Source organism: Plecotus auritus (genome assembly GCF_963455305.1).
Source record: "Plecotus auritus genome assembly, chromosome: 10".
Lineage (NCBI taxonomy): Eukaryota > Metazoa > Chordata > Mammalia > Chiroptera > Vespertilionidae > Plecotus > Plecotus auritus.
Window position 1 is genome coordinate 8,709,762 of NC_137785.1, and position 144,179 is coordinate 8,853,940.

Here is a 144,179-nt window from a genome sequence, read left to right on the forward strand (position 1 = left end):
GCAGGCCGACGCTCTATCCACTGAGCCAAACCGGTTTCGGCCCCATTGAATCTTTTAAAAAAGTATTACTCCTTTGGGAATGCCGTGTCATAAATTATTATTGAAAGTAGGTCCAATCATCATGCTACTGAGAAATCTCAATAGTAAATGGGGTCTTTGTAATGGTACTAGATGTATTATTGAAAGATTGCAACCTAACATAATTGAAGCTGAAGTATTAACAGGATCTGTGAAGGAGAGGTTTTTCTGATTCCAGGAATTGATTTGTCCCCATCTGACACTAGCCTCAATGTTAGAGTAGGTTTAATCAATTTATCAGTCATTGTTTTTTTATCAATATTGTTTTTATATCATGTTTTTGTTCTTGTTACATTCTGTCTTTGTTATTATATCATATTGTTATTGTTTATTTAATGATCAATATCTATATTATTTTCATTATTAGTACTATATTAGTACACTTTACTAATTTTCTTTCAACTCTGACACTTCTATTATAGAGAAAGGGTGAACAGCAGTATCAAAATATTTCTTCTAATTAATTTCCTTTCAACGGGCACAAATTCGTGCACCAGGCCACTAGTTTTTAAATAAAGAATGATTGACCAAACAAAATATTATCTAGAGCCCTAACTGGTTTGGCTCAGCGGATAGAGCGTCGACCTGCAGACTCAAGAGTCCCAGGTTCTATTCCGGTCAAGGGCATGTACCTTGGTTGCAGGCACATACCTAGTGGGGAGTGAGCAGGAGGCAGCTGATCGATGTTTCTCTCTTATCGATGTTTCCAACTCTCTATCCCTCTCCCGTCCTCACTGTACAAAATCAATTAAAAAAAAACATTAAAAAACCCCCACATTATCTAGGCCCTAGCCAGTTTGGCTCAGTGGATAGAGTGTCAGCCTGTAGACTGAAGGTTCCCTGGTTTGATTCCAGCCAAGGCCATGTGCCCAGGTTGAGGGCTTGATCCCCAGTAGAGGGGGTACAGGAGGCTGCCAATCAGTGATTCTCTCTCATCATTCATGTTTCTATTTCTCTCTCCCTCTTCCTTCCTCTCTGAAATCAATAAAGATTTTACATATATATATAATCTAGGATACCGGTTGCCAAACTTTCGGACTCACGGACAACCAGTGGTTTGTGGACCATTAGTTGGAGACCGCTGCTCTATGATGTGGAGCATGTGAATACCCAACACACTGGTGAAAAAACGTCAAAAGGTAAAATCAGCTTATTTTTATTTTGAAGGAATAGTTTATTGATTTTTAAAATACATATTCATTAACTTCATAAAGGAAAGGAGAGATATAAACACCAATCATGAGAGAGAATCACTGATTGGCTGCCTCCTGCACCCTCCGCATTGGATTTGAACCGGCAACTCGGGAATGTAACCTGTCCTGGAATCGACCCATAACGACTGGCTTTATAGATCAAAGCTCAATGACTGAGCCATGCCAGACGGGCAATTTTATTAATTTTTGGAGAGACCAGAAGGGTGAGGGAGAGAAACACAATGCAAGAGGGCATCATAGACAAGCCACCTCCTGCACACCCCATTCTGGAAAGCTAGCCCACAACCCAGACACACGCCAAGCAATTCAACCAGCAATCCTGTACATGGGATCACACAGAACCAACTGAACCACAACATCCATGATGATATATTCAATTTAGACCACAATATGCTAGTTTTTTAAAATTTAAACATTCAAATACTCAACGACTCAGATTATTCAGTCAATTTTTGACAAAGGTAAATAAAATTTATAACCACATAAAGAATTATACAGAAATGTTTATACCAAATTTATTACAAATAACCAAATATTCATAAAAATGGATAAGCTATTGGTGATATATTCAAAGACAAGAATATTTATCAGAAAAAAAGATGAGTTAATATATCTTTAATGAAACTCTAAGTATTTATGAGACATAAATTAAAGCAAAAAATATTTAGAAAAAGTAAAGTTCTCCATTAAAATGAAATGTAAATCAATGGTTATTCGGAAAGCTGTGAAGAACAAGGATAGATTGAAAAAGGTCATGAAGCAATTATACAGTGACAGATATAGTCAGTATTATGACTATAATGATGATTTCAGTTTCATGCACACATGAAATTTACGAAATACTACCTAAAATTTTATTTTATTCACTATAGCTTGTAAAAATGGTTGAAAATTTAAAAATGTATAAGTTCAAATATATTGGAAAAATAGGTTTGGCAAATCTATATTCAATCCACCTTCTTATGCCTCTGGTAGAGAGTTTCGCCTCAGTGATAGAAAATTAAGAAACAATGAAGAACTTTCACCCAAATCAACAAGAATGCTGGCTGGGTCACATCCCTGGACTACAGACACCCTATGCCTTTGTCCTTCCTTTTCTGCCAGGCTCTGAAGTGAACATCTGAGTGGATACAGGAAGCCACAAAACCTCTTGATTATATTCAATGACAATGACTGTGTCCACAGAAGATAAACATGTGTGGAGTCCCTCAGATCTGTGTACACACTGTTCCTGTGGACGTTTTGTCAAAATTATTTCTGGGTGCAAGTTTCAATGAAGACGATTCCATCTAATGGGTTGCAGTCAAGTCCAACAACAATTAGTTCAGTGGTCCTATAACCAGTGACCATCACCCATAGAACTGAAGTCATTAGGGCACATGGCCCTGTGCAAGACCTGGGCAGGAGGTTTCCTTCAAATGTCTTAGCATCCCTTGAAAACAAGAAAAAAATTCACGCTGCTCCCAGTCATGCTTGAGGTTGTCACAGCTATCCCCTCTTTGGAGTGATATCTGTTTCTCAAAGCATCCATCTTCACATGAGGACTAGAGTCCACAGTGTGTCCTAGGAAAATTATGGGCAGCAATGTAAATTTGGCAAAAAATGCTGAGCTAATTTCTCCACCAGTCTTCCCCAAGGGCAAAAATGTTTGAGACGACATAAAACTTTTTCACATCATCATGCTTGGAGAGGCCATATCTCCTTATAAACTAACCCCTGCAGTCAATAGAACACCCAAAATTAAAGAAGTCTTAGGAAAAAGCCTAATGTAGGTGATTAAATGTATGAGATATAATTCAGACTGAGACTTCACATATTTTCTTAAACATTTGTTAAGTCCTAATTAAGAAACATTTCCTACACATCTAAGAAATTTTTCACATTTCGACCCTTTGTGCACAGTGAATTTACAAATTTGGCAGAGAGATAACTCACATTAATTGCACTCATAATGGCTTTCTCCAGTGTGAACTCTCTCATGATATTGAAGACTATTGCTACTTCTAAAATATTTCCCACATTCACTGCATTTATAAGGCTTTTCTCCAGTGTGAATTCTCTGATGATATTGAAGGTGAGCGCTAGCGGTAAAAGATTTCCCACATTCACTACATTTGTAAGGCTTTTCTCCAGTGTGAATTCTCTGATGTTTATGAAGGTTAGAGTTAATTGTAAAACATTTTCCACATTCTCTGCATTTGTAAGGCTTTTCTCCAGTGTGAACTCTCTGATGAGTACGAAGGGCAGTAAACCAGGTAAAAGATTTCCCACATTCACTGCATTTGTAAGCCTTTTCTCCTGTATGAACTCCCTGATGACTACGAAGGTGGGTCTTAGTGGTAAAAGATTTCCCACATTCACTGCATTTATAAGGCTTTTCTCCAGTGTGAATTCTCTGATGTTTATGAAGGTTAGAGTTAATTGTAAAACATTTTCCACATTCACTGCATTTATAAGGCTTTTCTCCAGTGTGATTTCTCTCATGGTGATGAAGAGAAGTATCCCAGGTAAAAGATTTCCCACATTCACTGCATTTATAAGGTTTTTCTCCAGTGTGAACTCTCTGATGATATTGGAAACCAGTGGTAGTTTTAAACGACTTTCCACATTCACTGCATTTATAAAAATTTTCTCCCGTGTGTGTTCTCATATGATGACGAAGGTTTCTCCTACAAGTAAAAGTTTTCCCACATTCCCTGCATTGATAAGGCGTTTCTCCTGTGTGAATTCTCTGATGATATTGGAAACCAATGCTCCTTACAAAAGACTTACCACATTCATTGAATTTATAAGGCTTTTCTCCTGTATGAACGCTGTCATGATTATGAAGGTGAGAGTTAGTTGTAAATGATTTTCCACATTCACTACATTGATAAGGCGTTTCTCCTGTGTGAACTCTCTGATGACTACGAAGGTTGGACTTAGTGGTAAAAGATTTCTCACATTCATTGCATTTATAAGGCTTTTCTCCAGTGTGAACTCTCTGATGAATACGAAGGTGGGTGTTATTGGTAAAAGATTTCCCACATTCATTGCATTGATAAGGCTTTTCTCCTGTGTGAATTCTCTGATGATATTGGAGACCACCGGCTTGTGTAAAAGTTTTCCCACATTCACTGCATTGATAAGGTTTTTCTCCTGTATGAATTCTTTGATGATTATGAAGGTGATAATTAGTTGTAAATGATTTTCCACATTCACTGCATTTGTAAGGTTTTTCTCCTGTATGAACTCTCTGATGATTATGAAGATTAGAGTTAGTTGTAAAAGATTTCCCACATTCACTGCAGTGATAAGGTCTTGCTCCAGTGTGCACTCTCTGATGATATTGGTGACCATTGCTACTTGTAAAACATTTTCCACATTCACTGCATTTATAAAGGTTTTCTCCTGTATGAATTCTCTGATGATTGTGTAGGCGAGAATTAGTTGTAAAAGATTTCCCACATGGAGAGCACACAAAACACCTACTTCCAACATGGACACCCTTTTCCTGAATTAACATGTGGGTGCAACTAATGTCTTCCTTACATTCTTTACTGTTGCAATAATTTTTTCTCCTTTGAAATGTCATCCCACGTGTCAAAATAGCATTTGGATTATCCCTGGTCTGAGTAGCCTTTAGGTGGAGATGTCCTGACTTGGTAAGAACACCGTGTCCAACCTCCCCACATGGGAAATGATTCTGGGACACAATGAAATTGCAGCTGTTTCCAAGAGAGTTCCTTTCCACACCTCTCATGAAAGTCTTCTCTCTCACATGCTGTTGGTGAAATACTGCACTGAAATAAAACTGTTTTGCACATGCCCCACACCTCAACAGTATCTGTCCATGTTGTGTTCCCTGCAGCTCCATAACTTGGAAAATATTTCCCAAGACGAGCCCACAACTCTCACAGGGGTGGCTCTTCTGGGAAGACAAGGCTACCTTGGGATTCCTTGCCTGTGACACTCTTACAGAAACCTTCTGTTCTGTTGGTGCCTCCACATTCTCTGCTCCACAGCAGCAACCTGTACAAAAGGAAATGCTGGTGAGGTACATGTTACCCTTATAAAAACAGAATATTTTCACCACAAATGTATATTTGTCATGACTAGGCATGCTTCCATAGAAAGATTTTCAAGGTGAGTGAGTGAGACACTGAGGAAATTCCTGTTATAAATAACGTGGCCCCAAATCAGTTGATGAAGAAAATCTCACCAAGAGAGGGACAGAAGCACAAAGAAGAGAGGAAGGCTCTACTCATTGTTCTTACGCAGACGGCTTCCTTTAGGACCTGACATTCTGACCATGGGAGTCTGTGTAGAATAATTTAAAGCTGCTCAAAAGCCATTAGAGCAAAGGATATACAATGTCAATACAATAACACGTGTGCACTCCAAGGTGCTGCAGGCATGGACCCACGTTGGAGTGTAGTAAAGAGAGACCTGTGAAAGAGGCAGAGGTGTAAAGTCCAGAGAGGTTAAGGTTATCCGTGAGCTGGGAATCTGAGTAGAAATGATCACAATTAGAACTGAGTAGTGGGCAAAGTATCAACAACAAGCACAAATAAGCAAAACTGGGTGAGGAATGGGCAACTGTAATAAAACACTGGGTTTCTAGCTATGAATGTAATCAAGGCCAGCCGTGAATTCCTCCCCAATGACCTTTCACCAAGGTAAAACCGCCTGTGGGACCACTGTGTCATTCATAAAGTTTTGTTTCTTCTATGATACACAAATGATTCTTCCACTTAAATCCCATTTGAGCCATTGCATGGGATAAATGATGCAAATCTTCAAAGAAAAACAGAAAAGTTGGGTGGTCAACACTGTGATAGAACAACAAAGGACAAATGAGATCACAGACAAAAGACCTATGTGAGTGACATCAGCAACATGGCAGAATCAGAGATATGAGCATCTCCCTCCACCCCAGTGTAAGTAGACAGCTATCCATGAACAAAGCCCTCATAGGAAATGGAGATAAGAGTACCTTGAAGACAAACAGTATTAAAGACACAATAAAGGAGAACTGTACAGGACGGATGACTGAAAAAGACTGGGTGAAAAAACACATTTGAAGATACCTACAGTCAAAAAAAGGTTAGCCCTAACCGGTTTGGCTCAGTGGATAGAGCGTCGGCCTGCGGACTCAAGGGTCCCAGGTTTGATTCTGGTCAACAGCATGTACCTTGGTTGTGGGCACATTGCCAGTAGGGGTGTGCAGGAGGCAGCTGATTGATGTTTCTAATCTCTCTCCCTCTCCCTTCCTCTCTGTAAAAAATCAATAACATATATTTCTTTAAAAATGTCAGAGTTACCTCCAGCAGCCACTGTTCTTCTGCTATCATTGACCCTCGTGGCCTGTTCTTCAAAAAATACTAGAAATTCTTGTGTTTAAAATCCACAGCATGCCTTGGCCAAAATGGCTCAGTTGGTTGGAGCATTGTCCTGTGTACCAAAGCGTCAAGGATTCAATTCCCAGGCAAGGCACATATCAGTATGTTGGTTCCATTTCCAGTCAGCTTGTGTGCGGACAGGAGCCGATTGATGTTTCTCCCTTACACTGATATCTCTCTCTCTCTCTCTCTCTCTCTCTCTCTCTCTCTCTCTTCCCCAATCTCTCTTCCTCTCTATCTTAAACCAATAATAAATAAATAGATAAGAATATCAAGATTGCCCTAACTGGTTTGGTTTGGCTCAGTGGATAGAGCATTGGCCTGCGGACTGAAAAGTCCCAGGTTCGATTCTGGTCAAGGCCATGTACCTTGGTTGCGGGCACATCCCCAGTAGGAGGTGTGCAGGAGGCGGCTGATCGATGTTTCTCTCTCTCATCAATGATTCTACCTCTCTATCCCTCTCCCTTCCTCTCTGTAAAAAATCATTAAAATATATTTTTTTAAAAAATCAAGATAGCCAAACACAAAACAGAACGCAAAAAACCCAAAGACAAAGTAAATAAAAAGAAAACCTATCAAAAATCATGTATTAAGTTCAGAAAATGCATTTCTAAGAGGACATTTTATAGGGAAAAATGCCTACATTACAAAAACAGATCTCAAAAAATCTAACCTGCCATCTCAGGAATCTAGAAACAAAACAAGTAAACCCAAAGGTTGCAAAGGAAGGAAACAAATATTTGAACAAGCATCAATAAAGGAGAGATAAGACAAAGTGAAAGAATACCTAACAGGTACTTTTCAAAAAATACAACAATTGGCAAACCTTGAACTAGACTACAGTAAAAACCAAAAACAAACAAACAAAAACAAGCCTCAACCAAATGAAAAAACAAATGAAAGATAAGACGTTACACCTGACACTATGAACCACAAAGCATCATAAGAGATGTTGATGTTAGGAGATGACATGACCGTCCATAGAGTAATTTGTCAAGATCCCATATGAGCTTCTGAAATTAATAAACAAATTCAGAGCCCTGGCCAGGTAGCTCACTTGTTGAGTGTGTGGTCCTGATGCAACATAGTTGTGGGTTTGATCCCCCATCCGGGCACATGTAGGGGACAGCCAATAAATGCTTAGATGGGTAGAACAGCAGATCAATGTTTCCCTCTCTTTCTCTGTCTCCCTTCCTGTCTCTAAAATCAATAAATAGAGGCTGCCCAGTACGGATCACTGATTGCGCATTGACCCATGACCTAGGAGATCACAATTCCCTTTCTTGTCAGAGGACACGCACAGGTTGCCAGCCCAATCTTCGGGGGGGGGGGGGGGGGGGAGGTGCAGGAAGCAGCTGATCAATGACTCTCTCTTATTATTCATGTTGAGGCATAGTAGCATTCATCTGGGGTAAAGACTGCTGTTTAAATTTTAACCCTGCTATTCTGGCTTCTGTAATTATTTGCTTGCTAAACTAATAGAGAAGTTATTTTGATCTCTTGAACTTATATAAATGAACCCAATCGATTGTATACAACATTGATTGTGGTCTTTCAGAAGACATTCTTCTGCACCTGGGAACCAGAACAGCAAATTTGCTTTAATTGCTTCAATGGCTCCAGAAAATGTTTTCCGTTGACTCAGTGGCTCCAAGACCCAAAACTATAATTAATCTTTGTAGATAACTAACTTGCTCAATTTAGCTTCTGTAACAAACTGCTTTCGCAAACCAGTTCCTCATTCTAAACCTAGGGATGTAATTGCTGCCTTTGTGATTTTTTGCCTTTATAAGCCTACTGTTATTTCCATTTGGGGATGCGAGATTTGGAGTGTTAAGGCCCCCAGGTAGCCGCAGGCTTTTAAATAAATGACTCCTTAATTCGACTCCTTGGGTGTCCTTTGTGAAATTCACGGGGAACGCTACAACAATGTTTCTATCGCTCTCGTTCTCTTCCTCTCTGAAATCAATAAAATATCTTTTAAAAATGAATAAACAAATAATTTAAACAATAAATAGCCCAGGCCCGTGTCAGTCAGTGCTGAGAGTGCCTGCCTGTACACTGGAAGGTCATGGGTTCAATCCCAGTAAGGGGCAGGTACGTGGGTTTCAGATTCAATCCCCCCTCTTAGTGGGGACACATGTGGGAGGCAACCAATTGATGTTTCTCTCTCTCTCTCTCTCCCCCCTCCCTCTCTCTCTCCTCTCTCTGCCTCTCCTCTATCTCCCTTTCCCTTACTCTCTCTCTCTAAGAAAAAAACATCAATGGAAAAAATATTCTCACTATTCAGGTGAAGATAAAAGAAGAATAAAGAATTGAATTCAGAAAAGTTACTGGAGAAGAGATCCAAGATGGCAGTATAGGCAAAGGCCTATACTCGCTGCCTCCCACAACCACATGAAAATTACAACCAAAACACAGAACAACCATCAGCCAGAAATGCTGGAAAGCTGGCTGAATGGAAGAGTTACGACTAGAGAAGTAAAGAAGAAAGCACACTGAGACTAATAGGAGGTAAACAGGTACAGCAGGTGCTGGTGCTGTACCCATGTGGGCCACTTTTCTAATTGGTAGGGAGATAGTCTCTGCAGAGGTCACCTGGAGGAGCAAGGGGTCCAAGTCCCAGAGGTGGGAAAAGAAGTCCCTACTGACTGTAAGAACTATGGCTGTAAACACCAGTGCAGTTTGGGGTTCAAATTGGAAAGGAAGAAGTAAAACTATCGTTATTCACAGATGACATGATATTGTACATAGAAAACCCTAAAGACTCCATCAAAAAAGTACTAAAGCTCTGACCGGTTTGGCTCAGTGGATAGAATGTCGGCCTGTGGAATGAGGGGTCGCAGATTGGATTCCGGTCAAAGGCATGAGCCTTGGTTGCGGGCACATCCCCAGTAGGGGGCATGGAGGAGGCAGCTGATTGATGCTTTTCTCTCCTCGATGTTTCTAACTCTCTATCCCTCTCCATTCCTCTCTGTAAAAAAAAATAAAATAAAATATATTTTTTAAAAAAGTACTAAATATAATAAATGCATTCTGCAATGTAACAGCATACAAAATTAACAACCAGAAATCTATGGCTCTTTTATCCACCAACAATGAACTCACAGAAAGACTAACAAACACAATCCGATCTACCATTGCAACAAAAATATTAGGATACCTAGGAGTAAACTTAACTAAGGAGGTCAAAGGCCTGTACTCGAAATCTACAGGAAGTTGAAAAAAGGGACAGAAGAAGACATAAACAAATGGAAGAATATACCATGTTCATGGATTGGTAGAATCAACATCATTAAAATGTCCACACTACCCAAAGCAATCTATAGAGTCCATGCAATCCCCATTAAGATGCCAACGGCATATTTCACAGACCTATAATAAATTCTCCAAAAATTCAAATGGAATAAAAGAAAAAAAAAAACACCCACAAAACTAAGAGCCACAGCAATGTTGAGAAAGAAGAACAAAGTTGGAGGGATCACTATACCAGATACCAACCGATAGTACAAAAATGCCTGGTACTGGCACAACAACAGACATATAGAACAATGCAACAGAACACACAACCCAGACATCGGCCCAAGCCATTACGCTCAATATTTGACAGAGGAGGCAACGGCATACAATGGAGTCAAGACCGTCTCTTCAATAAATGGTGTGAAAATTGGATACATGCATAAAAAGAAACTAGACCACCAACTTATTCCATACACAAAAATAGACTAAAAATGGATAAAGGACTTAAATGTAAGAGTGGAAAACATAAAAATCTTAGAAGAATCCACAGGCAGCAAAATATCACACATATGTCGTAACAATATCTTTACCAACACAGCTCCAAGGGCAATAAAAACTGAGAAAAAAATAAACAAATGGCACTACATCAAAATAAAAAGCTTCTGCACAGCAAAACAAACCATCAACAAAACAAAAAGAAAGCCCACTGCATGGGAGAACATATTTGCCAATGTTATATCAGATACAGGTTTACTCTCCAAAATTTACAGGGAACTCATACATCTTATCAAAAGGAAGATAAACAATCCAATAAATAAATGGAGAAAGGACCTAAAAGACACTTGTTTTTTTTAAATATTTTATTGATTTCTTACAGAGAGGAAAGGGAGGGGATAGATAGTTAGAAACATCGATGAGAGAGAAACATCGATCAGCTGCCTCCTGCACACCTCCCATTGGGGATGTGCCTGCAACCCAGGTACATGCCCTTAACCGGAATCGAACCCGGGACCCTTCAGTCCGCAGGCCGACGCTCTATCCACTGAGACAAACCGGTCAGGGCAAAAAAAAAGACACTTTTTTAAAGAGGACACAGAGAAGGTCAAGAGACATATGAAAACATGCTCAAAGTCACTAATCATCTGAGAGATGCAAATCAAAAAGACAATGAGATACCATCTCACACCTGTCAGGATGGCTATCATCAACAAATCGACAACCAAGTGCTTGAGAAGATGTGGAGAAAAAGGGACCCTTGTGTAGGGCAGGTGAGAATGCAGACTGGTGCAGACACAGTGGAAAATAGTATGAAGTTTCCTCAAAAAAATAAAAATGGGCCCTAACCAGTTTGGCTCAGTGGATCAAGTGTCCGCCTGCAGACTCAAGGGTCCCAGGTTCGATTCCGGTCAAGGGCATGTACCTTGGTTGCGGGCACATCCCCAGTGGGGAGTCTGCAGGAGACAGCTGATCGATGTTTCTAACTCTCTATCCCTCTCCCTTCCTACCTGTGAAAAAATCAATAATATATATTTTTTTAAAAATTAAAAATGGCCAAAACCGGTTTGGCTCAGTGGATAGAGCGTCAGCCTGCGGACTGAAAGGTCCCAGGTTCGATTCCGGTCAAGGGCATGTAACTTGGTTGTGGGCACATCCCCAGTAGGAGGTGTGCAAGAGGCAGCTGATCGATGTTTCTCTCTCATCGATGTTTCTGACTATCCCTCTTCCTTCCTCTCTGTAAAAAATCAATTAAATATATTTTTTTAAAAAAATTAAAAATGGAACTCCCATTTGACCCAGTAATCCCACTTCTAGGAATATACTCCAAGAAATCAGAAACACCAATCAGAAAGGACATATACACCCCTATCTTCATAGCAGCACAATTACGATAGCTAAGATTTGGAAAAAGCTTAAGTGCCCATCAGCAGATTAGTGAATTAAAAAACTGTGGTACTTCTACACAATGGAATACTATGCTGCTGAAAAAAAGGAACTCTTACCATTTGCAACAGCATGGACGGACCTAGAGAGCATTATGCTAAGCGAAACAGCCAGTCAGAGAAAGATAAATACCACATGATCTCACTCGTTTGTGGTCAATGATGGAAAGAGGAGACATATGTAATACAATATATAATACTTTAAAAAATAAAAAAAAATTAAAAAGAAATACTTGAAAATATCCATAGTAGGTAATGCAATCTACAGATTAAATGCAATCCCGAGAGTAATTCCTATGGCATTTTACAAAGAAATGAAAAGAGAAACTTGAAATGTATGGAAGTAAAAAACTCAAATGGCAAAAACAATTGTGAGCGAGAACAAAGCTGGTGGCATCACACTTCCTGACTGGAATTTATTACCAAGAGAAAGCAAGCAAACGGTGTGTTGCTGGAGAAACACAGACACATACATCAACAGAACAGAACAGAACACACAGAAATAAACCCAGGCACATCCTTTCAAGTAATCTCTGACAAAGCTGCAAGACACAGAAGAAGGGAAAGATAGTTTCTGCAATGAATGGTGCTGCTGAAATCAATACTCACATGTAAACACAACAATACTGGACACCACTGATAAAATGTAACTCAACCTGCAGGACAGAATTGAATGTCGGCGCTGAAACTTAAAACTCCTCAGGACTGCCCTGGCCGGTTTGGCTCAGTGGATACAGCGTCAGCCTGCAGACTGAAGGGTCCCAGGTTCGATTCCGGTCAGGGGCATGTACCTTGGTTGCGGGCACATCCCCAGTGGGGGGTGTGCAGGAGGCAGCTGATTGATGTTTCTCTCTCATTGATGTTTTTAACTCTCTATCTCTCTCCCTTCCTCTCTGTAAAAAATCAATAAAATATATTAAAATAAAACAACAAAAATCAAAAAACAAAGAAAACTCCTCAGGACAACCTGGAGAAAAAGTTTTGGAGATTTGTTTTGGACAGGATGTTCTGAATGTGACACCAACCACCAGACAAAATAGAAAAAAGAACTAGTCCAGATTGCAACAAATAAAGAAAAAAGATTCTTTTTTTTTTTTTTAAATATATTTTTTATTGATTTTTTTACAGCGAGGAAGGGAGAGGGATAGAGAGCTAGAAACATCGATGAGAGAGAAACATCGATCAGCTGCCTCCTGCACACCCCCTACTGGGGACGTGCCCGCAACCAAGGTACATGCCCTTGACCGGAACCGAACCTGGGACCTTTCAGTCCGCAGGCTGACGCTCTATCCACTGAGCCAAACCAGTTTTGGCAAGAAAAAAAGATTCTTCACAGCACAACAGCAATAAACAAAATGAAATCTAGAGGATCGGAGAAAATACTCACAAATCATATGAAGGAATCACTTGGAGATACTGTGCATTCGGTTTTGATCAGCACAATAAAGAGAATACTGCGATATAAACAGAAATTCACACAAATGGATGGGAGTTCCCCGGGAATAATAAAGGTATGTTAATACTGTACTGCAGGCTAATAACAATGCAATGACTATCTAAAAGGCAAACTCTATAGAATTTCATTAAAAATACTTTATTTCTAAGCACGAGTAACAAGCATCTGAGCTTCTTAGAAAAATGGTGGCACTAGACATGCTGAACGCAGGGTTGCCAAAAACATGGACTTTGTAGAAAAGCAGGTGTTGGGGAGCAATATCTGCATCTCCAAAGCACAATTAAGCACGTGCAACAATATGTGTTCCTGTATGTCATAAGCAATATATAATATGTACAAGGTCGTCAAAAGAATCTTTAACCAAAAAATACAGTTAATAAACAGGATAAGAAAGTAGAAACAATTCTTCAAAAACTATGTACAAACGACCAGCAGGAATATAGAAAACTAGAGGCCAAGTGCACAAAATTCGTGCGCTGGGGTGGGAGGGGGGGTCCCTCAGCCCAGCCTGCCCCCTCTTAGTCTGGGAGTCCTCAGGGGATGTCCTACTGATGGCTTAGGGGAGCGGGAGCAGGCCTAAGCCGCAGTATGGCCTCCCTCTGCGGGAGGTGACCGGCGGGCCAATTGGGATGGCGAAGGCAGTTTGCGGCCGGCCCCACCCCCAATTGCGCTACCGCCATTGGTGGCCTCCCACTGTGGGAGGCGACCAGGTGGGTGATCAGGGGATGACGCCAGTCCCCATCGCCCTGCCGCCACTGGAGGCTGCCACCCCCACCACCCTATTGCCATCCCCTCCCTCTGCCCGCGGACATACACCTAGGCTGGCCTGGCGACACCTGCTCACTGGCCCTGCCCCACTGACCAGCTGTTCTGCAGTTCGGTCGATGTGCATATTACACTTTTATTATGTGGGATGCTTTCCTCACTAATCAAGGTGGAATCCCTTAGGCCAGTGGTCGGCAAACTGCAGCTCACGAGCCACATGCGGCTCTTTGGCCCCTTGAGTTTTCATTTTTATTTTATTTTTTAAATATATTTTATTGATTGTTCACGGAGAGGAGAGGAAGAAATAGAGAGCTAGAAACATTGATGGGAGAGAAACATCGATCAGCTGCCTCCTGCACACCTCCTACTGAGGATGTGCCCGCAACCCAGGTCCATGCCCTTGACAGGAATGGAACCCGAGACCTTTCAGTCCGCAGGCCGATGCTCTATCCACTGAGCCAAACCGGTTAGAGCAGCCCCTTGAGTTTTTAGCAAAGGCCAGCTTAGGAATACCCTAATTAAGTTAATAACGATGTACATACCTATATAGTTCAAGTTTAAAAAAATTTGGCTCTCAAAAGAAATTTCGCCCTGACCGGTTTGGCTCAGTGAATGGAGCGTCGGCCTGCGGACTGAGGGGTCCCAGGTTCGATTCTGGTCAGGGGCATGTGCCTTGGTTGCGGCACATCCCCGATGGGGCGTGTGCGGGAGGCGGCTGATTGATGTTTCTCTCTCATCGATGTTTCTAGCTCTCTACCCTCTCCCTTCCTCTCTGTAAAAAATAAATAAAATATATTTAAAAAAAAAAAAAGAAATTTCAATTGTTGTACTGTTGATATTTGGCTCTGTTGACTAATGAGTTTGCTGAGCACTACCTCAGGCTTCCTGCAACACTACCAACCCCAAGTCCTTCCCTGTGAATGTAGTACAGAGGGGAGAATTGGGACTTCAGGAATAGAGGGAGCAGCGGAAACAGCACACAGCACACCCTGGGAGATGGGGCCTGGGAAATCCCAAAGCCAAGTCCAGGTCACTGGTGAGAGTGAGGGTCTTACCCAGCGAGGATACAAGTTCAAAGTTCTCCAGCATCACATTCAGGTACAGCTGTCTCTGACCCTCATCAAGGAGGCTCCATTCCTCCCTGGAGAAGTACAGGGCAATGTCCTCAAAGGTCACGCCAACCTGTCAGAATGGAGACGATTGACACCAGTGCTCTCTCTCTGAGAACCAGTAATTCTACTCCTTACACACCTTCCCCCCCCACTCAACCTCCTCCAGGGCACGCGGTTAGTGTGGACACCAGGCCCTAATGCCAGTGCAGGTTGCTCTCTCATCCCAGTCCCATTACTCACTGGGATTGCCCTCAGCAGAGCAGCAGGGCTAGGTGGGAAGGGTTGGGGGAGGGGAGGGTAGAGAGCAATGCCATTGAAGGTCTGGGCGATGCCTGCAGGGCCCCAGCCTTCCTGCCAAGCAATACCACCACAGTCTCCTAGATCATGCCTCCAAGTCAAAGCCAAGCCTGGGTTTATGCTTCGCCTTTAAGTCCCCACATCAGGTCCCGGGGACCATCAGCTCACACTTCCTCCAGATGTGCACACCACTGGGTAATCTTTAACCTCTTCCCATCTTCAGACCCAGGTTCACTCCCTCAGCTCTGCCCCCTTCCTGCTCCAATGCCACTGGATCTCGCTGGACTCACCCATGAACTTGGCACATGGCATGTAGAGAGTTTGTCTTCCAGCCGGGTCCAGGACCACCCTAGGCCTCTGATGGACCCCACAGCCGGGAAAGCCCCAATGAGTCTGTGACGTCCTCCCTGCAGCCTCTGATCTGTCCGCCAATCCTCACAGCCCACACCCTCAGGGGAACCTCAGATGCAGTCACCCCTGTCCTCTCTGCCCTGCACTGGCTGTGCCTCAGAAGCCACAACACTCCTCTCTCCCCTCCGCCTTCCTCACGGTCCTCCACGCAGACTGAGCTGGCGGACGTGACAGGCGCCCTCCCCAGGCTGGTGTTCGGTGTGAGGAGGCGGTGAGGGCCTGGGGGACAGGAACTAACCTCGGTGAAGCTCCCCAGCGCGGGCGCCGCCATTGCACTCTGTGGGCCGAGCCGGGCGGAAGCTGCAGGAGAAGAAGCCACTGCAGGAATGGCGGTCCCAGACCCGGTGGTGAGCGAGCTTCAATCCCACGTGTGAGCTGTGACACCACTGGTGGCTCCGACCATGGGCTGTGAGGCGGGGAACACCACTCTCCGCCTTCTCCACTGGACTCAGAGCCCAGGAACTCCTGACCGCCTGAGACAAAAATTATCAGAAGAAAAAATCCCGCCACAAGAACTACCGGTCTCGCCCTACAAAAGTGACCAAACGGAAACGCCTTCTCTGAGCCCTCATTGGCTAAGACTGGTTGCATTCCGTGCGTGGCATTGTGGGTAATGTAGTTTCTACGCTCCAAGACAAGGATCCAGTATTTCTCAGTTTACTCCAGGACTGGATTTAGGGGCGAATAGCCCAAGAACACACCAAGTATACTCAGAGTCCTCTAGCGCCTTCAGGGGAGGTGATGTCTGGGGCAAGTTTGTTTCTGAGGCACCTGCGTGGCTGGATTTGCATATATTTCTACAGGACCTGCTCTTTCTGAATGGCAGGCAGTGTTTCTTCATTCAAGACTTTTGGCTGTGTCTCCTTCAGGCCAAATGTAGCTTGCAGAGGTTGCTCAAGTCTCTAACTTGATCTAACCTGCCTCCACTGAATCCATTATACAAGGTTAATGTCAATAAACAGACACTCATACTTAAGAGCATCTGCTTCTGATTCCATCCGAAGTGTCAGCTCTGCCTGGGCTGCAGTGTGGATAAGATGGCCAAGACACATGTGAAAAATGCTCAAAGTGACTGATCACCAGAGAGATGCAAATTAAAGCAACAATTAGGTATCACCCCACCACTGTCAGAATGGCTGCCATCAACAAATCAACAAAGGACAAGTGCTGGGGAGGATGTGGAAAAAAGGAAACCCTAGTACACTGCTGGTGGGAATGCAAACTGGTACAGCCATTATGGAATCAGTTTGGAGTTTTTGCAAAAAATTTAATATCAAACTGCCATTTATTTTAGTGATTCTACTCCTAGAAATATATCCTAAGACACCTGAAACAATCACATAGATATTATGCTCCCCTCTGTTCAAAGCAAAGATCTGGAAACTGCCCAACTGCCCAACAATAGATGAGTGGATAGAAAACTGTGGTACATTTATACCATGGAATACTATGCAGCAGTAAAAATGAATAATCTCTTACCCTTTCACGCAGCATGGAAGGACCTGGAGAGCATCATGCTAAGTGAAATAACTCAGTCAGAGAAAGAGAAGTATCACTTCATCTCATTTATATATGGAATCTAATTAACAACAACAACAAAAAACACCTGATGAATAGAATGAATTCAGAGACATGGAAGCATGGAATGGAGTGCAGAATCTCAGAAGGGAAGGCGTGGGAGGGTAAAAAACAAAAGAAAGAAAAAACATCCTTCTGTGAGGATTAAGCACACACACACAACAATAAAAACAAAGTCACCTGAGACTTGACCTTTTTTTTTTTTTTTTTTTTTTTTTTTCCATTCTCTGAAAGCAATGGGAAAGCACTAGCTTGCTGTGTTCCGGATCTGCTCTAAATTTGAGTTTATAAATCTGTCTTCTCTCAGTTGTGTCCCTAGAAATACTGATACGCCTCCATGTAACTTCCTCCTGCTTCACATAAGACTATTGCTTTTGGTGTTTTTGTAAGAAATGTCCAAACCTGTGGAGGATTTTTCTCAGTTTATTTGACCCAAGACTGGGACATTGCCAGGAAGCAAAATAATAATAGACTGAGTTGGGAGAATAGCAGTTTTCCAACTTTTTTTAGACATTAGACTCAAAGGAGAAGTTATGAGGGGTTACATGATAAATTAGGAGGGAGAGTTAAGAAGGGAAATCTCTGGGATTGGATAAAAAGTAAAAAAAAAAAAAAATAGGCACCAACTTCTTTTTAACTGTTACAGAATAGTTTACACTTAATATTTAACACAATAAGAATAATAATTGGGTGCCGAAACCGGTTTGGCTCAGTGGATAGAGCGTCGGCCTGCGGACTGAAGGGTCCCAGGTTCAATTCCGGTCAGGGGCACGTACCTTGGTTGCGGGCACATCCCCAGTAGGAGGTGTGCAGGAGGCAGCTGATCGATGTTTCTAGCTCTCTATCCCTCTCCTCTCTCTTCCTCTCTGTAAAAATTAATAAAATATATTTAAAAAAATAGAATAATAATTGGGGCTCTGTGGTCTTCTGTGCTGGAGATTGTGCCCTTAGGAGTCTGTAAAACGGAAATTTCCTGACAATCCAAAAATATGTTATCCTTGATGCAATAAGACAATAGACAGGCTCAATAAGGTAAAATTTGCGTTTTGCAAAAACAAAAACAAAAACAACAAAAAACAGCCCTAACCGGTTTGGCTCAGTGGATAGAGCATCGGCCTGCGGACTCAAGGGTCCCAGGTTTGATTCTGGTCAAGGGCATGTACCCTGGTTGCGGGCACATCCCCAGTAGGGGGTGTGCAAGAGGCAACTGATCGATGTTTCTCTCTCATCGATGTTTCTAGCTCTCTGTCCCTCTCCCTTCCTCTCTGTAAAAAAATCAATAAAATATATTAAAAAAAAAAAAAAAACAGACTGGGACATAACTACCCCTGTGACTAACTTAGAAAGTTTTAACTTCAAACTATCTTATATGGTTACTTTTGGCCTCTGAGTTTGTAAAATTCACCATGCCATGCGAGGCTCCCTGAGCTTGCTAGGTTTAGTATATGCCATCATTTTTGTCCTCACCAGGGAATGAGAACCTGTGAGTTGAGGAGAAAATTCAATGAGTGGTTTACTTCCTGCCAGATCCATTGTTCAGATCCTCCTGAACATAATGCTCCCAGGATTGCTGGTATGCCTTTGTTTGGTCTCCTAGAAGTATTCACTCTTCAGGTCACTAAAGCCCTAGGTTCTAAATGTGGTACAGGTATTTGTAAGGTCAAAAAAAAAAAAGGTATTTCTGTTTCTTTGCTGTGGCCTTCCACAATTTATGAGAAGTACCAGCTTATTAAACCCCAAGATTTCTGGCTCCTCTAATTCAAACACCTTCTCTGTTCAAACTGCTGAAGAAGAAAAGTTACTTTCAAGGCTACATTCTTGCTACCCCTCCTCCCTGCTGTTGTCACACCTCAGGGATAATTCCCATGAAGGAGTCTCTAGTTAGTAGAAAGTTTCCTTCCCTCTGGCCAATCATACAAGCCTGTTTTGAACTCTGCCTAACTTTTCCTTTTTTTTTTTTTCTTTTTTTATAACTTTTTCTCTATTTATATTTTATAGGCTTGGGAAGAGTAATCATAAGACACCTATCTATACATCTGCCAGACTGTATCTAGGAAAGCAAAGTAACTGTGACTTTAAAGACAGTCTGTCATATCTACTCAACTTCAGCACAGCCCAAGGCCCCTCCGTTCCTTATCCCTACACAACAGACACTGCTGAAAAGCAGAAGCCACCCTGTATCCCTGCTCTGTACTGACTAGCAATACTTGGTCTTTTCTCTCTTGGAAAGTGAAATAAACTGCCTCTCTGCATGTCTTCTTTTAGCTGTGTATTTGTCCACAGTGCTCATCACTGGCCAAATCTAACAGTATTAACTTTATTCAATGGAGTTAAGTGGGTGAAAATGAGGGAAATGACATTGAAGAGGCAAAATAATATTTCCTTCTTTTCTAGGTTCTTTCGTTGGCCTAATAATCAAATTGATATAATATAGATTAACAAGGAAATAACCAAAATGTTATTAACATGTATACCTGCTGTATATATGAAAATATCTCACAAAATAACAGAGTAACTGGCCAAAATGGCAAACACCATCATCTGAAAAGCCATGTTCACCTACAGTAAGAAAATGTGGTATATGGAGAGTCAGTTAGGGTAGATTGTCAGGAAAAGGACAGTAAGGACCTCAGTTGTGGCCCAGTGTGCTGTGCACTGTGGTGAGGGCTTGTACCTAAAAGGACTCTGTTCCAACCCAAAGACCCAGGGTGCGGACACAGGAGACTGGGAAGGAGGATGGGGGTCAAGAACATGATCCAGGCTGCAGGGAAAACATGGTGAGAGCCACTGTCTCATTCAGCCAGTAGGGATATAGAGGACAGAGTCACATGGGCAGTGGGTCCTATGCATGAATAAGAGGTGAGCACCCATCCAATGAGACCAGGATCATGTAGGACTCCAGCATCACTTCCAAATATTAGGTCCCAAAATTCATGTTCCATTGTATCCATTCCTGCAGGATGAATATCAGTGTCACATATGAAGATCATGTGAAGGGTCAAACTAAGGCATGCAATTCCTCACAGTGGATGGGATCACTGTATAACACCCAACACGTGGGTGAAGGTGCAGAGACAAAGCCCTAAATCCCGAGGTCTCCTGTGGGTCAAACTCTGTGCTGGCATCAAAGGGGAGGCAGACAGACAGCAGCTCACTCTGAAAGAAGGTTCCCCTGGAGAATCCACTGCAGGTGAGAAATGATGACATTTCTCTGGTGAGTAGACTGGGTTTGGGGCTCAGGGGTGCCAGGTAGGTCCCCAGGAGGCGCCACTCTGCTGATTTAGCAGAATTGAACTGGGAAACTCTGGGGGCTCCTGGACCTCAGCCCAGGACCCGGCCCGCATCTGGAGAAAGTGGACGGACACTTCTGGACCTGTTGACAGAATCGGTAAGGTAGGGGCCCCTATCAGTCAGGCCGATTCCGAGGGAGTTGAAGGGGGAGCTTGATCACCTCCGTGGAAGTCATAAGGCTTCCTCAGGCAAATCAGTCAGGAATCAGGTGGACTGTTTAAACTCTGAGTAAATATCTGGTAGAAGTCAAAACTGGGACTGTCTGGTGTATGAATGTAAGTGTGAGAGTCTACGTGAAGCAAAAGCTACTTTGTGCCATCTGGCTGTACACAGGAGAGTGTTATCTCTTTCTGTTGTTTAATGTGTTTAAAGATAGGGCAAACCCCGCTTAAGGGGGAAGCCTAATTGTGTATGGTAAGGCTGATCGCTGTGACAGACTGCAGCTCTCCGAAGCAACTGTTAAGAATTCTATTCTCGCCCTAGCAAGTTGGGTTCAGTGGATAGAGCGTCGGCCTGCAGACACAAGGGTCCCTGGTTCGATTCCGGTCAAGGACATGTACCTTGGTTGTGGGCACATCCCCAGTAGGAGGTGTGCAGGAGGCAGTTGATTGATGTTCCTCTCTCATCGATGTTTCTACCTCTCTATCCCTCTCCCTTCCTCTCTGTAAAAAATCAATAAAATATATATATTTTTAAAAAGAATTCTTTTCTCAAGATCATTCTTGCTCTTTATCACGGAGGGAATTAGCCCAATTAGCTAATGAAATTTTGGTCTATGTTTGTACAGTAGAGACTTTAATTTGATCTCCCCTGATTTATGATTTTGTTATGTTAGGTTAAAAATTTTAAACTCTAAGCTTAATTTAAAGGGATAAAATCTGTAAAGGTTACAACCCAGAGAAGTTTAAACAAAGGCTTGCTGGATTAAGATTGGTGCATTTTCTCATGGCCTGTGTGGGGCAAGGGAGAGACTGCAGGATCATAATTAACTGCTTCCTGGCCTGCCTTTTTCAGCCCTTCTATCAAGCAGAGAATCATGTGGTCCCGAGACCTGTGACCTGCCTGCCCTTCCTGATGGATTTACAGTGGGTCTCTATTAGAGACAGCATCTGCTCTGACTGAGGGAGGAAGAGAGAGCTGAAAACTGCTTCGGAGTGGGTATGAGTTGGGGTAGTGGTGGTGGGATTCACTGGGTAGGGTGGAAGACTCTCACCCTGCTGAGATGGAGGAGCCCCACCGATGTCCATTTTCCCTGAAAGAATTGAGAGCCAGAATCCTTGAGGGGCTATATTAGTCAGTTAGACAGACGTGAACAGAGCAAGGACAATGGGCCAACCAGCTCTACCAAATGTAACTAAGTCGTTCCACCTCTACGTATGTGAGACAAGGGGCATAAGCAAAGGGGTTCTTACCCAAAGTCTCGGCCCCTAAAAAAAGGCTGGTAGCCTACTTATCCAAAATACTTGACCCCATTGTGTCTAGGTAGCCCGCCTGCCTCAGGGCAGTAGCAGCCATTACTATACTTGTTAAGGAAGCAGACGAAGCAGTCCGGGAGGCTGCCCTAAAACCAGTGGGGCCTCAACAGATTCTAGTGTCTCTTCCAGACCCTGACCTACCCACCTCACCAGCTTACATGGAAACCCAATCTAGAAAACCTGAAATACATAACCAATCTTTACTCAAGTTCTTACAGGCTTTGCAGTCCACCCAGGAAGCAGTCCAGAAACACATCCAATATGCTCTGCCTATACCAACTTCTGATCCGGTCCATCCCATCCAACCTGGTGACTCTATTTAGGTAAAGAAATTTGCCACCCATGGACTGACTCCCACCTGGAAAGTACCACACACTATCATCTTTTTTAAAAAATAAATCTTTATTGTTCAGATTATTACAATTGTTCTTCATTCCCCCCCCCATAGCTCCCCTCCACCTGGTTCCCATCCCATACTCTGCTCTTACCACCCCCCCCACTGTCCTCATCCATAGGTATACAATTTTTGTACAGTCTCTTCCCGCACCCCCCACACCTCTTTTCTTCTGAGAATTGTCAGTCCACTCCCTTTCCATGCCCCTGATTCTATTATATTCACCAGTTTATTCTGCTCATCAGATATTTTATTCACTTGATTTTCAGATTCACTTGTTGACAGGTATGTTTGTTGTTCATAATTTTTATCTTTACCTTTTCCTTCTTCCTCTTCTTAAAGAATACCTTTCAGCATTTCATATAATACTAGTTTGTTGGTGATGAACTTATCTGTGAAGCTCTTTATCTGATCTTCAATTCTGAATGATGTCCCCCAAACCTGAATAGGATAATCGTTTGCTGCCAGACAGCTCAGGGCATCTTAATCTACACGTTATTGCCTCCTGTTGGCCAAACACCTGGACAGCTGTAGGCTATTCCCCAATCTGACAATGTTTTTGTACCCTTCCCTTTGAAGTGTATTATTTCCACCTTGCCTTAGGACAATTTGTGTTAATAAAAAGCACGGGTTCTGAGTCAAGGAGAGTCTTTAGCTCCTTTAGCTGAAGCTCCTCTGACCCCCAATGCCTCTCAAAACTAAAAAAATTCATAAAAAAAAGGAACGCTTCATGAATTTGCATGTCATCCTTGTGCAGGGGCCATGCTAATCTTCTCTATATCGTTTCAATTTTAGTGTATGTGCTGCCGAAGCAAGCCCTCCACTGTCTTTTTGTTAAAGAAAATTGCCTCAAAAAATCAACAAATGCCAAGTGCTGGTGAGGCTGCAGAGAAAGAGGAACCCTGGTCCACTGCTGGTGGGATTGCAGAATGGTGCAGCCACTGTAGAAAACAGTATGGCGTTTCCTCAAAAAGTTAAAAATGGACTCCCATTTCATCCAGTGATCCCACTTCTAGGATATATCCCAAGAGCTCAGAAACACCAATCAGGAAGGATATATGTACAACTATGTTCATAGCAGCACAACTTACAATAGCTAAGATTTGGAAAGAGCCTAAGTGCCCATTCACAGATAAGTGGATTAGAAAACTGTGGTACATCTACACAATGGAATACTACGCTGCTGTAAAAAAGAAGCAACTTTTACCATTTGGAAGAGGATGGATGGACCTAGAGAGCATCATGCTAAGCAAAATAAGCCAGTAGGAGAAAGATAAATATCATATGATTTCATTCATTTGTGGAATATAATGAACAACATAAACTGATAAACAAAAATTGAGTCAGAGCCCTAACTGGTTTGGCTCAGTGTCTAGAGCAGGGGTGGGCAAACTTTTTGACTCGAGGGCCACAATGGGTTCTTAAACTGGACCGGAGGGCCAGAACAAAAGCATGGATGGAGTGTTTGTGTGAACTAATATAAATGCAAAGTAAAGGAGCGGAGGGGAGAACAAGAGTACCAGATAGAACAGCCGGATCCAGCCCGCGGGCCGTAGTTTGCCCAAGGCTGGTCTAGAGTGTCGGCCTGTGGACTCAAAGATCCCAAGTTCGATTCCGGTCAAGGCTATGTACCTTGGTTGCGGGCACATCCCCAGTAGGGGGTGTGCAGGAGGCAGCTGATTGATGTTTCTCTCTCATCAATGTTTCTAACTCTCTCTCCTGCTCTCTTCTTCTCTGTAAAAAATCAAAAAAATGTATTTTTAAAAAAATAGAGCCAGAGAAGAAAAAATATTCTAGCATAGAAGTAATCCTGTTATTTGCAGATTTTTAATATTTCCTACACCTTTTGTGACATCCTACTATGTTAGTTCAATTTTGGAAATATTATACTTACAATCCTTTTATTCTTAAAATATTAATTTTTACTGCATGTAATATTATTATATGTAACATCATTTTCCTTGAATAATTGGTATCTATTGCATGTAACATTATCATATTTGAAATAAATTTTCTTGAGATATTAATGTTTACTGCATGTAACACATTTAAGATCGTTTTTCTTGAAATATTAAGCAAAAATCTATATATATAAAAGCCAAGTGACCAAATAGGCAGAACGACTAGAATGACCGGTGGCTATAAAGTGCACTGCAGCAGCCAACTGCCCTCAGGCCCTCCCACCTGGCACCCTCGCCCCCAATAAGCACTCCCCACCCTGATCACCGTAGTGTGACCTTTAATAATTCTAAGTAAGTAAACACTCTCCAGCCTTCAAAGACCAGGAACTTGAATGACGAGTTATCAGGAGCATCAGTCAGGTGTCCAGGAGAGGTGCCTAGCACAACCACCATCTTCCTGTGTTCTCTCTGCACTGCTTACTACCAAAGAGGGCGGCCACATCAAACCAGGGCCTCTCTTTAGAGAGTTTGTCACCATGGAATTAACCTCATCACCTGTCTCAGAAGAGGCTTTGAAATGGAAGCTGTTAAGTGTCCCTGACACTAAAACGCCTTTGAAGATTCAACTCATCCGAAAGCCAACAGCAAACATGTATACACCCTGCAAAGATCCTTAATGTTAATAACTCACACCAGCTGGACCCGCCCATGATCGGCACCCCCCTGAAGGGCTCTGCCACACCCCAATCAGGGATGGGGCTAGCTGACCAACTGTCCGTGGCCCCTCCCCCTAGCCGGCCCCGCCTCTGATCAGGCCCTTCCACCCTGATGGGGGTGGACAACCAGATGCCACCGATGCATGAATTCGTGCACCAGGCCTCTAGTATAAATATATAAAAAAGAAAGAAAATTGCCCAAACTCATAGTACATTAGGCAGAACATATAAGATGTTTTAACAAAGATAGAGATTCAACAAATGCACTTCTGAAAAATAGCTCCCCATAAATTCCTGGAAAAAATACAATCAAACAACATTGAGGTAGAATGACTAAATTATAGAATATCTCTTTATATGTCTATATATGTAAGATACAAATATGCTAACTGTCCAACGATCTGGGTAATGACTTCCAGTATTAACACCTGATTCCTCTCCCTAGATCATAATAGTGATCCAAGTAGATATAATTATCCCCGTGTAACCAAAGTTGCCATTATATTCAGAAATGAATATGGAGAACCTCCTTTTGAAAGGGACTTGCTCATTCTTTGTAAACCAGATCCCAATAGTCCAAATGCCACTAAAATGAAACCAATCAGTATCCTGTTTCCTACATTAGATGTAATGACATATCCTATTCTTTTCCCACATTGTGAAAAAGACTGGGGAACGAATATTGCATTAAGATTCAGAGACGACAGTGTAATTGACAATAATACTAGATTCAACGAATGATGCCCAAAAGGAAAATTTTCCCTTCTATTTTCTTTTCTTTATATATATATATATTTTATTGATTTTTTACAGAGAGGAAGAGAGACGGAGAGATGGAAACATCGATGAGAGAGAAGCATCGATCAGCTGCCTCCTGCACGCCCCCTACTGGGGATGTGCCCGCAACCAAGGTACATGCCCTTGACCGGAATCAAACCCGGGACCCTTCAGTCCCCAGGCCAACGCTCTATCCACTGAGCCAAACCAGCTAGGGCCCCTTCTATTTGCTTAAAAGTATTACTCCTTCAGGAATGCCATATTATTAATTAGAATTGAAAGTAGGTACAATCACCATGCTACGGTAAATGGTACTAGATTTATTATCAAAAGATTATGACCTAATATAATCGAAGCTGAACAATTAATAGCTTCTACAGAGGTGAGGTTGTTCTGATTCAAAGAATTGATTTGTCCCCATCTGACACTGGCCTCAGTGTTAGAATAAGCTTAATCAATTTATCAGTCATTGTTGTTATCAATATTGTTTTTATATCATGTTTTTGTTCTTGTTACATTCTTTTTTTAAAAAAATATATATTTTATTGATATTTTACAGAGAGGAAGGGAGAGGGATAGAGAGCTAGAAACATCGATGAGAGAGAAACATCGATCAGCTGCCTCCTGCACACCCCCTACTGGGGATGTGCCCACAACTAAGGTACATGCCCTTGACCAGAATCGAACCTGGGACCCTTGAGTCCGCAGGCTGACGCTCTATCCACTGAGCCAAACCGGTTAGGGCTGTTCTTGTTACATTCTGTCTTTGTTGTTATATCATGTTGTTATTGTTTATTTAATGTTCAATATCTATATTATCATGTAAACTTTACTAATTTTCTTTCATCTGACACTTCTTTTATAAAAAAAAAGGGTGAACAGTGATATTAAAATATTTCTAATTAATTCCCTTTCTTTTTTTCGTCTTTTTTTAAAATTTAATAAATCTTTATTGTTCAGATTATTACAATTGTTTCTCCTTTTTCCCCCCATTGCTCCCCTCCACCCAGTTCCCACCCCACCCTTTGCCCTTACCTCCCCCAACACTGTCCTCATGCATAGGTGTACGATTTTTGTAGTCTCTTCCCGCACCCCCCCACATCCCTTTTCTTCCGAGAATTGTTAGTCCACTCACTTTCTATGCCCCTGATTCTATTATATTCACCAGTTCATTCTGTTCCTCAGATTTTTAATTCACTTGATTTTTAGGTTCACTTGTTGACAGATAAGTATTTGTTGTTCATAATTTTTATCTTTACTTTTTTCTTCTTCCTCTTCTTAAAGAATACCTTTCAGCATTTCATATAATACTGGTTTGGTGGTGATGAACTCCTTTAGCTTTTTCTTATCTGTGAAGCTCTTTATCTGACCTTCCATTGTGAATAATAGCTTTGCTGGGTAGAGTAGTCTTGGTTGTAGGTTCTTGCTATTCATCACTTTGAATATTTCTTGCCACTCCTGTCTGGCCTGCATAGTTTCTGTTGAGAAATCAGCTGACAATCGTATGGGTGCTCCCTTGTAGGTAATTAACTGTTTTTCTCTTGCTGCTTTTAATATTCTTTGTCTTTTGCTCTTGGCAGTTTAATTATGATGTGTCTTGGTGTGGTCCTCTTTGGATTCCTTTTGTTTGGGGTTCTGTGTGCTTCCTGGACTTGCAAGTCTATTTCTTTCACCAGGTGGGGGAAGTTTTCGGTCATTATTTCTTCCAATAGGTTTTCAGTATCTTGCTGTCTTCTTCTGGCACCCCCATAATTCTGATGTTGGTACGCTTGAAGTTGTCCCACAGGCTCCTTACACTATCTTCAACTTTTTGGATTCTTTTTCTTTTTTTTTGCTTTTCCGGTTGAGTGTTTTTTGCTTCTTTGTATTTCAAATCTTTGACTTGATTCTTGCGTTCCTCTAGTCTGCTGTTGGGTCTCTGTATATTTTTTATTTCAGTCAGTGTATGTTTAATTTCTAGTTGGTCCTTTTTCATATCTTCGAGGGTCTCGTTATATTTATCAGACTTTTCTAGGATATTCTTGAAGAGCCTTATAACCGTGGTTTTGGATTCTATATCCAATCATTTGTTTTCCTCCATTTCTTTCGTTTGTGATCTGCTTCTTCGTCTCCCCATTTTTCACTGCTTCCCTGAGTTGGTAGAGTAGCTTTGTGTGCTAGGTGTCCTATATGGTCCAGTGGGTCGGCCTCCCCAGTTAACCTGAGGTGGACACTCTTGGTGCACCCCTTTGTGGACTGTGGGTACAGCCTTGTTGTAGTTAAGTCTTGATTGTTGTTGGTATCCTGGGAGGAATTGACCTGCAGGCCAGTTGGCTGTGAGGATCAGCTGTGTCTACACTGGGAGATTTTCGGTGCTGGAGACAGCCTTATAGGATTAGTCTTGCCAGATTGCAAAAGTCTCTGTGCTCAGCTTGGAAGGGGTGGAGTCTCAGGGCGGGGCAGACAATCTTGGCTTCCCATCAGCCCTGCCCTTGCACTCGAGTCTCCAGACCTCTGTCTACCCTGGTTCCCAAGTTTCCACCTTACAGTCCAGATTTCCCCCGTAAGAGCGTGGGTCCCCAGGGGCTCACCTGGAACTGCGGTTCAGTGCAGTCGGAACTGGGGTTCAGTGCAGTCAGGACCTTCTGACTTCCTTCCGCTAGGGATAGCCTGTGGTAACCTCTGCAGTCAGTCTTTGTGCACACTCACGCTTCCAGACCCCTGCCGCCGGGGCTCCTCTGAGTCTCCGAGTCTCTGTGTGCCTTTCTCTCTACCAGACAGTCCAAACTCCCCCTGTATGAGTCTGAGTACACAGGGTTTCGCCCGGAACTGAGGTTCAGTGCAGTCGGAACAGGGGTTCAGTGCAGTCGGGGGCTTCTTTCCCTCTCCCGCCAGAGAAAGCCAACCAGGCACTCCGCCGCCCTTCCTCTCTGCGTGCGCATGTCTCCATACCTCAGCTCTTTGCCGCTCCTTCTCCGTGAGATTTCCTCTTTCCTTCTAGTTGTAGAATTTCCACTCAGCCAGCTTTCCTGTGGTTCTGGATGGTGTCCGTTCTATCTTTTAGTTGTAGTTTAGAAATTGTTGTGTGAGGCAGCAGTTTAGGTGCTTACCTATTCCGCCATCTTGGTTTCTCCTATAATTTCCTTTCAATGTGCATGAATTCATGCACTGGGCCTCTAGTTTTTAGATAAAGAATGATTGATCAAACAAAATATTCTCTAGGACAGCGGTTGCCATCCTTTCGGTCCTCACAGACCACCAGGAGTCCATGGACCACCAGTTGGCGACCACTGCCCTAAGATGTGGTGCTTGAAAATACCTCACACACTGGAGGAAAAATGCCAAAATGTACAACCAGTTTATTTTAAAGGAACAGTTTATTGACTTTTAAAATATATATTTATTGACTTCAGAAAGGAAGGCAGAGATAGAAGGAACAATGAGAGAGAATCATTGACTGGCTGCCTCCTGCACACCCCACACTGGGGTTTGAGTCAGCAACTTCAGAATATACCCTGACCTGGACTCGACCCATGACCACCTGGTTCATAGGTCAAAGCTCAATGACTGAGCCATGCCAGATGGGCACAAGGATTTTATTAATTTTTGGAGAGACGAGAAGGGTGAGGGAGAGAAACACAATGCAAGAGTGCAACATAGACCAGCCATTTCCTGCACCCCCCATTCCAGGAACCTAGCCCACAACGCAGGGACACGCCAAGCAATTCAACTGGCAAACCCTTCTGTACATGGAATCACACCCAACCAACTGAACCACAACATCCATGATGATCTATTCAGTTTAGACCACAATGTGCTAATCTTTTTTTTTTTAAAGAGAGGAAGGGAGAGGGATAGAGAGTTAGAAACATCAATGAGAAACATCAATCAGCTGCCTACTGCACATCCCCCATTGGGGATGTGCCCACAACCAAGGTACATGCCCTTGACTGGAATCGAACCTGGGACCCTTGAGTCCGCAGGCCGACGCTCTATCCACTGAGCTAAACCGGCTAGGGCCAATGTGCTAATCTTTGTAAATTGAAACATTCAAACACTCAACGACTCAGATTATGCACTCAATTTTTGACAAAGGTAAATAAAACATAGCTATATAAAGAATTATATAGAAATGTTGATACCAACTTTATTAGAAATAACCAAATATTCATAAAAATGGATAAGCTATTGGTGATATATTCAAAGGTAAGAATATTTATCAGGAAAAAAATGGGTTACTAATATATCTTTAATGAAACTCCAAATATTTATGAAACATAAATTAAAGCAGTAAAATACTTAGAAAAAGCAAAGTACTCTATTCAAATGGAATGTAAATCCACGGATATTGGAAAGCTGGGAAGAACGGGGACAGGTTAAAAGAGGTCATGATGCAATTACACAGTGACAGACATAGTCAGCATTATGACTGTAATGATGGTTTCAGTTTCATGCACACATGAAAATTTACAAAATACTAAACATGTATTTTACTCATTATAGCTTTCAAAAATGTTTCAAGATTTAAAAATGTGTAAATTCAAATATATTGGAAAAATAGGTTTGGCAAATCTATATTCAATCCACTTTCTTATGCCCTCTGGGCGAGAATATCACCTCAGTGACAGAAAATGTAACAAGCAATAAAGAACTTTCACCCAAACCAACAAGAATGCTGGCTGAATCACAAAAGCCCCATCTCTAAATGAGAGATACCCTTTGCCTTTATCCATCCTTTTCTGCCAGCTCAGCAATGGCTCTGAGGTGAACATCTTAGAGGGTACAGGAAGCCACAAAACCTCTTGATTATATTCAATGACAATGACTGTGTCCACAGAAGATAAACATGCCTGAAAATCCTCAGATCTGTGTACACAACACTCCTATAGTCTTTTTCTCATAAACATTTCTGGATGCACGTTTAGATGAGGAAGAGTCCATCGAATGGGCTGCAATTCCCTCCAAAACTCATTAGGTAGTGTTTCTGCAGTGAAAGGGTTTCCCCTAACAGCGATGGTTCTCACACCAGTGACCATCGCCCATGGAATTGTAGGCTAAGGGCACATGGCCCTCTGGAAGTCCTGGGCAACAGATTACCTTCAAGTGTATGGGCATCCCTTAAAAACAAGAAAAAATTCACACTGCTGGAAAACATACTTAATGTTGTCACAGCTACCCACTCTGTGGATTGATCTCTGGGTCCCAAAGCATCCATCTGCACATGAGGACTAGAGAGGCCACAGTATTTCCTAGGAAAATATGGGCAGCAATGTGAATTTGGCAACTGCTGAGCTAATTTCTGCACCATATTGTTTCCTGAAAAGCAAAGAATGTTTGAGACCCCACAAAAGTTGTTCACCTCATCATGCTTGGAGAGCCCCGATCTCCTTATAAGTTAAACCACACAGTAAATAGAACACCCAAGATTAAAGCCTTAGGAAGAAGCCTTCATTATTTTACAAAGAAGAGAGACATGAGACTGGCAATTCTTGCATTGATGACTTAGGCACTCAATAAATTCATCACTGGCATCTAGGAAAAGTGTGGTCTTGAGAATGGCAGTCCCTCTGCAATACTATGTTTTCTGGGCCAACACTAATCAGTCCTACGTGCCAACTGGTGGGAGGGAAAACAATTACCAACCAAGGGCTCAAGTATTCCTAATTTTCTTCAACAAATTAGACAACAGAGTTAGCTTTCCCTGGCACGTGAGGATGGTGATTGATGCCATCTGTAGGGGCTTTAAACATGGCTCAGATAAAATACCTTCAGCCACAGAAATATGCAATGACATAGATCTTATAAATGCGGCAACACGTCTCTGTATATTGGAAAGTGCAACATAGATACATAAGGTTCAAAAATAAAAACAAACACAATAGGAAAAACACTTAGGGTAGTGTACATAATCTGGGTGATTAAATGTATGAAATACAATTCAGACACAAGGGACTTCACAAAATTTCTTCCATGATTGCTAAGACCTAATTAAGAAACTACATTTCCTATACATCTAAGAAATTTCTCACATTTGGACTCATAACTGCAGAGTATATTTAGAAATTTGCCTGAGAGATATCTCATGTTAATTACACTCATAATGGTTTTCTCCTGTGTGAACTCTATAATGATATTGGAGACCATTGCTACTTTTGAAAGATTTCCCACATTCACCGCATTTATAAGGCTTTTCTCCAGTGTGAATTTTCTGATGACAATGAAGGTCACTGCTACTGGTAAAAGATTTCCCAAAATTCACTGCATTCATAAGGCTTTTCTCCTGTGTAAACTCTCTGATGATATGGAAACCACTGGTACATGGGAAAGTTTTTCCACATTCACTGCATTGAAAAGGCTTTTCTCCTGTGTGAACTCTGATGATATTGCAGACCAGTGCTCCTTGTAAAAGACTTACCACATTCAGTGCATTTATAAGGCTTTTCTCCTGTGTGAACTCTCTCATGATATTGGAGACCAGTGCTACTTGTAAAAGATTTCCCACATTCACTGCATTTATAAGGCTTTTCTCCTGTGTGAACTCTCTGATGATATTGCAGACCATTGCTACTTTTGAGAAATTTCCCACATTCACTGCATTTATAAGGCTTTTCTCCTGTGTGAACTTTCTGATGACGAAGAAGGCCAGTGCTCCAGGTGAAATATTTCCCACATTCACCACATTTATAAGGCTTTTCTCCAGTGTGAATTTTCTGATGACAATGAAGCGCAGTGCTACTGGTAAAAGATTTCCCACATTCACTGCATTTATAAGGCTTTTCTCCAGTGTGAATTCTCTGATGACAATGAAGGTCACTGCTACTGGTAAAAGATTTCCCACATTCACTGCATTTATAAGGCTTTTCTCCAGTGTGAACTCTTTGATGATATTGGAGACTATTAGTACATGTAAAAGTTTTCCCACATTCACTGCATTTGTAAGGCTTTTCTCCTGTGTGAACTCTCTGATGATATTGGAGACCAGTACTAAATGTAAAAGATTTACCACATTCACTGCATTGATAAGGCTTTTCACCTGTGTGAACTCTCTCATGATATTGGAGACCAGTGCTACTTGTAAAAGATTTCCCACATTCACTGCATTTATAAGGCTTTTCTCCTGTATGAACTCTCTGATGACTACGAAGGTGGGTGTTAGTGGTAAAAGATTTCCCACACTCACTGCATTTATAAGGCTTTTCTCCAGTGTGAACTCTCTGATGACTGCGAATGTGGTGGTTAGTGGTAAAAGTTTTTCCACATTCACTGCATTGATAAGGCTTTTCCCCTGTGTGAACTCTCTGATGATATTGGAGATGAATGCTACTTGTAAAAGACTTTCCACATTCAGTGCATTTGTACGGCTTTTCTCCTGTATGAATTCTCTGATGACAACTAAGGGCAGTCCTCCAGGTAAAAGACTTCCCACAGTCACTGCATTTATAAGGCTTTTCACCTGTATGAACTCTCTGATGATTATTAAAGTAAGACTTAGTTGTAAAAGATTTTCCACATTCACTGCACTCATAGGGCCTTTCTCCAGTGTGAACTCTCTTATGACAATGAAGTTCGTTGCTAGTGATAAAAGACTTCCCACATTCACTGCAGTGATAAGGCCTTTCTCCAGTGTGCACTCTCTGATGTCGACAAAGATTAGTGCTACTGGTGTAAGCTTTCCCACATTCACTACATTTATAAGGCTTTTCTCCAATGTGAACTCTCTCAAGACAATGAAGGTTACTGCTCCTGGTAAAAGATTTCCCATAGTCATTGGACTCAAAAGGCCTTTCTCCTGTGCGAACTCTCTGATCATAAAGGAGGGCACTGCTACTGCTAAAAGCTTTTCCATAGTCACTGCACTCATAAGTCCTTTCTCCAGTGTGACCTCGATGTCGATAATGAAAACTAGAAAATTTGGTAAAATATTTTCCACATTCAGAGAAAACAAAACACTGACTTCCAGCATGGACACCCTTTTCCTGAATAAACGTGTGGTTGCAATTAATGTCTTTCTTATTTTCTTTTCTGGTGTAATCATTTTTTCTCCTTTGAAATGTCATCCCTGGCGTTGAAATAGCATTTGGACTGTACTTGGTCTGGGTAGCCTTTAGGTGGAGATGTCCTGACCCAGTAAGGTCACTAGGCTCAACCTCCCCGCATGTGAAATGATTCTGCAACACACTGAAATTGCAGCTGTTTGCACGTGAGATCCTGTCCACACCTGTATTGAAAGTCTTCTCTCTCACATGCTGCTGGTGAAATTTTACACTGAAGTAAAACCGTTTTGCACATGCCCCACATCTCAACAGTATCTGTCCGTGTTGTGTCCCCTGCAGCTCAGTCAAGTGGAAAATGTTTCCCAAGACGAGTCCACAACTCTCACAGGGGTGGCTCTTCTGGGAAGACAAGGCTATCTTAGGATTCCTTGCATGTGACACTCTTACAGAAACGTTCTCTTCAGTGCGTGCCTCTACATTCTCTGCTCCACAGCAGCAACCTGTACAAAAGAAAACGAAGGTGAAATGCATGTTGCCCTTATGAAAACAGAATATCTTCACCACAAATGTTTATCTGTTATGACTAGGCATGATTCCATAGAAAGATTTTCAAGATGAGAGAGTTAGACTCTATAGAAATTGCTGTTATACGTAACGTGGCCCCAAAAGTCAGTCGATAATGAAAAACTCACTAAGAGAGGGACAGAATCACAGCATGGGATACAAAGAAGAGAGGAAGTCTCTACTCATTATTCCTGTATAAAGGGATTCCTTAGGAACTTACATGCAGGCCATGTGAGTCAGTGTAGAATAATTTAATGCTGCTCAAAGCTATAAAAATTAATTATATTAGAGCACATGATGTTCAACATCAATATAATAATACGAGTGCACTCCAAGGCGCTTCAGACATGGACGAACGTTGGACTGCAGTAAACAGAGACCTGAGAAAGAGGCAGAGGTGCAAAGTCCCGAGCGGTTAAGTTTATCTGTTGGCTGGGAATCTGAGTAGAAATTATCATTATGAGATCTGAGAAGTTGGCAAAGTATGAAGAGTAAGCACAAACTAGCATAACTGGGTGAGGAATGGGCAACTGCAACAAACACTGGGTTTCTAGCTATGAATGACCCTTCAACAAGGCAAGACTGCCTGTGGGTCCACTGTGTTATTCATGAAGTCGTGTTTCTTCTGTGATACACAAATTATTCTTCCCCTTAAATCCCATTAGAGCCGTTGCATGGGATAAATGATGCAAATCTTCAAAGGAAAACAGAACAGATGGATGGTCAACACTGTGATAGAACAACAAAGGATAAATGAGATCACAGACACAAGACCCATGGAGTGACATCAGCAAGATGGCAGGGTCAGAGAAATGAGCATCTTCGCCCATCCCAGTGTAAGTAGACAGCTATCCATGAACAAAAACCCCATAGGAAATGGGAATAAGAGTACCATGAAGAGAAACAGTATTACAAAACACAAATAAAGCAGAACTGTACAGAAAGGATGAGTGGAAAGACTGGGTGAACAAACATATTTGAAGATACCTACAGTCAGCCACTGTGCTTCTGCTATCATTGACCATAGTGGCTTCTTCAAAAAATACAGGAAATCACTGTGTTTAAAAACCACAGAATGCCTTGACCAGTGTGGCTCAGTTGTTTGGAGCATCGTCCTGTATACCAGCAGTTGAGGATTCAATTCGCAGTCAAGGCACATATCAGTATGTGGGTTCCATTTCCAGTTAGCTTGTGTGCATAGGGCAGATGATGGATGTTTCCCCCACACACTGATATTTCACTTTCTCTCCCTCTGTCCCTCTCTCTCTCTTTCTCTCTGTCTCTCTCTCTCTTCCTCTCTATCTGAAACTAATCCTATCTAATAAAAGAGTAATATGCAAATAGGCCATCAGTCCAACACACAAGATGGCTGCCCATATGTGGTCAAAGATGGCCACCCCTATGTGGACACAAGATGGCCACCACAAAATGGCCAGCAGGGGAGGGAAGTTGGGAGGGTCCAGGCCAGCAAGGGAGGGCAATTGTGGGGACCACGCCTGCAAGGGAGGGCAGTTGTGGGCAATCAGACTAGGAGGGGAGAGCAGTTGGGGGCGATCAAGCCTGCAGGCAGGGCAGTTGGGGGCGATGAAGCCTGCAGGGAAGGGCACTTAGGGGTGACCAGCCCAGCAGAGGAGGGCAGTTGAGGGCAACCAGGCCTGTAGGGAAGGGCAGTTGAGCGAGACCCAGGCCAGCAGGGGAGAGCAATTGGGGGGGACCAGGCCTGCAGAGGAGGGCAGTTAGGGGTGACCATGCCTGCAGTAGAGGGCAGATAGGGGTTATCATGCCTTCAGGGGAGGTCAGTTAGGGGTGACCACACTGGCAGGGGAGGGCAGTTAGGGGCAATCCGGCTGGCAGGGGAGCAGTGAGGCATCAATCAGGCTGGCAGGGGAGTGGTTAGGGGGTGATCAGGCTGGCAGGCAGAAGCGGTTAGGGGCAATCAGAAAGGCAGGCAGGCGAGCAGTTGGGAGCCAGCAGTCCTGGATTGTGAGAGGGATCCCAGATTGGAGAGGGTGCAGGCTGGCCTACGGGGACCCTCTCCTGCCCCGCCCCGTGCACGAATTTCGTGCACCGGGCCTCTAGTAATAAATAAATAAAAATTTCAAGGTAGCCAAACACAAAACAGAACTCAAAAAAGTCTAGAGTCAAGGTAAATAAAAAGACAACCTATCAAAAATCATGTATAAAATTCAGAAAATGCAATTCTAAGAGGAAATTTTATAGGGATAAATGCCCACATTATAAAAAAGGATCTCAAAAAACCTAACCTGCAATCTCAGGAATTTAGAAACAAAACAAGAAAGTAAACCCAAGGCTGCAAAGAAAGAACAATAAATATTTGAACAAGCATCAATAAAATTGAGCTAGACAAAATTATAGAATACCTAACGTATTTTTTGGGGGAAAAATACAAAAATTGGCAAACCTTGAACTAGACTACAGGAAAAATAAATAAACAAGCCTCAAATAAAGGAAAAAGAAATGAAAGATAAGACATTAAACCTGACACTATGAACCACAAAGCCTCATAAGAGATATTGATGTCAGGAGACAACATGACCCTCCATAGAGAAATTTGTCAAGATCCCATATGAGCTTCTGAAATTAATAAACAAATTCAGAGCCCTGGGCAGGTAGCTCAGCTGTTGAGTGTGTGGTCCCGATGCACCATGGTTGTGGGTTTGATCCCCCATCAGGGCACATGTAGGGGACAGCCAATAAATGCTTACATGGGTAGAACAACAGATCAATGTTTCCCTCTCTTTCTCTGTCTCCGTTCCTATCTCAAAAATCAGTAAATAAAGGCTACCTAGTACGGCTGAGTGATTAAGCATCTGGGAGGCAATCAATTGATATTTCTCTCTCTCTTCTGCCTCTACTCTTTCTCCCTCTCCCTTTCTCTCTCTCTCTGTTTCTAAGAAAAAAATCAATGGGAAAAATATTCTCACTATTCAGGTGAAGATAAAAAAAGAATAAAGAATTTAATTCACAAAAGCTATAGGAGAGTAGGTCCAAGATAGCGGTATAGGCAAAGGCCTGTACTTGCTGCCTCCCACAAACACATCAAAATTACAACGAAAATACAGAACAACCATCAGCCAGAATCGCTGGAAAGCTGGCTGAATGGAAGTCTTACGACTAGAGAAGTAAAGAAGACAGCACAATGAGACTGGTGGGAAGTGAGGAGGCACGGAAGGTCCTGTACCCATGAGGGCCACTTTTTAAATTGGGATGGAGGTCGTCTCTGAAGAGTTCACCTGGCGGAGGAAGGGGTCTCAGACCCACAGCTGATGCCCAGCCCAGGGTCCCAGAGCTGGGAAAAGAAGTCCCCACAGGCAGTAAGAACTAAGGGCTGTAAAAAACCAGGGCGGATTGGGTCTCTGGGACACAGAGGCTACAGGAGTCCCAGCTGCTCTTCTGACAATGTCAGCACCATGAACTGAACTTACAAACTACCGCTTCCTCTAAGCTCCAGTGCCAGGTGAGGCTTGAGCGGGGGCAGGTGGAGGGGCGTCAAGACACATAGGAGGAGAAACTGGACTGACTGGCATCAGGGCAGGAACTTGGGGGTGGCTTTATCCTAGACACAGGTGCTTGCAGCAGTCATTATACCTATTCTGGGACCTCCTGGGTGGCACGGCTCACTGGCAACCATTTCTGTTAGCTCCGCCCTGGTGATTCCCTGAGACCACACCCCATCCAATTTAAAACCCCACCCAAGCTTGGTGCAGCAGATTTTACATATGAACTAGAGGCCCGGTGCACAAAATTCGTGAACTGGGGGCGAGGGGGTCCCCTCAGGCCAGCCTGTACCCTCTCCAATCTGGGATCCCTCTCACAATCCAGGACTGCTGGCTCCCAACTGCTCGCCTGCCTGCCTTTCTGATTGCCCCTAACCGCTTCTGCCTATCAGCATGATCACCCCCTAACCATTCCCCTGCCAGCCTGATAGATGCCTAACTGCTCCCCTGCCAGCCGGATTGCCCCTAACTGCCCTCCCCTGCCAGTGTGGTCACCCCTAACTGACCTCCCCTGAAGGCATGATAACCCCTATTTGCCTAACCCTGCAGGCATGGTCACCCCTAACTGCCCTCCCCTGCAGTCCTGGTACCCCCCAACTGCCCTCCCCTGCAGGCCTGGTCCCCCCCAATTGCTTTCCCCTGCAGGCTTGGGTCTCCCTCAACTGCCCTTCCCTACAGGCATGGTCGCCCCCAAATGCCCTCCTCTGCTGGCCTGGTCACCCCTAACTGCCCTTCCCTGCAGGCTTCATCGCCCCCAATGCCCTACCCTGAAGGCCTGGTCCCCCCCAACTGCTCTCCCCTTCTGGCCTGATCGCCCACAACTGCCCTCCCTTGCCGTACTGGTCCCCCACAACTGCCCTCCCTTGCAGGCCTGGACCCTCCCAATTTCCCTCCCCTGCTGGCCACTGTGTGGCAGCCATCTTGTGTGCAAATGGGGGCGGCCATCTTTGACCACATGGGGGCAGCCATCTTGTGTGTTGGAGTGATGGCCAATTTGCATATTACTCTTTTATTAGATAGGATGGCCTATCCATGCTCAGGTTAAAATCTGTCATACAAGTTGCAGTTGGGTCAGGGAGCCCCAAACCTATCATTAAAAGGCCCAAGAACTGGCTCCAGCATTAGACTTACTTGCTTCACAGCTGGGCCTCATCATGGCACTACCAAACTCGATACAGAGAGGAGAATCTGCAGATCTCTCTGTACATCCTGCTGGGTGGCTCCAAGACGAGGCTGACTTTACATCTCCCTGGAGACACAAGAGCCAGTGTACCCAGTGGTCAGTGTCATACCATACCAGCTTACAACTCTTCACATCCATAAGCAACACACTCAATGGGCAGACTCACTGAGCAACAAAAGCCCCACTGAAGCAAGTCCTGAGTGGCAGTGAGTGCCATAGATGCTAAAAGCCTCAACAAAATTCTAGCAAATCGGATCCAGCATTACGTTAGAAAGGTCATACAGCATGATCAAATAGGATTTATTCCACGGATAAAAGGATGGTATAGTATCCACAAATCAATAAACATGATACATCACATAAACAAACTGAAAGAAAAAAATCACACCATCATATCAATTGATGCAGAAAAAGCATTTGACAAAATCCAACACCCTTTCTTGATAAAAACTGTCAGCAAAGTGAGAGTACAGAGGTCATACCTCAAAATTAAAAAAGCCCTGCCCTACCTGCTTTGGCTCAGTGGATAGAGCATCGGCCTGCAGACTGAGGGGTCCCAGGTTCGATTCCGGTCAAGGGCACATAACTGGGTTGTAAGCTTGATCCCCATTGGGGGACATGCAGGAGGCAGCCAATCAATGATTCTCTCTCATCATTGATCTTTCTATCTCTCTTTCCCTCTCCCTTCCTCTCTGAAATCAAAGATATATTAAAAAAAAAAAAAAAGCCCTATATGACAAACCTACAGCCAACATCATACTCATTGGGCAAAAACTACAACCATTTTCCTAAGAACAGGAACAAGACAGGGATGCCCACCTTCACCTCTCCTGTTTGATATAAAACTGTAAGAGCTAGCCATAGCGATCAGATAAGAAGAAGAAATGAAAGGCATCCAAATTGGAAAAGAAGCAAAACTGTCATTATTCACAGATGATATGATATTGTACCTAGAAAATCTTAAAGACTCCCTCAAAAAAGTACTAAATATATTAAATGCATTCAGCAATGTAGCGGGATACAATAGTAACACCCAGAAATCTATGGCTTTTAAAAATATATATATTTTCTTGATTTTTTTTTTTAACAGAGAGGAAGGGAGAGGGATAGAGAGTTAGAAACATCGATTAGAGAGAAACATCGATCAACTTCCTCCTGCACATACTGGGGATGTGCCCGCAACCAAGGTACATGCCCTTGACCAGAATTGAACCTGGGACCCTTCAGTCCGTAGGCCGATGCTCTATCCACTGAGCCAAACCGGTTAGGGTTCTATGGCTTTTTTATACCCCAATAATGAACTCACAGAAAGAGAAACAAACAAACAATCCTGTGTCCCATTGCAACAAAAATATTAGGATACCTAGGAGTAAACTTAACTAAGGAGGTCAAAGACCTGTACTCGGAAAACTACAGAAAGTTGAAAAAAGGGACAGAAGAAGCTATAAACAACTCCAAGAATATACCGTGTTCATGGATTGGTAGAATCAACGTAAGTAAAATGTCCATACTGCCTAAAGCAAGCTATAGATTCAATGCAATCCCCATTAAGATACCAACGGCATATTTCACAGACCTATAATACATTCTCCAAAAATTCATGTGGAATAAAAACAAAAAACGAATAGCCGCAGCAATCTTGAGAAAGAAGAACAAAGTTGTTGATATCAAAATACCAGATACCAAGCTATATTACAAAAATATCTGGTGCTGGCACAACAACAGACATACAGAACAATGCAATAGAAGAGAAAACCCAGAAATTGATCCAAGCCATTATGCTCAATATTGGACAGCGGAGACAACAGCATACAATGGAGTCAAGATAGTCTCTTCAATAAATGGTGCTGGGAAAATTGGACAGATACATGCATAAAATGAAACTAGACCACCAAATTACAACATATAGAAAAATAAACTCAAAATGTTTAAAGGACTTAAACGTAAGAGGTGAAACGATAAAAATTTTAGAAGGATCCATAGGCAGCAAAATATCAGACATATGTCCTAGCAATATCTTTACCGATATAGCTCCAAGGGCAATGCAAACTAAGGAAAAAATAAACAAATGGGACTACATCAAAATAAAAAGCTTCTGCACAGTAAATGAAACCATCAACAACAAAAAAAAAGAAAGCCCACTGAATGGAAGAACATATTTGCCAATGTAATCTCCGATAACGGTTTACTCTCCAAAATTTACAGGGAACTCATACATCTTAACCAAAGGAAGATAAAAAAGCCAATCAATAAATAGACAAAGGACCGAAAAAGACACTTTTCGAAAGGGGACATACAGAAGACCCAGAGACTATGAAAATATGCTCAAAGTCACTAATCATCTGAGAGATGCAAATCAAAACAATGAGATACCATCTCACACCTGTCAGGAGGGCTATCATCAACTATTCGACAAATGACGAGTGCTGGCGAGAATGTGGAGAAAAAGGAACCCTTGTGCAAAGCAGGTGGGAATGCAGACTGGTGCAGACACTGTGGAAAATAGTATAGAGTTTCCAAAAATATTATATATGGAACTCCCATATAAGCCAGTAATCCCACTTCTAGCAATATATCTCAAGAAATCAGAAACACCAATCAGAAAGGACATATGCACCCCTATGTTCATAGCAGCACAATTTACAATAGCTAAGATTTGGAAATAGCGTAAGTGCCCATCAGCAGATGAATGGATTATAAAACTGTGGTACATCTACACAATGGAATACTATGCTGCTGAGAAAAAGAAGGGACGCCTACTATTTGCAACAGCATGGATGGTCCTGGAGAGCATTATGCTAAGCAAAATAAGCCCGTTGGAGAAAGTTAAATATCAAATGATCTCACTCATTTGTGGTCAATGGGGGAAAGAGGAGACATATATAATACAATATATAATACTTTAAACAATAAATAATTTTTAAAAAGGAAATAGTGAAGATAGCCATAACACACAACATAATCTACAGGTTAAATGCAATCCTGAGGATAATCTTTATGGTATTTTACAAGAAATGAAAAGAGAATCTTGAAATGTATGGAATTAACAAACTCGAATAGCAAAAACAAACTTGAGCCAGAACAAAGCTGGTGGCATCACACTTTCTGACTTCAATTTATTACCAAGAGAAAGCAAGCAAACGCTGTGTTGCTAGAGAAACACAGACACATACATCAACAGAACAGAACAGAATTAAACCCAGGCACATACTTAAAATAATCTTTGACAAAGCTGTAAGACACAGAAAAAAAGGAAAGAACGTTTCTTCAATGATTGGTGCTGCTAAAAATCAATACTCACATGTAAAAACAACAATACTGGACACTGCTGATAAAATTTAACTCAACCTGCATGACAGAATTGAATGTCAGCGCTAAAACGTAAAAACTCCTCAGGACAACCTAGAGAAAAAGCTTTGGAGATTTGTTTTGGACAGGATGTTCTGAATGTGACACCAACCACCAGACAAAACAGAAAACACAAACAGTCCTCATTAGAACAAATAAAGAAAAAAAGCTTCTTCACAGCACAACAGCAATAAACAAAATGAAATGAAAGGAAATCTAGAGAATGGAAGGAAATACTCCCAAATCATATGAGGGAATCGATTGGAGAGATTGTGAATTTGACTCTAATCAGCACGATAAAGAGAATATTGCGATATAGACAGAAATTCACACAAATGGAGTTCCCAGGGAATAGTAAAGGTATGTAAATACTATACTGCAGGCAAATAATGCAATGACTCTGTCTCAAAAGGAAACTCTATATGCACATTGAGTGGCCAGATTATTAAAATCTCTTAACACATAATAATCTGGCCACTCATTGTACATCCTATGTAATAAAAGGCTAATACGTAAATTGTCCCCTCGACCAGGAGTTCAACCAGCAGGCAGGCTGGCCATCCGCCCATGTCCTCTCCCCCTGGGCAGGCTGGCCGAGCCCCACCCATGCATGAATTCATGCCCGGGCCTCTAAAATAATCTGGCCCCTAAGTGTGTATGTGTGTGTGTGTGTGTGTGTGTATACATACACACACACACACACACACACACTTAGGGGCCAGATTATTATGCGTTCAGAGATTGTAATAATCTGGCCACTCAGTGTATAACTTCATTAAAAATACTTAATTGCTAAGCACTAGTAACAAGCATCTGAACTTGCTAGAGAAATGGTGTCACTAGACCTGCTGAATGCACTGTTGACAAAAACATGGACTTTGTAGAAAAGTGGGCCTGGGAGTCCAGTATCTGAGAAGCACAATTAAGCACATGCAAATATAGGTGTTGTGTATGTAATAAGCAATCCTATCTAAGAAAGAGGTAATATGCAATTTGACCATCATGCCCCCACAAGATGGCCTCCCCCATTTGGTCACAAGATGGCCACCCCCATGTGATCACAAGATGGTTGTCACCATGTTGTCACAAGATTGCAGCAGGGGAGGGCAGTTTTAGGCAATCAGGGGAGGGCATTTGGGGGTGATAGTGCTGAAAGGGGAGGGCCGTGAAAGGGGATTGGGCCTGCAGGGTAGGGCAGTTGGGGGCTACCAGGCCAGCAGGGAAGGGCAGTTGCAGGTGACCGGGCCTGCAGGGGAGGGCAGTTGGGGGGGGACCAGGCCTGCAGGGGAGGGAAGTTGGGGGGATCGGGTTGGCAGGGGAGGGCACTTGGGGTGACCAGGCCAGCAGGGGAGCAGTCAGGCATCAATCACGCTGGCAGGGGATTGGTTAGGGGGTGATCAGGCTGGCAGGCAGAAGTGGTCAGGGGCAATAAAGCAGGCAGGCATGTGAGCAGTTGAGAGTCAGCAGTCCTGAAATGTGATAGGGATGTTCGAATGTCCACAGGGATCGAGCCTAAACCAGCAGTGGGACATCCCCTGAGGGCTCCCAGATTGGAGAGGGTGCAGGCTGGGCTGAGGGACATGCCCACCCGCACCCCCAGAGCACGAATTTCATGCACCTGGCCTCTAGTTAATATATAAAATGTGCAAGTTAATCTAAAAAATCATAAACCAAAAAATACAGGTAATAAACAGGATAAGGATGTAGAGACAATTCTTCAAAAAATATATACACATGACAAATAGGAATATGGAAAATGCTTTCCTCACTGATCAAGGTGGAATCCCTTAGGCTTCCTGCACCACTACCAACCACAAGTCCTTCCCTGTGAACTTAGTACAGCGGGGAGAATTGGGACTTCAGGAAAGAAGGGAGCAGTGGAAACAGACCCACCCTCCCATGGACACCAACTACCCAGGAAACTGGAAAATCAAGCAGAACCACAGTCTACACGGGAGGACACAGCACACCCTGGGAGATGGGGCCTGGGAAATCCCAAAGCCAAGTCCAGGTCACTGGTGAGAGTGAGGGTCTTACCCAGCGAGGATACAAGTTCAAAGTTCTCCAGCATCACATTCAGGTACAGCTGTCTCTGACCCTCATCAAGGAGGCTCCATTCCTCCCTGGAGAAGTACAGGGCAATGTCCTCAAAGGTCACGCCAACCTGTCAGAATGGAGAGAACTGAAACCAGAGCTGCCTTTCTGAGAACCCCCACTCCTACTCCTTACACATCTTCCCCCCCCCCCCTCAACCTTCTCCAGGGCACCCGGTTAGTGTGGACACCAGGCCCTAATGCCAGTGCAGGCTGCTCTCTCATCACAGTCCCATTACTCACTGGGATTGCCCTCAGCAGAGCAGCTGGGTTGGGTGGGAAGGATTGGGGGAGGGGAGGGGAGAGAGCAATGCCATTTAAGGTCTGGGCGATGCCTGCAGGGCCCCAGCCTTCCTGCCAAGCAATTCCACTGCAGTCTCCTAGATCATGCCTCCAAGACAAAGCCAAGCCTGGGTTTATGCTTCGCTTCTATGTCCCCACACCAGGTCCCGGGGACCATCAGCTCACACTTCCTCCAGATGTGCACACCACTGGGTAATGTCCAACTCCTTCCCATCTTCAGACCCAGGTTCACTCCCTCAGCTCTGCCCCCTTCCTGCTCCAATGCCACTGGGTCTCGCTGGACTCACCCATGAACTTGGCACATGGCATGTAGAGAAGCTTGTCTTCCAGCCGGGTCCAGGACCACCCCAGGCCTCTGATGGACCCCACAGACGGGAAAGCCCCAATGAGTCTGTGACGTCCTCCCTGCAGCCTCTGATCTGTCCGCCAATCCTCACAGCCCACACCCTCAGGGGAACCTCGGATGCAGTCACCCCTGTCCTCTCTGCCCTGCACTGGCTGTGCCTCAGAAGCCACAACACTCCTCTCTCCCCTCCGCCTTCCTCACGGTCCTCCACGCGGGACTGAGCTGAGGACGTGACAGGCGCCAGCACCCAGGCGGACAGGAACTCACCTCAGCGAAACTCCTCAGCGCGGGCGCCGCCATGGCACTCTGTGGGCCCAGCGGGGCGGGAGCAGCGGGAGAAGCTGCTGCCCAGGGAATGGCGGTCCCTGTCCGAGGCCTGGCGTGGGTCCACGTAGCGACTGGGAGCTTCAATCCCAAGTGTGAGCTGTGAGCACCCTGCAGGCTCCCACCATGGGCTGTGAGGCGGGGAGCACCACTGTTCTGCCTTCTCCACGGGACCCTGTGACCGGGAACTCCGGACCGCCTGAGAACACAAAACCCCGCAAGGAGGACTAGTCCCTCCCACAGAAACTGCCTTTTCTCAGCCCCATTGGCTCAGCCTGCTGTCATTCCATACATCGCCTTCTGGGTAATGTAGTTTCTAGGCTCCAGGTCCGGAATTCTGCATTTCCTCAGCTGACTCCAGGACTGGATTTAGGGTCAAATAGCCCAAGAACACACCAAGTGTACTCAGGGCCCTCCAGCGCCTTCAGGGAAGATGATTTCTAGGGCAAGTTTGTTTCTCCTGCACCTGACTGGCTGGTTTTGCATATCTTTCTTCAGGACCTGCTCTTTCTGAATGGCAGGCATTGTTTCTTCATTCAGGACATTAAGCATGTCTCTCCTTCAGGCCTCATGTAGCTGGCGAGATTGCTCAAGTGTCCAACCTGCCTCCATTGAGTCCATTATACAAAGTTAATGTCACAAAACAGACATTCATACTTAAGAGCATCTGCTTCTGATGCCATCTGACATGTCAGCTCTGCAGAGACAAAACCCTAATTCCCGAGGTCTCCTGTGGGTCAAACTCTGTGCTGGGATCTAAGGGGAGCCAGACAAACAGCAGCTCACTCTGAAAGAAGGTTCCCCTGGAGAAACCACTGCAGTTGAGAAAGGATGGCGTTCCTCCGGTGAGTGGACCAGGTTTGGGGCTCAGGGGCACCAGGTAGGACCCCGGGAGGTGCCACTCTGCTGATTTAGCAGAATTGAACTGGGAAACTCTGGGGGCTCCTGGACCTCAGCCCAGGACCCGGCCCGCATCTGGAGAAAGTGGACGGACACTTCTGGACCTGTTGACAGAATCGGTAAGGGAGGGGCCCCTAAGAGTCAGGCCCACTCCGAGTGAGATGAAGGGGGAGCTTGATCACCTCTGTGGAAGTCATATGGCTAACTCAGGCAAATCAGGAATCAGGTGGACTGTTTAAACTCTGAGTAAATATCTGGTAGAAGTCAAAACTCGGACTGTCTGGTGTATGAATGTAAGTGTGAGAGTCTGCGTGAAGCAAAAGCTACTTTGTGCCGTCTGGCTGTACACGTGAGAGTGTTAGTTATCTCTTTCTGTTGTTTAATGTGTTTAAAGATTAGCAAACCCCATTTTAGGGGGAAGCCTAATTGTGTATGGTAAGGCTGATTGCTGTGACAGACTGCAGCTCTCCCAAGCAACTGTTAAGAATTCTATTCTCGCCGAAACCAGTTTGGCTCAGTGGATAGAGCGTCAGCCTGCGGATTGAAGGGTCCCAGGTTCGATTCCGGTCAAGGGCATGTACCTTGGTTGCGGGCATATCCCCACTGGGGGGTGTGCAGGAGGCAGCTGATCGATGTTTCTCTCTCATCGATGTTTCTAACTCTCTATCCCTCTCCCTTCCTCTCTGTAAAATATCAATAAAATATATTTAAGAAAAAAAAAAGATCATTCTTGCTCTCTATCACGGAGGGAATTAGCCCACTTAGCTAATGAAATTTTGGTCTATGTTTGTACAGTAGAGGCTTTAATTTGCTCTGCCCTGATTTATGATTTTGTTATGTTAGGATAAAAATTTTAAATTCTAAGCTTAATTTTTTAAATATATATTTTACTGATTTTTTACATAGAGGAAGGGAGAGGAATAGAGAGTTAGAAACATCGATGAGAGAAGAACATCGATCAGTTGCCTCCTGCACACCTCCTATTGGGGATGTGCCCTCAACCAAGGTACATGCCCTTGACCGGAATCGAACCTGGGACCCTTCAGTCTGCAGGTCGACGCTCTATCCACTGAGCCAAACCGGTTAGGGCTAAGCTTAATTTAAAGGGATAAAATTTGTAAAGGTTACAACCCAGAGAAGTTTAAACAAAGGCTTGCTGGATTAAGATTGGTGCATTTTCTCATGGCCTGTGTGGGGCAAGGGAGAGACTGCAGGATCATAATTGACTGCTTTCTGGGCTGCCTTTTGCAGCCCTTCTATCAAGCAGAGAATCATGTGGTCCCAAGATCTGTGACCTTCCTGCCCTTCCTGATGGATTTACAGTGGGTCTTTATTAGAGACAGCATCTGCTCTGACTGAGGGAGGAAGAGAGAGCTGAAAACTGCTCCGGAGTGGGTATGAGTTGGGGTAGTGGTGGTGGGATTCACTGGGTAGGGTGGAAGACTCTCACCCTGCTGAGATGGAGGAGCCCCACCGATGTCCATTTTCCCTGAATGAATTGAGAGCCAGAATCCTTGAGGGGCTATATTAGGCAGTTAGACAGACATGAACAGAGCAAGGACAATGGGCCAACCAGCTCTACCAAATGTAACTAAGTCGTTCCACCTCTACGTATGTGAGACAAGGGGCATAAGCAAAGGGGTTCATACCCAAAGTCTCGGCCCCTAAAAAAAGGCCGGTAGCCTACTTATCCAAAATACTTGACCCCATTGTGTCTAGGTAGCCCGCCTGCCTCAGGGCAGTAGCAGCCGCTACTACACTTGTTAAGGATGCAGACGAAGCACCCCGGAAGGCTGCCTTAAAACCAGTGGGGCCTCAACAGATTCTAGTGACTCTTCCAGACCCTGATCTACCCACCTCACCAGCTTACATGGAAACCCAATCTAGAAAAGCTGAAATCCATAACCAATCTTTACTCAAGTTCTTACAGACTTTGCAGTCCACCCAGGAAGCAGTCCAGAAACACATCTGAGACGCTCTGCCTATACCAACTTCTGATCCGGTCCATCCCATCCAACCTGGTGACTCTATTTAGGTAAAGAAATTTGCCACCCATGGACTGACTCCTACCTGGAAAGTACCACACACTATCATCCTTTTTAAAAAATAAATCTTTATTATTCAGATTATTACAATTGTTCTTCTCCCCCCACCCTCATAGCTTCTCTCCACCCGGTCCCCATCCCATCCTCTGCCCTTACCCCGGCACTGTCCTCATCCATAGGTATACGATATCTATACAGTCTTTTCCCACACCCCCCACACCCCTTTACCCCGAGAATTGTGAGACCACTCCCTTTCTATGCCCCTGATTCTATTACATTCACCAGTTTATTCTGTTCATCAGATTTTTTATTCACTTGATTTTTAGATTCACTTGTTGATAGATATGTATTTGTTGTTCATAATTTTTTTATATTTACCTTTTTCTTCTTTCTCTTCTTAAAGAATACCTTTGAGCATTTCATATAATACTGGTTTGTTGGTGATGAACTTATCTGTGAAGCTCTTTATCTGACCTTCAATTCTGAATGATAGCTTTGCTAGGTAGAGTAATCTTGGTTGTAGGTTCTTGCTATTCATCACTTTGAATATTTCTTGCCACTCCCGTCTGGCCTGCATAGTTTCTGTTGAGAAATCAGCTGACAATCTTATGGGTGCTCCCTTGTAGGTAACTGTTTTTCTTTTGTTGCTTTTAATATTCTCTCTTTGTCTTTTGCTTTTGCTATTTTAATTATGATGTGTCTTGGTGTGGTCCTCTTTGGATTCCTTTTGTTTGGGGTTCTGTGCGCTTCCTGGACTTGAAAGTCTATTTCTTTCACCAGGTGGGAAAAATTTTCTGTCACTATTTCTTCAAATAGGTTTTCAGTATCTTGCTCTCTCTCTTCTTCTGGCACCCCCATAATTCGGATGTTGGTATGCTTGAAGTTGTCCCAGAGGCTCCTTACACTATGTTCATATTTTTGGATTCTTTTTTCTTTTTGCTTTTCCAGTTGGGTGTTTTTTGCTTCTTTGTATTTCAAATCTTTGACTTGATTCTTGCGATCCTCTAGTCTGCTGTTAGATCTCTGTATATTATTTTTTATTTCAGTCAGTGTATGCTTAATTTCTAGTTGGTCCTTTTTCATATCCTCAAGGGTCTAACTAAATTTATTGGCCTTTTCAAGAAAATTCTTGAAAAACCTTATAACTGTGGTTTTAATTCTATATCCAGTCGTTTGCTTTCCTCCATTTCTCTTATTTGTGATCTGTTTCTTTGTCTACGCATTTTGGCTGCTTTCCTGAGTTGATCGTGTGGCTTTTTGTGTGAGTGTCCTATATGGCCCAGTGGCTCAGCCTCTCCAGTTACCTGAGGTGGACACTCTTGGTGCACCCCTTTGTGGGCTGTGTGCACAGTCTTGTTGTCGTTTAGCCTTGATTGTTGTTGTTATCACTGGGAGGATTTGACCTCCAGGCCAATTGGCTGTGAGGATCAGCTGTGTCTATGCTGGGAGAACTTCTGTGCTGAAGACCCTTTTATGAGACAAGACTTGCTTCAGTGGGGTTTTGGTGCTCACTGAGTCTGCCCCATGAGTGTGTCCCTTATGGATCTGAAGAGTTGTAATCTGGATGGTCCCACTCTGACCCCTGGATACACTGGCTCTTGGATCTCCAAGGAGGTGCTAATTTAACCTCTGCCTGAGACCACCCAGCAGGAGCTAAGGAGAGCTCTGCAGATTCCTCTTCTTTGTTTGGGTTTTGGAGGTGCCCAGATGAGGCCCAGCTGTGAAGCAATGCAAGCTGCTATAGGGCCTTGGGCCTTCTTTTGGATGTTCTGGGTCTCACTGACTCTGCTGCAGTTTGTTAGGTAAGTTTAGAATTCAAAGGACCAGGCCAGTCATATGCAAAAGCCTCTACACTCTGCTTGAATGGGGCGGAGTCTCAGGGCGGAGCAAACAGCAATGGCTTCCCATCAGCCCTGCCCTAAGAGGTCCCTGGGTCTCAGTGTCCCACGGTAATCGCTACAAGCACCTCTGAGAGAAAGCTGCCCTCGATTCTCGCCCAGTGCCAGACTGTCCAGTTTCTCCCCGTATGAGTCTGGGTTCCCAGAGTCTCACCCGGAACTGGAGTTCAGAGTGGTCAGGAGCTTTAGTCTTCCTTCCGATCGAGAAAGCCAGCCGCGTACTCAGTTGCCATCCCTCTCCGCTCCCGCCTCTGTACCTCTGCCTTCCGCAGCTCCTGTGAGTGTCAGTGCGCTTTTCTCTTTCCTTCTGATTGTAGATTTTCCACTTAGCCAGCCTTCCTGTGGTTCTGGATGATGTCCATTTTGTCTTTTAGTTGTAGTTTTGAAATTGTTGTGCCAAGCAGCAGTTCAGGTGTTTACCTATGCCGCCATCTTGGTTTCTCCACACAATGTCATCTTGACCACCGCCCCCCCCCCCCCCGCACCCGGCAGTCAAGGTCGATGGGATCCCGACATGGCTTCATCACACCAGGCTTAAAAAGCCCAGGCAAAATATAGAGTCCAAGACCATTTGGACCCTCTAAAGATTACTCATGGCCCTCATTTCGGGCCCTTATCTTATAAACTGGCCAACTGACTTCATTCGGCAGAGAATTAATTCTATCAAACTTATGGTCCTCGGGGTCAATATAACTACCTCCCCAAAAATGACCCAAAAGAGTCAATGATTTGACTCATGTACATAAAATCAGTGGGGAATGAAGCATCCATCTTATATTTAAAAAGCTGTTGGAAAATTTAACCCTGTTATTTTGGCTTTTATAAATGTCTGCTTGATTAAATAATAAGGAAAATAAGACTGCTCCCATTCCAGAGAGGCCATGTACTGTGCCCCAGACAGAGTTTTCAGTGCTGGCACCAGGTGAGGCCTTGAGATATGGTCTCCTGGCTCTTTCCCAGCACCCAGGCCTTCTTTCTGAGCAGGTCTGGAAGACTCATTCCAAATTTGGGAGATAAAGGACTGAAAAAAAGTACAAATAGAGAAAAGTTTCCTCCAAAGTCAGGGGTCAAAATTTGAAAGACATCATTTTTCTCTGGGCCCGCATGTAATTATAATAAAATGTAACTCCCTTTCTCTAAGCGTTGCTTGGTTTTGCTCCGGTGTTCTGTAACATTAACAAGTACTCAGCTTGTTACTTTTATTGATCTTGTGAGGCCAAAGTAAGCACCATCAATCATCTGCATGTCACATTCAGCCAACTGAGATTCAGGGAGTTGTAGCGAGTCTGTTGGAGATTCCCAGATGGGGCACACCACAATGAGACCTGAGTGCCCACAGCACCTGCCTCCTGCAGCAGAGTCAGTGGCTACTTACAAGTACCATTTCTTACTAAAATGCACCCAAAGACAAAGGTGCTTGCAGTCATCGGGGGTGTAGGAAATGCCTGGCCTGGGAATGTCTCTGCAGGCAGAGGCTGGGGTACCAGGAGAGGGAGAGAGAGAGAAAGATCAATAATGAGAGAGAATCATTGATCAGGTGCCTCCTGCATGCCCCATACTAGGGAATCTACCCCAGCATGTAGGTATGTGCCGTGATTGGAAATGGAACTGTGAACTCCTGGATCATAGGTCCATGTGGATCCAGAGATCCATGCTGGCTGGGCTATCATCATTCATGTTTCTGTCTCTCTCCCTCTTCCTTGCTCTATGAAATCAATAAGAATGATTTAAAAATCAACTAAATATTTATTAAAAAGTAAAAAATATTAAAACATTATTTCAATACAAAAAAACTTTTTTTCCTAAAGCAAAAAAGGTACAAAATGAGTAAAATTCCAGTATCCATCTTTGTTGTTCCAATGTTGCAGTCAGCAGCTGTGCGTCACTGCAGGTTGCCCCAGACCAAACCAGAGAAAGTTGAACCTGCATTGACACCATTTGTCCACCATCCAGAACAGAAATATCATTGCTGAGATTACACATAAAGAACTATTGGACATTGAAATTGGAACTCAAGGAATTGTTGGCCCAGAAAGAAACTGACTGCAGGCTGATTCTTTTAGTGTCTGACAGCAATTTAAAGGGACTTGATAGAACTCTGTCCTTTCCATTGAATTTAAAAATCTTAAAACATACTTGTTAAATTTAAAAAATCAAAAAGGGTGAGATGCCGGCTGCCAATTCCAGCATGTCATAATTACAAGAGTTTTATCAAAAGGTTGATGAAGCCCTAACCAGTTTGGCTCAGTGGATAGAGCATCAGCCTGCGGACTCAAGGGTCCCAGGTTCGATTCTGGTCAAGGGCATGTACCTTGGTTGCGGACACATACCCAGTAGGAAGTGTGCAGGAGGCAGCTGGTCGATGTTTCTCTCTCATCGATGTTTCTCACTCTCTATCCCTCTCCTTTTCTCTCTGTAAAAAATCAATAAAAATATATTTAAAAAAAATTTAATGAAGCTTGGGGCTCAAAAGAGAGGATTCACATAACGTAATTACCTGTTGGAATGGCTAAATAGCATGTCCCCCAAAACTGAATAGGATAATCGTTTGCTGCCAGACAGCTCAGGGCATCTTAATCTACACGTTATTGTCTCCTGTTGGCCAAACACCTGAACAGCTGTAGGCTATTCCCCAATCTGACAATGTTTTTGTACCCTTCCCTTTGAAATGTATTATTTCCACCTTGCCTTGGGACAATTTGTGTTAATAAAAAGCATGGGTCCTGAGTCAAGGAGAGTCTTTAGCTCCTTTAGCTGAAGCTCCTCTGACCCCCAATGCCTCTCAAAACTAAAAAAAAATAATAATAATTTTTTTTTCATTAAAAAGAAAATATGGAACGCTTCTTGAATTTGCGTGTCATCCTTGCGCAGGGGACATGCTAATCTTCTCTATATCGTTTCAATTTTAGTATATATGCTGCCGAAGCAAGCACTCCACTGTCTTTTTGTTAAAGAAAATTGCCTCAAAAAATCAACAAATGCCAAATGCTGGTGAGGCTGCAGAGAAAAAGGAACCCTGGTCCACTGCTGGTGGGATTGCACACTAGTGCAGCCACTGTGGAAAACACTATGGAGTTTCCTTCAAAAGTTAAAAATGGAACTCCCATTTGATCCAGTGATCCCACTTCTAGGATATATCTCATGAAATTAGAATCACGAATCAGAAAGGATATATGTACAACTATGTTCATAGCAGCACAATTTACAACAGCTAAGATTTGGAAACAGCCTAAGTGCCCATCCGCAGATGAGTGGATTAGAAAACTGTGGTACATCTACACAATGAAATACTACGCTGCTGTAAAAAGCCAACAGCAAACGTGTATACACCCTGCAAAGATCCTTAATGTTAATAACTCACCCCAGCTGGACCCGCCCATGGCACCCCACTGAAGGGCTCTCCCACACCCCAATCAGGGATGGGGCTGGCTGGCCAATTGTCCGTGGCCCTTCCCCCTAGCCAGCCCCGCCTCTGATCAGCCCCGCCCACCCTGATGGGGGTGGACAGCTAGATGCCACCAATGCATGAATTCCTGCACCAGGCCTCTAGTATAAATATATAAAAAAGAAAGAAAATTGCCCAAACTCATAGTACATTAGGCAGAACATATAATAAGATGTTTTAACAAAGACAGAGATTCAACAAATGCACTTCTGAAAAATAGCACCCCATAAATTCCTGGAAAAAATACAATCAAACAACATTGAGGTAGAATGACAAAATTATACAATATCTCTTTATATATCTATATATGTAAGATGCAAATATACTAAATGTCCAACTATCTGGGTAATGACTTCCAGTAGTAACACCTGGCTTCCTCTCCCTAGATCATAATAGTGATCCAGTTAGATATAATTATCCCCGTGTAACTGAAGTTGCCATTATATTCAGAAATGAATATGGAGAACCTCCTTTTGAAAGGGACTTGCTCATTCTTTGTAAACCAGATCCCAATCGTCCCAATGCCACTAAAATGAAACCAATCAGTATCCTGTTTCCTACATTAGATGCAATGACATATCCTATTCTTTTCCCACATGGTGAAAAAGGCTGGGGAACGAATATTGCATTAAGACTCAGAGACGACAGTGTAATCGACAATAATACTAGATTCAATGGATGATGCCCAAAAGGAAATTTTTCCCTTCTATTTTCTTAAAAGTATTACTCCCTCAGGAATGCCATATCATAAATTAGAATTGAAAGTAGGTACAATCACCATGCTACTGTAAATGGTACTAGATTTATTATCAAAAGATTATGACCTAACATAATCGAAGCTGAAGAATTAATAGGATTGCAGAGGTGAGGTTGTTCTGATTTCAAGAATTGATTTGTCCCCATCTGACACTGGCCTTAGTGTTAGAATAAGCTTAATCAATTTATCAGTCATTGTTGTTATCAATATTGTTTTTATATCATATTTTTGTTCTTGTTACATTCCGTCTTTGTTTTTATATCATGTTGTTATTGTTTATTTAATGTTCAATATCTATATTATTTTCATGTAAACTTCACTAATTTTCTTTCATCTCTGACACTTCTATTATAAAAAAAAAAAAGGGTGAACAGTGATATTAAAATATTTCTCCTAATTAATTTCCTGTCAATGCGCATGAATTCATGTACTGGGCCCCTAGTTTTTAGATAAAGAATGATTGATCCAACAAAATATTCTCTAGGACAGCAATTGCCAACCTTTCAGTCCTCACAGACCACCAGTGGTCCATGGACCACCAGTTGGCGACCACTGCCCTAAAATGTGGTGCTTGACAATACCTCACACACTGGAGGAAAAATGCCAAAAGGTACAACCAGTTTATTTTAAAGGAATAGTTCATTAATTTTTAAAAAAGATATATTTATTGTCTTTAGAAAGGAAGGCAGAGATAGAAGCAACAATGATGAGAGAGAATCATTGACTGGCTGCCTCCTGCACACCCCACACTGGGGTTTGAGCTAGCAACTCCAGAATGTACCCTGACCTGGACTCGACCCATGACCACCTGGTTCATAGGTCAAAGCTCAATGACTGAGTCATGCCAGATGGGCACAAGGATTTTATTAATTTTTGGAGAGACGAGAAGGGTGAGGAAGAGAAACACAATGCAAGAGTGCAACATAGTCCAGCCATTTCCTGCACCCCCCATTCCAGGAAGCTAGCCCACAACCCAGGGACACGCCAAGTAATTCAACTGGCAACCCTTCTGTACTTGGGATCACACCCAAAGAACTGAACCACAACATCCATAATAATATATTCAGTTTAGACCACAATGTGCTAATCTTTGTAAATTGAAACATTCGAACACTCAATGACTCAGATTATGCACTCAATTTCTGACAAAGGTAAATAAAACATATCTATATAAAGAATTATATAGAAATGTTGATACCAACTTTATTAGAAATAACCAAATATTCAAAAAATGGATAAACTATTGGTGATATATTCAAAGGTAAGAATATTTATCAGAAAAAAATGGGTTACTAATATATCTTTAATGAAACTCCAAGTATTTATGAAATATAAATTAAAGCAGTAAAATACTTAGAAAAAGCAAAGTACTCTATTCAAATGGAATGTAAATCCACCATTATTAGGAAAGCTGTGAAGATTGGGGACAGGTTAAAAGAGGTCATGATGCAATTACACAGTGACAGATATAGTCAGCATTATGACTATAATGATGGTTTCAGTTTCATGCACACAGGAAAATTTACAAAATACTATACTAAACAGCTATTTTACTCATTATAGCTTTCAAAAATGTTTCAAGATTTAAAAATGTGTAAATTCAAATATATTGGAAAAATAGGTTTGGCAAATCTATCTGCAATCCACCTTCTTATGCCCTCTGGGCGAGAATATCGCCTCAGTGACAGAAAATGTAACAAGCAATAAAGAACTTTCACCCAAACCAACAAGAATGCTGTCTGAATCACAAAAGCCCCATCCCTAAATGAGAGACACCGTTGCCTTTATCCATCCTTTTCTGCCAGCTCACCAATGGCTCTGAGGTGAACATGTGAGAGGATATAGGAAGCCACACAACCTCTTGATTATATTCAATGACAATGACTGTGTCCACAGAAGATAAACATGCCTAGAGATCCTCACATCTGTGTACACACCGCTCCCGTAGTCTTTTTCTCAGAAACGTTCATAGATGCACGTTTAGATGAGAAAAAATCCATCTAATGGGCTGCAGTCCCCTGCAAAACTGATTAGATCAGTGTTTTTGCAGTGAAAGGGTTTCCCCTAACTTTGATGATCCTCCACCAAGTGACCATCACCCATGGAATTGTAGGCATTAGGGCACATGGCCCTCTGGAAGTCCTGGGCAAGAGATTACCTTCAAGTGTAGGACATTCCTTGAAAACAAGAAAAAATTCACACTGCTGGAAAACATACTTGATGTTGTCACAGCTACCGCCTCTATGGAGTGATCTCTGTGTCCCAAAGCATCCATCTTCACATGAGGACTAGAGAGGCCACAGTATTTCCTAGGAAAATATGGGCAGCAATGTAAACTTGGCAAACACTGCTGAGCTAATTTCTGCACCATACTGTTCCTGGAAAAGCAAAGAATGTTTGAGACCCCACAAAAGTTGTTCACCTCATCATGCCTGGAGAGCCCACATCTCCTTATAAGCTAACCCACAGAATAAATAGAATATGCAAGTATCAAGAAGCCTTAGGAAAAAGCCTTCATTATTTTACAAAGGAAAGAGACATGAGACTGGCAATTCTTGCATTGATGACTAATGCACTCAACAAATTCATCACTGTCATGTAGGGAAAGTGCGACCATGGGAATGGCAGTCCCTTTGCAACATTATGTTTTGTGCAGCCAACACGAATCAGTGCCACGTGCAAACTGGTGAGAGGGAAAACAATTAAGAAACAAGGGCTCAGCTATTCCTAATTTTCTTCAACAAATTAGCCAACAGAGTTAGCTTCCCTGGGCACATGAGGATGGTGATTGATGCCATCTGTAGGGGCCTTATAGGTGGTTCAGGTGAAATACTTTCAGCAACAGAAATGTGCAGTGACATAGACCTGGCAAGACATCTCTGTATGTTAGAAAGTGCAACAGAGCTACATATGTTTCCAACATAAAAACAAGTAAACTCAACAGCAAAAATAGTTGCGGGAACATTACATAATGTACATGATTAAATGTATGAGATATAATTCAGACTAATGAGACTTCACGTATTTTCTTATACAATTGTTAAGTCCTCATTAAGAACGACATTTCCTACATAGCAAATTTTTCACATTTGGATTCTTCTGTGCAGAGTTAATTTACAAATTAGGCTGAGAGATATCTCACATTAATTGCACTCAAAATGGCTTTTCCAGTGTGAGTTCTCTGATGATATTGAAGACCGTTGCTACTTGTAAAAGATTTCCCACATTCACTGCATTTATAATACTTTTCTCCTGTATGAACTCTCTGATGACTATGAAGGTGAGTGTTAGTAGTAAAAGATTTTCCACATTCACTGCATTGAAAAGGCCTTTCTCCAGTGTGAAAACTTTGATGATTACGGAGGCTACTGTTCCTGGTAAACGATTTCCCACATTCACTGCACTCATAAGGACTTTCTCCAGTGTGAAATCTCCGGTGAATTAGAAGGCTATCAATCCTTGTAAAGGATTTCCCACATTCACTGCATTTAAAAGGCTTTTCTCCAGTGTGAACTCTCTGATGACGACGAAGGCCAGTGCTCTTGGTAAAAGATTTCCCACATTCACTGCACTGATAAGGCCTTTCTCCAGTGTGAACTCTGTGATGATAATGGAGGCCATTGCTACTGGTAAAAGCTTTCCCACATTCACTACACTTATGAGGCCTTTCTCCAGTGTGCAAAACTTGATGATCACCTAGGCTGTTCCTACTGCTGAAAGCTTTTCCACATTCACTGCACTGGTAAGGCCTTTCTCCAGTGTGAACTCTCTGATGACGACGAAGGTCAGTGCTACTGGTAAAAGATTTCCCACATTCATTGCATTCATAAGGCCTTTCTCCACTGTGAACTCTCTGATGATAACGGAGGCCATTTCTACTGGTAAAAGCTTTCTCACATTCACTGCACTCATAAGGCTTTTCTCCACTGTGACCTCTCTGTTGATAATGAGAGCTAGAAAATTTGGTAAAATATTTTCCACATTCAGGGACCACAAAACACTGACTTCCAGCATGGACACCCTTTTCCTGAATAAACGTGTGGTTGCAGCTAATGTCATTCTTACATTCTTTTCTGGTGTAATAATTTCTTCTCCTTTGAAACGTCATCCCACATGTCGAAATAACATTTGTACTGTCCCTGGTCTGAGTAGCCGTTAGCTGGAGGTGTTCTGACCCGGTAAGGACACCCTGCCCAACCTCCCTGCATGGGAATTGATTCTGGGACACATTGAAATTGCAGCTGTTTGGAAGTGAGATCCTGTCCGCACCTCTAATGAAAGTCTCTCTCACATGCTGCTGGTGACATTTTGCACTGAAATAAAACTGTTTTGCACATGCCCCACATCTCCACAGTATCTGTGGGTGTTGTGTCCCCTGCAGATCCATCTCGTGGAGAATGTTTCCCATGACTAGCCCACAACTCTCACAGGGGTGGCTCTTCTGGGAAGACAAGGCTAACTTGGGATTCCTTGCCTGTGACACTCTTACAGAAACGTTCTGTTCAGTCGGAGCCTCCACATTCTCTTGTCCACAGCAGCAACCTGAACAAAATAAAACGCTGTTGAAGTACATGTTAACCTGATAAAAACAATATCTTCACAAGTGTTTATCTATGATGACTGGATATGATTCCACTGAATGATTTTTTAAGACGAGTAAGTTAGACTTTGAGAAAATGGATGTTATACATAACGTGGCCCCAAAGGTCAGTGGATGATGAATATCTCAGCAAGGGGGAGAGAGAAGCACAGGAGGAGACACAAAGAAGAGAGGTAGGTTCTGCTCATTGTTTCTCCACAAATGGTTTCCTTTAGGACCTTTCATGTGAGTCTGTGTAGGGTAATTTCAATGTGCTCAAACCCATAAAAATCAACTGTATTAGAGCACATGATGTTCACTGTCAATATAATAATATATGTGCACTCTCAGGCTCTGCAGGTATGGACCAACGTTGGACTGCAGTAAAGAGAGATGCGTGAAAGAGGTAGAGGTGCGAAGTTTAAAGAGGTTAAGGTTATCCATCGGTTGGGAATCCGAATACAATGATCACTATTAAAAATGAGTCCTTGCCAAAATGTCAATATTAAGCAAGAAGTAATAGAATTGGGTGAAGAGTGGGCAATGTTAACAAAACACTATTGAATAAAATGGGTTCCTAGTTATGAATGTAATAAAGCCCAGGCATGAAAACCACCCCCACAGCCCTTCACCAAGGCAAGACCTCCTCTAGGTCTATCCTGTCATTGATAAAGTCATGTTTCTTCTGTGATGCAGAAATGATTCTGCCTCTTACATCCCAGTTGAGCCATTTGTTGGGATAAATGATGCAGACCTTTTTTTTTTTTTTTTTTTTTTAATATACTTGTATTGATTTCCGAGAGGAAGGGAGAGGGATAGAGAGATAGAAACATCAATGATGAGAGAGAATCGTTGATTGACTGCCTCCTACACACCCCCTACCGAGGATCGAACCCACAACCTGGGCATATGCCCTTGACCGGAATTGAACCTGGAACCCTCGAGTCCACAGGCCAACACTCTATCCACTAAGCCAAATTGGCTAGGGCAATGCAAATCTTTTTGTAAAATATATTTTTAATGATTTCAGAGTGGAAGGGAGAGGGAGAGAGAGAGAGAAACTTCAATGATGAGAGAGAGTCATTGATTGACTGCCTCCTGCATGCCCACCACTAGGGAACGAGCCCACAACTTGAGCATATGCCCTGACTGGGAATCAAACCCGTGACCTTGTGGTTCACAGTTTGATATTCAACCAGTAAGCTAAACTGGCCAGGCAAAGATGCAAATCTTAAAAGAAATACTGAAAAGCTGGATCGTCAGCACCGTGGTAGGACAACAAAGCACAAGTGAGATCACAGGAAAAAGATCTCTGAGAGTGACATCAGCAAGATGGCAGAATCAGAGCTAAGAGAACTATTCCCCATCCCAGAGTAAGTAGACAGATATCCATGAACAAAAACCCCCCACAGAATATGGGAACAAGACTATAATGAAGACAAACAGTAATATGGAACACCAAATAAAGAAGAACTAAATAGAAAGGATGACAGAAAACTGGGTGAACAAACATATTTTAAGATAACTATCCTATCTAATAAAAGAGTAATATGCAAATTGACCATCACTCCAACACACAAGATGGCTGCTGCCAGGTGGTCAAAGATGGCTGCCCCAATGTGGATACAAGATGGCCGACACAAGATGGCCAGCAGGGGAGGGCAGTTGGGAGGGACCAGGCCTGCAAGGGAGGGCAGTTGGGGGCAATGAAGCTTGCAGGGGAGGGCAGTAGGGGTGACCAGGCCTGCAGGGGAGGGCAGTTAGGGGCAAACAGGCTGGCAGGGGAGCAGTTAGGCATCAATCAGGCTGGCAGGGGAGTGGTTAGGGGGTGATCAGGCTGGCAGGCAGAAGCAGTTAGGGGCAATCAGGAAGGCAGGCAGGCGAGCAGTTGGGAGCCAGCAGTCCTGGATTGTGAGAGGGATGTCCGACTGCCCATTTAGGCCCGATCCCAGTGGGATCGGGCCTAAATGGGCAGTCGGAATCCCTCGAGGGGTCCCAGATTGGAGAGGGTGCAGGCTAGGCTGAGGGACACCACCCCCCCCCGTGCACGAATTTCGCGCACTGGGCCTCTAGTGGTAAAATAAAAGGGTGAGAGTTACCTATAACAGCCACTGTGCTTCTGCTCTGTAGCCTGTTCTTCAAAAAACACAGGAAATTTTTGTTTTTAAAAACCACAGAATGCCCTGGGCAGTGTGGTTCAGTTTGCTGGAGCATCGTCCTGTTATCCAAGGGTCTTGGATTTGATACCCAATCAGGGCACCTATCAGTATGTGGGTTCCCTTTCCAGTCATGGTGTGGCCCCAGAAAGCAGCAGATTGATGTTTCTCACTCACACGGATGTTACTCTCTCTCTCCACCTCTCTTTCTCTCTGTGTGAAAGGAATCTATATATATAAAAGCCCAGCGACCGAATGGTGGAACCACCAGAACAACCAGTCGACCAGTCACTGTGACGTGCACTGACCACCAGGGGCAGATGCTCAATGCAGGAGTTTTCCAATGTGGTCACTGTGCTCCCAGAGCGGGAGCAGCCACTAGCAAGCCCAGGGTGAGGTCGAGTCTAAGAACCTATCAAATACCTGAGAATCCAGACTCTGGCCTGACCTCCCATGCAGGCTCTCTAAGGTGTGTTCTAGAAAGAGCGCAGCGAGCTGGTATAGGTGGATGGCAAGAGGGGACGTGACTTGGACCCCCAAGGGAGGCTGTCCTTATAGCTGAGGATCCTAAAGCAAGGCAGCTCTGAACATCCCCGATGGTGTCACTGACCTGGCCTCACACATCAAGGACATTCACCAAGTGGCTTTGGGGTGCAAAGCTCTCTGCTCCAGGACACAGAACACTCCTTTACCCCAGACATTACCCCAAAATATCAGCTCAGATTAATTTCCTCATTCAGCAGGCATTCAGAGGGTGGGTTCACAGACACTTGGCTGACTGGGATGAGCAGTCCTCCCACAGTGAGCCGATCCCCGCGGGCTACATCCTCAACCAGTGCACAAATCCGTGCACTGGGCCTCTAGTAATAAATAAATACATAAGAATTTTGCTGAAACCGGTTTGGCTCGGTGGATAGAGCGTCAACCGGTGGACTGCAAGGTCCCAGGTTTGATTCCGGTCAAGGGCATGTACCTTGGTTGCAGGCATGTCCCCAGTAGGGGGTGTGCAAGAGGCAGCTGATCAATGTTTTTCTCTCATCGATGTTTCTAACTCTCTATCCCTGTCCCTTCCTCTCTGTAAAAAATCAATAAAATATATTTAAAATAAATAAATAAATACATAAATACATAAGAATTTCAAGGTAGCCAAACACAGAACAGCACTCAATAAAGTCTAGAGACAAAGTAAATAAAAAGACAACCTACCAAAGCTTATGTATAACATTCAGAATATGTAAATCTAAGAGGACATTTTATAGGGATAAATGCCTATATTATCAGAAAACATCACAAAGAACGTAACCTGGCACCTCAGGAAACTATAAACACAACAGGGAAGTAAACCCAAAAGTTGCAAAGAAATGAAACCATAAATATTAGAATAAACATGAATAAAAGGGAGACAAAACAAAAGAAAGGAACACCTAAAAGGCATTTTTTTAAAAGATACGAAACTTTTCAAACCCTTAGCTACACTAAAAAACCAAAAATACAACAAAACAAAACAAAAACCAAGCCTCAAATAAGTTCAAAAAGAAATGAAAGAAAAGATATTACACCTGTCACTATGAAGCCAATGCACCATTAAGAGATGTTAGCAGATGACAGACATGAACCTCCATAGAGAAATTCGTCAAGATTCCAGTATAATAAGCTCCTGAAAATGATTAAAAAAAAAAAGTCAGAACTATGGACAGTGTCTTACTTAATGAGTGTGTGGTCCCTATGCACCAACGTTATAGGTTTGATTCCCCCATCAGAGCACATGCAGGGGAGAGCCAATGAATGCATAGATGTGTAGAACAGCAGATTAATGTTTCCCTCTCTCTCTTTCTCTGTTTCCCTTCCTGCCTCTAAAATCAATAAATAAAGGATGGCTAGTATGGCTCAGGGACTGAACATTAATCCATGAACTAAGAGGTCACAATTCAATTCCTTGTCAGGCTACCTTCAGAGGTGGCAGGCTCAATCACCAGTGGGGGTTGTGTAAGAGGTATGTGATCAATGACTCTCATCACTTATGTTTCTCTCTCTCTCGTCTCTTCCTCCCTGAAATTAAACATAGTAAAAATAAATAAATAATTTAAAGAATAAGTAAATAGCCCTAGCCAGTGTGGCGCACTGGGGAGAGTACCGGGTTGTGCACTGGTGGGCTAAGGGTTTGATTCCCAGTCAAGGAGAGGTACCTGGGTTGCAGGTCCGGTCCTGTTCTAATTAGGAGTACATGTGGGAGGCAACCAATCAATGTTTTTCTTTCTCTTTCTCTCTCTCTAAAAAGAAAAAAAAAATCAAGGAAAGAAGTATTTTCAGTATTCAGGTGAAGATAAAAAGAAAGAATTAAATTCAGAAAAATTATGGGATGAAAAATAAACATACAAACATTAGTATTAAACAAAAAATCTATCTAATAAGAGTAACATGCCCTAACCAGTTTGGCTCAGTGAATAGAGCGTCCACCTGTGGACTGAAGGGTCCCGGGTTCGATTCCGGTCAAGGGCATGTGCCTTGGTTGCGGGCACATCCCCACTGGGGGTCGTGCAGGAGGCAGCTGATCGATGTTTCTCTCTCATCGATGTTTCTAACTTTCTATCCCTCTCCCTTCCTCTCTGTAAAAAATCAATAAAACATATTTAAATAAAAAAAGAGTAACATGCTAATTGACCATACCTTCATGACCCCCATGAGCCAATCAGGAGTGAGTATGGAAATTAACCCAACAAAGATGGTGGGTTAATTTCCACACACAAGCACTGAGTGACTGGGGGCGGGGTGGGACGCAGGCGTTCAGCACCGCCCAGGCACTCCGGGCCTCTGGGCAGCAAGGGAAGGCAGAAAGGCACCTCTGGCCAGAGCAAAGGCGGTACTGGCAGCCAGGGGAAAGAAGGCCCATTCTTGCATGAATCTTCGTGCATCGGGCCTCTAGTACAGTTAATAAAAAGGATAAGGATGTAGAGACAATTCTTCGAAAAATAGGTACAAATGACCAACAGGAATATAGAAAACTAGAGGCCCGGTGCACAAAAATCATGAATGGGGGAAGGAGTCCCTCAGCCAGACCTGCGCACTCTCGCAATCCAGGACCGCTGGCTCCTAACGGCTTGCCTGCCTGCTTGATTGCCTCTAACTGCTGGATTACCTGCCTGATTGCCCCAACCACTCTCCCTGCCTGCTTGATCGCCCCTGATTGCCTGCCTGCCAGATGGCCCCTAACCACTCTGGCTGCCTGCCTGATTGCCCTTAACACGTTAAGCACCATATAGTGACACTATACTTTCCATCCAGAAGACAAAACAGGCTGGGCAGTTAACGTGTTAACTGCTCGCCAGCCTGCCTGATCGCCCATAATCATATGTGCCTCAGGCACAGCCATGGCAGCTTCGTCTGGAAGGATATCATTCGTCCATAAGGTCGTTTGGCTGCCCAGTTTAATTAGCACATTACACTTTTATTATTGTAGATGCATTCCTCACTAATCAAGGTGAAAACCCTTAGGCTTCCTACAACACTACCAAGTCCTTCCCTGTGAATGTAGTACAGCGGGGAGAATTGGGACTTCAGGAAAGAAGGGAGCAGCGGAAACAGACCAACCCTCCCCAGGACAGCAACTACCCAGGAAACTGGAAAATCAAGCAGAACCACAGTCTACATGGGAGGACACAGCACACCCTGGGAGATGGGGCCTGGGAAATCCCAAAGCCAAGTCCAGGTTACTGGTGAGAGTGAGGGTCTTACCCAGCGAGGATAGAAGTTCAAAGTTCTCCAGCATCACATTCAGGTACAGCTGTCTCTGACCCTCATCAAGGAGTCTCCATTCCTCCCTGGAGAAGTACAGGGCAATGTCCTCAAAGGTCACGCCAACCTGTCAGAATGGAGACAATTGAAACCAGAGCTGTCTCCCTGAGAACCCCCACTCCTACTCCTTACACACCTTCCCCCCCTCAACCTCCTCCAGGGCACCCGGTTAGTGTGGACACCAGGCCCTAATGCCAGTGCAGGCTGCTCTCTCATCACAGTCCCATTACTCACTGGGATTGCCCTCAGCAGAGCAGCTGGGTTGGGTGGGAAGGATTGGGGGAGGGGAGGGGAGGGGAGAGAGCAATGCCATTTAAGGTCTGGGCTATGACTCCAAGGCCCAGCCTTCCTGCCAAGCAATACCACTGCAGTCTCCTAGATCAGTGGTGGGCAAACAGCAGCTCCCGAGCCACATGCGGCTCTTTGGCCCCTTGAGATTTTAGCAAAGGCCAGCTTAGTCGTACCCTAATTAAGTTAATAACAATTTACCTACCTATATAGTTTAAGTTTAAAAAATTTGGCTCTCGCCGAAACCGGTTTGGCTCAGTGGATAGAGCGTCGGCCTGCGAACTGAAGGGTCCCGGGTTCGATTCCGGTCAAGGGCATGTACCTTGGTTGCGGGCACATCCCCCGTGGGAGGTGTGCAGGAGGCAGCTGATCGATGTTTCTCTCTCATCGATGTTTCTAGCTCTCTATCCCTCTCCCTTCCTCTCTGTGAAATATCAATAAAATATATTTTAAAATAAATAAATAAATAAATAAATAAATAAATAAAAAAAATAAAAATAAAAAATTTGGCTCTCAAAAGAAATTTCAATCATTGTACTGTTGATATTTGGCTCTGGTGACTAATGAGTTTGCCGATCACTATCCTAGATCATGCCTCCAAGACAAAGCCAAGCCTGGGTTTATGCTTCGCCTTTAAGTCCCCACACCAGGTCCCGGGGCCCATCAGCTCACACTTCCTCCAGATGTGCACACCACTGGGTAATCTTTAACCTCTTCCCATCTTCAGACCCAGGTTCACTCCCTCAGCTCTGCCCCCTTCCTGCTCCAATGCCACTGGATCTCGCTGGACTCCCCCATGAACTTGGCACATGGCATGGAGAGAGCTTGTCTTCCAGCCGGGTCCAGGACCACCCCAGGCCTCTGATGGACCCCACAGCCCGGAAAGCCCCAATGAGGCTGTGACGTCCTCCCTGCAGCCTCTGATCTGTCCGCCAATCCTCACAGCCCACACCCTCAGGGGAACCTCAGATGCAAGTCACCCCTGTCCTCTCTGCCCTGCACCTGCTGTGTCCTCAGAAGCCACAACACTCCTCTCTGCCCTCCGCCTTCCTCACGGTCCTCCATGCGGGGCTGAGCTGGCGGACGTGACAGCCGCCCGCACCCGGGCTGTGGTGTTCGGTGTGAGGAGACGGTGAGGGCCCGGGGGACGGACACTTACCTCAGCTGAGCTCCTCAGCGGGGGCGCCGCCATTGCACTCTGTGGGCTGAGCGGGGCGGGAGAAGCCGCCGCCCAGGGAATGGCGGTAGCGACCGGGAGCTTCAATCCCAAGTGTGAGACGGAGAAAACCACTCTCCTGCCTTCTCCACGGGACTCTGCGACCAAGAACTCCTGACCCCCTGAGACAGAACTGAGAACACAAAACCCCGTCAGGACTAGTCCCGCCCCACAGAAATGGACAAAGGAAACTGCCTTATCTGAGCCTCCATTGGCTCAGCCTGGTGACATTCCATGCATAGCCTTCTGGGTAATGTAGTTTCTAGGCTCCAAGGCCAGGATCCCGTATTTCCTCAGCTGACTCAAGGAATGGATTAGGGGGCATATAGCGCAAGAACACACCAAGTATTCTCAGGGCCCTCCAGCGCATACAGGGAAGGTGATTTCTAGGATAAATTTGTTTCTGGGGGACCCGCCTGGCTTCCTTTAGCTGCTGGTTTTGCATATCTTTCTTCAGGACCTGCTTTTCCTGAATGGCAGGCATTGTTTCTTCATTCAGGTCATTAGGCATGTGTCTCCTTCAGGCCATATGTAGCAGGGGGAAGTTGCTCAAGTCATTAACTGGCTCTAACCCGCCTCCATTGAATCCATTATACAAAGTTAATGTCACAAAACAGACACTCATACTTAAGAGCTCTACTACTGATGCCATCCGAAGTGTCAGCTCTGCCTGGGCTGCAGTGTGGATAAGATGGCCAAGAGACATGTGAAAAATGCTCAAAGTCACTGATCATCAGAGAGATGCAAATTAAAGCAACAATTAGGTATCACCCCACCACTGTCAGAATGGCTCCCATCAACAAAGGACAAGTGCTGGGGAGGATGTGGAAAAAGGGAACCCTAGTGCACTGCTGGTGGGAATGCAAACTGGTACAGACATGGAAATCAGTCTGGACTTTCCTCAAAAAATTTAACATGGAACTGCCATTTGATCTAGTGATTACACTTCTTGGAATATATCATAAGACACCTGAAACAATCAGATAAAATGTATGCACCATTAGGTTCATAGCAGCAGAATTTACAGTAGCACATATGTGGAAACAGCCCAAGTGTCCATCCATTGATGAGTGGATTAAAAAGCTGTGATACAGCCCTGGCTGGTTTGGCACAGTGGATAGAGCATCAGCCTGCAGACTGAGGGGTCCCGGGTTCGATTCTGGTCAAGGACACATGCCAGGGTTGGGGGCTCGATCCCCAGTGAGGGCATGCGGCAGGCAGCCGATCAATGATTCTCATCATTGGTGTTTCTCACTCTCCCTCTTCCTTCTTCCCTAAAATCAATAAAAAATATATATATTTTAAAAAACCTGTGGAACATTTATACCATAGAATACTATGCAGCAGTGAAAAGGAATAATTTTCACCCTTTCCCACGGCAAAGAGGGACCTGGACAGCATCATACCAAGAGAAATAAGTCAGTCAGAGAAAGACAAGTATCACTTGAGCTGACTCAAATATGGAATCTAATTAACAAAATAATAAAGTGGTGAATGGAGTGGATTCAGAGACATGGAAGCATGGAATGGAGTGCAGAATCTCAAAGAGAAGGAATGGGAGGGTAAAAAAGGAAAGAAAGAAAAAACAGCCTCTGGAGAGCTTTACACACACACACACACACACACACACACACAAAACAAAGTCACCTGAGACTTGAGCATTTCCTTCTGTTCTCTGAAAGCAATAGGAAAGCTCTCCCTTGCTTTGTTCTGAGTCTGCTCTAAATTTGTTCATAAATCTGTCTTCAGTCAGTTGAGTCCCTGGAAATGCTGATTCCCCTCCATGTAACATTTCCTGCTTCACATGAGTCAATTGCTTTTGGTGGTGTTGTAAGAAATGTCCAAACTTGAGAATTTTTCTAAGTTTATGTGACCCAAGCAGGCAACAGTGCCAGGAAGCAGAATAACAACAACAGATTGAGTTAATGCTTGGGAGAAGGACAGTTTTGCACCTTTTTTTATACATTAGACTCAAAGGAGAAGACATAAGTGGGTTACATGACATTCACTGGTGATAAATTAGCAGGACGTGGGGGAAAGCTAAGGAGGGAAATCTCTGAGAATGGATAAAAAGTAAAAAAAAAAAATAGACATAAACTTCTTTTTAAGTTTATCGATTAGGTAACAGTCAATATTTAACCTAAGAACAATAATAAATGGGGCTCTGTGATCTTCTATGTTCGGAGATGGTGCTCTTAGGAGTCTGTGAAACAGAAATGTTCCTGAAAATCCAAAGGTCTGTTATCCCAGATGCAAAAAGACGACAGGCTCAATAAGGTAAAATTTGCCCTTTGCAAAAACAAAACAAAATACAAAAAAACAGGCTAGGACATAACTACCCCTGTGACTAGCTTTTACTTGGAAAGTTTTAACTTCAAAGCATCCTATATGGTTACTTTTAGCCTCTGAGTTTGCAAGATTGGCTATGCCATGCCAGGCTCCCTGAGATTGCTAGGTTTACTGTGTGCCATCATTTTTGTCCATACTGGGGATTTAGTACCTGTGGGTTGAGGAGGAAATTCAGTGAGTGGTTTATTAACTCCGGGACCCATTGCTGATGTCCTCCTGAACACAATGCTCCCTGTATTGCTGGTGTCCCTTTATTTGGTCTCCTAGAAGGAGTCACTCTTCAGGTCAATAAAGCCTTAGGTCCTAAATGAGGTTGAGGCATTTGTAAGAAGAAGAAATTGGTATTTTTCTTTGCTGTGGCCTTCCACAATATATGAGAAGCGCCTGCTAATTAAACCCCAAGATTGTTGGCTCCTCTAATTCAATCAGCTCCTCTGTTCAGACTGCTGAGCAAGCTAAGGTACTCTCAGTGCTCCAGTCTTACACACCCCTCCTTCCTGCTGTGGTCACACCTCCGGGATATTTTGGACCAAGGGGTCTCTAGTTAGCATAAAGTTTCCTTCCCTCCGCCCCTTCAAACAAGCCCCTTTTGACCTCTTCGTTGCTGTTGCTCTAGTCATATTTTCTAGGCTTGGGAAAAATACTGATAAGACACCTCCCTAGCACATCTGGAATACTGTCTCCTGGAAAGCAAACAAACTGTAACTTTTAAAAACAGCCCCTCATAGCTACACAACTTCAGCACAGCCCAAGGGCCCTCCATTCCTGGTCCCTGAGCAACAGCCACTGCTGAAAAGCAGAAGCCACACTTCCTTCCCTGTCCTGTAGTGACTAGCAATACTTGGCCCTTTCCTCTCTTAAAAAGTGAAATAAACTTCCTCTCTGCATGGCTTCTTGTAGGTGTGAAATCTTCCACAGCCAGCATCACGGGCCAAACCCTAAGGGTATTCATTTCTTCTAAGGAGTTAAGGGGAGTGACTGGGAAAGATGAGGGCAATGACATTGTCAAGGCAAAATAATATTTCCTTCTTTTCTAGGTTCTTTAGTTGGCTTAATAATTAAACTGATACAATATAGGTTAACAGGGGAAAAGGATAAAAAAGTTATTAACATGGATACCTGCTGTATATATGGAAATGACTCAGAAAAACAGAATAACTGGCCAAAATGGCAAACACCATCATCTGAAAAACCACCTTCACCTACAGTCAGAAAATGTGGTGTGTGGAGCGTCAGTTAGGGTAGAATGTCAGGAAAGGCACAGTAAGGACCTCAGTTGTGGCCCAGTGTGCTGTGCACTGCGGTGAGGGCTTCTATTCAAAAGGACTCTGTTCCAACCCAAAGACCCAGGGTGCAGACACAGGAGACTGGGAAGACCAAGGTTTCAGAACATGATTTGAGCTGCAGAGAAAAAATGGTGAGAGCCATTGTCTCATTCAGCCAGTAGTGATATACGGGACAGAATCATGTGGGCAGTCGGTCCTATGCATGAATAAGAGGTAATCACCATTCCAATGAGACCAGGATCATGTAGGTCTCCAGCATCACTTCCAAATATTCGGTCCCCCAATTCATGTCCAACTGTATCCACTCCTGCAGGGTGAAAGTCACTGCCACATAGGAACATCATTTGAAGGGTCAAATTGAGGCAAGAAATTCATCACAGTGGATGGGATCACAGCATGACACCCAACATGTGGGCACAGGTGCAGAGACAAAACCCTAATTCCCGAGGTCTCCTGTGGGTCAAACTCTGTGCTGGGATCAAAGGGGAGGCAGACAAACAGCAGCTCACTCTGAAAGAAGGTTCCCCTGGAGAAACCACTGCAGCTGAGAAATGATGGTGTCCCCCTGAACACGGGGAGGCCAAGGGTAAGGGCTCTGAGATGTAAAGGGATTGGGAGGAAACGCATAACTGTAACCATGGAAACAGGAGCTGCAGCTGAGCCACCCTGGTCCTCATCCTGTACCTGCTCCAGTGAGGGCTGCTCATCAGTGGTAGAGACTGTGTCTGACGCTGGAGAAAATAATGGTTAAAATCCAGCCCCTGGAATCTGACACTTGTCTGTGGTGTAAACTTGGGGAGCTGACTTCATTTCCCTGATACTGATTTTTTTTTCCAGCAATTTGATATGAGTTTCTACTTGCCCAGGTTGTTGTGAGAATTAACGGAGAAAATGCTTAAAAATCTAACCCTGGAATCCTGGCAACAAGTACTCATCTTGTTACTTTTATTGATCTTGGAAGGCCAGAGTAAGCGCCATCAATCACCTGCATGTCACATTCAGCCAACTGAGATTCTAGGAGTTCCAGTGATTCTACTGGAGATTCCCAGGTGGGGCTCACCACAATGAGACCTGAGTGCCCACAGCACCTGCCTCCCTGCAGCAGTCAGTGGCTTCTTATAGGTCCCATTTCTTACTAAAATGCACCCACAGACAAAGGTGCGTGTGGGCATTGGAGAGTGAGAAGTGTCTGGCCTGGAAATGTCTCTGCAGGGAGAGGCTGGAGTTGCCAGTGGACAGGGAGACACAGAGAAAAATCAATGCTCAGAGAGAATCATTGATCAGGTGCCTCCTGTATGCCCCACACTGCGGATCTAGCCAAGGCGCAGGCATCCTGTCTGTGAATGGAACCGTGACCTCCTGGTTGATAGGTCCATGTGGAACCACTGAGGCATGCCGGCTGTGCTCTCAAAATGCATGAACGTATTTCTTCCTCTCTCTCCCTTGTTCTATGAAATCAATGAAACTGTTTTAAAAAATCAAATAAAATATTTATTATAAAGGAAAAATATTAAAACATATTACTCAAATACCCCAAAAAAAGCATTTAAGACTTCTACGGCTCACCATAAATTCTTACAAAAAATACAATCAAACAACAGTGAGGAGAATGATAAAATTACATAATATCTTTAAACTAGAGGCCCTGTGCAGGAAATTCATGCACTCAGGGGGGATCCCTCAGCCTGGCCTGTGCCCTCTTGCAGTTGGGAGCCCTCGGGGGATGTCCGACTGAAAAAGGTAAATAATGCTTATATCCACATAAAGAATTATACAGAAATGTTTGTACCAGCTTTATTAGAAATAAACAAATATTTATTAAAATGGACATGATGATGATATATTCAAAGATAGGAATATCTACCAGAGCCATAGCTGGTTTGGCTCTGGATAGAGCATAGGCCTGCAGACCAAAGGGTCCCAGGTTCTATTCCTTTCAAAGGCACATACCTTGGATGAAGACTCCTTCCCAGCCAGGCCCTGGTCACGACTGATGCAGGAGGCAACCTATCAATGTGTTTCTCTCACATCAATGTTTCTGTCTTTCACTGTCTTTTCCACTCTCCCTAAAAATAAATGGGAAAATATCCTCATGTGGATCGACAAAAACAACAAAGAGAATATCTATAAAAAAAGAGATGAGTTACTAATATATCTTTAATAAATCTCCAAGATTTTATGAAATGTAAGATAAAGCAGAAAAATACTTAGAAAAAGCAAAGTTCTCTATGAAAATGGAATGTAAATCCATGGTTTCTAGGAAAGCTGTGAAGAACAGGGACAGATTAATTGAGGTCAGGAAGCAACTACACAGTGATAGATATGGTCAGTATTATGAGTATACTCATGGTTAAAGTTTCACGCACATGTCAAAATTTATGAAACACTATCATTAACACATGCAACTTACTCATTATAGTTGTGAAAACAAATGTACATCCACCTATTTCGGAACAACAGGTTTGGCAACTCTATATTCAATCCACATTCTTATGCCCTCTGGGCGAGTCTCATCTCAGTGACAGAAAATGCAACAATGAAGAACTTTGACCCAAACCCACTGGAATGCTTAATGGGTCACAAAAGCCACATCCCTGGACAAAAGACAGCCTTTGTCTTCAGCTTTTTTTGCTGCCAGAGCACCAATGGCTCTGATGGAAACACTTGAGAAGCTACAAGAAGCCACAAAACCTCTTGATTATAATCAATAACAATGACCGCTCCACAGACGATAAACATACCTGGAGTCCCTCAGATCTGTGTACACACCGCTCCTGTAGTTTTTCCTAAAAAAAAAAAATATCTGGGTGCAGGTTTAGATGAGGACCCATTCCATCTAATGGGCAGCAGTCTGGTCCGATAACAATGAGGTCAGTGTTTCTGCAGTGAAAGGGGTTCCCCTCACTGCAAAGGTCCTCCAACCAGTGATCATCACCATGGAATTTAAACCATTAGGGCACATGGCCCTCTGCAAGACCTGGGCAGGAGGTTCCCTTCAAATGTCTCAGCATCCCTTGTAAACAAGAAAAAAAATCACGCTGCTCCCAGATACCTGAGGTTGTCACAGCTACCCCCCTCTTTGCAGTGATCTCTGTGTCTCAAAGCATCCGTCTTCACATGAGGATTAGAGTCCACAGTGTTTCCTGGAAAATTATGGGCAGCAACGTAAATTTGGCAAAAACTGCTGAGCTAATTTCTGCACCATAGTCTTCCCCCAAGGGCAAAAATGTTTGAGACCGCATACAAGTTTTTCACCTCCTCATGCTTGGAGAGCCCAGATCTCCTTAAAAATTAACCCATAGAGTCAATAGAAGACCCAACGTTAAAGAAGCCTTAGGATAACTCCTTCATTATTTTGCAGACTGGCAGTTCTCCCATTGATGATTTAGGCACTCAATAAATTCTTCATCATTAGCATCTAGGGAAAGTGTGTCTCTGGAAATGGCAGTTCTTCTCCAACATTATGTTTACTGCGGCCTACAGTAATCAGTCCTATGTGGCAACTCAAGACAGGGAAACAAGTTAGAACTAAGGGCTCAGGTATTCCTAATTTTCTTCAACAAATTAGACAACAAAGTTAGCTTTCCTGGACACATGAGGATGCTGAGTGATGCCATCTGTAGGGACCTTATAGGTGGTTCAGGTGAAATACCTTTAGCAACAGAAATACGCAGTGACATAGATCTGGCAAGACATGTCTGTATGTTGGAAAGTGAAACATAGATACATATCGTTCCAACATAAATACTAACAAACAGAACAACAAAAACAGTTGGGGGGACGTTACATAACATAGGTGATTAAATGTATGATGTATAATTCAGAATAATGAGACTTCACATATTTTCTTATACAATTGTTAAGTCCTAACTAAGAAACGACATTTCCTACACAACTAATAAATTTTTCAAATTTGGACTCATTTGTGAACAGAGAATTTACAAATTTGGCTGAAAGATATCTCACATTAATTGCACTCAGAACAGCTTTCTCCAGTGTGAGCTCTCTGATGATATTGAAGACCTTTGCTACTTCTAAAAGATTTCCCACAGTCACTGCATTTATAAGGCTTCTCTCCTGTATGAACCCTCTGATGACTACGAAGGTGGGTGCTAGTGGTAAAAGATTTTCCACATTCACTGCATTGATAAGGCTTTTCTCCAGTGTGAACTCTCTGATGACTACGAAGATTAGAGTTATTGGTAAAAGTTTTCTCACATTCACTGCATTGATAAGGCTTTTCTCCTGTATGAACTCTCTTATGATAATGAAGGTGACAGTTAGTTGTAAATGATTTTCCACATTCACTGCATTTATACGGCCTTTCTCCAGTGTGAACTTTCTGATGATTATGAAGGTTAGAGTTAGTTGTAAAAGACTTTCCACATTCACTGCACTCATAAGGCCTTTCTCCAGTGTGAACTCTCTGATGACAATGAAGTTCAGTTCTAGTGTTAAAAGACTTCCCACATTCACTGCATTGATAAGGCTTTTCTCCTGTGTGAACTCTCTGATGATATTGGAGAGTAGTGCTACTTGTAAAAGACTTTCCACATTCACTGCATTTATGAGGCTTTTCTCCAGTGTGAACTCTCTTATGATAATGAAGGTGAGAGCTAGTTGTAAAAGATTTTCCACATTCACTGCACTCATAAGGCCTTTCTCCAGTGTGAACTCTCTGATGACAATGAAGTTCAGAGCTAGTGATAAAAGACTTCCCACATTCACTGCAGTGATAAGGTCTTTCTCCAGTGTGCACTCTCTGATGATATTGGAGACCAGTGCTACCTTTAAAAGATTTTCCACACTCACTACATATATAAGGCTTTTCTCCAGTGTGAACTCTCTGATGACGACAAAGATCAGTGCATGTGGTAAAAGATTTCCCACATTCACTGCAATTATACGGCTTTTCTCCTGTATGAATTCTCTGATGACTATGAAGGTGGGCTTTAGTGGTAAAAGGCTTCCCACATTCACTGCATTTATAAGGCTTTTCTCCTGTATGAACTCTCTGATGACTACGAAGGTTGGTGTTAGTGGTAAAAGACTTTCCACATTCACTGCATTTATAAGGCTTTTCTCCAGTATGAACTCTCTGATGACTATGAAGGTGGGTCTTAGTGGTAAAAGTTTTCCCACATTCACTGCACTGATAAGGCCTTTCTCCATTGTCACCTCGCTGCTGATAATGAAAGCAAAAAAATTTAGTAACATATTTTCCACATTCAGAGCACACAAAACACCGACTTCCTGCATGGGCATCCTTTTCCGGAATAAACGTGTGGTTGCAATGAATGCCTTTCTTACAATCTTCTCTGATGTAATAATCTTTTCTCCTTTGAAGCGTCATCCCAAGTGTCGAAATAGCATTTGGACTGTCCCTGGTCTGAGTAGCCTTTAGGTGGAGATGTCCTGACCCGGTAAGGACATCCTGCCCAACCTCCTCACATGGGAAATGATTCTGAGACACAATGAAATTGCCACTGTTTGCATGTGAGATCCTGTCCACACCTGTATTGAAAGTCTTCTCTCTCACATGCTGTTGGTGAAATTTTACACTGAAGTAAAACCGTTTTGCACATGCCCCACATCTCAACAGTATCTGTCCGTGTTGTTTTCCCTGCAGCTCCATCACGTGGAAAATGTTTCCCAAGACGAGCCCACAACTCTCACAGGGGTGGCTCTTCTGGGGAGACAAGGGTACATTGGGATTCCTTTCCTGTGACACTCTTACAGAAACCTTCTGTTCAGTCGGGGCCTCCACATTCTCTGTTCCACAACAGCAACCTGAAGAAAAGGAAACATTGGTTAAGTACATGTTGACCTTATAAAAACAGAATATCTTCACCACAAATGTTTATCTATCATGACTAGGCATGATTCCACAGAAAGATTTTCAAGATGAGTGAGGTGTATTCAGAGGAAATAGCTGTTATACATAACGTGGCCCCAAAAGGCAGTCGATGATGACAATCTCACCAAGGGAGGGACAAAATCACAGGATGGGATACAAAGAAGAGAGGAAGGCTCTACTCAATGTTCTTGCACAAACGGCTTCCTCTAGGACCTTACATGCTGGCCATGTGAGTCTGTGTAGAATAATTTAAAGCTGCTCAAAGCCATAACAATTAATTGTATGAGAGCCCACGATGTTCAACGTCAATATAATAAACCATGTGCACTCCAAGGTGCTGCAGGCATGGACCAACGTTGGTTTGCAGTAAAGAGAAACCTCTGAAAGAAATAGAGGTGCAAAGTCCAGAGAGGTTAAGGTTATCTGTGGGCTGGGAATCCGAGTAGAAATGATCACTATTAGAACTGAGTAGTTGGCAAAGTATCTACAATAAGCAAAAACAAGCATAATTGGGTGAGGAATGGGCAACCGTAACAAAACACTGGGTTTCTAGCTATGAATGTAATAAAGGCCAGCCGTGAATTCCTCCCCAATAACCTTCACCAAGGCAAGACCATCTGTGGGACCACTGTGTCATTCAGAAAGTTGTGTTTCTTCTGTGATGCACAAATGATTCTTTCCCTTAAATCCCATTTGAGCCATTGCATGGGATAAATGATGCAGACCTTCAAAGAAAACCCCCACACAGAAATACCAAGGATTGTTAAAAAATACTATGAACAACTCTATTCCAAAAAATTAGACAACCTAGAGGAAAAGTACATATTCCTAGAACTACAACCTTCCAAAACTCAATCAGGAAGAATCTGAAAATCTCAACAGGCTGATAACTATGGAAGAAATTGAAGCAGTCATCAAAAAACTTCCAGCAAACAAAAGCCCGGGGCCAGACCGCTTCACAGGGGAGTTTTACCAAACATTCAAGGAAGAACTAAAACCTATCCTCTTCAGACTATTCCAAAAAATTCAAGTGGCAGGAACACTTCGAAGCTCACGTTATGAAGCCAGCATTACCCTAATATCAAAAGCAGATAAAGACAACATAATGAAAGAGAATTACAGCCAATAACCCTGATGAACATAGATGCTAAAATCCTCAACAAAATTCTAGCAAATCAGATCCAGCAGTACATCAGAAAGATCATACACCATGACCAAGTAGGATTTATCCCGGTAATGCAAGGATAGTACAATATCCACAAATCAATAAATGTGATACATCACATAAACAAATTGAGAGATAAAAATCACATACTCATATCAGTTGATTTAGAAAAAGCATTTGACAAAATCCAACACCCTTTCTTGATAAAAACTCTCAGCATGGTGGGAATAGAAATCATACCTCAACATTAATAAAAGCTTTATATGACAAACCCACAGCCAACAACATACTCAATGGGCAAAAACTAAAACCATTTTCCCTAAGAACAGGAACAAGACAGGGATGCCCACTTACACCACTCCTGTTCGACATAGCACTGGAAGTACTAGCCATTGCGATCAGACAAGAAGAAGAAATAAAAGGCATCCAAATTGGAAAAGAAGAAGTAAAACTGTCCTTATTTGCAGATGACATGATATTGTATATAAAAGACACGAAAGACTCCATCAAAAAATTAGTAGACTTAATAAATGAATTCAGCAATGTAGCAGTGTACAAAAAATAATGGCAAAAATCAATGGCATATCTATACACCAATAGTGAATTTACAGAAAGAGAGACCAAAAAAAAAAAAAAATCCCATTTATCATTACACCGAAGGAATTAACTTAACTAAGAAGGTAAAAGACCTGTACTCGGAAAGCTACAGGACACTGAAAAAGAGATAGAGGAAAACGTAAATAGATGGAAGAACATACCATGTTCATGGATTGGTAAAATCAACATCATTAAAATGTCCATACTATCCAAAGCAATCTATAGATTCAATGCATTCCCCATTAAAATACCAATGGCATATTTCACAGACCTACAACGAACTCTGCAAAAATTCATCTGGAATAAAGAAAGACCCCAAATAGCTGCAGCAATCCTGAGAAAGAAGAACAAAGTAGGTGGGATCTCAATACCAGATTTCAAGCTGTATTACAAGGCCACTGTTCTCAAAACTGTCTGGTACTGGCACAAGAACAGACATATAGGTCAATGGAATAGAATAGCAAACCCAGAAATCAACCCAAACCACTATGCTCAATTAATGTTTGACGAAGGAAGCAAGAACATATAATGGAGTCAAGACAGTCTCTTCAATAAATGGTGCTGAGAATAAAGCAAAAACAAACAAGCCTAAAAGAAATGAAAGATAAGACATTACACCTGACACTATGAACCACAAAGCATCATAAGAGATGTTGATGTTAGGAGACGAATGACCCTCCATAAAGAAATTTGGCAAGATCCCATGTGAGGGGGACCCTTTCTCCCTCCCCATGTGTGAGTCCATTCTGTGGGACTCTTCCCCCCTCCCATGTGGGAGTCTGTACTTGTTCTTCAATAAATCTCCACCTTTGCTATAAAAAAAAAAAAAAAAAAAAAAAAGGATCCGATATGTTTCTGAAATTAATAAACAGATTCAGAGCCCTGGCCAGGTAGCTCAACTGTTTGAGTGGTCCTGATGCACCACGGTTGTGGGTTTGATCCCCCATCAGGGCACATATAGGGGACAGCCAATAAATGCTTAGATGGGGAGAACAGCAGATCAATGTTTCCCTCTCTTTCTCTGTCTCCCTTCCTGTCTCTAAAATCAATAAATAAAGGCTGCCCAGTACGGCTCACTGATTGAGCATTGACTCATGAACTAAGACATCACAATTACATTCCTTGTCAGGCGACATACACAGGTTGCCGGCCCAATCTCCAGTGGGGGGCATGCAGGAAGCAGCTGATCAATGTCTCTCTCTCTCATTATTCATGTTTCTATTGCTCTCTCCTTCTCTTCTTCTTTGAAATCAATAAAATATACTTAAAGAATAAATAAATAGCCCTGGCCCGTGTCGCTCAGTGCTGAGAGTGCCTGCCTGTACACTGGAGAGTCATGGGTTCGATTCCCAGTAAGGGGCAGGTTCGTGGGTTTCAGGTTCAATCCCCCTCTTAGTGGGGGCACATGTGGAAGGAACCAGTTGATGATTCTCTCTCTCTCTCTCTCTCTCTCTCTCTCTCTCTCTCTGGCTCTCCCTTTCTCTCATTCTCTAAGGAAAAAAAAAAAATAAAATCAATGGAAAAAAATATTCTCACTATTCAGGTGACGATAAAAGAAGAATAAAGAATTGAATTCAGCCCTAACTGGTTTGGCTCAGTGGAAAGAGCGTTGGCCTGCGGACTCAAAGGTCCCAGGTTCGATTCCGGTCAAGGGCATGTACCTTGGTTGCGGGCACATACCCAGTAGGGAGTGTGCGGGAGGTGGCTGATTGATGTTTCTCTCTCATCGATGTTTCTAACTCTCTATCCCTCTCCCTTCCTCTCTGTAAAAAATCAATAATATATATATTTTTTTAAAAAATCAATAAAATATATTTTTTTTAAAAAAAGAATTGAATTCAGAAAAGTTACAGGAGAGTAGATCCAATATGGCGGGGTAGGCAAAAGCCTATACTCGCAGCCTCCACACGAAAATTACAACTAAAATACAGAGCAACCGTCAGCCAGAACCACTGGAAAGCTGGCTGAATAGAAGTCTTTATAACTAGAGAAGTTAAGAAGAAAGCACACTGAGACTGGTAGGAGGCAAAGAGGCACGGAAGGTGCTGGTCCTGTACCCACGTGGGCCATGTTTTTAATAGGGAGAAAGGTTGTCTCTGCAGAAGTCACCTGGAGGAGCAAGGGGTCCCAGTCCCACACCAGATGCCCAGCCCAGGGTCCCAGAGGTGGGAAAAGAAGTCCCTACTGGCAGTAAGAACTAAGGGTTGTAAAAAGAAGATAAACAATCCAATCAATAAATGGGCAAAGGACTTAAACAGACACTTTTTGAAAGTGGACATGCAGAAGGCCAAGAGACATATGAAAACATGCTCAAAGTCACTATAAATCCGAGAGATGCAAATCAAAACGACAATGAGGTATCATCTCACACATGTCAGGATGGCTATCATCAACTAATTAACAAGCGAAAAATGCTGGCAAGGATGTGGACAAAAAGGAACCCGTGTGCACAGCTGGTGGGAATGCAGATTTGGTACAGACACTGGAATATAGAACAGAGTTTCCACAAAAAATTAAAAATGGAACTCCCATTTGACCCAGTAATTCCACTTCTAGGAATATATCCCAAGAAATCAGAAACAGCCCTAGACGGTTTCGGCTCAGTGGATAGACTCTTGGACTGCAAATTGAAGGGTCCCAGGTTCGAATCCTGCCAAGGATACAAGCGGGGTTATGGGCTTCATGCCTAGCAGGGGATATGCAGGAGGCAGCTGATCAATGATTCTCTCTGATCATTGGTATTTCTATCTCTCTCTCCCTTTCCCTTTCTCTCTCTGAAATCAATAAAGAAATATATTAAAAAGAAGTCAGAAACACCAAACGGAAAGGATATATGCACCCCTATGTTCAGAGCAGCACAATTTACCATAGCTAAGACTTGGAAATAACCTAAGTGCCCATCAGCAGATCAGTGGATTAAAAAAATGTGGTACATCTACACAATGGAATACTACACTGCTTTAAAAGGAAGGAACTCTTACTATTTGCAACAGCATGAATGGACCTGGAGAGCATTATGCTAAGCGAAATAAGCCAGTCGGAGAAAGATAAATATCACATGAGCTCACTCATTTGTGGTCAATGGGAGAACAAGGAGACATATGTAATACAATATGTAATACTTTAAACAATAAAAATTTTTACAAAAAGAAATATGTTGAAAATATCCATAGTACACAACGCAATCTACAGATTAAATGGAATCCTTAGGATAATTCCTATGGTATTTTACAAAGAAACGAAAAGAGACTCTAGAAATGTATCGAACTAAAAAATGCAAATAGCAAAAACAATAGTGAGCAAGAACAAAGCTGATGGCATCACACTTCCTGACTTCAATTTATTACAAAGAGAAAGCGAGCAAACAGTGTGTTGCTGGGGAAACACAGACACTTAGATCAACAGAACAGAACAGAAAACACAGAAATAAACCCAGGCACATCCTTGCAAGTAATCTTTGTCAAAACTGCAAGACACAGAAGAAGGGAAAGATAGTTTCTGCAATGAATGGTGCTGCTGAAATCAATACTCACATGTAAACCCAACAATACTGGACACCACTAATCCCTTAGGTTTCCTGCAACACTACCAAGTCCTTCCCTGTGAATGTAGTACAGCGGGGAGAATTGGGACTTCAGGAAAGAAGGGAGCAGCAGAAACAGACCAACCCTCCCCAGGACAGCAACTACCCAGGAAACTGGAAAATCAAGCAGAACAACAGTCTACACGGGAGGACACAGCACACCCTGGGAGATGGGGCCTGGGAAATCCCAAAGCCAAGTCCAGGTCACTGGTGAGAGTAAGGGTCTTACCCAGCGAGGATAGAAGTTCAAAGTTCTCCAGCATCACATTCAGGTACAGCTGTCTCTCACCCTCATCAAGGAGGCTCCATTCCTCCCTGGAGAAGTACAGGGCAATGTCCTCAAAGGTCACGCCAACCTGTCAGAATGGAGACAATTGAAACCAGAGCTGTCTCTCTGAGAACCCCCACTCCTACTCCTTACACACCTTCCCCCCCTCAACCTCCTCCAGGGCACCCGGTTAGTGTGGACACCAGGCCCTAATGCCAGTGCAGGCTGCTCTCTCATCACAGTCCCATTACTCACTGGGATTGCCCTCAGCAGAGCAGCTGGGTTGGGTGGGAAGGATGGGGGGAGGGGGGGAGAGAGCAATGCCATTTAAGCTCTGGGCCATGCCTGAGGGCCCCAGTCTTTCTGCCAAGCAATTCCACTGCAGTCTCCTAGATCATGCCTCCAAGACAAAGCCAAGCCTGGGTTTATGCTTCGCTTTTATGTCCCCACACCAGGTCCCGGGGACCATCAGCTCACACTTCCTCCAGATGTGCACACCACTGGGTAATGTCCAACTCCTTCCCATGTTTAGACACCAGGTTCACTCCCTCAGCTCTGCCCCCTTCCTGCTCCAATGCCACTGGATCTCGCTGGACTCACCCATGAACTTGGCACATGGCATGTAGAGAGCTTGTCTTCCAGCCGGGTCCAGGACCACCCCAGGCCTCTGATGGACCCCACAGCCGGGAAAGCCCCAATGAGGCTGTGACGTCCTCCCTGCAGCCTCTGATCTGTCCGCCAATCCTCACAGCCCACACCCTCAGGGGAACCTCAGATGCAGTCACCCCTGTCCTCTCTGCCCTGCACTGGCTGTGTCCTCAGAAGCCACAACACTCCTCTCTCCCCTCCGCCTTCCTCACGGTCCTCCATGCGGACTGAGCTGGAGGACTGGACAGGCGCCAGCATCCGGGCGAACAGGAACTCACCTCAGCGAAGCTCCTCAGCGCGGGCGCTGCCATTGCACTCTGTGGGCTGAGCGGGGCGGGAGCGGCTGGAGCAGAAGCCGCTGCAGGAGTGGCCGTGCCTGACTAGGCCCTGTGGTGGGTCCGGGTGTTGTCTCCGAGCTTCAATCCTAAGTGTGAGCTGTGAGCACCACTGGAGGCTCCGACCATTGGCTGTGAGGCGGGGAAAGCACGCTCCAGCCTTCTGCACTGGACTCAGAGCCCAGGAAATCCTGACCGCCTGAGACTAAAACCTGTGAAGATAAAATCCCGCCAGGAGGACTAACAGTCCCGCCCTACAGAAGCGGCCTAAGGAAAATGCCTTCTCTGAACCTTCATTGGCTCAGCTTCGTGGCAATCCATCCTTAGCCTTCTGGGTAATGTAGTTTCTAAGATCCAATTCCAGGATCCCTTATTTCTCAGTTGGCTCCAGGACTGGATTTAAGAGCATAAAGCCCAAGAACACACCGAGTATACTAAGTGTCCTCTAGCGCCTTCAAGGGAGGTGATGTCTGGGGCAAATTTGTTTCTGGTGACCCTGCCTGGCTTCCTTTAGCTGCTGGTTTTGCATATCTTTCTCCCAGGACCTGCTCATTTTGAATGGTGGGCTTTGTTTCTTCATTCAAGACTTTTGGCTGTGTCTCCTTCAGGCCAACTGTAGCTGGCAGAGGTTCCTCAAGTCTCTAACTCAATCTAACCTGCCTCCATTGAATCCATTATACAAAGTTAATGTCACAAAACAGACTCTCATACCTAAGAGCATCTGCTTCTGATGCCATCCGAAGTGTCAGCTCGGCCTGGGCTGCAGTGTGGATAAGATGGACAAGAGACATGTGAAAAAAAGCTCAAAGTCACTGATCATCAGAGAGATGCAAATTAAAGCAAATATTAGGTATCACCTCACCACAGTCAGAATGGCTGCCATCAACAAAAGGCAAGTGCTGGGGAGGATGTGGGAAAAAAGGGAACCCTAGTACACTGCTGGTGGGAATGCAAACTGGTACAGCCATTATGGAAACCAGTATGGACTTTCCTCAAAAAATTTAATATGGAACTGCATTTGATCCAGTGATTCTACTTCTGGGAATATACCCTAAGAAACCTGAAACAATCAGATAGAATGTATGCACCCCTCTATTCATAGCAGCACAATTTACAATAGCAAAAATCTGGAAACAGCACAAGTGCCCATCAGTAGATGGGTGGATAGAAAACTGTGGTACATTTATACCATGGAATACTATGCAGCAGTAAAAATGAAGGCTCTCTTACCCTTTCACACAGCACGGAGGGACCTGGAGAGCATCATGCTAAGTGAAATAAGTCAGAGAAAAGAGTATCACTTCATCTCACTCTTATATGGAAATTAATTTTAAAAAACTGATGAATGGAGTGATTTCAGAGACATGGAAGCATGGAATGGAGTGCAGAATCTAGAAAGGGAAGATGGGTGAGGGTAGAAAACAAACAAACAATAAATCCTTGAGTGGTCATTAAGAGCCCGCCCGTGCGCGCGCGCGCGCGCGCGCGCGCGCGCGCACACACACACACACACACACACACACACACACACACACACAAAACAAAGTCACCTGAGCCTTGAGCATTTCCTTCTGTTCTCTGAAAGCAACAGGAAAGCTCTAGCTTGCTGGGTTTTGGGTCTGCTCTAAATTTGTGTTTACAAATCTGTCTTCTGTCACTTGTGTCCCTGGAAATGCTGATACACTTCCCCCCCCCCCCCCCTCCATGTACCTTCCTCCTGCTTCATATGAGTCACTTGCTTTTGGTGTGGCTGTAAGAAATGTCCAAACCTGTAGAGAATTTTTCTGTTTATTTGACCGAAGCCGGCGACATTGCCAGGAAAGAAATTAACAACAGACCGAGTTGGGAGAATGGCAGTTTTGCACCTTCATTATACATTAGACTCAAAGGAGAAGACATAAGTGGGTTACATGACATTCACTGATGATACATTAGGGGGGAGAGCTACGGAGGGAATTCGCTGGGATTGGATAAAAAGTGAAAAAAAAATAGACACATACTTCTTTTTAAATGTTATAGAATAGTTAACACTTAATATTTAACACAATGACAATAATAATTGGGGCTCTGTGGTCTTCTGTGCTGGGAGATTGTGCCCTTAGGAGTCCGTAAAACGGAAATTTCTCTGAAAATCAAAAGGTATGTTATCCTAAATGCAAAAAGACAGTAGACAGGCTCAATAAGGTAAAAAATTACCTTTGCAAAAACAAAACAAAACAAAAGACAAAAACAAGGCTAGGATATAGCTACACCTGTGACTCATTTTTACTTAAAAAGTTTTAACTTCAAACTATCTTATATGATTAGTTTTGGCCTCTGAGTTTGCAAGATTCACCATGCCATGCCAGGCTCCCTGAGCTTGCTAAGATTAGTATCGGCCATCATTTGTGTCCATACTGGGGGGTGAGAACCTGCGGGTTGAGGAGAAAATTCAATGAGTGGTTTATTTCCTGCCAGACCCATTGTTCACATCGTCCTTAACAGAATGACCCCATATTGCTGGTGTCCATTTATTTGGTCTCCTAGAAGTAATTGCCCTTCAGGTCAATAAAGCCTTAGGTTCTAAATGTGGTGGAGGTATTTGTAAGGACAAGAAAAAGGTCTTTCTTTTTCCTTGCTGTGGTGTTCCCCAATTTATGAGCAGCACCTGCTAATTAAACACAAAGATTCATGGTTCCTCTAGCTCAAACGACTCCTCTTAAAACCGCTGAGCAAGATTAGTTAATTTCAAGGCTACATTCTTTTTTTTAAAAAAATATATTTTATTGATTTTTTACAGAGAAGAAGGGAGAGAGAGAGTTAGAAACATCAATGAGAGAGAAACATCGATCAGCTGCCTCCTGCACACCCCCCACCGGGGATGCGCCCGCAACCAAGGCACAGGCCCCTGACCAGAGTCAAACCTGGGACCCTCCAGTCCACAGGCCGACGCTCTATCCACTGAGCCAAACCAGTCAGGGCATCAAGGCTACATTCTTGCTACCCCTCCTTCCTGCTGTGGTCACACCTCAGGGATAATTTGCACCAAGGAGAATCTAGTTAGTAGAAAGTTTCCTTCCCTCCGTTCCTTTAAACAAGCCTCATTTGAACTCTGCATAACTTTTTCTCTAGTCATATTTTTAAAAATATATTTTATTGATTTTTTACAGAGAGGAAGGGAGAGAGAGAGAGTTAGAAACATCGATGAGAGAGAAACATCAATCAGCTGCCTCCTGCACACCCCCCACTGGGGATGTGCCCGCAACCAAGGTACATGCCCTTGATTAGAATCAAACCTGGGACCCTTGAGTTCGCAGGCCGACGCTCTATCCACTGAGCCAAACCGGTTAGGGCTCTAGTCATATTTTATAGGCTTGGAAAAATACTGAGAAGTCACCTACCTATACATCTACCAGACTGTCTCCAGGAATGCAAACAAACTATAACTTTTAAAAACAACCCCTCAAGCCCTAGCTGGTTTGGCTCAGTGGATAGAGCATCGGCCTGCGGACTGAAGGGTCCCAGGTTCAATTCCGGCCAAGGGCACTTGCCTGGGTTGCGGACTCGATCCCCAGTAGGGGGTGTGCAGGAGGCAGCCAATCAGTGATTCTCTCTCATCATTGATGTTTCTTTTCTTTTCTTTTTTTTAAATATATTTTATTGATATTTTACAGAGAGGAAGGGAGTGGGATAGAGAGCTAGAAACATCGATGAGAGAGAAACATCGATCAGCCGCCTCCTGCACACCTCCCACTGGGGATGTGCCCACAACCAAGGTACATGCCCTTGACCGGAATCGAACCCGGGACCCTTCATTCCGCAGGCCAACGCTCTATCCACTGAGCCAAACCTGTTTCGGCTCATCATTGATGTTTCTATCTCTCTCTCCCTATCCCTTCCTCTCTAAAATCAATAAAAATATATTTTTAAAAAATAAAATAAAATAAAAATAACCCCTCATATGTACTGAACTTCAGCGCAGCCCAATGCCCTTCCATTTCTTGTCCCTTAAAAACAGACACTGATGAAAAGCATAAGCCACCTTTATCCCTGCCCTGCATTGGCTAGCAATACTTGGTCCTTTTTTCTCTTGGAAAGTAATATAAACATCCTCTCTTCATGTCTTCTCTTAGCTCTGAATTCTTTCACAGCCTGCATCACCGGCCAAACCTGAACAGTACTTTTTTATTCTGAGGAGTTAATTGGGGAAAAAAGAGGAAAATGACATTGTAGAGGCAAAATAATATTTCCTTCTTCTTTTCTAGGTTCTCTGGGTGGCCTAATAACTAAACTGATATAATATAGATTAACAGGAGACAAACAAACAAAAAGTTATTAACATGTATACCTCTATATACATTGAAACAACTCACAAAAACGTAGTAACTGACCAAATGGCAAACACCATCATCTGAGAAGCCACCCTCAAGTACAGTCAGAAAATGTGGTGTGTGGAGCGTCAGTTAGGGTAGATTGTCAGGAAAAGCACAGTAAGGACCTCAGTTGTGGCCCAGTATGCTGTACACTGCGGTGAGGGCTTGTACTCAAAATGACACTGTTCCAATCCAAAGACCCAGGGTGCAGACACAGGAGACTGGGAAGGAGGATGTGGGTACAGAACATGATCCGGGCTGCAGGGAAAACATGCTGAGAGCCATTGTCTCATTCAGCCAGTAGGGATATAGAGGACAGAGTCACATGGGCAGTGGGTCCTATGGATGAATAAGAGGTGAGCACCCGTCCAATGAGACCAGGATCATGTAGGACTTCAGCATTACTTCCAAATATTAGGTCCCAAAATTCATGTCCAATTGTATCCACTCCTGCAGGGTGAATGCCAGTGCCACATAGGAACATCGTTTCAAGGGTCAAACACTCAGCACAGTGGATGGGATCACAGCATGATACACAAAATGTGGGCGAATGTGCAGAGAGTCAGCCCTAATTACCGCGGACTCCTGTGGGTCAAACTCTGTGCTGGGATCAAAGGGGAGGCAGACAAACAGCAGCTCACTGTGAAAGAAGGTTCCCCTGGAGAAACCACTGCAGCTGAGAAATGATGGCGTTCCCCTGAACACGGGGAGGCCAAGGGTAAGGGCTCTGAGATGTAAAGGGAATGGGAGGAAACGCATAACTGCAACCATGGAAACAGGAGCTGCAGCTGAGCCACCCTGGTCCTCATCCTGTACCTGCTCCAGTGAGGGCTGCACATCAGGGGTAGAGACTGTGTCTGACGCTGGAGAAAATCATGGTTAAAATCCAGCCCCTTGAATCTAACACTTGTCTGTGCTGTAAATATAAGCAACTGACTTCATTTCTCAATTACTGAATTTATTCAGCATTTGATATGAATTTCCACTTGCCCAGGTTGTTGTGAGAATTAAAACAGAAAATGCTCAAAAATCCAAACCTGGAATCCTGGCAACAAGTACTCAGCTTGGTAGTTTTATTGATCTTGGAAAGCCAGAGTAAGCGCCATCAATCATCTGCATGTCACATTCAGCCAACTGAGATTCAGGGAGCTCTAGTGAGTCTGCTGGGCATTCCCAGGTGGGGTGCACCACAATGACACCTGAGTGCCCACAGCACCTGCCTCCCTGCAGCAGAGTCAGTGGCTTCTTATAGGTCCCATTTCTTACTAAAATGCACCCACAGACAAAGGTGCTTGTGGGCATTGGGGGAGTGGGAAATGCCTGGCCTGGGGATGTCTCTGCAGGGAGAGGTTGGAGTTGACAGGAGACTAAGAGAGAGAGAAAAAAAAAAATCAATGCTGAGAGTCATTGATCAGCTGCCTCCCGCATGCCCCACACTGGGGATCTAGCTGGGGCGCAGGCATCTTCCTTGACTGTGAATGGAACCGTGACCTCCTAATTCATTGGTCCAGGTGGAATCACTGAGCCATGCCATCTGTTCTCTCAACAATCATGTTTGTATTTCCCTCTCCCTCTCACTTGCTCTACGAAATCAATGAAAATGTTTTTAAAAATCAATTAAGTATTTATTATAAAGGAAAAAAATAGTAAAACATATTATTCAAATACCCAAAAAAGCATTTAAGACTTCTGAGAAAAGGCTCAACATAAATTCCTACAAAAATACAATAAAACAACAGTGAGGTGGTATGACAAAATTACAGAATATGTTTAAACTAGGGGCATGGTGCATTAAATTCTTACACTCAGGGGGGGGTCCCTCAGCCAGGCCTGTGCCCTCTCCCACTCCAGGAGCCCTCGGGGGATGTCCGACTGACAATGGTAAATAACACTTATATCCATATAAAGAATTTTACAGAAATGGTTGTACCAGCTTTATTAGAAATAATCAAATATTTATTAGAATGGACATGATGGGAAGGAAGATGGCTGCCGATGGGAAGGCAAACTGCAAGATAGTGTGTGGGTGAGAGAATGAAGGGAGAGTGTGTGGTCACATGGGGAGTGTTTGTTAGTGCGGTGAGGGACAGCTATATTCCAGGGGATTGTTGGGGATTGCTGGACGGGGTTTCTCTGACCGGGCAGCCTGCACTGCTGCTGGGATCCCTCCCAGAGCGACCGGCTCTGACGCGGAGACTGTGCTGTCTTGAAGGGGAGAGTGGATGTTGTCGGAAGTCTGAAAATCCCGGGAACCTACAATGGCACCCAGTGAACAGCTGCGAACCCGGGAACACGGGTCCCCAAGTGGCGCGAGCACACGGATTCGGACGAGCTCTGCACCAGCTCACGGAAGGGTCAGATTTCGCCTGGGATAAGGTGAGGTCTGTGGTCCAGGCAGGAGAGAGAAACGTGCACAGTGGGAGCTGGAGGATCCGGGGAAATCTGCGCCAAGAAAAGTCCACGGCCGTTGGGGCTGGCGTGATCTGCGAATGCGGAAGGGGATCGATCCACAGGGCTGCTAACAGAAGGAAACTCTAAAAGGCATCCCATAGCTGAACTGGGTGCAAAAGGGCAGCCTAAAAATTTTAACAGTGTGCTGGCTGCTTAGACCAAAGGGGGAAAAAGCTGCACAGATTTGCCCCACAGCGCTGGAGTTCGACCACTTACTCTGGCTCTTCTCTCTCTCTCTCTCTCTCTCTCTCTCTCTCTCTCTCTCTCTCTCTCTCTCTCTCTCCCCTCTTTTTTTGGTCTTTAAATCCTTGCTTTGATTCCTAAGTCCCATACATAGGATCACCCAATTGGGGCCACTCTAAGAGATTGCAGGGGGAAGTTGTTTTTGTGGAACCTGGGGATCAGAGCGGGGAGTAACAATCAGAGAACCAGCTCTGGGACAGCCCATTCCCCCAAACCGGTATTAAGTGCCACAAGGAAAACAAAATCTAAACACTAGCTAGAACCACATGATCTCACTCATTTGGGGATAATGAAAAACATTATAAACTGATGACCAAAAAAGATAGATACAGAGGCAGTAAAGCATCAAACAGACTGTCAAATTACAGCGGTAAGGTTAGGGAGAGGTGGGGGAAATAAGAGATCAACTGAAGGACTTATATGCATGTATATAAGAGTAACCAATGGATGCAAAACATTGGGGGGTGAGGGCATGTATGGGAGTGGGGTGGGGGGGGGAAATGGTAAGATATGTACACATATAATACCTTAATAAAAAAAAAAAAGGATAAAAAATAAATAAATAAACACTAGCTAGAAAGGACCTATAGACCCGGAAGTCAATCCAGAAACACTGCCACCCAGGGGCTGAATCACAAATTGACTCTTGTGTAAACACAAATAAAGGAGTATAAGAAACAAAGAAATACTGCCTGCTTGAAAATCAGGACTGTGGCCTACAACATTGAGCAGTGGAATGCAGGGAACTTCAATACTGTCCTGACTAGGAAACAGGCGTGCAAAACAAAACAGTAGAGGAAGTAAATGACCTTCACTTCTGCACATTTTTAAAAAATATATTTTATTGATTTTTTACAGAGAGGAAGGGAAAGGAATAGAGTTAGAAACGTCAATGATGTTTCTCATCATCAGCTGCCTCCTGCACACCCCCTACTGGGGATGTACCCGCAACCAAGGTACATGTCCTTGACTGGAATTGAACCTGGGACCCTTCAGTCCACAGGCCGACACTCTATCCACTGAGCCATCCAGTTAGGGCACTACTGCACATTTTTATTTATTTCTCATCTTTTACTTAAGAAACTAAAATTTTGCCCTAACTGGTTTGGCTCAGTGGATAGAGCGTCGGCCTGCGGACTGAAGGGTCCCAGGTTTGATTCCGGTCAAGGGCATGTACCTTGGTTGGGGGCACATCCCCAGTGGGGGGTGTGCAGGAGGCAGCTGATCGATGTTTCTCTCTCATCGATGTTTCTAACTCTCTATCCCTCTCCCTTCCTCTCTGTAAAAATCAATAGAATATATATTTTTAAAAAAACTAATTTTTTTCCTCACTTGATTTTACTTTTTTAATTATTACATTTTTATTTTTAATCAATATTATTACTACTACTATTTTACCTTTTTTTTAAAGTGTCATTTTTTTTTCTCTTTATTTTACTTTGGGATTAGTGTTCTACATTCTATTTTCATCTTTCCTTTAGCATCATTTTACTCTATCTCAACTTTATCTTTATGCCAACACTCTCTTCCTCATTTTTCCCCTTTTGTTGTCCTGTTTCTCTTACCCTATATTCCTGCTTTAGATTTTCCCTATTCCTTCTTTTTACCCTACTTATATATCTAATTTCAAATCCCCTGCTCCAAACCCAGACACCTCTCTCTTCTCTTTCTTCACTATCCAATTATTTTTCTCTCTCTGTCCTTTTGTTGTTGTTTGCTTGATTGTTGATTATACTGGTTTTTTTTTATGCTTGTTTGTGAGATTGTTTCGCTTTTTCTTTTTTTGTTTTGTTTTTGTTTGTGTTTTGCTTCTGTTCTCCTGCACCTCTCTTGATATTAGTTGTTGTCTGTAGTTGGCATTCATCTCCAGGTATTTGTTGCTGGCATGTGTTGGGATTGGTGGCTGTTCTATTGAAGTTTTCTCCCCATACAAATAGATTTTTCCCCTCTTCTTTTTTATTCTCTTTCTTTTCTCTCTATTTTTTTCCTTTTCCCAATTTCATTTTTGCACTCCTTTTTTTTCTCTCCTTTCAGTCTCTTCTTTTTTCTTTCTTTCTTATTCCCTAATTCTCTTTTCTCTGGTGGTCACCTTTATTTGGGGTTATTAGTATCGTGAATACATCTGTGTTCAGTGTCTTGTGCATTGTGCCTTGTTGTGTTGTGTTTTGTGCCTTTAAATCAACGCAGGAGAGAGAGAACTACATAACCAAACAACCAGAGAAGAGAGATCATGGGGAGACAAAGAAACAGCCCACATATGAAAGAAAAGCAGGCATCACCAGAAAAGGAAGTAAATGAAATGGAGGCAAGCAATCTGTCAGAGAAAGAATTCAGAGAAATGGTCATAAGGTGGCTGAAAAGAATGGAAGACACATTCAACAATATGTGTAAGAACCAAGAAGAAATGAAGAAGAATCAAGAAAAATGAAAAATGACATTGCTGCTGTAAAGAACTGAATAGAAAGCATCAAGAGTAGACTAGAAGAAGCAGAGGACTGCATCCATGAGCTAGAAGACAAGGTAGGAAAAAATACCCAAGCAGAGCAGCTTCTAGAAAAAAAAAATTGAAAAGCAGGAGGAGAGCCTAAGGGAACTTTGGGACAACATGAAACAAAACAACATCCGCATAATAGGGATTCCAGAAGGAGAGGAAACTGAGCAAGGAATAGAAAACCGGTTTGAAGAAATAATGATAGAAAACTTCCCCGATATAGGGAAGAAAAAACTTAGACAAATCCAAGAAACTCACAGAGTCCCAAACAAAATGAACCCCAAAAGACCAACCCCAAGGCACATTATAATTAAATTGGCAAACACCAACAACAAAGTAAGAATCTTAAAAGCAGCCAGAGAGAGACAGAAAGTTACCTACAAAGGATCCCCCATCAGACTAGCAACTGATTTCTCAACAGAAACTCATCAGGCCAGAAGGGAATGGAATGAAATATACAAAGTCATGCAAAGGAAGGGTCAGAATCCAAGAATACTGTACCCAGCAAGGCTATCAATCAAAATTGAAGGTGAAATCAGGAGCTTGACAGACAAAAAAGGACTAAGGGAATTTATTACCACCAAACCAGCAATGCAAGAAATGCTAAAGGGTCTGGTGTAAAAAAAAAAAAAAATAGGAAGTGAAGAAGGATCACAGGGGTAAAGAATAAAAATGGCGACAAACAAGTACCAATCAACAATAACTTTAAATGTAAATGGATGAAATGCCCCCAATCAAAACATAGGGTAACTGATTGGATAAGAAAACATGACCCATATATCTGCTGTCTACAGGAAACCCACCACAGAAAAAAAGACGCACACAGACTGAAGGTGAAGGGATGGAAAAAGGTTTTTCAGGTGAATGGAAATGAAAAAATTAAAGCTGGGGTAGCAATACTTATATCTGACAAATTAGATCTCAAAGTGAAGGACATAACAAGAGATAAGGAAGGCCACTTCATAATACTAAAGGAAGCAATCCAACAAGAAGAAATAACTCGGGTAAACATATATGCAAACAATACAGGAGCACCCAAATACATAAAAAAACTTCTGGATGATATCAAGGGATTGACAGCAATACAATCATAGTACAGGACTTTAATACCCCACTATCACCATTGGACAAATCCTCTAAACAAAAAATCAGCAAAGAAACATCAATCCTAAATGACTCACTAGATCACATGGAATTAATTGATATCTTCAGAACATTTCACCCCAAAGCCACAGAATATACATTTTTCTCAAGTGCACATGGGTCATTTTCAAAGATATACCATACATTGGGTCACAGGCAAAGTGTCTTCAAATTCAAGAAGATAGAGCCAAAACCGGTTTGGCTCAGTGGATAGAGCGTCGGCTTGTGGACTGAAAGGTCCCAGGTTCGATTCCGGTCAAGGGCATGTAACTTGGTTGCGGGCACATCCCCAGTAGGAGGTGTGCAGGAGGCAGCTGATCGATGTTTCTCTCTCATCGATGTTTCTGACTATCTATCCCTCTTCCTTCCTCTCTGTAAAAAAATCAATAAAATATATTTAAAAAAAAAAAAAAAAAAAAAAAAAAAAAAGAAGATAGAAATCTTATCAAGCATCTTCTCAGATGACAATGACATAAAACTGGAAATCAACTACAATAAAAACAATCCAAAAAAATCAAACACATGGAGACTAAATAGTATGCTATTAAAGAATGACTGGGTTACCAGAGAGATCAAAGAAGAAATAAAAAACCGCATGGCAACAAACAACAATGAAAACACAACAATCCAAATTCTATGGGACAGAGCGAAAGCAGTCTTGAGAGGGAAGTTCTCACACTGCTCCCAGACATACTTGAGGTTGTCACAGCTACCTCTTTGGAGTGATCTCTGTGTCTCAAAGCATACATCTTCACGTGAGGACTAGAGAGTCCACAGTGTTTTCTGGGAAATTAAGGCGAGCAAGTGTATAAATTTGGCAAAAACTGCTGAGCTAATTTTTGCACCACAGTCTTCCCCCAAGGGCAAAAATGTTTGAGACCGCATAAAAGTTTTTTTTTTTTTGATTGATTTTTTACAGAGAGGAAGGGAGAGGGATAGAGAGTTAGAAACATCAATCAGCTGCCTCCTGCACACTCCCTACTGGGTATGTGCCCACAACCAAGGTACATGCCCTTGACCGGAATCGAACCCGGGATCCTTGAGTCTGCAGGCTGACGCTCTATCCACTGAGCCTAACCGGTTAGGGCCGCATAAAAGTTTTTCAATCATCATGCTCTAGAGCCCAGATCTCCTTATAAACTAACCCATAGTCAATAGAACTCCCAACATTAAAGAAATCTTAGGAAAAAGCCTTCATTATTTCGCAAAGATAGAGACCTGAGACTGGCAGTTTTCCCATTGATGACTTAGGCCCTCAATAAATTCATCACTGGCATCTAGGGAAAGCATGTCCCTGAAAATGGCAGTCCCTCTGCAACATTATGTTTAATGGCACTAACAGTAATCAGTGCTATGTTGCAACTCATGACAGGGAAACAAGGAAGAACTAAGGGCTGAGGTATTCCTAATTTCCTTCAACAAATTAGACAACCGAGTTAGCTTCCCTGGGCCCATGTTGGTGAATGATGCCATCTGCAGGGACTTTATAGGTGGTTCAGGTGAAGTATCTTTAGCAACAGAAATATGCAGTGACATAGACCTGGCAAGACATGTCTGTATGTTGGTAAGTGAAACATAGATACATACGGTTCCAACATAATTACTAACAAACACAACAAAAATAGTTGGGGAGATGTTACATAATGTAGGTGATTAAATGTATGAGATATAATCAGACTGAGACTTCACAAACTTTCTTTTTTCTTTTTTTAAATATATTTTATTGATTTTTTACAGAGAGAAAGGGAGAGGGATAGAGAGCCAGAAACATAGATGAGAGAGAAACATCGATCAGCTGCCTCCTGCACAACCCCTACTGGGGATGTGCCCACAACCAAGGTACATGCCCCTGACCGGAATCAAACCTGGGACCCTTCAGTCCGCAGGCCGACGCTCTATCCACTGAGCCAAACTGGTTAGGGCCTTCACAAACTTTCTTATACAATTGTTAAGTCCTAACTAAGAAACAATATTTCTTACTAAGAAATTTCTCACATTTGGTCTCTTTTGTACAGAGCGGATTTACAAATTTTGCTGATATCCTACAATAATTGCACTCATAACGGCTTTCTCCAGTGTGACCTCTGATGATATTGAAGACCTTTGCTCCTCGAAAAAGATTTCCCACATTCACTGCATTTATAAGGCTTTTCTCCACTGTGAATGCTCTGATGATATTGGAGACCACTGCTACGTGTAAAAGACTTTCCACATTCACTGCATTTATAAGGATTTTCTCCTGTATGAACTCTCTGATGACAACAAAGGGCAGTACTCCGGGTAAATGTTTTCCCACATTCACTGCATTTATAAGGCTTTTCTCCTGTGTGAACTCTCTGATGATATTGGAGACCAATGCTACGTGTAAAAGACTTTCCACATTCACTGCATTTATAGGGATTTTCTCCTGTATGAACTCTCTGATGACAACGAAGGGCAGTGCTCCAGGTAAAAGATTTCCCACATTCACTGCATTGATACGGCTTTTCTCCTGTATGAACTCTCTGATGACTACGAAGGTAGGTGTTAGTTGTAAAAGATTTCCCACATTCACTGCATTTATAAGCCTTTTCTCCAGTGTGAACTCTCTGATGACTACGAAGGTGGGTGTTAGTGGTAAAAGATTTCCCACATTCACTGCACTCATAAGGCTTTTCTCCAGTGTGAACTCTCTGATGACTACGAAGGTGGGTGTTAGTGGTAAAAGATTTCCCACACTCACTGCATTGGTAAGGCTTTTCTCCTGTGTGAACTCTCTGATGATATTGGAGACCAATGCTACTTGAAAAAGACTTTCCACATTCACTGCATTTATAAGGCTTTTCTCCTGTATGAACTCTTTGATGACAACGAAGGGCAGTCCTCCAGGAAAAAGATTTCCCACAATCACTGCATTCATAAGGCTTCTCTCCTTTGTGAACTCTCTGATGACAACGAAGGGCAGTGCTCCAAGTAAAAGATTTCCCACAGTCACTGCATGTATACGGCTTTTCCCCTGTATGAACTCTCTGATGATTATGAAGTTGAGACTTAGTTGTAAAAGATTTTCCGCAGTCACTACACTGATAAGGCCTTTCTCCAGTGTGAACTCGCTGATGACAATGAAGTTCAGTGCTAGTGATAAAAGATTTAGCACATTCACTGCAGTGGTAAGGCCTTTCTCCAGTGTGCAGTCTCTGATGACGACAAAGTTTAGTGCTACTGCTATAAGATTTCCCACATTCACTACATTTATAAAGCTTTTCTCCAGTGTGAACTCTCTGATGACATTGAAGGTTACTACTATTGGTAAATGATTTCCCATATTCATTGTACTCATAAGGCCTTTCTCCTGTGTGAACTCTCTGATCATAATGGAGGGCACTGCTACTGGTAAAAGCTTTCCCATTTTCACTGTGCTCATAAGGCCTATTTCCAATGTGACCTTGCTGTTGATAATGATAGCTAGAAAATTTGGTAAAATATTTTCCACATTCAGAGCTCACAAAACACCGACTTCCAACATGGACATCCTTTTCCTGAATAAACGTGTGGGTGCAACTAATGTCTTTCTTATATGCTTTGCTGCTGAGATAATTTTTTCTCCTTTGAAATGACATCTCACGTGTCGAAAAAGCATTTGGACTGTCCCTGTTCTGAATAGCCTTTAGGTGGAGATTTCTTGACCCAGTAAGGACAACCTGCCCAACATCCACAGATGTGAATCGATTCTGGGACACATTGAAATTGCAGCCTTTTGCAAGTGAGATCCTATCCACAACTCTAATGGAAGTGTTCTCTCTCACATGCTGCTGTTGAAATTTTGCACTGAAGTAAAACCGTTCTGCACATGCCCCGCACCTCAACAGTATCTCTCGATGTTGTGTTCCCTGAAGCTCCATCACGTGGAAAATGTTTCCCAAGACTGGCCCACAACTCTCACAGGGGTGGCTCTTCTGGGAAGACGAGGCTAACTTGGGATTCATTGCTTGTGACAATATTACAGAAATGTTCTCTTCAGTGCATGCCTCCACATTCTCTGCTCCACAGCAGCAACCTGAAAAAAAGGAAACGCTGGTGAAGTACATGTTGATCTTATGAAAACAGAATATCTTCACCACAAATGCTTATCTGTCATGACTAGGCCTGATTCCATAGAATGATTTTCGAGACAAATGAGGTAGACTCTGAGTAAATTGCTGTTATACATAACGTAGCCCCAAAGGTCAGTCGATGAGGAAAATCTCAACAATGGAGGGACAGAAGCCCAGGATGGGATACAAAGAAGAGAGGAAGCCTCTACTCATTGTTTCTGCACAAACGGCTTCCATTAGGCCCGTACATGCTGGCCATGTGAGTCTGTGTAGAATAATTTGAAGGTGCTCAAAGCCATAAAAATGAATTACATTAGAGCACAGGATGTTCAACATCAATATAATAACATGTGTACACTCCAAGGTGCTGCCGGCATGAACCAATGTTTCAGTGCAGTAAAGAGGTAGTTGTGAAAGAGGCAGAGGGACAAAGTCCAGAGATGTTAAGGTAATCCCTGGGCTGGTATTCTGAGTAGAAATGATCACTATCAGAACTGAGGATTTGGGAAAGTATCCTATCTTATAAAAGAGTAATATGCAAATTGACCATCACTCCAAGACACAAGATGGCTGCCCCCATGGGGATACAAGATGGCCACCACAAGATAGCCTGCAGGGGAGGGCAGTTCTGGGCAGTTAGGGGTGACCAGGCCAGCAGAGGAGGGCAGTTGGGGGGGACCAGGCCTGCAGGGGAGGGTAGTTGGGGGGGAACAGGACCATAGGGGAGGACTGTTGGAGGGGACCATGACAGCAGAGGAGGGTAGCTAGGGGAGACCAGGCCAGCAGGGGAGGGCAGTTAAGGGTAACCGGGCCATCAGGGGAGGGCAGTTGGGGGCAATTGGGCCGGCCAGGAAGCAGTTAGGCATCGATCAGGCTGGCAGGGGAGTGGTTATGGGGTGATCAGGCTGGCAGGCAGAAGCGGTTAGGGGCAATCAGGCAGAGGCAGGTGAGTGGTTTGGATCCAGCAGTCCGGGATTGTGAGAGGGATGTCCGACTGACTGTTTAGGGCCGATCACAGTGGGGACCAGGCCTAAGGGGTCCCAGATTGGAGAGGGTGCAGGCTGGGCTGAGGGACAACCCCTCTCCCCCGTAAACAGGAATTTCGAGCACCGGGCCTCTAGTCAACAATAAGCAAAAACAAGCATTACTGGGTGAGGAATGAGCAATTTGTAACAAAACACTGTGTTTCTTCCTCTGAATGTAACAAAGGCCAGCCGTGAATTCCTCCCCAATGACCCTTCACCAAGGCAAGACCGCCTGTGGGACCACTGTGTCATTCATAAAGTCGTGTTTCTTCTCTGATACACAAATGATTCTTCCCCTTAAATCCCATTTGAACCATTGCATGGGATAAATGATGTAAATCTTCAAAGGAAAACAGAAAGGTAGATGGTCATCACTGTGGTAGAACAACAAATGACAAATGAGATCACAGGAAAAAGACCTATGTGAGTGACATCAGCAAGATGGCAGGATGAGAGATAAGAACATCTCCCTCCACCCCAGTGTAAGTACACAGCTATCCATGAATAAAGACCGCATAGGAAATGGGAGTTAGAGTACAATGAAGACAAACAGTATTACAGAACACAAATAAAGGAGAACTGTACAGAAAGGATGACTGGAAAGACAGGGTGAACAATCATATTTGAAGGTACCTACAGTCAAAAACAGGGGTCAGATTTATCTCCAGCAGCCACTGTGCTTCTGCTATCATTGACCCTAGTGGCTTGTTTTTCAAAAAATACTAAAAATTGTTGCGTTTAAAAACCACAGAATGGCTTGTCCAGTATGGCTCAGTTGGTTGGAGCATCGTCCTGTGTACCAAAGGGTCGAGGATTCAATTCCCAGTCAAAGCACATATCAGTATGTGGGTTCCATTTCCATTAGCTTGTGTGCAGAAGGCAGCCGATTGATGTTTCTCCCTCACACTGATGTTCCTCCCCCCCTTCTCTCTATTACTCTTTCTCCCTCCCTCCCTCCCTATCTCTCTTCCTCTATATCTGAAACCAATAATAAAAAAATAAGAATTGCAAGGTAGCCAAACACAAAACAGAACTCAAAAAAGTCTAGAGAGAAAGTCAATACAAAGACAACCTACCAAAAATCATGTATAAAATAGAGAAAATACAAATCTAAGAGTAAATTTTATAGGGATAAATGCCAACATTAAAAAAAGATCACACAGCCCTAACCGGTTTGGCTCAGTGGATAGAGCGTCAGCCTGTGGACTGAAGGGTCCCAGGTTCGATTCCGGTCAAGGGCATGTACCTTGGTTGCAGGCACATCCCCAGTAGGGGGTGTGCAGGAGGCAGCTGATCGATGCTTCTCTCTCATCGATGTTTCTAACTCTCTATCCCTCTCCCTTCCTCTCTGTAAAAATCAATAAAATATATTTAAAAAAAAAAAAAGATCACACAAAAAAATAATAACCTCCATCTCAGGAATCTAGATACAAAACAAGAAAGTAAACACAAAGGTTGCAAAGGAAGAAAACAATATATATTTCAACAAGCGACAGCATCAATAAAATTGAGACAAGACAAAATAAAAGAACACGTAACAGGTGCTTTTTTAAAAAATACAAAAATTGGCAAACCATGAGCTAGACTAAAGGAAAAAAGAAAAACGAACTAGCCTCAAATAAATGAAAAATAAAATAAAGATAAGACATTACACCTGACACTATGAATCACAAAGCATCATAATAGATGTTGATGTTAGGAGATGACATGACCCTCCATAGAGAAAGTTGTCAAGATCCCATATGAGCTTCTGAAATTAATAAACAAATGCAGAGCCCTGGCCAGGTAGCTCACTTGTTGAGTGTGTGGTCCCGATGCACCACGGTTGTGGGTTTGATTCCCCATCAGGGCACATGTAGGGAACAGCCAATAAATGCTTAGATGGGTAGAACAGCAGATCAATGTTTCCCTTTCTCTGTCTCCCTTCCTGTCTCTAAAATCAATAAATAAAGGCTTCCCAGTACGGTTCAGTGATTGAGCATCGACCAATGACCTAGGACATTACAATTCCATTCCTTGTCAGGGGACATGCACAGGTTGCCGATCCAATTTCCAGTGAGGGGTGTGCAGGAAGTAGCTGGTCAATGATGCTCTCTCTTTATTCCTTATTCTCTCTCCTCCTCTTCCTCTCCGAAATAAATAAAATATATTATAAAAATAAATAAGTAAAGAAATAATTGGAAGAATAAATAAATAGCCCTGGTCTGTGTTGTTCAGTGCTAAGAGTGCCTGCCTGTACACTGGAAGCTCATGGGTCCGATTCCCAGTAACGGGCAGGTAAGTGGGCTTCAGGTTCGATCTGCCCTCTTAGTGGGGGCACATGTGGGAAGCAAGCAATTGATATTTCTCTCACTCTCTCTGCCTCTCCTCTCTCTCCCTTTCTCTCTCTCTCTCTAAGAAAAAAAAATGGAAAATATATTCTCACTATTAAGGTGATGATAAAAGAAGAATAAAGAATTGAATTCAGAGAAGATACGGGAGTGGAGATCCAAGATGGTGGTATAGGCGAAAGCCTGTACTCACTGCCTCCCACAACAACATCAAAATTACAACTAAAATAGAGAACAACCATCAGGCAGAACCTCTGGAAAGCTGGATGAATGGAAGTGTTACGACTAGAGAAGTAAAGAAGAAAGCACACTGAGACTGGTGCAGAGGTAGAGAAGGTGCTGGTCCTGTACCCATGTGGGACACTTTGTTAATTGGGAAGGAGGTCGTCTCTGCAGAAGTCACCTGGAGGAGCAAGGGGTTCCAATCCCACAGCAGATGCCCAGCCCAGGGTCCCAGAGCTGGGGAAAAGTCCCTACTGGTAGTAAGAACTACGGGCTGTAAAAACCAGTGCGGACTGGGGCTCAGTGACACAGAGGCTGCAGGAGACACAGCTGCTCCTCTTATAATGCCAGCACCATGAACTGAACTTACAGGCCCAGCGAGGCTCAGGAAATGGGGGGCAGGGCCCAAGACACTATGAGGAGAAACCGGACTGACTGGCATGGGGGCAAGAACTCGGGGGCAGCTTTCTCGCAGACGGTGGTGCTTCCAGTGGTCATTATACCTATGCTGGGACCTCCTGGGTCGCAGGTCTGACTGGTAACCACTTCTGTTTGCTCCGCCCTGCTGATTCCCTGAGATCTCACACCATCCAATTTAAAACCCTACCCAAGCTGTGTGCAGCAGTGTTTGTATATGCATGGCCTATCCTTGCTCAGGCTAAAACCTGTCAAAGAAGTTGCCGTTGGGTCAGGAAGCCCCAAATCTGTCAATAAAAGGACCAAGAACCAACACCAGCACTAGCCTTCCTTGCTTTAAAGCAGGGCCTCATCGGGGCACTTCCAAACCCGATACAGAGAGGAGAATCTGCAGATCTCTCTGTAGATGCTGCTGGGTGGCTCCAGGCAGAGGCTGACTTTGCACCTCCCTGGAGACCCAAGAGCTAGTGTACCCAGTTGTCAGTGTCATACCATACCAGCTTACAACTCTTCACATCTATAAGCAACACACCCAAGGGGCAGACTTACTGAGCACCAAAGTCCCACTGAAGCAAGTCCTGCTCCACAGGGGTGTCTCCTGCACAGCAGCTCTCCCACTGGAGTCACAGTGCCCCCCAAGGATGCTAAAATCCTCTACAAAATTCTAGCAAGTCAGATCCAGCATTAAATTAGAAAGATCATACACCATGACCAAGTCAGATTTATTCAAAGGATGAAAGCATGGTACAATATCCGCAAACCAATAAACATGATACATCACATAAACAAACTGAAAGACAAAAATCACATAATCATGCCCTAACTGGTTTGGCTCAGTGGATAGAGCGCCGGCCTGCAGACTGGAAGGTCCCAGGTTCGATTCCAGTCAAGGGCATGTACCTTGGTGGAAGGCACATCCCCAGGAGGCAGCTGATTGATGTTTCTCTCTAATAAATGTGTCTAACTCTCTATCCCTCCCGCTCCTCTCTGTAAAAAAAAATCAAGAAAATATATTTTTTAAAAAATCAGAAAGTAAGATGGCTGCCGATGGGAAGGCAGACTTTAAGACAGTGTGTGAGTGAGAAAACAAAGGGAGAGTGTGTGGTCGCACAGGGAGTGTTTGTTGGTGAGTTAAGGGACAGCTATACTCCAGGAGACTGTGGGGGACTGCTGGACAGGGCTCCCCTGACCGGGCAGCCCCCACTGCTGCTGGGTTCCCTCTTGGAGCAACCGGCTCAGATGTGGAGACTGCGCCATCTTGAAGGGGAAAGTGGATGTTGTTGGGAACCTGAAAAGCCCGGGGAATCTACAACTATGGCACCCACCGAACAGCTGCGAACCCCAGAACACCGGTCCCCAATTGGCGCAAGCACACGAATACAGAGGAGCTCTACACTCCACCACGGAAAGGAGAGAGAGCTATATAACCAGACAACCAGAGAAGAGAGATCATGGGGAGACAAAGAAACAGCCCACATATGAAAGAAAAACAGGCATCACCAGAAAAGAAAGTAAACAAAATGGAGGCAAGCAACCTGTTAGAGAAAGAATTAAGGGAAATGATCATAAAGTGGCTGAAAAGAATGGAACACAAATTCAACAATATGTGTAAGAACCAAGAGGAAATGAAGAAGAACCAAGAAGAAATGAAAAATGACATCGCTGTTATAAAGAACTCAATAGAAAGCATCAAGAGTAGACTACAAGAAGCAGAGGACCACATCCGTGAGCTAGAAGACAAGGTGGGAAAAAATACCCAAGCAGAGCAGCTTCTAGAAAAAAAAAAATTAAAAAGCAGGAGGAGAGCCTAAGAGAACTCTGGGACAACACGAAACAAAACAACATCTGCATAATAGGGGTTCCAGAGGAGAGAAAACTGAGCAAGGAATAGAAAACCTGTTTGAAGAAATAATGATAGAAAACTTCCCTGATATAGGGAAGATAAAACCCACACAAATCCAAGAAGCTCGCAGAGTCCCAAGTAAAATGAACCCCAAAAGACAGACGCCAAGGCACATTTTAATTAAACTGGCAAACACCAACAACAAAGTAAGAATTTTTTTTTAATATATTTTATTAATTTTTCACAGAGAGGAAGGGAGAGGGACAGAGAGTTAGAAACATCGATGAGAGAGAGACATCGTTCAGCTGCCTCCTGCACACCCCCCACTGGGAATGTGCCCGCAACCAAGGTACATGCCCTTGACTGGAATCGAACCCGGGACCCCTCAGTCCCCAGGCCGACGCTCTAGCCACTGAGCCAAACCGATTAGGGCCAAAGTAAGAATCTTAAAAGCAGCCAGAGAGAGACAGAAAGTTACCTACAAAGGATTCCCCATCAGACTAGCAACTGATTTCTCAACAGAAACTCATCAGGCCAGAAGGGAATGGAATGAAATATACAAAGTCATGCAAAGGAAGGGTCTGAATCCAAGAATACTGTACCCAGCAATGCTATCAATCAAAATTGAAGGTGAAATCAGGAGCTTGACAGACAAAAAAGGACTAAGGGAATTTATTACCACCAAACCAGCAATGCAAGAAATGCTAAAGGGTCTGGTGTGAAAAAAAGAAATAGGAAGCGAAGAAGGAACACAGGGGTAAAGAATAAAAATGGCAACAAACAAGTACCTATCAATAATAACTTTAAATGTAAATGGATTAAATGCCCCAATCAAAAGACATAGGGAAACGGATTGGATAAGAAAACACAACCTATATATCTGCTGTCTACAAGAAACCCACCGAATAAAAAAAGATGCACACAGACTGAAGGTGAAGGGATGGAAAAAGGTTTTTCAGGCGAATGAAAATGAAAAAAAAAGCTGGGGTAGCAATACTTATATCTGACAAATTAGATCTCTAAGTGAAGGACATAACAAGAGATAAGGAAGGCCACTTCATAATACTAAAGGAAGCAATCCAACAAGAAGAAATAACTCTGGTACACATATACGCACCCAATGCAGGAGCACCCAAATACATAAAAAAAACTCCTTGAGGATATCAAGGGAGAGATTGACAGCAATACAATCATAGTAGGAGACTTTAATACCCCATTATCACCATTGGACAAATCCCCTAAACAAAAAATCAGCAAAGAAACATCAATCCTAAATGACTCACTAGACCAGATGGAATTAATTGACATCTTCAGAACATTTCACCCCAAAGCCACAGAATATACATTTTTCTCAAGTGCACATGGGTCATTTTCAAAGATAGACCATACATTGGGTCACAGGCAAAGTCTATTTAAGAAGATAGAAATCGTATCAAGAATCTTCTCAGATCACAGTGGCATAAAACTGGAAACAACTACAATAAAAACAATCCAAAAAAATCAAACACAAGGAGACTAAACAGCATGCTATTAAACAATGACTGGGTTACCAGAGAGATCAAAGAAGAAATAAAAAACCGCATGGCAACAAACGACAATAATAACACAACAATCCAAAATCTAAGGGACACAGCTAAAGCAGTCTTGAGAGGGAAGTTTATAGCTCTACAAGCGTACTGCAAAAAAACAAGAAACAATGGTAATAAATTACCTAACCCTACAACTCAAAGAGTTAGAAAGAGAGCAACAAGAAAGGCCAGTGTAAGCAGAAGGAAGGAAATAATAAAGATCAGAGCGGAGATTAACGACATAGAGACCAAAAAAAAACAATACAAAAGATCAACAAAACCAAGAGCTGGTTCTTTGAAAGGATAAACAAGATTGATGGATCTCTAGCCAGGCTCACCAAGAAGCAAAGAGAGACAACACAAATAAACAAAATCAGAAATGAAAGAGGAGAAATAACAACAAACCCCACAGAAATACAAAGGATTGTTAAAAAATACTATGAACAACTCATTTCCAACAAACTGGAAAACCTGGAGGAAATGGACATATTCCTAGAAAAATACAACCTTCCAAAACTCAATCAGGAAGAATCTAAACATCTCAATAGGCCAATAACTATGGAAGAAAATGAAGCAGTCATCAAAAAGCTTTCAGCAAACAAAAGCCCGGGGCCAGACGGCTTCACAGGGGAGTTTTACCAAACATTCAAGGAAGAACTGAAACCTATCCTCCTCAGACTATTCCAAAAAAATTCAAGAGGAAAGAACACTTCCAAGCTCCTTCTATGAAGCCAGCATCACCCTAATACCAAATCCAGATAAAGACAACACAATTAAAGAGAATTACAGGCCAATATCCCTCATGAACATAGATGCCAAAATCCTCAACAAAATTCTAGCAAATCAGATCCAGCACTACATCAGAAAGATCATACACCATGACCAAGTAGGATTTATCCCAGGAATGCAAGGATGGTACAATATCCGCAAATCAATAAACGTGATACATCACATAAACAAATTGAGAGATAAAAATCACATAGTCTGCCCTGACCATGTGTTTGGCTCAGTGGATAGAGGGTTGGCCTGCGGACTGAAGGGTCCCAGGTCCGATTCCGTTCAAGGGCTTGTACCTTGGTAGCGGGCACATCCCCAGTAGGGGGTGTAAAGGAGGCAGCTGTTCGATGTTTCTCTCTCATCGATGTTTCTAACTCTTTATCCCTCTCCCTGCCTCTCTGTAAAAAATCAATAAAATATATTTTTTAAAAATCACATAGTCATATCAATTGATGCAGAAAAAGTATTTGACAAAATCTAACACCCTTTCCTGATAAAAACTCTCAACAAGGTGGGAATAGAAGGATCATACCTTAACATAATAAAAGCCATATATGATAAATCCACAGCTAACATCATACACAATGGGCAAAAACTAAAACCATTTCCCCTAAGAATAGGAAAAAGACAGGGATGGCCACTCTCACCACTCTTTTTTGAAAGAGTACTGGAAGTATTAGCCATTGCAAGTAGACAAGAAGAAGAAATAAAAGGCATCCAAATTGGAAAAGAAGAAGTAAAGCTGTCCTTATTTGTAGATGACATGATATTGTACATAAAAAACCCAAAAGACTCCATCAAAAAACGATTAGACTTAATAAATGAATTTGGCAATGTAGCAGGATACAAAAGTAATGCCAAGAAATCTATGGCATTTCTATACACCAATAGTGAACTTACAAAAAGAGAGACCAAGAAAGCAATCCCATTTACCATCGCACCAAAAAAATTAAGATCGCTAGGAATAAACTTAACTAGGGAAGTAAAAGACCTATACGCGGAAAACTACAGGACACTGAAAAAAGAGATAGAGGAAGACGTAAACAGATGAAAGAACATACCATGTTCATGGATTGGTTGAATCAACATCATTAAAATGTCCATACTACCCAAAGCAATCTATAGATTCAATGCACTCCCCATTAAAATACCAACGGCATATTTCACAGACCTAGAAAGAACTCTCCAAAAATTTACCTGGAATAAAAAAAGACCCCAAATAGCCGCAGCAATCCTCAGTAAGAAGAACAAAGTAGGTGGGATCTCAATACCAGATTTCAAGCTGTATTACAAAGCCACTGTTCTCAAAACAGCCTGGTATTGGCTCAAGAACATATAGACCAATGGAATAGAATAGAGAACCCAGATATCGACCCAAACCACTATGCTCAATTAATATTTGACAAAGGAGGCATGAACATACAATGGAGTCAAGATAATCTCTTCAATAAATGGTGTTGGGAAAATTGGACAAATACATGCAAAAAAATGAAACTAGACCACCAACTTACACCATACGGAAAAATAAACTCAAAATGGATAAAGGACTTAAACATAAGACAGGAAACCATAAAAATACTAGAGGAATCCACAGGCAGCGAAACCTCAGACATATGCCGAAGCAATTTCTTCACCTATAGGACTCCTAGGGCAATGGAAACTAAAGAGAAAATAAACAAATGGGACTACATCAAAATAAAAAGCTTTTGTACAGCAAAAGAAACCATCAACAAAACAACAAGAAAGCCCACTGTATGGGAGAACATACTCGCAAATGTTATCACTGATAAAGGTTTAATCTCTAACATCTACAGGGAACTTATACAACTTAATAAAAGGAAGATAAATGATCCAATAAAAAAATGGGCAACGGACCTAAATAGAATCTTTTCGCAAGAAGACAGAAGGAAGGCCAAGAGACATATGAAAACATGCTCAAAGTCACTAATCATCCAAGAAATGCAAATCAAAACGACAATGAGATATCATCTGATACCTGTGAGGACGGCTATCATGAACTAATCTACAAACGACAAGTGCTAGCGAGGATGTGGTCAAAAAGAGACCTTGTGCATGGCAGGCGAGAATGCAGACTGGTGCAGACACTATGAAAAATACTATAGAGTTTCCACAAAAAATTTTAAATGGAACTCCCATGAGACCAGGTAATCACACTTCTAGGAATATATCCCAAGAAATCAGAAACACCAATCAGAAAGGACATATGCACCCCAATGTTCACAGCAGAACAATTTATGATAGCTAAATTTGCAAATAGCCGAAGTGCCCATCAGCAGATCAGTAGATTAAAAAACTGTGGTATAGCCCTATCCGGTTTGGCTCAGTGGATAGAGCATTGGCCTGCGGACTCATGGGTCCCAGCTTCGATTCTGGTCAAGGGCATGTACCGTGGTTGCAGGCACATCCCCATCAGGGGATGTGCAGGAGGTAGCTGATCGATGTTTCTCTTTCATCGATGTTTCTAACTCTCTTTTTTCTCTCTGTAAAATATCAATAAAATATATGTAAAAGAAAACACCAGTGGTACATCTACACGATGAAATACTACGCCGCTGTTAATAAGTAGGAACTCTTACCATTTGCAACAGCATGGATGGACCTAGAGAGCATTATGCTAAGTGAAATAAGCCAGTGGGAGAAAGATAAATATCACATGAGCTCACTCATTTGTGGTCAATGGGGGAAAGAGGAGACATATGTAATACAATATGTAATACTTTAAACAATAAAGAATTTTTTTTAAAAAAATGGTGAAAATATCCATAGTACACAACGTACTCTACAGATTAAATGCAATCCTGAGGATAATTCCTATGGTATTTTACGAAGAAAAAAAAAGAGAACCTTGAAATGTATGGAACTAGAAAACTCAAATAGCAAAAACAAACTTGAGCGAGAACAAAGCTGGTGGCATCACACTTCCTGACTTCAACTTAGTACAAAGAGAAAGCAAGCAAACAGTGTGTTGCTGGAGAAACACAGACACATACATCAACAGAAGAGAACAGAAAACACAGAAATAAAACCAGGCACATCCTTTCAAGTAATCTCTGACAAAGCTGCAAGACACAGAAGAAGAGATAGTTTCTTCAATGAATGGTGCTGCTGAAATCAATACTCACATGTAAACACAACAATACTGGACACCACTGATAAAATTTAACTCAGACTGCAGGAGAGAATTGAATGTCAGCACTAAAACGTAAAACTCCTCAGGACAACCTAGAGAAAAAGTTTGGAGCTTTGTTTTGGACAGGATTTTCTGAACGTACACCAACCACCTGACAAAATAGAAAAAAAACAAATCGTCCAGAGTGGAACAAATATAGAAAAAAAGCTTCTTCAATACAAAACAGCAATACACAAAATCAAATGAAAGAGACTCTAGAGCATGGAAGGAAATACTCCCAAATCATATGAGGGAATCACTTGGAGAGACTGTGGATTCCGTTCTGATCAGCACAATAAAGAGAATATTGTGATATAGACAGTAATTCACACAAATAGTTGCAGTTCCCAGGGAATAATAAAGGTACGTTAATACCATAGTGCAGGCCAATAACAATGCAATGACTGTCTCAAAAACAAACTCGATATAACTTCATTACAAATACATTATTCTAAGCACTAGTAACAAGCATCTGAGCTTGCTAGAAACGTGGTGGCACTAGACCTGCAGAACCCAAGGTTGCAAAAACATGGACTTTGTAGAAAAGCGGGTGTGAGGGAGCAATATCTGCAAATCGCAATGAAGCACATGCAACAATATGTGTTCCTGTATGTCAAAAGCAATTAATATATAGAATATACAAGGTATTCAAAAGACTCTCTAACCAAAAAATACAGTTAATAAACAGAATAAGGAAGTAGAGAAAATTCTTCAAAAACTATGTACACATGACCAACAGGAATATAGAAAATGCTTTCCTCACTGATCAAGGTGGAATCCCTCAGGCTTCCTGCAACACTACCAACCACAAGTCCTTCCCTGTGAAGGTAGTACAGCGGGGAGAATTGGGACTTCAGTAATAGAAGGGAGCAGCGGAAACAGACCAACCCTCCCCAGGACAGCAACTACCCAGGAAACTGGAAAATCAAGCAGAACCACAGTCTACACGGGAGGACACAGCACACCCTGGGAGATGGGCCTGGGAAATCGCAAAGCCAAGTCCAGGTCACTGGTGACAGTGAGGGTCTTACCCAGCGAGGATAGAAGTTCAAAGTTCTCCAGCATCACATTCAGGTACAGCTGTCTCTGACCCTCATCCAGGAGGCTCCATTCCTCCCTGGAGAAGTACAGGGCAATGTCCTCAAAGGTCACGCCAACCTGTCAGAATAGAGACAATTGACACCAGAGCTGCCTCTCTGAGAACCCCCACTCCTACTCCTTACACACCTTCCCCCCCTCAACCTCCTCCAGGGCACCCGGTTAGTGTGGACACCAGGCCCTAATGCTAAGGCTCCAGGCCTCTGATGGACCCCACAGCCGGGAAAGCCCCAATGAGTCTGTGACGTCCTCCCTGCAGCCTCTGATCTGTCCGCCAATCCTCACAGCCCACATCCTCAGGGGAACCTCAGATGCAAGTCACCCCGTCCTCTCTGCCCTGCACTGGCTGTGTCCTCAGAAGCCACAACACTCTTCTCTCCCCTCCTCCTTCCTCACGGTCCTCCCCGCGGACTGAGCTGCAGGACGTCACAGACACCCTCCCCCAGCTGTGGTGTCTGTGAAAGGAGGCGGTGGGGGCCTGGGGGACTGGAACTCACCTCCGCCCGTCTCCTCAGCGCGGGCGCCGCCATTGTTCTCTGTGAGCTGAGCGGGGCGGGAGCGGGTGCAGAAGCCGCTGCAGGAATGTCGATGCCTGTCTGGGCGCTGGCTGGTGTGTGTGTGTATGGCGGGAGGGGACTCCGAGCTTCAATCTCACGTGTGAGCTGTGACACCACCGGAGGCTCCGACCATTGGCTGTGAGGCGGGGAACACCATTCCCCACCTTCTCCACGGGACTCCGAGCCCAGGAACTCCTGACCGCCTGAGACTAAAACCTGAGAAGATAAAATCCCGCCAGGAGGACTACCAGTCTTGCCCTACAGAAAGGGCCAAACTGAAACGCCTTCTCTGATCCCCCATTGGCTCAGCCGGGTGGCACGCCATACGTGGCCTTCTGGGTAATGTAGTTTCTAAGATCCAATGCCAGGATCCAGTATTTCTCAGTTGACTCCAGGACTGGATTTAGGGGCAAATAGCCCAAGAATACACCAAGTATACTAAGTGTCCTCTAGCGCCTTCAGGGGAGGTGATGTCTGGGGCAAGTTTGTTTCCGGTGACCCGGCCTGGCTTCCTTTAGCTGCTGGTTTTGCATATCTTTCTTCAGGACCTGCTCTTTCTGAATGGCAGGCAGTGTTTCTTTATTCAGGACTATTGGCTGTGTCTCCTTCAGGCCAACTGTTGGGGGAGGTTGCTCAAGCCTCTAATTGGCTCTCAACTGCCTCCATTGAATCCATTGTACAGTTAATGTCCCAAAACAGACTCTCATATTTAAGAGCATCTGCTTCTGATGCCATCCGAAGTGTCAGCGCTGCCTGGGCTTCACTGTGGATAAGATGGACAAGACACATGTGAAAAGATGCTTCAAGTTACAGATTACCAGAGAGATGCAAATTAAAGCAACAATTAGGTATCACCCCACCACTGTCAGAATGGCTGCCATCAGCAAATCAACAAAGGACAAGTGCTGGGGAGGATGTGGAAAAAGGGAACCCTAGTACACTGCTGGTGGGAATGCAAACTGGTGCAGCCATTATGAAAATTAGTATGGCCTTTCCTCAAAAAATTTAATATGGAACTGCCATTTGATCCAGTGATTCCACTTCTAGGAATATATCCTAAGAAACTGGAAACAATCAGATAGAATGTATGCACCCTTATGTTCATAGCAGCATAATTTACAATAGCACAGATGTGGAAACAGCCCAAGTGTCCATCAATAGATGAGTGGATTAAAAAGCTGTGATACAACCCTAACCGGTTTGGCTCAGTGGATAGAGTGTCGGCCTGCAGACTCAAGGGTCCCCGGTTCGATTCCGGTCAAGGGCGTGTACGTTGGTTGCGGGCACATACCCAGTGGGGAGTGTGCAGGAGGCAGCTGATCGATGTTTCTCTCTCATCGATGTTTCTAACTCTATCCCTCTCCCTTCCTCTCTGTAAAAAATCAATAAAATATATTTTAAAAAAGAAAAAAAAGCTGTGATACAGCCCTAGCCGGTTTGACTCAATGGCTAGAGTGTCTCCCTGCACTCTGAAGGGTCCCAGGTTTGGTTCAGGCAAAGGGCACATGCCCAGGTTGCAGACTTGATTCCCATTATTGGGAGGGCAGGAGGCAGCCAATCAATGATTCTCTCTTATCATTGATGTTTCTCTCTCTCTCTTGCTTTCATTTCTTCTCTGAAATCAATAAAAATATGTGGTGTTTTTTAAAAAACCTGTGGAACATTTATACCATGGAATACTATGAAACAGTAAAAAACAAGAATCTTTACCCTTTCAGACAGCAAAGAGGTACCTGGAGAGCATCATACCAGGTGAAATAAGTGAGTCAGAGAAAGACAAGTATCACTTGATCTCACTCATATATGGAATCTAATTAACAAAATAAAGTGGTGAATGGAGTGGATTCAGAGACATGGAAGCATGGAATGGAGTGCAGAATCTCAGAGGGAAGGAATGGAGGGGTAAAAAAAGAAAAAACAGCCTCACACACACACAGTAAAAACAAAGTCAGCTGAGCCTTGAGCATTTCCTTCTGTTCTCTGAAAGCAATGGTAAAGCACTAGCTTGTGGGTTCTGAGTCTGCTCTAAGTTTGTGTTTATAAATCTGTCTTCAGTCAGTGGAGTCTCTTGTAATGCCGATAAACGTCCATGTAACTTCCTCCTGCTTCACAAGAGTCAATTGCTTTTGGTGTTGTTGTAAGAAATGTCCAAACCTGTGGAGAATTTTTCTAAGTTTATGAGACCCAAGCCGGCAACGGTGCCAGGAAGCAGAATAACAGCAGGTTGAGTAATGCTCAGGAGAATGGCAGTTTTGCACCTTCATTATACATTAGACTCAAAGGAGAAGACATAAGGGGGTTACATGACATTCACTGGTGATAAATTAGGGGGGAGAGTTAAGGAGGGAAATCTCTGAGATTGGATAAACAGTAAAAAAATAACTACACATCAACTTCTTTTTAAGTTTATCGATTAGTTAACAGTTAATATTTAACACAATAACAATAATAATTGGGGCTCTGTGGTCTTCTGTGTTGAGAGGTTGTGCTCTTAGGAGTCTGTGAAACAGAAATGTCTCTGAAAAACCAAAGGTCTGTTATTCCAGATGCAAAAAGACAACAGCCCTAACCGGTTTGGCTCAGTGGATAGAGCGTCGGCCTGCGGTTTGAAAGGTCCCAGGATGGATTCTGGTCAAGGGCATGTACCTTGGTTGCGGACACATCCCCAGTAGGAGGTGTGCAGGAGGCAGCTGATCGATGTTTCTCTCTCATCGATGTTTCTAACTCTCTATCCCTCTCCCTTCCTCTTTGTAAAATATCAATAAAATATATATTTTAAAAAAAAGACAACAGACAGGCTCAATAAGGTAAAATTTGACCTTTGCAACAAAACAAACACAAAAAAACAGGCCAGGACATAAATACCCCTGTGACTAGCTTTTACTTGGAAAGTTTTAACTTCAAAGCATCCTATATGGTTACTTTTAGCCTCTGAGTTTACAAGATGGGCTATGCCATGCCAGGCTCCCTGAGATTGCTTGGTTTACTGTGTGCCATCATTTTTGTCCATACTGGGGAGTTAGAGCCTGTGAGTTGAGGAGGAAATTCAATGAGTGGTTTATTCACTCTGGGACCCATTGCTGATGTCCTCCTGAACACAATGCCCCCGGTATTGCTGGTGTCCCTTTATTTGGTTTCCTGTAAGTAGTCACTCTCCAGGTCAAAAAAGCCTTAGGTCCTAAATGAGGTTGAGGTATTTGTAAGCACAAGAAATAGGTATTTTTCTTTGCTGTGGCCTTCCACAATATATGAGAAGCGCCTGCTAATTAAACCCCAAGATTGTTGGCTCCTCTAATTCAATCAGCTCCTCTGTTCAAACTGCTGAACAAGCTAAGCTACTCTCAGTGCTCCAGTCTTACACACCCCTCCTTCCTGCTGTGGTCACACCTCCGGGATATTTTGGACCAAGGGGTCTCTAGTTAGCATAAAGTTTCCTTCCCTCTGCCCCTTCAAACAAGCCTCTTTTGACCTCTTCGTAGCTGTTGCTCTAGTCATATTTTATAGGCTTGGGAAAAATACTGATAAGACACCTCCCTAGCACATCTGGAATACTGTCTCCTGGAAAGCAAACAACTATAACTTTTAAAAACAGCCCCTCATAGCTACACAACTTCAGCACAGCCCAAGGCCCCTCCATTCCTGGTGCCTGAGCAACAGCCACTGCTGAAAAGCAGAAGCCTCACTTCCTTCCCTGCCCTGTAGTGACTAGCAATACTTGGCCCTTTTCTCTCTTGGAAAGTGAAATAAACTTCCTCTCTGCATGGCTTCTTGTAGGTGTGAAATCTTCCACAGCCAGCATCACGGGCCAAACCCTAAGGCAGTGGTTCTCAACCTTTGTAATACCGCGACCCTTTAATACAGTTCCTCATGCTACTGTAGTTTGAGAACCACTAGCAGGGTGGCCTAAGACCATCGGAAAACAGTTATTTACATTACGATTCATAACAGTAGCAAAATTACACTTATGAAGTAGCAACGAAAATAATTTTATGGTTTGGGGTCAGCACAACATGAGGCACTGTATTAAAGGGTTGCGGCACTAGAAAGTTGAGAACCACTGTCCTAAGGGTATTCAATTCTTCTAAGGAGTTAATGGGAGTGACTGGGAAAGATGAGGGCAATGACATTGTCAAGGCAAAAGAATATTTCCTTCTTTTGTTCTAGGTTCTTTAGGTGGCCTAATAATTAAACTGATACAATATAGGTTAACAGGGGGACACCACAAAAACGTTATTAACATGTATACCTGCTATATATATGGAAATGACTCAGAAAAACAGAGTAACTGGCCAAAATGGCAAACACTATCATCTGAAAAGCCACCTTCACCTACATAAGAAAATGTGGTGTGTGGACAGTCAGTTAGGGTAGATTGTCAGGAAAAGCACAGTAAGGATCTCAATTGTGGCCCAGTGTGCTGTGCACTGCAGTGAGGTCTTGTACTAAAAGGATACTGTTCCAACCCAAAGACCCAGGGTGCAGGCACTGGAGAATGGGAAGAAGAACAAGGCTCCAGAACATGATCCGGGCTGCAGGGAAAACATGGTGAGAACCATTGTCTCATTCAGCCAGTAGGGATATAGAGGACAGTCACATGGGCAGTGGGTCCTATGCATGAATAGGAGGTGAGAACCCGTCCTATGAGACCAGGATCATGTAGGACTCCAGCATCACTTCGGAATGTTAGGTCCCAGAATTCATGTCCAATTGTATCCACGCCTGCAGGGTGAATGTCAGTGCCACATAGGAGCATTATGGGAAGGTTCAAACTGAGGCAAGAAATTCATCACAGTGAATGGGATCACAGCATGACACCCAACATGTGGGCACAGGTGTAGAGACAAAGCCCTAATTACTGAGGTCTCCGGTGGGTTAAATTCTGTGCTGGGATCAAAGAGGAGGCAGACAAACAGCAGCTCACTCTGAAAGAAGGTTCCCCTAGGCCAGTGGTCGGCAAACTCATTAGTCAACAGAGCCAAATATCAACAGTACAACGACTGAAATTTCTTTGGAGAGCCAAATTTTTTAAACTTAAACTATATAGGTAGGTACATTGTTATTAACTTAATTAGGGTACTCCTAAGCTGGCCTTTGCTAAAAACTCAAGGGGCCAAAGAGCTGCATGTGGCTCGCGAGCCACGGGTTTGCCAACCACTGCCCTAGAGAAACCACTGCAGCTGAGAAATGATGGGGTTCCCCTGAACACGGGGAGGCCAAGGGTAAGTGCTCTGAGATGTAAAGGGAATGGGAGGAATCGCATAACTGTAACCATGGAAACAGGAGCTGCAGCTGAGCCACCCTGGTCCTCATGCTGTACCTGCTCCAGTGAGGGTGGCTCATCAGTGGTAGAGACTGTCTGGTGCTGGAGAAAATCATGGTTAAAATCCAGCCCCTTGAATCTGACACTTGTCTGTGGTATAAATGTGGGGAGCTAACTTCATTTCTCCAATACTGAATTTGTTCAGCAATTTAATACGAGTTTCCATTTGCCCAGGTTGTTGTGAGAATTAAAAGAGAAAATGCTCAAAAATCTAACCGTGGAATCCTGGCAAGATACTCAGCTTGTTATTGATCTTGGGAGGCCAGAGTAAGTGCCATCAAACATCTGCATGAGACATTCAGCCAACTGAGATTCAGGGAGCTCTAGTGATTCTGCTGGAGATTCCCAGGTGGGGTGCACCACAATGAGACCTGAGTGCCCACAGCACCTGCCTCCCTGCAGCAGAGTCACTGCTTCTTATAGGTCCCATTTCTTACTAAGGTGCTTGTGCGTATGAGTGAGAAACTGCCTGTCCTGGGAATGTCTCTGCAGGGAGAGGCTGGAGTTCAAAGGAGACAGAGAGAGAGAGAGAGAGAGAAAAAAAAAAAAATTAATGCTGAAAATCATTGATCAGCTGCCTCCTGCATGTTACACACGGGTAATCTAGCCGAGGCACAGGCATCTTACCTGAGTCTGAATGGAACCGTGACCTCCTGGTTCATAGGTCCACATGGAACCCCTGAGCCATGGGGGCTGTGCTCTCAACAATTATGTACCTATCTCTTGCTCCCTCTCCCGTCATTTATGAAATCAATGAAAATGTTTTAAAAAATAAATTAAAATATTTATTATAAAGGAAAAAAATATTAAAACATAGTATTCTAATACAAAAAAAGCATTTAAGACTTATGAGAAAAGGATCACCATAAATTCTTACAAAAAATACAATCAAACAACAGTGAGGAAGGATGAAAAAATATCTTTAAACTAGAGGCCTGGTGCACAAAATTCATGCACTCAGGAGGGATCCCTCAGCCTGGCCTGTGCCCTCTTGCACTCTGGGAACCCTCGGGGGATGTCCAACTGACAAAGGTAAATAACACTTATATCCACATAAAGAATTATACAGAAATGTTTGTACCAGCTTTATGAGAAACACCCAAATATTTATTAAAATGGACATGATGGTGATATATTCAAGGATAAGAATATCTACCAGAGCCCTAGCTGGTTTGGCTCTGGATAGAGCTCAGGCCTGCAAACCAAAGGATCCCAGGTTCGATTTTGGTCAAAGGCACGTAGCTTGGATGAAGGCTCCTTCCCAGCCCAGGCCCTGGTCACAGCTGATGCAGGAGGCAACCTATCAATGTGTTTCTCTCACATCAATGTTTCTCTCTGTCTTTCCCTGTCTTTTCCACTCGCCCTAAAAATCAATAGAAAAATACCCTCTGGTGAGGATTAACAACCACAAGAATATCTATCAAAAAAAGACATGAGTTACTAATATATATTTAATAAATCTTCAAGAATTTAGGAAATATAGCCGAAACCGGTTTGGCTCAGTGGATAGAGCGTCAGCCTGCGGACTGAAGGGTCCCGGGTTCGATTCCGGTCAGGGGCATGTACCTTGGTTGCGGGCACATCCCCAGTGGGAGGTGTGCAGGAGGCAGCTGATCGATGTTTCTCTCTCATTGATGTTTCTGGCTCTCTGTCCCTCTCCCTTCCTCTCTGTAAAATATCAATAAAATATATTTAAAAAAAAAAAAAAGAATTTAGGAAATATAAATTAAAGCTAAAAAATACTTAGAAAAAGCAAAGTTCTTTATTAAAATGGAAAGTAAATCCATGGTTACTAGGAAAGCTGTGAAGAACAGGGACAGATTAAATGAGGTCATGAAGTAACTACACATGACAGATATGGTCAGCATTATGAAACACTATGCTTAACACATGCAATTTACTCATTACAGCTGTTTTAAAAAATGGTTCAATATAAAACAAGTGTACGTTCACCTATTTTGGGACAATATGTTTGGCAACGCTATATTCAATCCACATTCTTATGCCCTCTGGGTGAGAGTCTCACCTCAGTGACAGAAAATGCAACAATGAAGAACTTTCACCCAAACCCATGGAATGCTGACTGGGTCACAAAAGCCACCTCCCTGGACTAAAGACAGCCTTTGTCTTCATCTATTTTTGCTGCCAGAGCACCAATGGCTCTGATAGAAACATCTTAGAAGCTACAGAAAGCCACAAAACCTCTTGATTATAATCAATGACAATGACAGCTCCACAGAAGATAAACAAGCCTGGAGTCACTCAGATCTGTGTACACACCGCTCCTGTAGTTTTTCCTCAAAAAAGTTTCTGGGTGCAAGTTTATTTATTTATTTATTTTTTTAAAATATATTTTATTGATTTTTTACAGAGAGGACGGGAGAGGGATAGAGAGCCAGAAACATCAATGAGAGAGAAACATCGATAAGCTGCCTCCTGCACACCTCCTACTGGGGACGTGCCAAAAACCAATGTACATGCCCTTGACCGGAATCGAACCTGGGACCTTTCAGTCCGCAGGCCGACGCTCTATCCACTGAGCCAAACCGGTTTCGGCTCTGGGTGCAAGTTTAGATGAAGACCATTCCACCTAACGGGCGGCAGTCTGGTCCCACAATAATTAGATCGGTGTTTCTGCAGTGAAAGGGGTTCCCCTAACTGGTCCTCCCACCAGTGACCATCACCCATGGAATTGTAGGCATCAGGGCATAGGGCCTTCTGCAAGTCCTGGGCAGGAGGTTCCGTTAAAATGTCTTAGCATCCCTTGAAAACAAGAAAACAATTCACGCTGCTCCCAGACATACTTGAGGTTGTCACAGCTACCCCCTCTTTGGAGTGATCTCTGTGGGTCAAAGCTTCCATGTTCACATGAGGACTAGAGAGTCCACAGTGTTTCCTGGGAAATTAGGGCAGCAATGTAAATTTGGCAAAAACTGCTGAGCTAATTTCTGCACCATAGTCTTCCCCCAAGGGCAAAAATATTTGAGACTGCATAAAAGTTTTCACATCATAATGCTGGAGAGCCCGGATCTCCTTATAAACAAACCCATAGAATCAATAGAACACCCACGATTAAAGAAGACTTAGAAAAGCCTTCATTATTTTGCAAAGATAGAGACCTAAGACTGGCAGTTCTCTCATTAGTGACTTAGGCACTCAATAAATTCATGACTGGCATCTAGGGAAAGATTGTCTCTGCAAATAGCAGTTCCTCAGCAACATTATGTTTACTGGGGCCAACAGTAATTAGTCCTATGTGGCAACTCATAACAGGGAAACAAGGAAGAACTAAGGGCTCAGGTAGTCCTAATTTCCTTCAACAAATTAGACAGAGTCAGCTTCCCTGGGCACATGAGGATGGTGATGGATGCCATCTGTAGGAGCCTATGGGTGGTTCAGGTGAAATACCTTCAGCAACAGAAATATGCAGTGACATAGACATGGCAAGACATCTCTGTATGTTGGATAGTGCAACATAGATACAAATGGTTCCAACATAAATACTAACAAACACAACAACAACAACAAAACAGTTGGGGAGACGTTACATAATGTAGGTGATTACATGTATGAAACATAATTCAGACTGACACTTCAGAAATTTTCTTATACTATTGTTAAGTCCTAACTAAGAATAAAATTTCCTACACATCTCAGAAATTTTTCGCATTTGGACTCTTTTGTGCAGAGCAAATTTACAAATTTGGCTGAGAGATATCTCACATTAATTGCTCTAATAACGGGTTTCTCCAGTGTGAACTCTCTGATGATATCGAAGACCATTGCTACTTGTAAAATATTTCCCACAATTACTACATTGATAAGGCTTTTCTCCAGTGTGAATTCTCTGATGATATTGAAGGTGAGCGCTAGTGGTAAAAGATTTCCCACATTCACTGCATTTGTGAGGCTTTTCTCCGGTGTGAATTCTCTGATGTTTATGAAGGTTAGAGTTACTTGTAAAAGATTTTCCACATTCACTGCATTTGTAAGGCTTTTCTCCAGTGTGAACTCTCTGATGACTACGAAGGTAAGTACTCCAGGTAAAACATTTCCCACATTCACTGCATTTATAAGCCTTTTCTCCTGTATGAACTCCCTGATGACTATGAAGGTAGGACTTAGTGGTAAAAGATTTCCCACATTCACTGCATTTATAAGGCTTTTCTCCAGTGTGAACTCTCTGATGATATTGGAGACTAGTGCTACCAGTAAAACATTTGCCACATTCACTGCATTGATAAGGCTTTTCTCCTGTGTGAACTCTCTGATGAATTTGGAGACGAGTGCCACTTGTAAAAGACTTTCCACATTCAAGGCATTGATAAGGCTTTTCATCAATGTGAACACTCTGATGACTACGAAGATTGGTGTTAGTGGTAAAAGATTTCCCACATTCACTGCATTGGTAAGGTTTTTCTCCTGAGTGAACTCTCTGATGATATTGGAGACCACTGGCTTGTGTAAAAGTTTTTCCACATTCACTGCAGTGATAAGGTTTTTCTCCTGTATGAATTCTGTGATGATTATGAAGGTGAGATTTAGTTGTAAAAGATTTTCCACATTCAATGCACTCATAAGGGCTTTCTCCAGTGTGAACTCTCTGATGGTAATGAAGTGCAGTGCTAGTGATAAAAGACTTCCCACATTCACTGCAGTGATAAGGTCTTTCTCCAGTGTGCACTCTCTGATGATATTGGAGACCATTGCTACTTGTAAAAGATTTTCCACATTCACTGCATTTATACGGATTCTCTCCTGTGTGAACTCTCTGATGATATTGGAGACCACTGGCCTGTATAAAAGTTTTCCCACATTCACTGCACTGATAAGGTTTTTCTCCTGTATGAATTCTGTGATGATTATGAAGGTGAGATTTAGTTGTAAAAGATTTCCCACATTCACTGCACTCATAAGGGCTTTCTCCAGTGTGAACTCTCTGATGGTAATGAAGTGCAGTGCTTGTGATAAAAGACTTCCCACATTCACTGCAGTGATAAGGTCTTGCTCCAGTGTGCACGCTCTGATGATATTGGAGACCATTGCTACTTGTAAAAGATTTTCCACATTCACTGCATTTATAAGGCTTTTCTGCTGTATGAAGTCTCTCATGGTTATGAAGGCGAGAGGTAGTTGTAAAAGATTTCCCACATTGTGAGCACACATAACACCGACTTCGAACAGGGACACCCTTTTCCTGAATAAACATGTGCGTGCAACTTTCTTCCTTACATGCTTTTCTGGTGCAATTATTTTTTCTCCTTTGAAACGTCATCCCATGTGTCGAAATTGCAGTTGGACTGTCCCTGGTCTGAGTAGCCTTTAGGTGGAGATGTCCTGGTTTGGTAAGGACACCATGCCCAACCTCCCCGCATGGGAAATGATTCTGGGACACATTGAAATTGGAGCTGTTTGCAAGTGATTTCCTGTCCACACCTCTCATGAAAGTCTTCTCTCTCACATGCTGCTGGTGAAATTTTAAACTGAAGTAAAACCGTTTTGCACATGCCCCGCACCTCAACAGTATCTGTCCCTGTTGTGTTCCCTGCAGGTCAGTCAAGTGGAAAATGTTTCCCAAGACGAGCCCACAACTCTCACAGGGGTGGCTCTTCTGGGAAGACAAGGCTGCCTTGGGATTCGTTGCCTGTGACACCCTTACAGAAGCCTTCTCTTCACTGTGTGCCTCCACATTCTCTGCTCCACAGCAGCAACCTGAACAAAAGGAAACACTTGTGAAGTACACGTTGAACTTATGAAAACAGAATATCTTCAGCACAAATGTTTAACTGTCATGAATAGGCATGATTACAAAGAAAGATTTTCAAGATGTCTGAGTTAGACTCTGAGGAAATTGCTGTTATACATAATGTGGCCCCAAAAGTCCGTCAATGATGAAAATCTCACCAAGAGAGGGAAAGAAGCACAAGATGGGACACAAAGGAGAGGAAGCCTTTACACATTGCTCCTGCACAAACGGCTTCTTTTAGGACCTTCCATGCTGGCCATGTGAGTCTGTGTAGAATAATTTAAAGCTGCTCAAAGCCATAAAAATTAATTGTATTAGAGCACATGATGTTCAACGTCAATATAATAACAAGTGGGCACTCCAAGGTGCTGCAGGCATGCACCAACGTTGGTTTGCAGTAAAGAGAGACCTGTGAAAGCGGCAGAGGTGCAAAGTCCAGAGAGGTTAAGGTTATCTGTGGGCTGGGAATCAGAGTAGAAATGATCACTATTAGAACTGAGTTGTTGGCAAAGTATCAACAATAAGCATAAACAAGCATAACTGGGTGAGGAATGCGGAACTATAACAAAACACTGGGTTTCTACCTATGAATATAACAAAGGCCTAACATGAATTCCTCCCAAATGGCCCTTCACCAAGGTAAGAGCGCCTGTGGGTCCACTCTGTCATTCATAAATTCGTGTTTCTTCTGTGATGCACAAATGATTCTTCGACTTAAATCTCATTTGAGCCATTGCATAAGATAAATGATGCAGATCTTCAAAGAAAAACAGAAAAGATGGATGGCCACCACTGTGGTAGAAGAACAAAGGACAAACGAGATCATAGGCAAAAGACCTATGTGTGTGACATCAGCAAGATGGCAGGATCAGAGATATGAGCACCTTTCCCATCCCAGTGGAAGTAGACAGCTATCCATGAACAAAAACCCCATAGGAAATGGGAATAAGAGTACCATGAAGAGAAACAGGATTACAGACACAAATAAAGAAGAATTATACAGAAAGGATGACTGGAAAGACTGGGTGAACAAACATATTTGAAGACACCTACAGTCAAAAACAAGGGTCAGAGTTACCTCCAGCAGCCACTGTGCTTCTGCTGTCATTGACCCTAGTGGCCTGTTCTTCAAAAAAAAACACTGGAAATTCTTGTGTTTACAAACCAAGAATCCCTTGGCCAGTACGGCTCAGTTGGTTGGAGCATTGTCCTGTGTACCAAAGGGTTGAGGATTCAATTCCCAGTCAAGGCACATATCAGTATGTGGGTTCTATTTCCAGTTAGCTTGTGTGCAGAAGGCAACCAACTGATATTTCTCCTTCAAGTGATGTTTCTCTCTCTCTCTATCTCTCTCTCCCTCTGTATCTGAAACCAATAATAAATAAATAAGAATTTCAAGGTACCCAAACAGAAAATAGAACACAAAAAAACTCTCAAGACAAAGTAAATAAAAAGACAACCTATCAAAAAAATCATGTATAAAATTCATAAAATGCAATTTTAAGAGGAAATTTTATAGGGATAAATGCCTACATTATGAAAGAAGATCTCGCCGAAACCGGTTTGGCTCAGTGGATAGAGCGTCGGCCTGCGGACTGAAGGGTTCCGGGTTCGATTCCGGTCAGGGGCATGTACCTTGGTTGCGGGCACATCCCCAGTAGGGGGTGTGCAGGAGGCAGCTGATCGATGTTTCTCTCTCATCGATGTTTCTAACTCTCTATCCCTCTCCCTTCCTCTCTGTAAAAAATCAATAAAATATATTTAAAAAAAAAAAAAAAAAAAAAGAAAGAAGATCTCAAAAAACCTAACCTGCCATCTCAAGAATCTAGAAACAAAACAAGAATGTAAACACAAAAGTGGCAAAGGAATGAAACAATGAATATTTGAACAAGCATCACTAAAAGGGAGATAAGACAAAATAAAAGAATACCTAACAGGTGCTTTTCTAAAAAATACAAAAATTGGCAAACCTTGAGCTAGACTAAAGCAAAAAACAAAAACAAACAAACAAACAAAAGCAAGTCTCAACCAAATGAAAAAACAAATGAAAGATAAGACATTACACCTGACACTGTGAAGCACAAAGCATCATAAGAGATGTTGATGTTGGGAGACGACCTGACCCTCCATAGAGAAATTTGTCAAGATCCCATATGAGCTTCTGAAATTAATAAACAAATTCAGAGCCCTGTCCAGGTGGCTCATTGTTGAGCGTGTGGTCCCAATGCACCATGGTTTTGGGTTTGATGCCCCTCAGGGCACATGTAGGAGACAGCCAGTAAATACTTAGATGAGTAGAATAGAAGATCAATGTTTCCCTCTTTCTCTGTCTCCCTTCCTGTCTCTAAAATCAATAAATAGAGGCTTCCTAGTAAGGCTCAGTGATTGAGCATCGGCCCATGACCTAGGAGATCATGTATCCATTCCTTGTCAGGGGACATGCACAGGTTGTCAGCCCGATCTCCAGTGGGGGGCATACAGGAAGCAGCAAGTCAAGACTCTCATTATTCATGTTTCTATCTCTCTCTCCTTTGCCTCTCTGAAATCAATAAAAGTATATTTTGAAATTAAATAATATAAAGAATAAATAAATAGCCCTGGCTCGAGTCGCTCAGTGCTGAAAGTGCCTGTCTGTACACTGGAAGGTCATGGGCCGATTCCCAGGAAAGGGCAGGTCAGATCCCCCCTCTTAGAGAGGGCACATGTTTGAGGAAACAATTGATGTTTCTCTCTCTATGTGTGTCTCTCCTCTCTCTCTCTCTCTCTCTCTCTCTCTCCCTTTCCCTTTCTCTCTCTAACAAGAAAAATAAATCAGTGGAAAAAAAAATTCTCACCAGATAAAACAAGAATAAAAAAATTAAATTCTGAAAAGTTACGGGAGAGGAGATCCAATATGGCAGTGTAGGCAAAAGCCTGTACTCGCTGCATCCCACAACCACATCAAAATTACAACTAAAATACAGAACAACCATCAGCCAGAACTGCTGGACAGCTGGCTGAATGAAGTCTTACGACTAGAGAAGTAAAGAAGAAAGCACACTGAGACTGGTAGGAGGTGCAGATGCATGGAAAGTGCTGGTCCTGTACCCACGTGGGCTGCTTTAATTGGGAGGGAGGTTGTCTCTGCAGAGATCGCCTGGAGGAGCAAGGGGTCCCAGTCCCACACCAGATGCCCAAGCCAGGGTCCCAGAGCTGGGAAAAGAAATCCTTACCGGCAGTAAGAACTAAGGCTGTAAAACCCAGTGTGGATTGGGAGCAGTGATACAGAGAGTGTGGGAGACCCAGCCGCTCCTCTGATAATGCCAGCACCAGGAACTGAACTTACAAGCTCCCAGTTCCTCAAAGCTCCAGTGCAAGGCGAGGCTGAGGGGATAGGGGGGAACAGTGAGGGGACCAGGACACCTATGAGGAAAACTGGATTGACTGGCATCGGGGCAGGAACTCAAGGGTGACTTTCTCCCAGTCGGAGGTGCAGGCAGCAGTCATTATACCTATGCTGGGACCTCCAGGGTTGGAGAGCTGATGGACAACCATTTCAGTTTGCTCTGCCCTGGTGATTACCTGAGACCTCACCTTATCCAATTTACAACCCCACCCAAGCTGTGTGCAGCAGCTTTTGTGTATGAATGGCCTGTCCTTGCTCAGGCTAAAACCTGTCAAACAAGTTGCAGTTGGGTCAGGGAGCCCCAACTATCAATAAAAGGCCCAACACCTGGCACTAGCACTACCCTTCCTTGCTTCACAGCTGGGCCTCATCGGGGCACTTCCAAACACGATACAAAGAGGAAAATCTGCAGATCTCTCTGTGGATCCTGCTGGGTGGCTCCAGACAGAGGCTGACTTTACATCTCCCTGTGGACCCAAGAGCCAGTGTACCCAGTGGTCAGTGTCATACCATACCAGCTTACAACTCTTCACATCCATAAGCGACACACTCAAAAGGAAGACGCACTGAGCACCAAAGCCCCACTGAAACAAGTCCTGCTCCATAGGGGTGTCTCCTGCACAGCAGCTCTCCCACTAGGTTGCAATGGCCCCAATAGATGCTAAAATGCTCAATAAAATTCTGGTAAATTGGATCCAGTATTACATTAGAAAGGTCATACACCATGACCAAGTGAGATTTATTCCGGAGATGCAAGGATGGTACAATATCTGCAAATCAATAAGCATGATACAGCACATAAAAAACTGAAAGACAAAAATCACATAATCAGCCCTAGCCGATATGGCTCAGTGGATAGGGCGTCAGCCTGTGGACTAAAGGGTTCCGGGTTCGATTCCCGCCAAGGGCACATGCCCGGGTTGCGGGCTCAATTGCCCCCCAGTTAGGGGACGTGCAGGAGTCAGCCAATCAATGATTCTCTCTCATCATTGATGTTTCTATCTCTCTCCCTTCCTTTCTGAAATCAATAAAAAACGTATTTTTTTAAAAATCACATACTATATCAATTGATGGAGAAAAAGTATTTGACAAAACCCAACACCCTTTCTTTTTTTAAAAAAAAATATATTTTATTGATATTTTACAGAAAGGAAGGGAGAGGGATAGAGAGCTAGAAACATCGATGAGAGAGAAGCATCAATCAGCTGCCTCCTGCACACCTCCCACTGGGGATGTGCCTGCAACCAAGGTACATGCCCTTGACCGGAATCGAACCTGGGACCCTTCAGTCCGCAGGCCGACGCTCTATCCACTGAGCCAAACCGGTTTCGGCCTCAACACCCTTTCTTGATAAACATTCTCAGTAAAGTGAGAGTACAGGGATCATACCTAAACATAAAAAATGCCTTATATGACAAACCTACAGCCAACACCATACACAATGGGCAAAAACGAAAACCATTTTCCCTAAGAACAGGAATAAGACAGTGATGCCCACTTTCACCACTCCTGTTCGACATAATACTGGAAGTGCTAGTCATAGCGATCAGACAAGAAGAAGAAATGAAAGCATCAAATTGGAAAAGAAGTAAAACTGTCCTTATTTGCAGATGACATGACATTGTACGTAGAAAACCCTAAAGACTCCTTGAAAAAACTACTAAATATAATAAATGCTTTCAACAATGTAGCAGGATACAAAATTAACACCCAAAAATCTATGGCTTTTTTATACACCAATAATGAACTCACAGAAAGACAAATAAACCAATAAACAATCCTATCCACAATGCAACAAAAATATTAGGATACCTAGGAATAAACTTAACTAAGGAGGTCAAACACCTGTACTCCAAAAAGTACAGGAAAGTGAGAAAAGAGATAGAAGAAGACATAAACAAATGGAAGAATATACTGTGTTCATGGATTGGCAAAATCAACATCAATAAAATGTCCATACTACCCAAAGCAATGTATAGATTCAATGCAATCCCCATGAAGATACCAAGGGCCTATTTCACAGACTAAGAACAAACTCTCCAAAAATTCATATGGAATAAAATAAAATAAAAATACCGAAAAGTGCAGCAATCTTGAGAAACAAGAACAAAGTTGGAGGGATCACAATACCAGATACCAAGCCATATTATAAAAATGCCTGGTACAGCCGAAACCGGTTTGGCTCAGTGGATAGAGCGTCAGCCTGCGGACTGAAAGGTCCCAGGTTCGATTCCAGTCAAGGGCATGTACCTTGGTTGCGGGCACATCCCCAGTGGGAGATGTGCAGGAGGCAGCTAATCGATGTTTCTCTCTCATCGATGTTTCTAACTCTCTATCCCTCTCTTTCTTCTCTGTAAAAAATCAATAAAAATATATATTAAAAAAAAAAATGCCTGGTACTGGCACAACAACAGTCACACAGAACAATGCAACAGAACAGAGAACCCAGAAACCGACCCAAGCCATTATGCTCAATATTTGACAGAGGAGGCAACAGCACACAATGCAGTCAAGACCGTCTCTTCAATAAATGGTGTTGGGAAAATTGGACAGATACATGCATAAAATTAAACTAGACCAACAACTTATATCATATACAAATATAAACTCAAAATAGATAATAAAGGACTTAAACATAAGACGGGAAACCATTAAAATCTTAGAAGAATCCACAGGCAGCAAAACATCACACATATGTCTTAGCAATATCTTTATCGATACAGCTCAGAGGGGAATAGAAAGTAAGGAAAAAATATACAAATGGCACTACATCAAAATAAAAAGCTTCTGCACAGCAAAAGAAACCATCAACAAAACAACAAGAAAGCCCACTGCATGGGAGAACATATTTGCCAATTACATTACAGATAAGGGTTTAATTTCCAAAATTTACAGAGAGCTCATACAACTTAACAACAGGAAGATAAATGATCCAATCAAAAAATGGGCAAAGGACCTAAAAAGACACTTTTCAAAAGAGGACACAAAGAAGGCCAAGAAAAATATGAAAACATGCTCAAAGTGAGTAATCATCTGAGAGATGCAAATTAAAACGCCAATGCGGTACCATTTCACATCTGTCAGAATGGCTATTATCAACAGATCAACAAATGGGCAAGTGCTGGTGAGGATGTTGACAGAAAGGAACCCTAGTGCATTGCTGTGGGAATGCAGCCACTTGGAAGACAGTAAGAAGTTTCCTCAAAAAGTTAAAAATGTGCCCTAACCGGTTTGGCTCAGTGGATAGAGCGTCGGCCTGCGGACTCAAGGGTCCCAGGTTCGATTCCGGCCAAGGGCATGTACCTTGGTTGCAGGCACATACCCAGTGGGGAGTGTGCAGAAGGCAGCTGATCGATGTTTCTCTCTCATCGATGTTTCTGACTCTCTATCCTTCTCCCTTCCTCTCTGTAAAAAATCAATAAAATATATTTAAAAAAAAATAAATAAATAAAATAAAATAAAACTTAAAAAAAAAAAAAAAGTTAAAAATGAAACTCCCATATGACCCAATCATCCCACTTCTAGGACTATATCCCAAGAAACCAGAAACACCAATCAGAAAAGATACATGCATGCCTATGCTCATAGCAGCAAAATTTACAATAGCTAAGATTTGGAAACAGCATAAGTGCCCATCGGAAGATGAGTGGATTAGAAAACTGTGGTACATCTACACAATGGAATACTAGGCCACTGTAAAAAAGAAGGAACTTTTACCATTAACAACTCCATTGATGGAAGTGGAGAACATTATGCTAAGCGAAATAAGTCAGTTGGAGAAAGATAAATATCACATGATCTCACTCATACATGGGATATAATGATCAACATTCTCTGATGCACAAGAATAGATCCAGAGACAAATGGCAGGGGAGGGGGGGGTTGAGAGCAAGGAAAGGACTTGTATGCATGCTATTAGCATAACCAATGGACACAGACACTGGGGCGGAGGGGACTTGCTTGGGGTGGGAATGGCTGCAGCGGTGAGTGGGGTGTGAAGCAGGGAAAAAGTTGACATATGTAGAACTTTAGACAATAAATAAATAAATAAATAAATAAATAAATAAGATAAGATAAACAATTAAATCAAAAAATGGGCAAAGGACTTAAACAGACACTTTTTGAAAGAGTACATGCAGAAGGCCAAGAGACAAAAAAAAAAAAAAAAAAAAAAAAAAAAAAAACATGCTCAAAGTCATTAATCATCAGAGGGATGCAAATCAAAATGACAATGATATACCATCTCACACCTGTCAGGATGGCTATCATGGACAAACGACAAGTGCTGGCGAGGATGTGGAGAAAAAGGGACCCTTGTGCATGGCAGGTGAGAATGAAGACTGGTGAAGATACTGTGGAAAATAGTATGGAGTGTCCTCAAAAAATAAAAATGGAACTCCCATTTGACCCATTCATCCCACTTCTAGGACTGTATCTCAAGAAATCAGAAACACCAATCAGAAAGGACATATGCACCCCTATGTTCATAGCAGCACAATTATGATAGCTAAGATTTGGAAACAGCCTAAGTGCCCATCAGCAGTTTAGTGGATTAAAAACCTGTGGTACATCTACACAATGGAATACTATGCTGCTGAAAACAAGAAGGAATGCTTACCATTTGCAACAACATGGATGGACCTGGAAAGCATTATGCTAAGTGAAATAAGCCCATTGGAGAAAGAGAAATATCACATGATCTCACGCATTTGTGGTCAATGGGGAAAGAGGACATATATGTAATACAATACGTAATACATTAAACAATAAAGAATTTTTGAAAAATAAATATGTTGAAAATATCCATAGTACACAACACAATCTACAGATTAAATACAATCCTGAGGATAATTCCTATGCTATTATACAAAGAAATGAAAAGAGAAGCTTGAACTGTATGGCATTAAAAAACTTGAACAGCAAAAGCAATCCTGAGCGAGAACAAAGCTGGTGGCATCACACTTCCTGACTTCAATTTAGTACAAAGAGAAAGCAAGCAAACAGTGTGTTGCTGAAGAAACACAGACACATACATCAACAGAACAGAACAGAAAACGTAGAAATAAACCCAGGCACATCCTTTCAAGTAATCTCTGACAAAGCTGCAAGTCGCAGAAGAAAGGAAAGATAGTTTCTTCAATGAATGGTGCTGCTCAAAATCAATACTGAAATGTAAAAACAACAATTCTGGACACCACTGATAAAATGTAACTCAACATACATGGAGATACTGTGGATTCGGTTCTGATCCGCACAATAAAGAGAATATTGCGATATAGACAGAAATACACACAAATAGTTGGAGTTCCCCAGGGAATAATAAAGGTATGTTAATACTATACTGCAGCCTAATAACAATGCAATGACTCTGAAGAGCAAACTCTATATAAATTTGTTAATCCTCACCTGAGGATATTTTTCCATTGATTTTTAGGGAGAGTGGAAAAGAGAGGGAAAGACAGAGAGTAACACTGATGTGAGAGAAACACAACAATTGGTTGCCTCCTGCATGCACCCAGACCAGGACCCCGGGCGGGGAGGAGCCTACAACCAAGGTACATGCCCTTGACTGGAATCGAACCCAGGACCCTTTGGTCCACAGGCAACGCTCTATCCATTGAGCCAAACAGGCAAGGGCTAAACTCTATATAATTTTATTAAAAATACTTTATTTCTAAGCACTAGTAACAAGCATCTGAGCTTCTTAGAAAAATGGTGGCACTAGACCTGCTGAACGCAGGCAGAGTTACCAAAAACATGGACTTTGTAGAAAAGCGGGTGTGGGGGACTAATATCTGCAAAAGACAATTAAGCACATGCAACAATATGTGTTCCTGTATCTCATAAGCAATTAATATGTAGAATATATAAGGTCGTCAAAAGAATCTTTAACCAAAAAATACAGTTAATAAACAGGAGAAGGAAGAAGACACAATTCTTCAAAAACTATGTACAAGTGACCAACAAGAATATAGAAAATGCTTTCCTCACTGATCAAGGTGGAATCCCTCAGGCTTCCTGCAACACTACCAACCACAAGTCCTTCCCTGTGAACGTAGTACAGAGGGGAGAATTGGGACTTCAGGAAAGAAGGGAGCAGCGGAAACAGACCAACCCTCCCCAGGACAGCAACTACCCAGGAAACTGGAAAATCAAGCAGTTCCACAGTCTACACGGGAGGACACAGCACACCCTGGGAGATGGGGCCTGGGAAATGGCAAAGCCAAGTCCAGGTCACTGGTGACAGTGAGGGTCTTACCCAGCGAGGATACAAGTTCAAAGTTCTCCAGCATCACATTCAGGTACAGCTGTCTCTGACCCTCATCAAGGAGGCTCCATTCCTCCCTGGAGAAGTACAGGGCAATGTCCTCAAAGGTCACACCAACCTGTCAGAATGGAGACAATTGAAACCAGAGTTGTCTCTCTGAGAACCAGTAATTCTACTCCTTACACACCTTCCCCCCCTCAACCTCCTCCAGGGCACCCGGTTAGTGTGGACACCAGGCCCTAATGCCAGTGCAGGCTGCTCTCTCATCACAGTCCCATTACTCACTGGGATTGCCCTCAGCAGGGCAGCTGGGTTGGGTGGGAAGGATTGGGGGAGGGGAGAGTAGAGAGCAATGCCATTTAAGGTCTGGGCGATGCCTGCAGGGCCCCAGCCTTCCTGCCAAGCAATTCCACTGCAGTCTCCTAGATCATGCCTCCAAGACAAAGCCTTTGAGTCCCCACACCAGGTCTCGGGGACCATCAGCTCACACTTCCTCCAGATGTGCACACCACTGGCAAATATTTATCCCCTGCCCATGTTCAGACCCCAAGGTCACTCCCTCAGCTCTGCCCCCTTCGGGCTCCAATGCCACTGGATCTCGCTGGACTCCCCCATGAACTTGGCACATGGCATGTAGAGAAGCTTGTCTTCCAGCTGGGTCCAGGACCACCCCAGGCCTCTGATGGACCCCACAGCCGGGAAAGCCCCGAATGAGTCTGTGACGTCCTCCCTGCAGCCTCTGATCTGTCCGCCAATCCTCACAGCCCACACCCTCAGGGGAACCTCAGATGCAGTCACCTCTGTCCTCGCTGCCCTGCACCTGCTGTGTCCTCAGAAGCCACAACACTCCTCTCTCCCCTCCGCCTTCCTCACGGTCCTCCATGCGGACTGAGCTGAGGACGTGACAGGCGCCCGCACCCGGGCTGTGGTGTCTGTGAAAGGAGGCGGTGAGGGCCCGGGGACAGGAACTCACCTCAGCCCAGCTCCTCAGCGCGGGCGCCGCCATTGCACTCTGTGGGCTGAGCGGGCGGGAGCAGCGGGAGAAGAAGCCGCTCAGGGAATAGCGGTCCCTGTCGCGGCTGGGCGGGTCCGGGTGGTGACTCGGAGCTTCAATCCCACCTGTGAGCTGTGAGCACCCCTGGAGGCTCCCACCATTGGCTGTGTAGCGGGGAACACCACTCTCCAGCCTTCTCCTCTGAGCCCGAGAACTCCTGACCGCCTGAGACAAAAATTATCAGAAGACAAAATCCCGCCACAAGGACTACCGGTCCCGCCCTACAGAAGCGGCACAACGGAAATGCCTTCTCTGAGCCCCCATTGGCTAAACCTGATGGCATTCTTTCCGTGGCCTTCTGGGTCTTGTAGTTTCTACTCCCCAAGACCAGGATCCAGTATTTCTCCGTTGACTCCAGGACTGGATTTAGGGTCAAATAGCCCAAGAACACACCAAGTGTACTAAGTGCCCTCTAGCGCCTTTAAGGGAGGTGATGTCTGGGGCAAGTTTGTTTCTCCTGCACCTGCGGGGCTGGTTTTGCATATCTTTCTAAAGGACCTGCTCTTCCTGAATGGCAGGCATTGTTTCTTCATTTTGGACTTTTGGCTGTGTCTCCTTCAGGCCAACTGTAGCTGGCAGAGGTTGCTCAAGTCTCTATCTTGATCTAACCTGAATCTAGTGAATCCATTACACACAGTTAATGTCACAAACAGACACTCATATACTTAAGAGCATCTGCTTCTGATGCCATCCGAAGTGTCAGCTCTGCCTGGGCTGCAGTGTGGATGAGATGGCCAAGAGACATGTGAAAAAATTCTCAAAGTGACTGGTCATCAGAGAGGCAAATTAAAGCAACAATTAGGTATCACCGCACCACTGTCAGAATGGCTGCCATCAACAAATCAACAAAGGACAAGTGCTGGCGAGGATGCGGAAAAAAGGGAACCTTAGTGCACTGCTGGTGGGAATGCAAACTCATACAGCCATTATGGAAATCAGTTTGACGTTTTTGCCAAAAAATAAATATGGAACTGCCGTTGAATTTAGTGATTTTACTTCTAGGGATATATCCTAAGACACCTGTAACAATCAGATAGATAGCATGCACCCACTTGTTCTAGCAGCACAATTTACAATAGCAAAGATCTGGAACTGCCCAAGTGCCCAACAATAGATGAGGGGATAGAAAACTGTGGTACATTTATACCATGGAATACTATGCAGCAGTAGAAATGAAGACTCTCTTACCCTTTCACACAGCACGGAGGGACCTGGAGAGCATCATGCTAAGTGAAATAAGTCAGTCAGAGAGAGAGAAGTATCACTTCATCTCACTCATATATGGAATCTAATTAACAAAAAATCCCTGAAGAATGGAGTGAATTCAGAGTGTGGAATTCAGAGTGCAGAATCTCAGAAGGAAAGGCGTGCGGGGGGCGGGGGGGTAAGAAAAAATAATAATAAAAGAAAAAACATCCTTTGGTGAGGATTAAGCACACACACACAAAGAATAAAATCAAAGTCACCTGAGCCTTGAGCATTTCCTTCTGTTCTCTGAAAGCAATGGGAAAGCTCTAGCTTGCTGTGTTCCCGATCCGCTCTAAATTTGTGTTTATAAATCTGTCTTCTGTCAGTTGTGTCCCTGGAAATGCTGATACCCCTCCATGTAACTTCCTCCTGTTTCACATGCATTGATTGCTTTTGGTGTTTTTGTAAGAAATGTCCAAACCTGTGGAGAATTTTTCTCACTTTATTTGACCCAAGCCTGGGACATTGCCAGGAAGCAAAATAACCACAGACTGAGTTGGGAGAAGGGCAGTTTTGTACCTTCATTATACATTAGACTCAAAGGAGAAGACATAAGGGGGTTACATGACATTCACTGGTGATAAATTAGGGGGGAGAGCTACGGAGGGAAATCTCTGGGATTGGATAAGAAGTAAAAAAAAAATAGACACAAACTTCTTTTTAAATATTATAGAATAGTTGACAACTAAGGTTTAACCTAGTAACAGTAATAATTGGAGCTCTGTGGTCTTCTGTGCTTGGAGATTGTTCCCCTAGGAGTCTGTAAAACGGGAGTTTCCCTGAAAATCCAAAGCTATGTTATCCCAAATGCAAAAAGACAATAGACAGGCTCAATAAGGTAAAAATTGACTTTTGCAAAAAAAAAAATAAAAAAAAATCCATAAACAAGGCTAGGATATAGCTACACCTGTGACTCACTTTTACTTAGAAAGTTTTAACTTCAAACTATCTTATATGGTTACTTTAGGCCTCTGAGTTTGTTAGATTCACCATGCCATGGCAGGCCACCTGAGCTTGCCAAGTTTAGTATCTGCCATAATTTTTATCCATACTGGGGAGTTCGAACCTGTGGGTTGAGGAGAAAATTCAATGAGTGGTTTATCCTGCCAGACCCATCGTTCACATCTTCCTTAACAGAATGCCCCCGTATTGTTGGTGTCCCTTTATTTGGTCTCCTGGAATATTCACTGGTCAGTCCACTAAAGCCTTAGGTTCTAAATGTGGTGGAGGTATTTTTAAGGAAAAGAAAAAGGTCTTTGTTTTTCTTTGCTGTGGCCTTCCACAATTTATCAGGAGCACCTGCTAAATTAAACCCCAAGATTGTTGGCTCCTCTAATTCAAGCAACTCTGTTCAAACCACTGAACAAGGTTAGTTACTTTCAGGGCTACATTCTTCCTACCCCTCCTTCCCGCTGTTGTCACAGCTGAGAGATAATTCGCACCAAGGAGTCTCTAGTTAGTAGAAAGTTTCCTTCCCTCCGCACCTTTAAACAAGGCTGTTTTGAACTCTTCATAACTTTTTCTCCATTCATATTATACTAGAGGCCCGTTACAGGAGGATTCCTGCAAGAATAGGGCTTCCGTGCCAGGCTTCCCTCCCTTCTCCGCTGCCTCGCTCAGTTCTGCAGTGCTTGGCTTCCTTCTAGGCTGTCTTCAGTGTTCCCGCTGAGCCTGTGTGTGCAAATTAGACGCCATCTTTGTTGGGTTAATTTGCATACTCGCTCCTGATTGGCTGGTGGGCATAATGAAGGGATGGTCAATTTGCATGTTTCTCTTTTATTAGTGTAGATAGGCTTGGGACAAGCACTGATGAGTCACCTCTCTATACATCTGTCAGACTCTCTGCAGGAAAGCAAACAAACTGCTGGCCCAGATCGCCCCTCAGGGCTTCTCCAACTCCACCTGCTCCTGAGGGGTGATTGGGACTGGCAGCCCCATCTCTCACCTGATGGTGGCGAAGGCCCCACTGGCACTCCCTGCCAGCACCAGAGCGGCCGCTCACACCCACTGCTACTGCGGGCCCTGCTCACACCTGCTGCTGGTGCCGGAGCAGGGCCCGATCGCCCTCAGGGCTTCTCCACCTTCCCCTGTCCCTGAGGAGTAATATTTTTAGACATTTGAAAAATATTTCTATTGATTTCAGAGAAGGGAGAGGAGAGTGAGAGATAGAAACATCCATGATGAGAGAGAAGCATTGATGGGCTATCTCCTGCATACTGATACTGGGAATGGACCCCACAACCCAGGCATGTGCCATGACCAGAAATCAAATGGGGGACCTCTTTGTGGATGCACCAATGCTTAACCACTGAGCCCACCATAGAAAATTTTAAGTTTTTAAATGCTGTGCACAATGCAGTGAACACTTTTAAATTTAACCTGTACTACTAACATTCTCCATCATCCCTGGGAGTAATCTTTCTCATGAAATTCAAGCAATGCACATATAGTCTGTGTATATATGTGTGTGTGTGCGTGTATATATATATACACGCACACACACACATATATATACACACATATATATGTATATATATGTATATACATACATACACACACACATATATATACTGAGTGGTCATATTATTATGATCTCTGAACACATAATAATCTGGCCACTCAGTTATATATATATAGAGGCCCAGTGCATGAATTCGTGCATGGGTGGGGCAAGGGGGAGGGGACATGGGCGGTTGGCCAGCCTGCCTGCTGGTCGAACTCCTGGTGGAGGGGACAATTTGCATATTAGCCTTTTATTATACAGGATATACACTGAGTTGCCAGATTATTATGCGTGCAGAGATCATAACAATCTGGCCACTCAGTGTATATTATCATATATGATCAACTGTTATTCTTGTTGTGTTCATACAATCAGACCAAATGGTAACTAGACTTAATTCAGTAAATAAATTGGTCTTAATTTGGCTCTTCAATAAGAAAAAGGGTAATTTTAGGGAAAGAAATTGTGTTTCAACAGGAAATTATTAGAACTAAAATATTTTTTCCTTCCATCAGACCATTTGTCATAATTCTTACTATTCTAACTTTTGCCCAATCACACTAGGTTTCACAGTACACTGTGTCTCTACCAGGTTACAAGCCCTAGTTGCACCTCGGGAATACCACCTCTAGGCACCATTGCCATCTCCTTCTATGCCCAGGCCTCTTCGTCCCTTTGACAGAGAACAAGGACCTCTTGGCTCCAAGCAATTGTCAGCAGGAAGCAGTTTCAGAAAAAACTCGGCATCCCCTTTCCCTGAAAAGAATTCAGAGCCAAGATCCTTGACGGGGATATAGTAGGCAGTTAGACAGACACGAGCAGAGCAAGGACTGGAGGAGAGATGGGCCCTGAGATGTACTTCTCACCACTCCAACTGCTCTGAAGCTGGCAATGAAGGAACCTGTGTAGAACCGACATTTAATTCTAACCAATTAGAAAGAAGGTAGAGATAGTTTTGACATAATAGAAGGTATAGAAGTAAAGGAAAAACAAAGTAAATTGACAAACTAAAGTGTTTGTGTAAGTAGCAGAGGATCTGTAAAGAATTAGAGTTGAGGAAATAAAAATAGTGAGAAGGGGTATAAAGAAAGGAATATAACAGGAAGAAAATTTATTGGAGTAGGAATACTTAAAAATAATTGTGCAAGTTGTAAGAATGTTTGTGAAAGTCATAAAAGGGTTATAAGGAGAAATCTTAAAAGAAAATTGCAAGTATACTGAATAATATGTCTTATAGATCACTTGAATTAATCTAAAAAATAATCGTATTATTTTACTTATTTATTTTTTTAAATATATTTTTATTGATTTCAGAGGGGAAGGAAGAGGGAGAGAGAGATAGAAACATCCACGATGGGAGAGATTCATGGATCGGCTGCCTCCTGCAAGTCCCTCACTGGGGATCGAGCCCACAACCTGGGTATGTGCCCTTCACTGGAATCAAACCTGGGACCTTTCAGTTCACAGGGTGACACTCTATCCACTGAGCCAAACCGGCTAGGGCTAATCATATTATTTTAACTCTTAGAACACATATACTTATGTGAATAAAGGGTTAAGTTTTTCATATGTGAGTAGAGGGTTAATTTTTTCTTAAAGTTTTCAAGGCCTGTGCGAAGTAATTAGGGAGGTGATTCAAGCAGAACCAATAAGCAGTGTCAGACCAACCCACCAGAAGTCAAAACATCATCTCATCAACATCGTCTCATTGCCTGGTGACTAATAATAATAGCTCATGTCTACGGGCCCCCAGGTCTGCATGTAGCTACATTCCACACCCTCCTCTTCCCTGTTATAAACCTGTTCCCTACACTTGCTAGAGGGCAGGATTTACTGCTGGCAAGCACCTGTCTTCTTAATAGGACTAACCACTGGTGTCATTATAATTCTTTTTTTTCTTATAGTCTACAAAATCAGAACTTGAGAAGTAAAAGCACTCTGAGGACACCAACATTCCAAGCAGAAAGTTCGCCGCCTCCCTATGTCTTCTACATCCAGCAAAACAAAATAGGGGAAGGTGTGGGGAAGCAAGTCTGTGTACGTGAGAGCACCCGGGTGTTTACCAAAATCTTTATGCTTCATCTTGAGATGTCTTTGCTTAAAGGACACTGAAGACGCATGGGTCTTCTCAAGGATCCTTACCCTCCTGATAGTATCTAATAGTTAATTTTAATTCAAGCTGTTGTTACAATAAAAACCTAAGGAGGCAGGCGAATGGTGCTGTTTAGCTCCTATAGCCAGGCAGTCCCTTAGCCCTCTCTTTCACAGAAACATGTGTCAGAGTAATCATTCACCCATCGCTCAGGGTCTGCAGTTCTGCCCCGGCATTGTTTGTTAAGTAAATTTGGAAATTCATCTTCATTTCTGTAATCGAGGATGTTCCCACAGTTCGATATTAGTTTAGACTTTCCAGGGTTTTGTGAGAATTAGAAAATAAAATGCTCAAAAAGGAAACCCTGGAATGCTGCCCCAGGCAAGCACTGTTTCCCACTTTTATTGATCCTCATAGTCCTAGGGAAGTATGGTGATCACCTTCATGTCACATTAACCAACTGAGGTGCAGGGAGCTGTAATGAGTCTCCTGGAGATTCCAGGTTGGAGATCCAACACGGAAACCTTAGTGCCCACAGTACTGCCTCCCTGCAGGTGGGTCAGCGGGTTCAGAAAGGCCCCTAGTTCTTCCTCAAAAGCCCTTGAAAACAAAGGTGTGTGTTGGCACTGGGGAAGTGAGGGGTTCCTGTCCTGAGAATGTTTCCTAAGGTTGCTCTTCTGAAGGTGGTAGAGAAGGTTAGTAGTGCGGGTTAAATTTAAAAGTGTTCACTGCATTGTGCATAGCATTTAAAAACTAAAAAATTCCCAGCTGGTGGGCTCAGTGGTTAAGCATCATCACATGCACAAAAAGGTCCCCCATTCGATTTCTGGTCAGGGCACACGCCTGGGTTGAGGGATCCATTCCCAGTAACTGCATGCAGGAGGTAGCCTGTCAATGCTTCTCTCTCATTGATGTTTCTATCTCTCCCTCTCCCTTCCTCTCTGAAATTAATAAAAAAATATTTAAAAAATTTCTCATACTCTAGTTTCTCTACAGATTGTACAAATCTTTTACCTTTTGAAAATCTCTAAAAATACATATTTTTAAAAGATATAAATTAAAACACATTATTCCAATCCAAAAAAATTTATTCCCTAAATCAAAAAATGCACAAAATGAGTGAAATTCCAACATCCATCTCTGTTATCCCATTGTTTCTCTGTTAAAGAAAATCGTCAAAACTCATAGCACATTAGGCAGAACATATGATCAGCAGTTTTAACAAAGATACAGACTCAGCAAATATACATCTGAGAAACGACTCACCATAAATTTCTAGAAAAAATATAATCAAACAGTGAGGTAGCACGATAAACTTACCAAAAAAAAAAGTTTAAATAAATAATGATTGCACAAATAAACTATTCTCTAGGATATGGAGAATGTGAATCCTTCATATACTGCTGGAAAAATGCAAAAAAAAAGTACAATCAGTTAAGCTTTATATTTTATTTTTAAAGGATACTTTAGTAATTTTTAGAGAGAGAAGAAGAGGGAGAGAAATATTGATGAAAGAGTGCCATATCAGCCAGCCGCCTCCTGCACACCCACTTCTGTGGATCTAGCCCACAAGCCAGGCACATATCCCCACAGGCAATCAAATCCCCAACCCTGTACTGTAGGAGATGATGGCCAAGCACTGAGCCACACCGGCCCTGCTGGTATATTCCATTTACATCACAATTTGCTAATCTCGGTAAATAACATTTATATCCATATAAAGAAATATACAGGAATGTTTGTACCAGCTTTATTAGAAATAACCAAATATTTATTAAAACGGACATGAAGGTGATGTATTCAAAGATAAGAATATCCAGCCAGATTGGCTATAGATAGAGCATAGGCCTGCGGACCAAAGGGTTCCGGATTCGATTGCGGTCAAAGGCATATACCTTGGTTAAAGACTCCTTCCTGGCCTGGGCCCTGATAATGGCTCATGCAGGAGGCAACCAATCCATGTGTTTCCCTCACATCGATGTTTCTCTCTGTCTTTTCCTCTCTCTTCCACTCTCAAAAAAAAAAAAAAAAAAATCAATGGAAAGTTATCCTGGGGTGAGAATTAACAACAACAACAACAAAAAGAATGTTATCTATCAAAAAAACAAGAAAAAGATGAGTTACTAATATATCTTTAATAAATCTCCAAGAATTTATGAAATATAAATTTAAGCAGAAAAATACTTAGAAAAAGCAAAGTTCTCTATTAAAATGGAATGTAAATCCATGGTTACTAGGAAAGCTGTGAAGAACAGAAACAGATTAAACAGTCATAAAGCAACTACACATTGACAAATATGGTCAGTATTGTGAGTATAATGATGGTTTCAGTTTCATAACCATGTGATTATTTATGAAACACTATACTGAACACATGAAATTTTCTCATTACAGCTGTTAAATATGGTTCAAGATAAAAGAAATGTACGTTCACCTATTTCGGAACAACAGGTTTGGCAACTCTATACTCAATCCACATTCTTATGCCCTCTGGGCGAGAGTCTCATCTCAGTGACAGAAAATGCAACAATGAAGAACTTTCACCCAAACCCACTGGAATGCTGACTGAGTCACAAAAGCCACATCACTGGTCAAAAGACTCTTTACCTTCATCTTTGTTCTACTGCCAGAGCACCAATGGCTCGGATGGGAACATCTGAGAAGCTACAGGGAGCCACAAAACCTCTTCATTATATTCAAAGACAATGACCGCTCCACAGAAGATAAACATGCCTGGAGTCCCTCAGATCTGTGTACACACAGCTCCTGTAGTCTTTTCATCAAAAAATTTTTTGGGTGCAGGTTTAGATGAAGACCATTCCATCTAATGGACTACAGTCTGGTCCCACAACAGGTCAGTGTTTCTGCAGTGAAAGGGGTTTCCCTCACTGCCATGGTTCTCCAACCTGTGGCAATCACCCATGGAATTGAAGCCATTAGGGCACATGGCCCTCTGCAACACCTGGGCAGGAGGTTCCCTTCAAATGTCTTAGCATCCCTTGAAAACAAGAAAAAAATTCACGCTTCTAGAAGACATACTTGAGGTTGTCACAGCTACCCCCTCTTTGGAATGACTTTTCTGTCTCAAGGCATCCAGACATCACATGAGGACTAGAGTCCACAGTGTTTTCAAGAAAATTATGGGAAGAGTGTAAATTTAGCAAAAATTGCTGAGCTAATTTCTGCACCATAGTCTTCCCCCAAGGGAAAATTTTTTGGTACCCCATAAATGTTTTTCACCTCATCATGCTTGGAGAGCCCAGATCTTCTTATAAACTAACCCATAGAGTCTGTAGAACACCCATGATTAAAGAAGTCTTAGGAAAAAGCCTTCATTATTTTGCAAAGAACAAGATCTGAGACTGGCAGTTCTCCCATTGATGACTTAGGCACTCAATAAATAAATTTATCATTAGCATCTAGGGAAAGTGTGTCCCTCAAAATGGCAATTACTCTCCAACATTATGTTTACTGGCGTCAACAGTAATCAGTGCTATGTGACAACTCATGACAAGAAAACAAGTAAGAACTAAGGGCTCAGGTATTCCTAATTTTCTTCAACAAATTAGACAACAGAGTTAGCTTCCCTGGGCACATGAGGATGTTGATTGATGCCATCTGTGGGGCCCTTATAGGTGGACCAGGGGAAATACCTTCAGCAACAGAAATATGCAGTGACATAGATCTGGCAGGACATCTCTGTATGTTAGGAAGTGCAACATAGACACATAGTGTTCCAAAATTAAAACAAAAAAACAGAACAGCAAATATAGTTGTGGGGACGTTACATAATGTAGGTGATTAAATGTACGAGATATAATTCAGACTAATGAGACTTCACTGATTATCTTATACAATTGTTAAATCCTAACAAAATACATTTCCTACACATCTAAGAACTTTTTCACATCCGGACTCTTGGGCAAAGGTAATTTACAAATTAGACTGAGATATCTCACATTAATTGCACTCATAACGGCTTTCTCCAGTGTGAGCTCTCTGATGATACTGAAGACTGTTGCTACTTGTAAAAGATTTCCCACATTCACTGCATTTATAAGGCTGTTCTCCAGTGTGAACTCTCTGATGAGTACGAAGGTTAGTGCTCCAGGTAAAAGATTTCCCACATTCACTGCATTTATAAGGCTTTTCTGCAGTGTGAACTCTCTGATGAGTATGAAGGTTAGTACTACAGGTAAAAGATTTCCCACATTCACTGCATTGATAAGGCTTTTCTCCTGTGTGAACTCTCTGATGATATTTGAGACGAGTGCTACTTGTAAAAGACTTTTCACATTCACTGCATTTGTAGGGATTTTCTCCTGTATGAACTCTCTGATGACGACGAAGATCACTGCTCCAAGTAAAAGATGTTCCACAGTCACTGCATTTATAAGGCTTTTCTCCTGTATGAACTCTCCGATGACTACGAAGATTGGTGTTAGTGGTAAAAGATTTCCCACATTCACTGCATTTATAAGGCTTTTCTCCCGTATGAACTCTCTGATGATGACAAAGTTTAGTGGTAGTGATAAAAGATTTCCCACATTCACTGCAGTGATAAAGTCTTTCTCCAGTGTGCACTCTCTGATGACGAAAAAGTTTAGTGCTACTGGTGTAAGCTTTCCCACATTCACTACATTTATAAGGCTTTTCTCCAGTATGAACTCTCTGATGATGACAAAGGTCAGTGAATGTGGTAAAAGATTTCCCACAATCACTGCATTTATAAGCCTTTTCTCCTGTATGAACTCTCTGATGTCTACGAAGGTGTGTCTTAGTGATAAAGGATTTCCCACATTCACTGCATTGATAAGGCTTTTCTCCAGTGTGAACTCTCTGATGATATTGGAGACCACTTGTACCTGTAAAAGTTTTCCCACATTCACTGCACTGATAAGGCTTTTCTCCTGTGTGAACTCTCTGATGATATTGGAGACCAGTGCTCCTTGTAAAGGACTTTCCACAGTCACTGCATTTATAAGGATTTTCTCCTGTATGAACTCTCTGAAGACTATGAAAGTTGGTCTTAGTGGTAAAGAATTTCCCACAGTCACTGAAGTGATAAGGCCTTTCTCCATTGTCCACTCTCTGATGACCACAAAGTTTAGTGCTATTGCTGTAACCTTTCCCACACTCACTACATTTATAAGGCTTCCCTCCAGTATGAACCTTCTCATGACAATGAAGCTTACTGCTGTCAGGTAAAGATTTCCCACATTCATTGTACTCATAAGGCCTTTCTCCTGTGTGAACTCTCTGATCATAATGGAGGGCACTGCTACTGATAAAAGCTTTTCCACATTCACTGTGCTCATAAGGCCCTTCTCCAGTGTGCAAAGCTTGGTGATCATCTAGGCTGTTACTACTGCAAAAAGATTTCCCATATTCACTGCACTGATATGGCATTTCTCCAGTGTCGCGTCGCTGTTGATAATGAAAGCTAGAAAATTTGGTAAAATATTTTTCACACCCAGAGTACACAAAACATTGACTTCCAACATGGATATCCTTTTCCTGAATAAATGTGTGGAGGCAACTAATGTCTTTCTTAAATGCTTTTCTGGTGAAACAATTTGTTCGCCTTTGAAACGTTATGCCACGTGTTGAAATAGCATTAGGACTGTCTCTGGTCTGAGTAGCCTTTAGGTGGAGATGTCCTGACCCGGTAAGGACACCCTTCCCAACCTCCCCGCATGTGAAATGATTCTCGGACATATAGAGACTGCAGCTGTTTGCAAGTGAGATTCTTTTTACACTTCCAATGAAAGTCTCTTTCTCATGCTGCTGGTGAAATTTTGGACAGAAATAAGACCATTTTGCACATGCCCCACACCTCAACAGTATCTGTCCATGTTGGGTTCCCTGCTCCTCCATCAAGTGGAAAATGTTTCCCAAGACTGGCCCACAACTCTCACAGGGGTGCCTCTTCTGGGAAGAC

The 144,179-nt window shown here is 43.1% G+C and overlaps 6 protein-coding genes across 7 annotated transcripts in view; all 6 read right to left on the reverse strand.

Annotated features, from left to right (window-relative positions):
* Positions 1-1,219: 1,219 nt before the first annotated feature.
* LOC308235008 (uncharacterized protein) lies at positions 1,220-16,447 on the reverse strand. Its single transcript, XM_080643596.1, has 3 exons — positions 16,133-16,447; positions 15,130-15,256; positions 1,220-5,303 (listed from the first exon to the last, which is right to left on the reverse strand). The coding sequence occupies exons 1-3, from the start codon at positions 16,163-16,165 to the stop codon at positions 3,229-3,231; spliced, it is 2,235 nt and encodes a 744-aa protein (XP_080499722.1). The 5' UTR covers positions 16,166-16,447; the 3' UTR covers positions 1,220-3,228.
* An 11,424-nt stretch (positions 16,448-27,871) lies between these two features.
* On the reverse strand, positions 27,872-46,194 carry LOC308235007 (uncharacterized protein). 2 transcript variants are annotated; one of them, XM_080643595.1, is made up of 4 exons: positions 45,622-45,870; positions 44,650-44,776; positions 39,213-39,330; positions 27,872-34,499 (listed from the first exon to the last, which is right to left on the reverse strand). In XM_080643595.1, exons 3-4 carry the CDS (start codon positions 39,235-39,237, stop codon positions 32,344-32,346), a joined length of 2,181 nt encoding a protein of 726 aa, XP_080499721.1. In that variant the 5' UTR covers positions 39,238-39,330; positions 44,650-44,776; positions 45,622-45,870; the 3' UTR covers positions 27,872-32,343. The 2 variants fall into 2 exon arrangements, with proteins under 2 accessions (XP_080499721.1, XP_080499720.1); XM_080643594.1 differs by lacking the exon at positions 39,213-39,330 and having other exon boundaries at positions 45,622-46,194.
* Positions 46,195-55,351: 9,157 nt separating this feature from the next.
* On the reverse strand, positions 55,352-66,924 carry LOC308235009 (uncharacterized protein). The gene is made up of 3 exons (XM_080643597.1): positions 66,698-66,924; positions 65,191-65,317; positions 55,352-59,265 (listed from the first exon to the last, which is right to left on the reverse strand). Exons 1-3 carry the CDS (start codon positions 66,728-66,730, stop codon positions 57,845-57,847), a joined length of 1,581 nt encoding a protein of 526 aa, XP_080499723.1. The 5' UTR covers positions 66,731-66,924; the 3' UTR covers positions 55,352-57,844.
* A 5,158-nt stretch (positions 66,925-72,082) lies between these two features.
* Positions 72,083-83,091, reverse strand: LOC308236430 (uncharacterized protein). Its single transcript, XM_080646105.1, has 3 exons — positions 82,786-83,091; positions 81,821-81,947; positions 72,083-76,179 (listed from the first exon to the last, which is right to left on the reverse strand). The coding sequence occupies exons 1-3, from the start codon at positions 82,816-82,818 to the stop codon at positions 74,357-74,359; spliced, it is 1,983 nt and encodes a 660-aa protein (XP_080502231.1). The 5' UTR covers positions 82,819-83,091; the 3' UTR covers positions 72,083-74,356.
* Positions 83,092-95,233: 12,142 nt separating this feature from the next.
* Positions 95,234-110,913, reverse strand: LOC308235567 (uncharacterized protein). Its single transcript, XM_080644487.1, has 3 exons — positions 110,563-110,913; positions 109,999-110,125; positions 95,234-97,558 (listed from the first exon to the last, which is right to left on the reverse strand). Exons 1-3 carry the CDS (start codon positions 110,593-110,595, stop codon positions 95,580-95,582), a joined length of 2,139 nt encoding a protein of 712 aa, XP_080500613.1. The 5' UTR covers positions 110,596-110,913; the 3' UTR covers positions 95,234-95,579.
* A 28,403-nt stretch (positions 110,914-139,316) lies between these two features.
* Positions 139,317-144,179, reverse strand: part of LOC308235923 (uncharacterized protein) — a 14,950-nt gene continuing 10,087 nt past the window's right edge. Inside the window, exon 3 of the mRNA XM_080645163.1 lies at positions 139,317-144,179. This exon is cut by the window's right edge and continues 91 nt beyond it. Coding sequence (XP_080501289.1) covers positions 142,199-144,179 — 1,981 coding nt within the window. The 3' untranslated portion in view covers positions 139,317-142,198.

What these genes read in the sequence shown, in the direction of transcription:
- LOC308235008 (XM_080643596.1), bottom strand. Translation starts at nt 16,165, where the DNA reads ATGGCGGCGCCCGCGCTGGGGAGCTTCACCGAG. An exon ending in CGCTGGGGAGCTTCACCGAG is followed by an intron (nt 15,257 to 16,132) that starts GTTAGTTCCTGT and finishes CCATTCTGACAG; the next exon opens with GTTGGCGTGACCTTTGAGGA. An exon ending in TGAACTTGTATCCTCGCTGG is followed by an intron (nt 5,304 to 15,129) that starts GTAAGACCCTCA and finishes CCTTTTGTACAG; the next exon opens with GTTGCTGCTGTGGAGCAGAG.
- LOC308236430 (XM_080646105.1), bottom strand. Translation starts at nt 82,818, where the DNA reads ATGGCAGCGCCCGCGCTGAGGAGCTTCGCTGAG. An exon ending in CGCTGAGGAGCTTCGCTGAG is followed by an intron (nt 81,948 to 82,785) that starts GTGAGTTCCTGT and finishes CCATTCTGACAG; the next exon opens with GTTGGCGTGACCTTTGAGGA. An exon ending in TGAACTTCTATCCTCGCTGG is followed by an intron (nt 76,180 to 81,820) that starts GTAAGACCCTTA and finishes CCTTTTCTTCAG; the next exon opens with GTTGCTGTTGTGGAACAGAG.
- LOC308235007 (XM_080643594.1), bottom strand. Translation starts at nt 45,654, where the DNA reads ATGGCGGCGCCCGCGCTGAGGAGTTTCGCTGAG. An exon ending in CGCTGAGGAGTTTCGCTGAG is followed by an intron (nt 44,777 to 45,621) that starts GTGAGTTCCTGT and finishes CCATTCTGACAG; the next exon opens with GTTGGCGTGACCTTTGAGGA. An exon ending in TGAACTTGTATCCTCGCTGG is followed by an intron (nt 34,500 to 44,649) that starts GTAAGACCCTCA and finishes TCTTTTGTACAG; the next exon opens with GTTGCTGCTGTGGAGCAGAG.
- LOC308235567 (XM_080644487.1), bottom strand. Translation starts at nt 110,595, where the DNA reads ATGGCGGCGCCCGCGCTGAGGAGACGGGCGGAG. An exon ending in CGCTGAGGAGACGGGCGGAG is followed by an intron (nt 110,126 to 110,562) that starts GTGAGTTCCAGT and finishes CTATTCTGACAG; the next exon opens with GTTGGCGTGACCTTTGAGGA. An exon ending in TGAACTTCTATCCTCGCTGG is followed by an intron (nt 97,559 to 109,998) that starts GTAAGACCCTCA and finishes CCTTTTTTTCAG; the next exon opens with GTTGCTGCTGTGGAGCAGAG.
- LOC308235009 (XM_080643597.1), bottom strand. Translation starts at nt 66,730, where the DNA reads ATGGCGGCGCCCCCGCTGAGGAGCTCAGCTGAG. An exon ending in CGCTGAGGAGCTCAGCTGAG is followed by an intron (nt 65,318 to 66,697) that starts GTAAGTGTCCGT and finishes CCATTCTGACAG; the next exon opens with GTTGGCGTGACCTTTGAGGA. An exon ending in TGAACTTCTATCCTCGCTGG is followed by an intron (nt 59,266 to 65,190) that starts GTAAGACCCTCA and finishes TATTTTGTTCAG; the next exon opens with GTTGCTGCTGTGGACAAGAG.